The sequence below is a fragment of the Pithys albifrons genome, chromosome 2 (genome assembly GCF_047495875.1).
Source record: "Pithys albifrons albifrons isolate INPA30051 chromosome 2, PitAlb_v1, whole genome shotgun sequence".
NCBI classification, from domain to species: domain Eukaryota; kingdom Metazoa; phylum Chordata; class Aves; order Passeriformes; family Thamnophilidae; genus Pithys; species Pithys albifrons.
In genome coordinates, this window is record NC_092459.1 from 44,573,370 (window position 1) to 44,717,548 (window position 144,179).

Consider the following 144,179-nt stretch of genomic DNA (forward strand, 5'->3'; position numbering starts at 1 on the left):
GGGATTTCAGGCTTTATTTATTTCATTTTCCTTCCACTTTCCTCTAATTTTACAATCCATTATGCATCATGCTCTCCTGGTCTTCCCAGTGCATCTTTTTTCTTCTGACTCTTTAACATACCTGGGTTGACCAGCCTGAGCTACCCGCTGTAGCAATCACCAGGCAGAAGTACCAAGATGTCAGGCTTTTCACTGTCCCAAAATTAGCATAACAAACTGGCATATAGACTGTGACTGTAGGCAAATGTGACCTTTTCAGGGGCTGACTTTATTTATTTATTCTGTTGCCATTTATTTCACTGTTGTAAAAAAAAAAATCATTAAAAGGTAGTGCACTGTGTCCTGGACTTACTAACAATGCATAATAAAAATACCTCTGACTAGCAACACTTCTCTACTGAACAGCAATTAAGACTTGCATTCGAAGCCTAGGATGCAGGCTGAGTACGTGGCAAGACCATTGTTTCCAGTACCAGTTTCTCTGCACTTTCATTTAGCTGGCACAGTGCCAGACATCAATGCCCCCATGGTTACACATGTACCTGCATGCTGGCACTGGTGGTAGACATAACTCAGAGGCAAGCACAGCCCTGCCTGCCATTGGACCTATATATTAAGTGTTTCTATGACCTCACATGATGTTTGTGTGACATCTTAAAGCAGATAGGCAAGCACGGCAATTTTTGCCTGCTCTGGCAAGCTTACCTCCTCCTTGGCCCTAGAGACACAACCCCTCATCTGCTGTCATCTACACTCTTCAAGTCATGCTCCACATCCCCAAAAGCACTTGAGAGAGGCTGGGACATCACGTCTTTCTTCTCCCAGCTCCTTGCCTGCTCTGAAACTTTCACCCAGGCAGGACAATGGGCTGCTGTGTGCTCATCATCCCCTCCTCATATGCCCCTGCATGTGAGACCTCTGTATCTGAGAAACTAGATATTAGTGAGTTCAAGAGAACTTCTCAGCTTCCATATTAATTAGAATAAGTCTCCACCAGCAGTCTCAATCAGTCCTGCTCTCCCTCTTACACAAAGGAAGATATTCCTGTGTGCCTCCTTCCAGATCACATACCCTGACCACCCTTTATTTTCTTCTCATTATAAGGCAACCTACTGCCTACACAAGTAAATAAAAGACTGCATCAAAGATTAATTTAGAATCATCAGAAAAGTCCTCTAAGATCATCAAGTCCACCTGTTAACCCAGCACTGCAAAATCCACTAAACATCAGCTCTTCCTTGGACAGACCCTCTGGCTCCATGTGATCTAAGCTGACCAAGAGATAAAAGCTCTGACATGAGGTTAATTGTAGCTCACCTAAGCAGATCTTTCTTTTCAACAAAGACAAGGAACTGAGTTTCTTTGCCACTTCAGTGCTGGTCCCTGCTGTCAGCAGAGGCTAAGTATGTAAAAATAATGGATATGGATAAAAAATTAATCATAATTTTTCAGTGTTGTCTCCCAGTTTAATAATCTCCTTTAATTAGAAATCATAGGTAACAGCCATGGCAGGTAAATTTAATACAAGTTTTGAAACACCTGAGATTACAGAAATTTTACCATCTGTAATATTCTTATGAAGAAAAATGTCTCTGAAGCTTAAGCTTCCTCCCGGGTGTCTCTCCCCATACCATACAGCTCAAAGCCAGTCATCCCAGAGGTCCAGAACAGGCCACCAGCACGTTATTGGGTTTGCTGCAATGTGCCCTGACACACATGAGCTCCTGAGTTCAGGTGTAGCAAACACACAAACCTGTGGTCATGCAGGGACAGGGCAAGGTGTGACTACCCACCCAGCTGAGCAGCACAGAGCAAACACCCCAGTACCTGTCTTCCCAAATTGTAAGGAAAACCGGTCAAGTATCAGCACTGTAGCAGTGTTTTAGATTGCTAAGCATCCTCTTGAATAACTAAACAGCAGTGAGTAATATGTATTTACATACATTATGGTCTATTCCCCCATTGGAAAGCAATTTGTGTGGATAACTTCCATTAATGTTAAAGGGAGTCATTCACATAAATCCTTGGCACATTAGTGGCCGACGAGCCTCCTCTGTGTAGTAGTTCATGTTGCTGCATTTAGTGAGCGCAATATAGACATGGCCAACTTAATATGCAAATAAATTCAAGTATTTACTGAGCCATAAGAGACAGTTACTAGGCACATCTAATTCATCGTTTAGAGGGAAATAGATGGAGGTTGCCAGATGAAACCAGGAGATAAATGCTGTAAACACTTTTTAAGGCAACAGGGAAAACAGTACTGAGTCTCCATATATACATAAATAATGATCATAAACAGATTCTTGAAGACATCTTCTCTTCTATCTGTTTTCACTCTGTGTGTGTCTTTACTACACATCCACACTGAAGGACTATTTTTTGCATTATTGTTGCCTGCTAGTGGCACTGAAGTCCCTTCCATCCCCTCCCTTGGGGACAGAGCAGGGCCATGCCCCATCCCTGCTCGCTTGTTCACTACCTCCTTGGCAGGTGCACAAGCTACAGGAAAGGAACGTGGCCACCTTGAAAAGATGGGCCACCCACTGCAACTCCCTCTTTCCCAGCACCAAAAGGTGAGCTTTTCCTTTAACAGAAGCTGCTGCAGGAAAGAGGAGGGAGACCTTTTGGGCCATTTCTTCTCACAGATGCTCTCTTGAGAATTGCACTGGGCACTTGCAAAACAAGAGTCCTCACCAGGTCTGTGCTTTTGTAAGGCAGAGAACAGGCATCTTCTGTGGAAAACAGATCTTAAAAATGCATCAGATAGGGTATTACTGAAGTTCTCCATCAGTTCCCTGTGTATGATTTTTAGGATGCCATGCCAAAGGGATGTGTCCCCCACAAGACATTTCTTAATAGTGATGTATGTATGTATGGCCAAACCTCACGAACGCAGATTTGGGAAGGGCTCTCCCCACGGGGGTGTGCCCTTCCAGCCTGCGCAGTGGATTTTTTAGGTCAGGCACAGCATGCGCAGAACTGGCCCCACCGTTTAAGTCCTGAGGTCCATCTGCCACGGCCAAGCGAGCTTGAATGGTGACAGTGAAGTCCTCGGGACTGTCACAGCCCCCGGTACTAACCGGGGCTGACCCTGCTGAGCATCCGAGATCTGATGGGATGGGATGGCAGGGAGGCATTGAACTGCCCGGTACGGTCTCCACTGAGACTCGAACTCACGACCTTGTGATCAGAGTTCGGAGTGCTCTCCTTTACACCACGGGACCGCCCTTTAATAGTGATAATAAATTAAGTAAAACTGATTCACTTCTTTATTCTTTCAGATGGAAAACAAGGAAAAATTCTCTACCTCTGTTGTACGGTTCAGCTAGGATTGTTCCTATGAACATACATGCTCATGGAACATGCAGACACATATCTACCATTAGACTGCACAGCACCTACTGGGCTGCAACTCTATTGACACTGTAGGGCTTTTCATGGGAGTCACCCACAAATGCCTGGTGTTTCCAGAATCCCCATGTCAGCTCTGGCCTGGTGCATCTGTCCAAGCTTGAGAGCACAGCATTGAGGGTATGCAGGCAACTTCCCTGCAGGGCCAGATGTAAGCTGAGGTAGAGAGGCTAACATTCACCTCTGTGCTTGCCTGGCTGCCTGGCAGGACAGCCCAGGATGGGCAGGTAGAGTGGCAGCTCAGCCTTAAACAGAAATGATAGCAGAGACAAAAGAAAAAACCCCAAAGCCCCAAGCAATCTCTTGGGTTCCTTCACCCTTAATCCCCTCTTATAATGTTGCCTTTTGGGTTTGTCCTTAGCTAGACTACAGAGCTCTGCTTCCTGCCATTCAGTGCCTGCCTCTCCTGTCAAAATCTCTTCTGTCCGAGTACAGTCTCTGGCCAGGTTTAAAGACCCCTTCCAAATCTTTGGTCTCTGCCTCCACTTATGTTTCTCTTCCCACAGTGCCCACAGGTGCTGATGGCTGCAAACCTCTGATTACACTTTGGAAATCAGATCATTTTACACACCAGTTCTATAAAATTGAGCCCCTACCACAAAGTGACTTGTGCCTCTACCAGTGATGATGTGCCCCACTGCTGCCTCTCCAGGAGAACCTCTACTGCTTCTTACAGTGTGCAGTGTTGGCATCATGGCTCAGCTGTGCCCACTCTGTCCCAAATTCAGGCTGAACTCTGAGGCCAGAGAGCAGTGGGAGACACTCAGGGAACAGAGGGTAGCTGAGGCACTGATTTTGTGGCAAGGAGGACAGGAGGTGGCAACCCAGCAAACAAGGCCAGTGGTGGTCTCACTCCCACCTTTCCTTTATCCTGCCCTTAAAGATTGAGTATTTGAATGACACCTTCCCTCTGACTCTGAGTTTATATAGTGCCTAAACACTCACTGGAGCCTCTCAGGATGAAAACTACCATAATTCTCAATAAATCTCCTTGCGTCATAAGATAAGATCTGGGTTAAAAACCTGTGTGTGGTATCCTCCCTGGCAGGCAGAAAGAAGTCACTGGGGGCCAATGCTGCCTGGAGGCTTTCAGGTCACCAAGGTCCAAGGACTTACCCTGTGTTTTGGGGACATGGCAGCTTCATCCTGCTAGCAGGAAGGGACTAATGCACACTGCCACCAAGAGCTCCTTGCACAGACAGCAGACAGCAAGCCACTCTGCTCAGCTTAGAGACATCTCAGGGCAGCATTCTCCTCCAAAGAGCTATTTTCAGAGGTCTATCCTTGTAAGAAATGTTCATTGCAGCCTGTAGATAGCTCTGTTGGCTGTGGGGAAACTGGCTCTTGGGATTCTGTCCTGGGGTGAGGGGACAGCCTGTCATCACCATTAACGTCCTAAATGTCCTCACCATTAAATCTAAATCACTTCCCAAGGCAAAAGCACTCACGGTTAGCTGTTTTTATCGAAACCTCAAGTGTGTGATACCTGCAGGTTGATAGGCTGAAAGAAGAAAGGATCTTATACCTTCCCTGCACATCTCAACAAGTAAAATAAGACATTTTGTCATGCCTCCTTCACACCATTGGCACACAAGCAGAAAGAGGGATAGAGGGAAGCAAGGATCAGAAAAAGGTATTTACATAACAGAGAGATGGGGCAGCTCTTGGAGATGAGTCCCTCAGCAAAAGGCACATGCACAATTGCTGCTCATGTCTGAGGAGCATGTCACAGAGATACATAGATGATTTTTCACAAACTACTTGATATCATGAAGGATGCCATAAGGAATCACCTATCACTTCACATAGTGTGGGATTAACCCTCTGTAGCTGTCCTTGGGAAAGCAAGGCTTTCACAGGTGACACCAGAAGTCCAGCAGCTGAGCTGCTGCTACTCCCCCTCCCCCTGTGCTGAGATGGGAGCCAACTTAGAGAGCCAGACTGTGTTTCAGGTGCAGCTTCAGCTCCAGATATAGAGAAAAGCATATCTCTACCAACATGCATTTGGGGTAGAGCTGCACGTGTCCTTAACCAGCTGCCCATCTCCCAAGCTGGGATCCGGGAGCTGCAGCATGGTGACAGGAAGGTGGGCAGTGCCTGCATGACAGGGCAGGGTGAACAAAAGAGTGAGGCCTTGGACCTTCTCCTGCCCTGCCCCAAGTGCAGCAGAGCTGTGTGGGCACCCAGATCTGTGTGTGCCGTGATGTGGACCCTCTGCAAGGAGAATGGCAACCAAAGCACCCAGAGAAATTTAGGGCACAGCTCTGAATTTTCAATTTCAGTCACACATGTCATAAACGAAGAAAATGCCAGGAAACACACCTGGGAGCCCCACGTATATAAATACTTGAAGCAACAAGACCAGCAACTGACCCCTTCAAAAGCTTTTGTCTTTCTGACATTTCACATGCCGAGCTCACTGGTGTCCGGGCACATGCCAGGTGAGAGGAGCAGGAAACCAGAGGTATATTCCTGGCCACACTGCCAAATGATACAGGAAAGGAAACCTCATCCTTTGTGTCCCACACCCAAAGTGAACAGAGCAACACACTCCCAGGCAGGGAGAAAAGGTCTAGCATTTATAGCACCATTTCTTCTGTATGATGAGAATCACGTTTAAAGATGGGGTCAGTATAAACTGCAGGGCAACAGCAAACTGCTCAGTTCAAGAGGAATTATTCATCCTTCAGTGGAACATAATTACAGATCCAGACTCTCTGGGCAATCCTTTATTTGGGTCAAATTTACATTAGTTCCTAAAGGGAACAGCCAATCTTAATGAATGACTTACAGGTTCATCATCTTTATGAGGTTTTATTAAAAAAATAGTATCAGAAGTTTAAATCTTTAATTAGTAAATTATAACTCCAGCTTCACTGGACATTGCCTTTTATTTTGTCAATTTCTTCATTCTCATCCATAGCAAAACTTGGTGCAAAGATACTAGCCTAGATTATAAATTCTTTTCAATTTTATTAGTCAATAACAAATTAGCCAGTACCTTCATTGCACCCATATATCATGATTCTGTTTGGCAGAGCACTGTATAATCTCTTGACACACAATTTTTAATGAAGTTTCTTTTTTAATATACAGTAAAATAAAGAGAAAATTTTGCTTCTTTTGTACAGGAAACCAGTTCCTCATGAGGCAACTTGTTATGGCAGAATTAATACATGTGATTAGTTTTTTCCTGGTGAAGGTGAGCCTGGAATATTTTTCTTTGCATAAGTAAACCAATTATTGTTAATTCTCACTGTGGGAAGATTCACCTGTTAAACGCTGCAGCTGGTCTTAATGGTCAGCTGGAAAACTCAGCTGGGAGAGTTTTATGTAAATAAAGCTGACTCCTCCCTTACACCATTTTATAGCTCTAGAGCCTACTTCTGTAAGGCAGGATTCTAGGGAATAGTGACATTTTTTCTCATTTTTAAAGACATCATGTGACCATTAAGTATACTTTATGAAGGTGACGATAACAGAGCTTTGCTGACTTCAATGTTACCAAATATAAACATTTTGCTTCATTCAAACAGAAATTATTGCTGTCTTACTCTAGGCCTTCCTTACCCAAACTGTACTTTTAATGCTTTGTATTTACTTAACAGGCATGTGTGGGTTCCCACCATTTTCAGGAGGAGACCATGCCTCAGTTTTCAGTTTAAAGTACCCTGGATGTTTCCAAAATAGTGCCAGGAGTATGGGCTAGCCTTAGGGATGTGAGTTCACTTTGCAGTTGGAAAGGAGTCTCTGAGTACCTCTGGGCAGAGCCGACTGAGAAGTGGTTGTTGCTGGGGAATTAGAATCGTAGAATATCCTGAGCTGGAAGGGACCCACAAGGATCATCAAAGTTTAACTTTGATGATTCAATAAATTAGTTAAATCAGGTTTGAGTTGGCTCCCTTCAGAGCTGGGTTCTGGGGAAGTCTGCAAGGATGCCAACAGGTCCCAGCATGGCCAGGAATGAGGAGAATGGACACAGTTCCACCAAGGGCAGCCAATGTCCCAGCGGCGAGGCCCTCCTCAACTGCCTCCCTGCAGCGGGGATGGCTGAGGGAATAGGCAGGAGCCCAGCCGGCAGGACTTGCCTGTCTCCTCTTACTGGGCTGTGAATGGACAACTGTCCCACATTCCACTTCGTGGCTTCACTCTACAACCTGTGACCTCTCTTTTCCCCTTCTTTAAATATTACCTAAATCTGAGCAAGGGAAGATGTTGGGGAGACATCTGTGTAAGGTCACATCTCAACCTCCTGGAGCTCAGGGTGTCTGTCACCATGTACCATGATCAGGTGCTATATCATATTTCTCTCTCAAACTTTTTAATATGTAAAAAACCCCAAATTTTTGTGTCAAGCATGGAACTGAGGGAAAAACTTCCTATTGCAATTTCTTCTTGCCACCATCAAGCACCTGTAACAGTAATGTGTACCCAGCAGGTGAGAAACCTCATGGCAAGTCACTGATGCCCAAGAAAGAAAATTGATTCTTTGTACCCACACTTCTGCACAAAATGTAACAAAGTATTTGACTTAAACATTTTCAATAAACAAAATAACAGAAACATCAGAGTTACTGTGCTCACCAACAAAGCATTTTTCAAGGCATACCTTCTCTAGAGTTTCTGATCTAATTCAGCACAAGTACTTTTCCTATTGGTAGATTTTTTTCCAGTCCCTCTTCCATACTTCATCACTAAAAAGCTCATGCCCTTGGCAGCCTTTCTAATCTGAAGAACATGTGTATCAGCTAAATAACTTTTATGATGGGGCAGAGGTGCTCTGCCTGCTGGGGACAATGAGTGTGACATCTGAGTTAAAATAAAAAGTCACCTGCAGCCAGAGAGGACTGGGAGGCACTTTGTCAAAACAAGATCACAAAATCTGAACTTGCAAATCTACAAACCATATCCTCAGCTGGTGTCAGATGAGGCTGGAGCCAAGAAACTTATGCTGAATTACACCAGCAGCTGATTGCCTGGTGTTTAGCTGCACCAGGGACTGGCAGCAGAGTGGGGTGGAGGATGCTCTAAGTATTCCTGTAGCACAAAGATACTTTTTAGACTCCAGCCCTGCTCCAACAAACAACATCCCTCTCTTTGTTTTGCCTCTCCCATTGTGCCTTAATTCAATTTGAAAAGCCCTTGGTCTATCCTTGAGAAAAATGGCTTCATGAGCCTCTTTGAAATAAACCCAGGATTAAACAGCAATCCCCCTCCCAGTAGAGAAGTCAAGCAACCTTCCTTCTGCAGCTCACTGCATTAACTTTATTCCTGCCACAAGCCCCCCATGCACCAAACCCCAAAGCAACTTCTTTCTACCAGACTGCTGCTGTCAGATGAGCTCCAGGCAAAGAAACCAACCCTCACAGCCATTCATCAGTGATGGAAAGGGAGACAGTGCCCATATCTCAAAGGCAGAAATACTCACTGAACCATGCCGTGCTTCACCCTCTGTCAGCAAGCGGTGGGCTGCAGGCTGGGACAGCAGTGGGGGCTTGAGAGCAAGGGGGTACTCTCAGGGTTAGCCAGGTGCCCGCACACATTGCATTCCTGTGCTCTGTCCTCTCTGAAAGTTAGCTTTAAACCACCTGAAAAGACAAACATAAACAACTCTGCTAAAGTGTGCTCCTTGGCATCTCTCATAAGCCAGATGCGTGTCAGTCTCAAAGGAAAAACCCAGCGTATAAACAGTATCACTCCCTCCAGTTCTCAGTTAAAGATAAAAATTCAACTTAGCATCTGGTTTGAAGATATGAGGAGACTGTAATTAAGCTCATTGCTCTATGAACTATACCAAACCCCAGAATATGTGACACAAATATTGACTGCTGCAATATATTTCGACATAAGTTGCTCTTAAAATGGAAGAGGCATTTACCTGGCAGCAAAAAACCCCATCCAGCTGATTCAGGTTTGGGAAAGCCCGAAGCCACACTGCATGCAGGGTGCTCTGTAGTTAGAAGTCTTTACCAACTCACGCACACACACACACACACACACACACAGACACTCTCCCGCTGCTGCACAGCACAGACTGAGCTGTTGCCCTTCTGCCCTCACACGAACTGCTCCCAGGGCTCCGGGAGGGTGTGTTTTGGTAAAGAGAGTCTCCAGCTGAGGAGCTGCAAAGTTACCACATACAGACATGCAGAACAAGAACTGCTCCAACAAGGCTCAGTGGCAAACACCAGGCAGAGAAGAAGAAGAAGAAACCAAAGAAGAAAAAGAGGAAGAAGAAGCATGCTTTTCCCTTACCTATTGCTTAGGCTAAAACACTGAGCAGAGTCTTTAGAGAGCCCAGGCACTGGGACCAAAAGGACAGAGGACTTTCGGCACAGTCACAGAGATCCCAGCACAAACCATCTTCTCCCTGTCTTTTAGCACAGAGTAAGTCTCCAGCAGCTCAGCTCTCCAGCTGCAAACATCTCATTAGACTAATGCATTCAGCACAGGCAGAAAACTCGATTTACCATAGCTACAGCAATGAATTTCCATTACGATGACAGCTTCAACCACCTCATGTCCGGAAAAGCAGCCAACCACTGCCTTTTAAAGAACATACGCATTTTACACACAGAAAACGAGGCCTGCGTGGCAGGTTTCCTTTCCCTTTGCAACTACATTGAGAAAAAAAAAATTGCTATTTCATTTTCTTTCAGGAACTCCACAGCCTGAAAGGTAGAGGCATTTGGACTCTTCCCACCCCGCTACCCCCCCTCAAAACAGCACTATCTTTTGCGTTACAGTGCATTGGGCTGCAGTGAGAAGAAGGGGTGTTTGCAACATTTCTGGTCTCACTACCCCTCCTCTGTTGCCATGGAAACCGGACTGTAGCATCAGCCCTTTGTCCCACTCCCGCAGCAACCTGGCCCGATGCTGAGCTTACATGATGTGCACGGATGGGAAGGACCAGTCACTTCATTTTGGTTCATTTACATGGAGATTGAGGGAATAGCTCTTGGGGTCTTTTAGCTGAGAACACTAAATGTGGGTGTACAGTGTTGCTCACACACACACACTCACATACACACACCTGTACACAAGCACACTGAATCAGCTGTGTGGAGAATCTTACAGGTAGGGCCAGACAATGATATCTGTAACAGACAGAAATATCAGTTATCACACACATGCCATGGCATTTGGACAGAATGACTTTTCATTGAATTTCCAGTCACTCATCACAGAAGGCACCAGGTCTTCCCTTATTTAGCACAACACTAGCAGCTTTTACCATTAAAAAAAAATTCTGTAGTACATATGATAAATAATTATCATAACAATCCTGCCATGCTCCATTGATTCTGTTAGATCAAATTATCCCAGCAAAGGGGTTTGTCACAGTTGTTTGTGAATGTTCCACAGCTCCCTGCTGCCCACTTCACATGTTCACATACACTGTTACTCAGCATTCATGGCAAGACAAATGCGCTCCTCACCTCTTTCTTTACAGTCCAATGAGTGCCTCATCAGACCGACTTCCAGTCATGGCCACTGGTTCTGCTGGTCACTCCACACTTCTTTTGTGCTAGTCAGGCTCTATGGGTTTTAGGGGAATTACTTTCAACTTGCTACCACTAAAGATGAGATGAGCATTAAGGCTGCTTTATTTACCAAGGAAGAAGAGAAAAAGCAAGAAACCACAGATCCTGAGCCATCTATATCAACAAGACCTGGGGCTTTCCTGGTACCCTTCCCTGGCAGAAAGGAGAAGGGTAAGCACCTGCCCACCAGTGAGCAAGGTAAGATGTTCCAGCTTATTCCACCAGTCCCTTGCAAGCACAAGTTCAGGAGGATGGTCAGGGTATTATTTGTTTCTTACAGTCATGGCTAGAGAAAAACTCTGTACATTTAGAGAAAAAAAATGAGGTTTTCTTTTTTTTTTTTTTTTGCTTGCATTCTTATAAACTTGACAGCCATTGTAGGTGTGAAAAATATATTATCAGCACAGAATTGGAACAACTGTTTTCTGTCTCATGTTACTGGTGTATGAAACCTGTGATGCTAACAAACAGACTAGGTAAGGAAGTACACAAAGGTTCCTCAGCCCAGCCTTCATCCTAGCAAAGACCTGTAATCCCTCTTCTTCCCACTTCTTTTTCCTTTTTTCCTTTTTTCCTTTTTTTTTTTTTGACAAAATCAGGATCAATGGGTCAGCACTCATGGATTCCCACACCAGAGTAAAATGGAGGAAACTAGAGCACCAAACAAATTCCTGTTTTAAGTTTCCTAATAGGATAAATGGGGAAAAGTATTAGTGATTACAAAGAATTTGACAGAATCCTTTAAAAAGCCTTCCTTCTCTTGTAAGCCATTTAAAATTTGGAGCATGAGTCTTAACCATCCCTGTCTTTTCACACTGGCTCCACAGATGCATTTCTGCTGTGGCTTGTCACACCCAGTGCTGTTGTTTATGTCACACCATGTTACCAATGTCATTTACCATGGACAGGCTGGCACAACCTCACAGCACCGAGGCATCAGCTGTGGCCTCTCATGAAAAACATCATATTAATACAATGTAACACAAGAGCAAAGTGGAAATTTTGCTTTCTTGTCACTGCTGTTCTTAATGCCGTGTGTAATTTAGCAGGTCTCAAACCAGTCAAATCCCCACTGCTTTGGGGGCAAGTTTGCTTGGTGAAGGATTGCAGAATTCCATGGACTACGCTCTTTGGAGGGCTCATTTGACAGCCTTGAATTTGAAGTTTAAATTAAAGAGTCTTGAATTTGGGTTTAAAACATACAGCTGGTCTGGAGAGCAGCTTAACAGCTGAAAGCAAGGGCAGGTGAATTAGTGCTGGGGGAATGACTCAATGCATTTACATCTGCTGTGGAGTCAAATGCAAGGCTCATTCTCAGATCTCAGTCTCCATGAGAGAGGGGTGAGCAGCAAAGGGAGATGAGCCAGAGGTGTGCCTGCAGCATGCTCACATGAGTCTTGGGGCCACCTGAGTAGCCACAGTCACCCACTGGCTTCAACCGAAGGCTGGCCCTTCCACCCAAGGCTGGTTCACACCACCCTCACACATGAAGAGAGACATGCCTGACTTTGGGGTGAGAAGAGTGGATGGAGAGCTTTAAATCACTGCCCGAGTAAATCTGCCTATCACACCCCAGAAACATGGTTAAGCAATGTAATCACTTGCTTAATTTCCAAATAAAAGTGAAAAGGGTGATGAGGTAGGACAGGGTGGGGGAAAGAAAAGGTCTTGTTTACATGAGACACTAGGTGCCACTCAGCCTCGAAAATATTGAAACACTTTCCTCTGTAAGCATAAGGTTTGCAAGTGAAGATGACACTGCAGAGGAATATTAAGGAACTCTGCACAGAGAGTCAGGCAGAAGCAGAGTAAGGAACACAACTGAAGTCTCCTGCCTCCTGTTGCTGCTTCCCCAACTATCTGAGCCACAGGCCACCATCAATCTCCAAAAATATATTTTTAATACAAATCCTCTTCATTCTGTCCTCCATCCACCTCCATGCTCTTTTCATCATCATCCTGATATTTGTATTTCATATATTTTGTACTGATTATTTTTCAACCCTTCCCTCCAGTGCTTGTCCTCACAGCCTCCTCTGAACAGGAACAGTCCCCTGATATGGAAGTGAAGCTTTTGTGGCAGGTGATAGTATGGTAAGGGTTGAAGGACCAGGGTTTAAATGACTATCAGGGAGGCAGCCTAACACCCATGTTTTGGAGATTTTAAGTGTTGGGTTAGCCCCTAGCTTGTCTGATCTCCTGGGCACAGGGGCTTTGCTTGCCTGCCTCGAGACTAGATGGTTATCCTTCTATGCCACGTACATTAATTTTACTGTCACATTTGAAATACCAGCATCCACACCAAAGCTTTGCCCTGCTCTCTGCTGTGGGCTCATCTTTTGCTAGTTACTTTGGCTAGGTACATTGGCTGTGGTCTCAGATGCCCATTGTCATTCATGTGGCTATGGAGAACAGATAGGGGAACAGCCCTTACACCCAGGGTAACCTCTGTTGTTCCCCACAGATATCCTGAAATGGCCTCAAGTTCGGACTTAACCAGCAGCTCTTGCTGAACTGCCTCAGCCATATCAGGTAGAAGACAAAACTGGCCACGATCTGGGCTTTGCTGGGTATCACAGAGGACCATGCTGCATCCTGACCTTGCACCAGTGTCCCCCCTCAGCCATGGGCTCCCTGGCACAGCCTGCTCTGCAGCCCTGTGCTGGGCAGGATGGCACACATCACTCAGCTACTCTCCACCCACCACTAATATTAATGAACTCCCACAGACTGTCACTTTATTTCAAGCATTACCCTGTAACTTAAATAATTTGATTCTTTAAACAATTACATTCAATTACCTTCAGATTTCCGTGAAATCAGAAAGCATTCAGGATAAGTGAGAAAGGAAATTAAATATCCCAAAACAGCCCAAGTGTGTGCAGCCCTGCTTGCTATTTGGGCAGAAGATGAGCAGGGCAGAGTAGGGGCTTGGAGCATGTCTTTCCACCTGGCTGTGGGGGTGACATTCACCCTGCCAGCCACCCCAGCACAAAAGGTAGCTGTTGGTCTTATGAGGACAGCTGCCTGCTCAGGTTATGCCCTCTATGCAATTTTCCCCTGCATCTTTATTAGGCACTTCAGTTTAACAAGATTTTTACCAATAAATCTTTCTGGATGATGAATCAATCTCATGACACCCATCCCGACCTTCTTCAGCCCCTCCATGCTTGCAGAGATAGAGTAGGTTTAAGTTATGATGGGGTCCGGTTTAAGGGAATGAATTTAAACAATTACCTTAATTACAGGAGCAGTATCATCTTTCAAGAAAGCAGGTCTCCAGGGAGGACAGCTACTGAGAAGTCATTTAGATGTGTGAACCTTTGAAAACAGAGGTGAGAGGAGCTGTGACTCCAGCCCTGGTTGCCAGCACTCCCTGCTCACACCCTGGCTGCTTCCAACTTGCCCAGCAAAGGAAGCAACGTGATGGCAACGCTTGGGCAAGCAAGAAATCCCCAAGGCTGCCAGGGCCCCACACCACCCGCCAGTCACTCCCTGACCTGCCCAGCCCAGTCCAGCCCTGGAGGTCACCTTTTGTTTAGGCACTGTTGCTAAATGGGAGTAAAGCCACAGAGACCTAGAGTCACGCTCCAGCAATCTGCTTAGAAGGCTGCACTGAACATCAGGCACATGCTCAAGGCAAAGAGAAATCCCAAATACAAGCCTGGCAGCAGCCTGGATGGGCAAGGGTTGGCAGGACAGGATTTTCATCCCACTCAGACCCCCACCCAGCCCAGTCTGTGCCCACTGACTACTCCACAGGCCCCTTTGCCCCAGGCTGGGCTCTGGACCTGCTCTGCCTCCTACATGCCTGGCACAGCAGACCCTGCAAGGTCACACAGCTCTCCCCACCCCAACTTGCCTGCTTGCTTGAGGACATGATTATTTCCCAAATCACTAAACATCAGGAGCCACTTTGTAATTTGCTTGGTTCTTTATTACATTTATTGATTTTAAAATATTTTAACGGCTCGTTTATTGTTGTGTTAAAGAGCTCAGAAAGGCAATAAAGTCACACAGCATCCTTAGTGATAAAAGAAATAATCCCTTGAGCTGCAGAAATCATGCCTTCTCCCTTCCCTTCTGAATTTCTTTCAAGCAAAAAAAAAAAACCAAGAGCAACTGCACCCAAAAGGCCAAGTGCCTTGGCAAAATCCCATGCACCCAGAGTGGGCAGGTAGAACAAAGTGAAATAAGCTGTAGCCAAAACTCAGGAGATCCAAAGCAACATGCTGCAGCTAAGAAACAAAGAAACCTTATTCTTCCCCCAAGGTTAAGGTGCTTGACACAAATGGTCAGTTGTCACATATTTGCTTATATGACGGAGAAGGCTGGCCATGGACCATCTATTTCTGGCCAGTGTCAGGCATTGATGCTGAAAGAGTGATGCGCTTTCAGGCCTGGAGCAAAGAGCTCTCATCGATGCTGGCAAGGGTGTAAAACACCAACTTGCCTGTCTACAAATATTTAGGAGCCCTGCTCTCCTGGGCAGTCCTGGACCCACTTCCAGTGTTGTGCATGTCACCCTGTGGTGTCAGAGCCTCACTGTTCAGCACCTAGACTCAGATGGAGGCTTTGTCTGTGCTGTTGGCAACCCAGCAAAACCTCCTGTGAAGGGACAGAAGTGGCAGAGAGATGGCCCCACAGGGATGTATCTTTGAGCATCTTTCTCAACTAACTGGCCTCAAACAATCTAACTTTCTGCACTAGAGATAACTGTGTCTGAGCAGTAATTAAAAACAAAATCCTCTGGGTGAGGGTTTTTGTTCCTTGGATGACTCTGCAGTTTCTGCAGTCATTTCCATCCCAGAGCCTCCCAAGGCACTTAACCAATTAAACACCTTCAGCATGGCAGCTGCCGGCAGCTCCCTGCTCTCCAGCAGGAGACCACCACAGCCAGCAAACCCCATTCCTGTGCAAGGTACTGCCGGATTTCATTGATCAGCCTCCATTCAGCAGGGGGACAGCACAGATGCCTGTGCTCTGCTTCCTTGTGTGCCTGACCACGTCTTAGAGGAAAGCCCGAGCTGCTGGCCTTGCTGCATGGATGTGAGTCAAAGAGAAACAATGGGAAGCTGTTGTTGGGCAGAGGGAGCAATTCTCCATCCTCAGTAGCTGCCACAGTTCATGCCATGCCTTTGTGTGGGCTCTTCTCCCTCAGGATAGGACAGGATCACACCCTCTCCAGCCTCCTTCTTTTCTTTAGGCTTGGAAAACTGCTCTGGCACTAGGAAAATAGATGTTATTCCCATTAAAAAAAAAAACAAAAACCAAAAAATATCGAACACCAAAACAACAAAAGACACTTTTGAGAGGAAATAGGCACAAAAATTCTGAAAGAAATAGTGCTGAAGATTATAGACAGGGATGGCAATGGTCAATGCATGTGACACCTGAGGAGGATGAAGGCCAAGAAAGCCCTTCCTAGCCAGGAATGCTGTTCCAAAAGTTTGTCATTTAGTATTCATTAAGACTACTGCAAGGAGAAAACTCTGCTTCCACCACAGGTCCTACCCCGCAGTCACTGCATGTCCGTGTCCCACAGATAGCTGTTCTTCCCCAGACTAAGCGCTTGCTCACACACCAGTGAGAGGGGAAAGACAAGGTGTGATGGTGCCATCTCCTGCCTCCTGCCAGAGGAGCACTGCATCCCACTGGCTGGGATGGGCTCAGCTGCCACCCTCAAGCTGAAAGCTATTAGTAGCAATTTCATATAATAAAATTTTACCAAAAGTATAAGTCCAGTAGATTTTATTTTCCTCCATAGTAAAAAGAGCAGTAAAAATATATGTATCTATATAAACTATGTTTGCATACTCCTTTTCCTAATTCAATTAAAAAAAATAAAATCTGTTGCTATCCAAATTCACTGTAATTATCTCTGTTTCTATCTTGGCAAGTGCTATTTTTAGTCAATACGCATGCATAGCCATACTATAGCATAGCTATTTTTTAAATTACATATGCCAGCATAGTTTATAGCTTTTAATTAGCTAGGGAGTTGGATAGCCATCAGCACTCAGGAGCTGTATGTTGTTTGCATACAAACTCAGTCAAGAAACTTCCCTACACAGCATCTGCTTGTACAACGAAGAAGGGGCAGACCCTCCCCAGGAGCCAAACTCAGGTACGTTTTAGAGCCCCTTGAACCAAGGGCTCAAATGCCACAGCTCCTCACTTGGAAGAGAGATGGGAGGCCTGGATGGAAGAGAGTACTTCAGTGATGAGCATGGATTTATGAACATAAACGCAGCACTCCACTTCTCAAAAACCTTACAGATGGCCACATGGTAAAGTAAATAATAATGCAGAGGATCAAAGGACATCACATGACGAACCATTATGGTTTTAGGTAGAATGTCATTTATTAATACACTGTGAGCAGTTTATATAGGGTCAAAGCTACATGCTAATTGGCTATAGTAATTGTCACACCATAAAGCAACACTTCTTATTGGCTATACTCCATAGTCCACTAGTGCAATGTTTGTCAAACCCCCCAAAGCATTCAGAAGCATTCAGTTTATTTTAATACTGTTTTTTCCCATTGCAAACTGCAGGTGTCCTGCTTCAGTTTATCTTTCCACCAGCTTTAGAGAATGCAAACAGGCAGGATTGCTCCCATTTCCATTCTCTCTAAGAAATTCTTCCTTACAACATGGGGCAGGTATCCCTGCTTGGTCAGTATGTCAAAGCACTACCTCCCACACCAATTGCAAATGCCATTTACTGCCCAGAGGACATCATGCACACCTCTGGGCTGGAGGGAGTAGAGAGACTCCTCTACATGGACACATCATAGGTCAGTGATGGCTGGGAGAAGGGCAGGGTGCCCCAGCACCCTGCCAGCAGGTCCAATACCCATGAGTAGAGCCAGAGAGCAGGTCTGTCTGAAACGTAGCTGTGCAGCCACCAGGCAGCCGGGGTGCCTACACACAAGTTTGCCTCACTGAAAAAACTGACACCAGCTACATTTCTTAGCTATACAGTGTTTTTCTTTAACAGCACAGAACAAAACCAACAAAAACTCCACCCCAAAACCCCAAAAGAACCAAAACAAAAAAATAATACTAGCAGAGATCAGATTTTTATAAAAATTTCAGCATTCAGTTAGCTTCTGAGGATGACCTGTATCTGAATTTTATTTGACTAGGGAGTGAGGAAGTATTTTAGTAAAGTTTAGCCCCAAAGCACCCCAAAGTCACACAAAATTAAGAATCCCTGGACAGGCTCTGTTAACCTTCATCCACATGTAACTTTGCAGAGACTTAAGTCCTGTCACAGGTGAGCAAGTAACTGAACTAGCAAAGGGAATTTAGAATTTGCAAGTGTCCTCTGCTGTATACTAGAGAAGGGACATTTTATTTTTTTTTTCAAGATGTGGAATATCTGCTAACAAACTAAAAAGGAAAAAGAAAAATACAAACAAACACAAAACCCCAGAAACAAAACATACTTCCCAGCTGTAATCTGAGCTAGCTGATTAATTACTCACATGCTAAACTTAGGAAATCATATTGTGGTTATAAAACTCACCTAATTTTTGTAGTGACATCTCTTAAATAAAAGCCTAGATTTTAGGATTTTCCTTATATTTTTTCTCCTCTGCTATTTTGACGCTTCGTTCTTTTTGAGTCTGGCATGATGTGCATACAAAAAAGCCTTGCCTGTGTCTAACAAGCTGAACTGTTTTATTATTGCCTAGCCTGCAACCTCACATCTACAGAGACCTGGCTTACAAAGGCTGGTGTCAGCTTCCACATCGGTGCTGTTGTAATGTTTAACACTGAGGGCTTACATAAAGACTCAAAGCAGTGTGGTGATTAATTGCTGTCACTCCTGCAAGTCTCCCAGGCTCACATTTGACCAAGAGGTCTGCACTTCCCTTTTAAAGAGACACCGGGTTTTGAACAACTCTGCTCTATTTTTTGTTTTAATGGGCTTTTAGCAGTGAGTGCAGAAGACGGAGTGCTGGGCAGGGCTGTCCAGGAGCATGCGGGCAGCTGGACATGACCTGTGGTTGCTGCCTGGCACTGATGCCCCAGTGGCAGCTCATAGCACCACTCAAGGCATGAAATTTGGAAGAAGAGGTTAGGATTGCACCAGGCAGGGATAATGTCAGCATGGGTGTTGCAAGGAGACAATGAACTGGACAAGCTACATGGCTTTCATCCAGATTATTTCTCTTTTAAGCCTTGTGCTTCTACTGAGCTCACAGTGAGGATGGACCCCCTGGCCTTACTATCCACCCTCTTACCTCTAATGCTCAGCTTGTCTCATTGCTTCCATAATGCTCGATGCAGCACCCTGTCTGCTGCTGTGTGCCTGGCAGAGCCAGCCCTGGGGCACTGCAAGGGCACAGTGTCATTGTTGAGAAGCAGCAGCACCCAGCCACCCAACACCAATACCCTCTTTCCAAGAGAAAACCCTTTAGGTGGTGGGGATGATCATCCTGATGTCCATGGTTACCAGGCAAAAACATCAAAGAGGTTCTTCTCTTCCAAAAGAGCCTGACCCCTGCCATGCTGGACCCAGAGGTACTGGCTCTCAGAGCGGGGATGGGCTTGGGGACAAGCAGGTGACACAGATCACTTGCAACCATGGTGAGGTCCAGCCCCAGCTGCTTTGCCTGATTACCTCTGAGTCTTACAAGCTTTCTGAGAGTTGGGCCAGAAGAATAATGAAGAGCCTGTGTATAGGAGTCTCCCTATTTTAAATAACTGGTAATTTTTAGCAAACATACTATTGATTAAATATGAATTTGAACCTAAAATATAATGGGGCAGCTTTTCATCTTCTGAATTAATTCCTCGGTCTCGATTGCAACAAAGGAGATTAAAAAAAGACATATCAAATACACTTAACAAATCTACATCAGGTGGGAACCATAAAAAATACAACCAAGATAAAACCTTACGTGAGGAAGTTAACCTCAAAGAGTAAATCCTCTTAACTTCAGGAAGGAGTAGCTGCACACGTCAGTCCCTTCTGCCCTGTGATGTTTAAGAGAAGCTAATGATGTAAATGAGGTTGCTCAAATTGCCTCGTAATGGAAAGTTGACACCCATGCCTTGTGTGTGAGGCCGAGAAAGCAGCAGGCTCCCCTGAATCTGAATTGATCTGGAGGACCCGTGCAGCTGGATGGACATGGACCAACAGCTGGGTGCAGAATGAAGCAAGAGCTATCTCTTTTCATCTATTCATTTCAAGACACCAAAATGATTGTCAGCCGGGCTTCCAAATCTTGCCACCTTGTCATGGACACTGTCTATTTTACAGCCATTATAACCTAATCTCAGCTAATGTGATTTACACATAGTAATTAATGGAGCTTCAGTGGTGAGGAAATTGGTCATTCAGTTTGAGTTTAATTTACTGCACATGCATACATTAGAAAGCACAAATTCCATAGTTGTGATCTGGGCACAGAGAAAGGGTTGTGTGGTGGAAAGGAAAAAATAAAACACATAGTAAACAATATGCCTCTGGTCTTTCACACCTCCCACTCCTTAAGTGTCTCTTCAATGGAAGGATGGCACTCAAATAAATCTGGACATCTCAGTTTGGATTCTTGGAGGCAGAAGGCAAATTCCTGCTGTCACTGCTATCCCGTTTCCCAGATGCAGGAAAACAGCATGGCATATTGCTGAGTATGATCTCATTTTGATCCCTGTTTACATGTGGGGTGTGTATCCATCAGGGAGAGCAGAGTGGGCTGGTGGGGTATATTGGTACATGGTTTAAAGGCTACCAAAGCTGCTGTACCTGTGGCATAAATGTGAACTACACCAGTAATAGAATGCCATGCAAAAACCAGGACAACCTTTCACAGCAAGAACAGCGTTTCATTTTCAACTACCTTAAATTAAAGGTGGTCTCCTAACAGCCTGGACTTTGGAATATCTAGTAACCATACACCAGCAAAGCCAAAAGCAACACCTGGGTGATTCTCACTGGCCCGTGTGAGAGCAGGAATGCCCCAGAGGCACTGGAGCTTTCCCAGATCAGAGACTATGCTGCAGGAGATAACCACAAGATGTCCAGCCAGAATGCCTCCAGATTGATGCCATGAAACATCTAGCTATGTTGCTTGTATAAAAAGAAAAGCACTCACCCCACCATTTTAAAGTAAAGTGGTTGAATTAAAAACAATTGCTCAAGGTGGTCCATGCAGTCTCCTTTGTGCCACTAAATTCCACACATACAACGTAACCCTAACACCTTCCCTGTTCAATGATTAGAGTGTGTATGTGGAGGGCGGTCCCGTAGTATAGAGAGCACTCTGGACTCTGAATCCCAAGGTCCTGAGTTCCAGTCTCAGTGGGACCGTCCCCTGGCAGTTCAATGCCTCCCTGCCATCCCATCCCATCACATCTCGGATGCTCAGCAGGTCAGCCCCGGTTAGTACCGGGTGCTGTGACAGTCCCGAGGACTTCCCTGTCACTGTCCAAGCTCGCTCGGCCGTGGCAGATGGACCTCAGGACTTAAACGGTGGGGCCAGTTCTGTGCACGCTGTGCCTCACCTAAAAAATCCACTGCGCAGGCTGGAAGGGCACACCCACGTGGGGAGAGCCCTGCCCAAATCTGCGTTCGCCAAGTCTGGCCATACATGCATATGTGAAGGGCTTATACACAGTGAAAGACTGAAAATCATTCAGTGCTTCCTGATTCAGCACACATGAGAAATCAAAATCTAGGTAGAGTATATGCTATTTGGCTAAAAAATATTATCCTTATCTTTACAATCTATTGTGCTAATTCAATTTATTAATAGGTTTCACAGCCAGTAACGGTTCTGTTATTTAATTGAATGATAAATACAAACAATTCTGGCAGAAAATTATTTCTACCAAACTAAATAGTGTCAATGTGGGCTCAAATCACATCTTAAAACAAAACACTGACACAAAAGAAATGAAGTGCAAACCATGAACATGACCCAGATATAGTATGTACAACTTTGGTACCTCAGCTAGGGCTGAATACTGAACAGGAATCACACAAAGTTCTCTGTTCTGTTTGCTCCAAACACAGCACAGCCAACAAGCACCTGCTTACCCTACTAAATAGAAATGAATTTAAGCACATGTATAACCTCTAATCAAGCACTTGGATGCTCTGCCAAACCTTGAATAAACCCTAACAAATGAGAGCACCACTGTCATGCACGGATTCTAAAGACGATTCTGCCGGGGGCATTTTCACATTTCTCTGCATAGAACATAAAACTTGAATGATCATGGCACCCCAGGTACTCTGCAAATCAGCTCTTCAAGGCATAGGCATCCTTGTGGTAGAACCACCTAATGCATCTTTCTCTGCAGAGCTTAAAATACAGCTGAATCAGATACCTTCACAATGACCATCTTACGCAAATACCTGTCCAAAAACTAAAACAAAGCCATGTTAAAGCTCGAAAGAGACTCATTAACAATCCATTTCCTTTAAAAAGCAAAGATCTGGCTTACTTTCTCTTCCAGGTTTTTATTTTAAAATAATTTAATAATAACAATAATAATTCTGTCATTAAAATGGGTTTCTTTCAGCAGTTTTATATGAAGAGTCAGCAAGGAATTGGGGGTCGGGGGTGGGTGAACTCACAGAAAAACAGATACAGAGGGGATGCAAACAATAGCGTTTCTTGAAAAGAAAAAAAATAGATACAGAACCCCTCCATCTATGTCTTCTCCCTCTCCAGAAAGGGGGAAGACAAAGCCAAACCTACAACTCAAAATACGGTATGTATTCCCTGGAAGAATCCCAGGCATTCCTGAAGAAATCCATGTCCCTGCCTCCCCCTGCTGAGCGCAGCCGGCAACTGCGCCTGGTCCTTGGGAAAAGCATCTTCTCTTTCCCTTCAACTCGAGGGTTTTCCCACTCACAGACACTTGTCAGTATTTAATTACCTTTAATATTAATCAACCTCTGTCAACATTTGGGGGGAAGGGAGCGGGGCAGGGCAGAAGGTTAAATCATATTACATAACCAAAACAGAAAAATCTTATAATTTCTTCCTTTTACCTACACATATCTACTTCAACAGGTAGCATTTATCTGCCCTAAATATAATTCACGGTGCTTCTTTCTGCTAAGTGCAGTTACAGCACTGTGCACACGTAGGTGAGCTGGGCCAGAAGCAGAGCCAGTGGCACTGCATCATCCTCCTGCCTGTCCCAGCAAAGTCCCATTTCTACTCCTCAAAAGTGCTGCAAACCCCGAAGGTATTTGCAGCATCCTGGTTGAGTGGAGTGTCAGACTCTGCAGATGCCTGCTCTGACCTAGAACAAGGGCCTACAAAAATGAGTGCCACAGCAGAAAGGCAGAAATAAATCTATTCCCACCGAAGGAATACTAGCTGCTTCCCAATTATGCTTAGTTCACTCTTGCACTCTTGCACAGGGCAGCAGCAAAGCAGATTTGATATCTAGAACTTTATTTTGCTTTTCAGTTACTAGCCCAGAGTTTCAGAAGAGTTAGGTACAAAACTGGCTAAACTCATTCCTAAACCTTATCAAAAAGTGAGGCATCCATAACAGCGAGTGCAAAATGCTGCTTCTTCCTTTAAAGCTTTGCCTATCCTGGTAACTTAGGAGGGAGTTGGTCAATGTTTGAACGACATTCAAATTGTTATCAAAAAATGGTTATTAATAGACACAACACACAACAGATGAACCAACTCCGTAATGTTCGGCATCTGTAATTGGGTGGTTTCAATTGTGTGAAGCTCTTAAATCTTGGCCCCACTTTAGCATCTGTCTTGGAGGATGCTGTAGAATCATGCAGAACCACACAGCTGGCATTTTTACAAGAAAAAGTATCAGCACACCTTCTTCACATTATCAAGATTCCCAATATCACCACAAGTTTTCTTTTCACATCTTCTGTTAAGTTACCTTGACTATACAGCAGACATACATTTGAAGAAGTATTAGATTTAGCCTTTGTTGGCTCAATAGAACTACCCTTGGTTTGCAGACTTTCAGTGTAATCCCAGCTGTCAGCTTCGATCCTTAAGAGGCAAATAGTTCAGTGTTCCGACCAGGAACACGATTCTTCTTTTTCCTTTTAAAATCATTTCAATGCATTCACATCTTGCCAGTACATACCTTGACTTATAACACTAAAATTTAGGGATCAGGGGTCAGAGCACAGCCCAACTTTTCCCCCACTGAATGCTTTTATTATCAACTATACCTCCTAACAATAATCACTTTCCTGCTTTTAATAACCGCAGAATTTCACTATGAGTTGTTATTACAGAACAATGTAGCCTTAGCATTCACTTTGCCTACTTGCTTGAGAGTCACAGACTCTTTACTATCACTTCTCTCATCAGTGCAGTGTTTGGCTCAAAAGCCTATGGAATGCAACTAGAGCTTTTTTTGTTGCTATTTTTCTACTATATTTTGCAAATAAAACCTGGAGTTAAAAGGCATCAAGTGTAGAAGCCATTTAATTTAAAGCTATTCTTCATCCTTGAGTTAGAACACCTGACATTGCGTATGCTTTACAAGAGTTTGTTCTGCACAATGTCCACTTCAGAAGTACTTGGAAAGATACCATAATCTCATTTAGAACATCTTCAAATTTTATTCGCATCTACTGCAATTACAAAGAATATAACAATGTAAATTTGCATTTAAAGTGACAACCCTTTCTAATAAACAAGGTCACAAATTAGTGTGCACCTATTCTGGCTTTGGGCAATTTTCATAGGATGGAAATTTTCCTTCATGACAATTTGTCACACTTTACAGCATTGCATTTTCATAGTTCAATACATAGGAACAGAAATACACCTGTTCCTACTTGCAGAACACTCATAGGTATTTATGAAGTATAAAATGCAACAATGTCAACAACTTTCATTTGTTTCATTGAGAGGAAGAGAAGGAAGAATCCATCCGTCAAGTCATATGATACACTAACAGCCCTGATTCTCTCCTCCCTGAATTTATGCTCTAATTACACTTGTTATTTTTTTAAAACAGAAGTAGGAACAGAATCACTGTCTTGTTTACAACCCTACAGGAGACTGAGGTAAAAAAAAACCCAACCAAATTCAGACAAAGATGCACACTATTACAAATGCAAACAGCCATCAAATTGTCCAGTTTATTCATGGGAATTCAAAATTGATACAAAACATGCCCTCTCTGCATGTTGTGTTTTACCCTTAGAGTGTTTCCGTCGGTGTCAGGTAGATTCAGAATATCCTTTGGCTTTCAGCATGTACCTTTTATAAAGGTATTACACAAAAGCCACTAACGTACATAACACATGGTCCCAAAATTGCTTTCAGACATTCTGTTTATCAAAAGACTCAGATCTTCAGCTGATCTGATGAAATAAAGGCTTAAAAATGTTTTAAGCCATTAATAAGTATCCTACGGCAGAGTCAAGAAAGTTTATGATTTCCATAATAATCTCGGGCATAAAAAGGCCACAGTCCAAAAAAAAGCAGCCCTCCAGAATATATGGAATGTGGCAATGGGTATTATGCCAATTTATAATGATCAGGTTAAGTAAAACAGATTTTTAAAGCTATGAATGATGTGAGCAGTATCACAGCAAAATAGTTAATGAATATCACAGAACCAATCAAGTCTGAAGGTTGAGCAGATGTTTCAATCAACAGAGATTTGTATAGTCAAATATACCGAAAAATTTTCTAAAATAAATTCTTAATGCAGAAAAATTGTGAAAATTTGCTCCTAGCTAATAGTACCTTTTATTTAAATTGGACCCTAAACTGATCAGACAATACATAGCCCACACTTTTGGACATTTATAATAAAAAAGCTTTTATTTTCAATTGAAAATGCACCATCCTGCACTTTGAAGGCTATAATGAGCCATAAGCATATTCCAAGGTGTATCAATGGCAACAGATTTGTTTCACCTCCACTGAGAAGTTACATAATGCACTCGTAATTGGTAAAGAAATATTAAATTCAGCCTTCTCAAAGCTTCTGTACTGTGTTTCTTGGTTATTGTACAAGTTCCACAGTAAGACCAAGAGTTTGCAGTATGTGCAGATATCGTAGTCAATCAATAGTATTGTTTAATCATCGTCTTCCTCCTCTTCCTCTTCCTCCTCAAAACTGTCTTCAAAGCCCTCACTGTCTTCCTGGTCCTCATCACCTTCTATTGCTGTATCCCACTGTGGGTGATTTTCTGGCACTGGTTTTGCTTCATGCACTTCCAGCTGTAAGGAAAGAGAAGACGGAGAAGAAATGTTAGAGACAATAAAGAGCAATGTGGGAAAACAAACAAACTCACCCACCCAAAACAAATGACACACCACCAAAAAAGGACAGTTAAAAAAACAACAAAACAAACAAAACAAATCCATCCCACCCTGAAAACCCAAAACAAAACCAGGAACTGCTTCCAGAAATAAGGCATGCCAGATTTTTCTCATTTATTGTATGAATCTAGGATGACCTCAAGTTGTAAAAAGCCAGAGCAAATCACACTCCAGAAATTGAATAAATGTTAGAAAAATGCAAATTAAAATACATGGGCACTGGAAAGCACCACAAACTTTAGTACTGTTTAATCTATCATAAACTTGCACTACTGACATCAGGCAGAAACCACTTATAAGTCCCTCCTTCCCACTTGTTTTAAATTAGGACAAGTTGGAATTCTTATAGATAACAGGACTTCTGGGATTTTAATAACCACATGAATTAGCTTTCAGTGTAATACAAATATATAACACGGTCCAACATCACCTTCAATGGTTTAATCTGGTCCAATCCCATATATGAATCTGATCTTAAATAAACTGTATACTGATAGTTTCCAGGCTTGCCTGGTGCTGGGAATTTCAGCTCTACCTACAAAAGAGAATTTATGCCATAAGTTCTTACTGCTTTCAAAAAACCACATTAAAACAAGCACCTGAGATCTTCAATAAATAATAAATACTACTACAGAATAACAGCTTTTTCTTCAAAAGTTTTAGTTGCTTACTATGACACTGCTTTGAAAATCTCTACATAATAAAACAGATGCAGAAAAGAGTCACAATACTCAAGCACAATACCTTCCATGAAAGCTGACTAATTATTGAGTCACATTTTTTTCTGAGTCAAACCAAGTAACGACATTAAGTACACAATTTCACCCTGTTGTATGCTAAATCTCAAAAACCCAAATAGGTTAAAATATTTGGTCTGCCTGAAGTATTATCTTTACTGCTACTTGAAGTTGAACATAACATCTGGTTTAGAAGAACAAACACATCAAGTCTTTATTTTTCAGCGAAGTATCAAGAACACAGCCTAAGGTTACAGTCTCAGAAAGGTTCACCATGAGCCAAAGCTCATTAATTTGTCACAGTCTGTGCTTTACAGAAAGAGGACACTTAGTATTTCTAACAAATTCGAATAACTTTAAGAATGTCATTATGTATGAATCCCCGGGCAGTTAAATGCCTCCCTGACATCCGATCCCATCAGATCTCAGAAGCTAAGCAGGGTCAGCCCTGGATTAGTACTTGGATGGGAGACCTCCTGGGAAATGCCAGGTGCTGTAGGTTCTAGTCCTGAGGACTTCACTGGCACTGTCCAAGCTCACTCGGCCGTGGCAGATGAACCTCAGGACTTAAACGGTGGGGCCAGTTCTGTGCACGCTGAGCCTCACCTAAAATCCACTGCGCAGGCTGGAAGAGCACACCCACGTGGGGACAGCCCTGCCCAAATCTGCGTTCGCGAAGTTTGGCCATACATACATACATGTAAGAATACTGGTTTGCACCAGAGTTTGATAGAAGGGGAAAAAAAACCCCAAACATATTCCACAAAGAAACTTGAAAATCATCTTAAATTATTTTTTCTTTCTTCATTATCAATTTTCATAGTTAAAAGGCTCTTCCCTACTTTTATCAGGAGAGGAAAGTTTGTTTTCCAAGTTAAGGACTAAGTAAAAAATATTAAAATCTAAATGTATTTGCATTCCACAGACACTTCAAGAGACTTTTGTAATACTCCAAACAGAAAACTCTCCCCGTACTTTACCTCTTCTTTATCTTTTAGTGTACAAACGTGATATGGCATACATATCAGCATCTGCTCCTTCCGGTCTGCAATATAGAGCCACCACCACTCTTGTTTTTCCTTTCAGAAAGGGAAAAAACAACAGGAAACAAAAACACCAGGATTATTGAATTCATAGAAGATGATGCCCCTGCACTTTGTAACAGGTCATTAGGAATCACTGGTCCTTCTAATACAGACAGAAAGGAGGTGGTTTATGTTTTGTGAGTTTTTATTTAAACTCTTGGATGTGCATCTATAAAAGACACAGTATATACTGACACTGAAGGAAAACATTATTACAAGTAACCGCTGGTCTCCAAAGGCTTCGTTCCATATATTCAACTTAAGCTACCATGTGGGACATGGAACCATTCTGAAGAATTGGGTCCACCAAGGGTTAATGAGCAACTTCATGTAATATAGTTCTTCTTTAGGTCCTTCAACAGAAATCCAGCCTGGATAAAAAGTTCAGCATATAAAGCAAGGAACACAAAGATAGAGGAAGAGCTCATCCCAGTAAAGTCTTTTTTAGGCAAATGTGCTTTGCCCACTTGCTTCCCTCCTCCAGAAAGTGGGAATCTGCTACAGGTCTCAAAGGTTTTCCCACTGCAGGCACCGAAGTAGAGTTCCTAAATTAAATCAGGTTTATTTAAATTAGTGTGGTTCTTCATAAAAGACAGAATCACTGTACAAAACTAATAGTTCTTTCTTCAACTGGAGTCAGATTTTTAAGTCTGTGGTGCAGTTCAGTAGCACAGACATGACAATTCTCAAATGGGAAAGACAGTTCTTCAGAATCAACTGTTCTTCATTTAAACACTACACCTTTGTGGTTAACCCTCTGGCACTCATTTTAAGCAGAATCCTTTGTTTTAATAAAAGCTGAAACCTTTTTATTGTAAAAAAAAGTTTGTTTAGTACTGCAAAGCAAGTTTCATTCATTCACTTCCTTAAGTCTTTTTTTAAAACAAGTGAGAATAGTGGAGGGTGAGAGGGGAGACTTCTTCATAGTGATGAAATATTTTAGTAGACAGGTAATAGTCAGAACAGCACAGTCTTACCTGTCAGGAAAAAAGGGGGAAAACACACACTCCTTTTACACAACCGAAATGTTGAACTGTATTCCAGAATAATTTTTATCCACCCCTGATAGTTTTTCAACTGGTCACATCTGTAACAGACTGGAGCCCTAAAGAATACACCTTATGACAGTTACAAGTCAAAGTTCCAAAGCAGGAGGCCAATTTCTATATATTTACACCAAAACCAATCAGGTAGTTGCTTCAGTGCCGCATAAAAGTGGTTGTTTTATTTCTAATCTAACAGGATGAGAAGGACTAAATGAAAGGATACAATGGATTTTAACATCACCACCGAGCACCTTCTAAATTCCACAGGTGGGAAGTATATGCTGATAATATATCAAATTTGAAGAATTTTTGTCTCTAATGAAAGAGTCAAAAGTTCAGGAGTTTTAGATATTTTTAATATTTCAGAAATCAATGTCTGGTCATCTGAAATTTAAATAATGTACGCTGAAAAATTACAGAAGTTCAATTAACTCCTTTTCCCTTTTGAAGTGACTAATTGCTATGCTAGTAATAACTATCACAATCTCACTGGAATATTCAACTATTTACAACAGCAAGACACTCACACCAACAACCAAAACACTGATTAGCACAGCTGAGTCCCAGAACAGAGGAACGTAAAATTAACTCAATATGTTAAATGCCCATTTCAGAATGTATAAAAGAAAAAGCAACTGCATCACAATAAAGCAACAGTGTTCCTTCCTGGGTTTGGAACAGGCAATGTGAACAGAACAAAAACCTATTTGTATACTATTTAAAACCAGAATATACAGAATTCTAAATTCTTCTTATGACCATTTCAAGTGATTTTCTTTATGAAAAACCATTCCATGTGATTACAAAGTTATTTTATCAGTAAGTTTCAACATTAAATATATCGTCAACCTTCTTGACAGCTGCAGCAAAGACGACTTATGCAGTCAAAGTGTTTATTTCTTAGCCAAGAAGCCTCTAGGAATAGAAAGATGAACAGTATAAACAGTAGAGATGAACAATACCCACAAGCTAGATCCATTATGGAATGCCTACACAGCATTTCGGGCCTATAAAGACTCTCACCAGAGAAAAAAGGATGTGCAGTCACATCAATACATTATTTTTGATGTTACCAAAACACTGTGCTGACTGACTATACATTGTGTATGTTTCTGTCACTCTCAGTGGCAGGGTATTTTTTTTTTTTAAGAACAAAGACCAAAACTGTCAAGTGGATTTTCACAAAAATTGGTAAAAAGATAACAGCCAAGGGGGGAAGAAATAGCAAGGCAAAAGACATTCACAGATATACCGCTCAAAGGAATCTATATAGTAAACTCTGGGGTCTGGAGCTTTACTTCCAAAAAGTGCCATTGCTTTTTTTACAGAGGACAACTGTGCAGGAGTGTCGTTTTCCTCTCTCTTATTGGATGGAATTTAAAGTTTATGCCTGTGAGAATCTGGCAAACTAAGAGGCAAGTGGGCAAAATGCCCTTTAACAGATGGGTGCAAGGTTTGGCATGGAAGGGTACCAGTATGTTCATGAAATTGGAACACCAAGGCCAGTTTCTACCTAAAAATGTCAAAACTACAATCTGTGCAGTTTCTGGATCCATGGATTCAGGAGCAGAAGATAATCATTTAGGAACCTGCATAGATTAAAGACATCTCTGGCAGAGTAATCAGCTACCCTGAAATTTGGATGAAACAGCAATAAGGCTGTCCCCTGAGAACAAGTATATTAGGCTCAGCTACACTCAAACATCTGCAAGTTCTGGAATACAGCATTTTATCCTTAACTCTGCATCTCTGAACTGGCCATGACCACAATACATATAATACTTTAAATAATAGATGCAAAAGAAAAAAACAAACCCAGCAATTACAGTGGACCTTGATCTTTGGACACTTCAGATCAACACTATCTGAACATGCTCCAGCTGCAGCAACAGCACCACGCTCAGCTGTGTTCAACTTCCATGAAATCAGTAAAGAAAAGCTGAAAATTTACAACCGCAGTACCATGAGAAAATACATGTGTATCAAGTTCAAGTACTCAGTTCAGCCCCAGATCCTTTTTAGCAATGAACTGTATTTAGGTTTTATCGTAGAACTCATCTATAGTTTGGTTAGACAAAGCTGAAGTTCACTCAGCTTTGTACAGAGTAAGTATAAGGAAAGCCTCAAGTCTAGTAAAAGAGAACCATAAGTAGTCAGCAACCCTGAGGCACTGGGCATAGCACATACTCACTGGCTAACCTCTGCCTGATGACCAAAGCCAGCTGCCTTCACATCAAGGAGGTATTAAGACTCTGCAGCGTATTTGACATGATCTAAGGCAGCCAGAAGAGCAGAATGCCAGTAATCCTTTCCCTGTTATGCTGGTGTACGGCCGGAAGCTGTACTGAAAGATGGGAGCACACCTAACAGTGCCAGGAAAATACAGCACTAAGATCAGCCATTACAAAATTACATGTCACTAGACCACACAGCTCTCAGCTAAGGCCTTCAGGAAAACAATTTATTTGCTTTATTTGCATATCCTCTCTGAGTCCTTAGCAACAGGTGTTGCTTCCCACCATTTGCTTTGTGATTACAGTAGGTAAAACCAGCAGAAACAGTGTGATCACAAACACATGGACTACAAAGTATATCTGCACATGCAACAAGCTTTATGGGGCACAGACATAGAGTCCTGTGGACAGAGAAGAGGGAGCAAATATACATATATACATTTTTCATGTGTTTTAGTCTTCTTTCTCATCTCAGTTGTCTCCTTTAAATCACTAGAGAAGCATAAGTGTTGCATCCTACCTCCAATTGGAGATAGCACAACGACAGAGAAGAGATCTAGATTACTTCCCTAGTCACAATGCAAGGAAGCAAAGGAAACCTCTGAACCACGGCCTGGAAAGAAAGTGTTGCCAATTTGGTCACCCTCAAACACCTAACTTATTTGCTTGGGACACAAACCCCATGCTTTGAAAAATCCCATCTTTTTCAAGGTTCCATTGCTGTAAGTGTTTTTCAGACCGAGTGGTTTGCTGTTTTGTGTAAGTAACAACTGATATATCAGAACACACTTTAAACACCAAAGGCTGCTGTAGAGACACCTGAGCCACCACTCTCAAATACACTCCTTTCTCTGATACCCATCCACACCTGAACTTGTATTTTTGAGCTCTACAGGAAAGACTGTTACATAGCTGGCTTGCACTACTTCCAGACCCCAACTCCACCTTCCACAGCCGCACACTGTGCTGCCACCACGTTGTTCCATTGAGACTTGAAGTCAAGCAATAAGCCAAAATAATCCACATCCGAATGACTCCCAAACTCTCCTGTCATTACTGTTAACACAGGAGGGGTCAGGACCTCCTCCAGTCCTAGGTGTTTGCAGTTAGATATAGAGTTAAGAGTAGAGAATTACTTGCTCTTTATTAGAGCTGTGCTTTTACATCCCATAGCAAAACAAGCAAAACAGAAGAAAAAAGGAATGAAAAAAAAAGGTAAAAGAAAAGGACTGTAAATTAGATCCCTATCAGAACAAAACTTTTCAGATATAATCTACCTATATGCAGCAGATCAGTAGAAAAAAAAAGACCACTTTTACACTACTGCTATCAAAAAGGAACCCTAAATTTCATATAAGTCTCTAGGTCTCTGGAGCTGGATAGAAAGAATAATAAACAAAAACTTTTTAGAAAAGTATCTGAAGGAGTTTAAGAGGATTTTATAAGTTAAGACTTTATAAAATTAATATTAACTTTTTCCAAGTATTAGATTGTTTTAAAATCCCAGTATTTACAGTAAAAATACAAAAAGAACACAGTTTCTCATGTTTCACAACTGCAATGTTTTCTATTACTAACCTCAGGAAAAAAAAGACTGTAAACAGGATGCGTTATCTTTGACTTTGTTTCAAGAAGGGCTCGTTCCTTTCTCTGTATACTCTGCTGTAATTCTTGCCACTCCTGTCAAAGATAAGGTTAAAGAATTACTGTGCACTAGCCATCTTCTGCATTAAAAGGACAGAAATTTTAGTCTATGAAAATGGTATATGCAACAAGTTCTTGTGCTACACTAAACATTATAAAGGGACAAGCATACAGAGATTGAGTTATACAGTACAATTAAAAGCAAAAAAATGCATGCAACAGTACAACTAGAGATCATCTAAGTAATCATTTAAAAAAATAAAAACGAACTCCCCAAAATGCTGACCTGTGAGGCTTGCACACATTCTTCAATACTCAGTTCTACAGCACTATCTACAAACACTGTCTGAGCTATAAGAGTCCTGACAACAAGTTTGATGATTCTTTTCCCAAGAGAAGCTTATTCTCATTCTGTATGGGACTTGCAGCTGTTACACTTGCAGCTCTTCCACTCTAACACCTATGGTGGAGAAATGATCTACCACCACAACGTCTCATTCTCAATTACATGTACAGCTTCAATTACTAACTTGACAGTGACTACAGTTTAGTAAGTACATGTGTAAGCTCGTTCAACTACTCCATGCTTGGAGCTCGCACTATGCAGCAAGCAACAGCCACTGCCTGTCAAGAGCACAGTTCAGGGGAGTGACTTTATCTCACAAAGCCTGCAGCAGCTAGTAAGCAAATTAAGTTAAAAGAAACACTATAATCTTCTCCTGAAGTTTAGCCATTTTTCTCATGTCATTTTTAAGTTTTCTGACTATGCTACAAAGACCCTTCACTACTCTCTCTGAAACAAACTTGCAATGATGAAGCTCCTAGACCAGACTGAGGTCTGAAAACCTCTGGAGAACTGATATTACTTCTTCATCCTGATGTTGCTTAGCCTGAGGGGATGCTAGAGGATTAAAATGCATCTTCTTTCAACCCCAGAGGCAACACTACCCTTCAAGATAAAGTAAGGCTTACAGCTTCATCATCTTTGTTTTGCTTCTCGTCTTGTTCTCTGTCAGAGTCTCTGTCACTCCCATCATCTTTTTCACTTTGAGAGTCCCGGTTTGTTTCTTCTTCTTCAGAATCACTTCCTTTATCAGAAACCTCCTCCTCCTCTTCCTTCACAACAACTTCCTAATGGGAAAATAACAGAAAAAAAACACCTCTAACTTAGTTTGTCTGCATCACTTAGTACACAGCACTCACCTCTTCTAAGGTCGCACAATCGACGCTCTTCTTGTACCACAGAGTATGTCTACAGTAAAGGGTAATCCTTTTCCCATGATGTTCTGAGAGGAGAAGGAAGCAATTTTCTTTCTCCATATGGCACCCACAACAGGAACAGGGAAAAAACCAGTATTTGATTCCCAGATTGGATGCCCCTGAAATTGTTCAAGGCCAGTTCAGATCAGGCCCTGGGCAAACTGCTCTAGTGGGTTGCAACTCATGTCAGAGGGGTAGGAACTAAATGATCTTTAAGGTCCCTTCCAATCCAAACCATTCTATGACTCTGGAACTGCATTTTAAAAAGTCTTAGGAAAATTACAGAGAACTTAAGAAACTGCATACAACACAGCCCATGAGGTAGAGAAAACACTATGCAGTGGAAGCATGAAGGTAATAAAGCTACTTAATTTATCAGAACAAAGTCTCATTTCAGTCTTTTCCCGTAAGGGAAAAGTAGAAATTACAGAACAATTTACCTCCCAGAAGACAGCACAACAAGAACTAATAATAAAAAGGGACCATGAAGCCAGATTTCTGAAATAGTTGACAACTTTCAGCAGGCCACTGAAAACATTACCATGGTGGTTCCATAATTGCTTTATCAGTAATTTTTAAATGTAAAGAAAAAAGTGCTATTTTAGAAGACACACTTCACAAAAGCACAAACCGAAATATAACAGACAGATACACCCCCCCCCCCCCCAACAGATTAGGAGCAATAAACTGAATAAAAGGATAAAATGTCATTGAATCTATGAGCTACCCCATTAGCTTGTTTTTGCTTCTGCTGTTTCGGTGGTTGCAATGAAGGTGGCACAGGTTTCTTTTTCAATGGCTTCTTTTTCTTTGATTTTGAAGCTTTCTTGGTGCCTTTATTCTTTTGCTGCCATCCTTTGCTCTTAACTTTGTTGGCATCTCCTTGCTGTAGGAAAGCAGTATTTAAAATATTTATTCTGCTCATAAAATTTCAGGCATTCAACTGTACTTTAAGCATTTTAAACTGAGAAACAAAATTAGAAGGCACAGGCATTTCTGAAAAAAAATACCTGAGAAGTGCACAATTAGCAATTCAAGATATGAAAGAAAGTTCTCTTTAATTAGCAAGAGGAACATTTACTCTTCACTTACCCCTTCTTCTGTTGGTTGCTCTTCTGCTGCACATATAGACTGTTCCTTTTCAAACACTTCCTGGTTAGAGAAAGATGTGAAAACTACTAATGTCTCTCTGTACCAAAAGAGCAAATCATTATATCATATCTGAGCTTAAACTAAATCACCTTAACCACGTCTGAACATCTTACTCATTATGGCAAAATCTTTTATCAGTGACAGACACAACTGGGGATTAACAGATCAAAATTAAATGCTATTCCAAACACCTGGCCTCAGATTTTTCCATCACTAGCATTATAAAAAAATTTAGTAGCAACATGTCACCTTGTTCCAAAGAATCTACTTGTTTTATAAAACATAAAAATCCTATATCACAAAAGCAAGCAGTAGTAAAATGCTAATCCTGCTCCAGTTGTCAGAGTATTAAAAACTTCAACAGCTGCTCTGTTACTGAGGGACACAAAACAACAAATCAAACCAGAAATATAAAACACTAAGACACAACACAACATTTGTATTCTCTAGACTAAAACATCTCTATGTAAATGGATTTTTCCTTGCATTTCTCTGCTCAAGACATACTGTATGCCATTAAAAAAACCCATCAAAACAAAACAGTTATAAGGAGCTGTCTTACATAAAGATGGCCAATAGGAAATACTACTACAAAAAAAAGCATCATATAAAAGGCTAGCTCTAGTTTTGCAGTCATGTATTTCAATGTCAGACTGGCTCATGGAGGTCACGTGGGAAACAAATGAGTTTTCTACATGCTGTTGGATATCTTCATTCCTAAGTACAGCCCAATATGCTCATCATTTTCAGTTCCCTTCATTTTTCATTCCAGCATAAGGATACAGTGCTTTTACTTTTTACCTGCAGCACCCTCAGCTACCACAGCATGAACACAGTATTTCATATAGAGGCTGTCTGCTGAACTGGCTTCAATGGCAAACCTGATGATCAACTCTAACAGTCATGGCTTGTGTGCCTCCCTTTAGAGGTGTAACTCACACTTTCTGTTTACTTAGACAATTATGTGATTAGTATAGATGTAAAAAATTGACACTGCAGTCCTTGTTATGTCAGAGTTTGTTTAGTTCCTGTGCATTAAAGTTTTTTGTTCAAAGAAAGTCATTATTGCATTTTAAGCTAAAAAATAAGCACAAGTCAGAAGCTTAACTCCTAGGGTGTAGTATTATTTTGATTATGTCACACTGTTACTTATTAAGCAGTCCACTTTCTTCATGTGACACTGGTGTATTTCCTTTATACTAAGTTATGTATATTCTGCATTCTGCCGGACTGAATTGCTTTCATGAAAGTGTCTAAAACACCCATGAGATTTGTAACATTATGAGCCCATGTAAAGTGAAATCAAACACTGTCCTAAGGACTTGCGTGAATACTTCATTTCAGTTCAAGAACCGAGTTTCTGAATGTCTCTTTTCCTGTTATTTACAAACCTCAGGGCAGTATCACTTGCCATATCCTTTTACCGTTCCCTAGACAACTGCAAAGGGTCAGACTGAACTTTGTTTTTAATCCAGGAAATCTTCACCACTCAGAAACAAAAATAAGGAAATATTAAGAGCACAAGTTCTCAATTTCAAACTTTAACTTTACAGTTATATTTATAAAACACTATGCTGGCTTGAAAAGCAGAAATGCCTGTTTACTAGTACATAACTGCTGTTAACCCTAAAAGAACAAGGATTCTTAATACTTACTGCCATGGTCTGTCTTGTTAGTGTGACCAGAACAGTGACAAGAGAACCTACTGTGATATTGTTGCTGTCTTCATCATCCAAAACTAGCGTAACAAAAAAAAAAGGAACATATCTATTAGACGTCTTTAAAGCCTTTTTCTCCATTAAACATTGTTTCTGTAATTCTAAATATAAGCATGCAAATTCCAGAATTTTTAACAAAAAATAATTTCAAAATATTATTTAACAAATCTCTTACTACCTCAAATACACTATCAGGAGGAGGGCTGGTAATTCAGCAAACTATAAAACTGCAACATTGAGTTTGAAATTTTAATTGCATGAAAGTTAAAAAATTCAAAGTTACAGCTGCTGTGGGAACCATAACCCTGTAATACCATGCATTATATATTAAAGCATAAAACCTCAGAAACATGAAATACTGCACAGGACCAAAGGGACCCTGTTATATTTGTTCTGGGAATCATAATTTTGATTTTCCTGACTTTCATAAGATTAACAACTCAATTTCAATGCCACATTAACAATCATGCATTTAATTCTTTTTTTTAAGGACAAAGTAATAGAAATAAAAGAACAGCAATGATTAGTTTAACTAAAACATCAAACACAAATCCCACAGGAAAGCCACTGAGAGGTTTATATCTCTGACCTATAAACTAGAGAATGTCTCAGGTTGGAGAGGAATAGAGATAAATCCCAGTGTAGACATTTTATTTATTCCCCTTCAACCCCTCCCTGAGAAAGCAGTTTTACTATCCACTAGTCTTACACATATTTTATGTAATGGCAATACTGAGCTAAACAGAAAAGCATATGCATTGTTTAATCCTTCACACCACACTTGAGTGCAGCTGTGTGACAAATGAAGACTATGGGTGGAAAAAGGTTGTTTGCCAAAATGTGGGAAGGTGCTCCAAGACTCAGTTTTAAGCAGATTAATAGGACTGTATACAATCCTGTGCTACAGTAAGATAGTGTCTTTATTTGTTTTTAAAAACACCAATAAACAACATCTAGAAACAACAAGATTAGGAGACTTTGCTTCCTTAACAGGTATTTCCGTTAACATTTGCTTCTCACAGAGGACTATGAATGAGACAAATTACAAAACAGGCTACCCAAACAAAGCATATCACATTTTGAATTTGATAAATGCTATCCCAGTGACAATATCAACTAAAAACAAGAATTAGAACAACCTTTCAAATATCACACATTTACTAGCGCCAATCTTCTACAAAGGAAAAGAAACTGCAGAACCAACTCACTTCCCACTGCAAGGCTGCCTAACAGGAACTGCTTAACAATATACCTAATCCTCAGAGTGGGAAGAGCATTACACATTCACTGAAACAGTGCACACATAAAGTAGCAAAGATAAATTCTGCCAGATATAAAAACTATACAGGGAGTATCACAAAGGAATCCATGAATACTTAAGTCATTAGAGTCTCCAACACAAAATCTCACTGAAGACTCTCCATGCTGGAGTAAGCTGAGCATAAATTCTGGAATAAACACAACTTTTAAAGATAGCTAATAAAAGTGGTATTTCAACCAGAATTCCACATTGCTCATGACATATTAAAATCAACAAAAAAAGTATCTGATAAGGTCCTGCAGGAGAGAAACTATGGCTGGCTTGGGAATTCACAAAATGTTTCACTGTACTTTATCTCCTCAGACTATAAATCTCATGTACAAGAACCTGCCACTCAAAACAGTATGTAATTTTCAGGTCACATAAATAACAGTGAGTTGTGCTTCAGCATCCTCTTAAAGTCTACTGCCAACAGACTACCAAAATGTTAGAAGAGTGACATATACAGAACAAAAGGACCTCCCACTCACCCTGTGGTTTTATATCCATAGTGACATATGGAAAGCTGCCAAGGACAGCCATAACTTCTTCATATTTCTTATCTTCCAGAAAGTGCAGTAAATTGCGACGATCTGAGCCTTTCAAACTCACCAAATCCTGAATACTTTTGATTTTATACTGAAATTAAAAAAAAAAAGGAGGAAAGGAAGTCACATGGTAGTACAGAACATAGTCCACAAATACACTCCTGATAATACAACACATGTGTCTCCACGTTACTAATTTGTTCTTATAAAAAACCCCACACTTTAGGAAACTAGCAAGCATATGTTTTGAGAAACAATAAACCAAAGAGGTTGCATTCAAACCTACTAAATAGCACTGCTTTGAACATTGGTATGTTCCTTCGTATGTCACCCCTTAGAAATGGCACTTTATAGTTTCTTATAAAACTATTATTTCAGCCAGGTTTTTCAAAAAGTTGAGCCAAGAAATCTTACTAATAGGGATTTTATGTAGATAAAGTACTTCAGTGCTTTCAGATTTGTATTAGCAGGAACAGCCAAATAAAAGTAACTTTTTTTTAATGAACTGGAAACAAATCTAAACCCAGTCCTTTTAAGATTTGCAGAGCAAGCTAAAAGTATAAAACAAACACAGATTTGAACACTTGATTACCTCACCGTTATAAATGTATATACTTTATTACAAACGATTTCATGCATCCAGGTAGACTGATCATACTTCCAATCTAGGACACTGTCTTCTTGAAGAGCTCAGTGCATGAGAACATGCACAAACAAGCCTAATAAACTGGTCTCCTCCCTCTTTCAGGTCAAGGGGAGGTGGGTTTATAAAATAGCCAAATTCTTGATTTTTGTACTTAGTTACACTGCACATGTCAAAAATACATCTAAAATCGCTTATTTTTTTAATGTTCCCTGTAGTTTAGGGCTGGATTAAAAAAACTGTTTAATGATACCTATAAGAGAATGGTTCTTTTACTTCATCCAAAGCACAAGGCTACTTGAATATTCAATGAACAAGCATCTTCAAAAGGGATTATAAAAACCCAGTACCTAAGAATTCTTAAGTCTTCACATTAATACAGAAGCATTTAAACACTCCCTGATGGCTGCAGTTAAAGCTAAACAAAACTTCCATCAGAGACAAAGTATACCTTCAAGACTGATCCAAATAAATCACTGTAATAAAACTATCAGAAAAGTCAACAGCTTCTAGTAGACAACAATTGCTTGTTTCTAACCAGGCAATCCCAGAAGATACACTAGAGTCAGATCAACAAGCAGGTTTGAATACGGGACAACCAGCAAAACAAAGTGAAGAAAGACATGCAGGGATTCAGACAAGACTTTCTTTTTCATCCTTAAAGTCTACAAATACCAACACTCACCTTACTACAACTGCACAGCAAGAGCTTTATAAGACATTCTGTCAAATGTACATGATCACATAACCTGAAATACTTCCCAGAGTAATTGATTTTTTTTTCCTTTTATGAACTTGTTTGTGTAAGCTTCTCAATATATTTTCTATCAAAATAGATTAAGAATGATGTAAAGCCAAACAAGCCTCCCCTGCCCATCTCCAGTCACCGCTTCAAAAATTGTCCCAAGAGGATATTCCAGACACATTCTGGAAAAATATTAGATAGGAGATAGTCTATTGTACTAAGAAAGAAACTCTTATTTCTTCCATTTATGAGGTCAACATAGACTCATCTTTTACACTTATTTACATTTACCAGATCTCTATTCTTAATTTCCACCTTTTAACTGGGCCAAAGTTAACAAAAAGCAGATATACCATCAAGGAAGTGTTGTATTGAATTGCTGTGAAAGAAATCTATTCTTATTCTCTGGCTAATTCATGACCTTGCTTCTTTACAGGAAAGTAAGTAAAAGAAGTCGCAGAAAGCATTTTAAGAAGTTAACAAGTATCATTTGTAATTTTATACCTTTTTATGATTGGAAACTCGCCTAAGATTGTCCTCTTCAATGTGAGGCAGCTGTAAAAGGGGAGACTTGAACTGTTGAAGTCCTTGGACTGTCATCTGGGAAAGCTTCATGCAATTTTCCAAAGATCCCAAAGATGGAGCACGGAACTCCCTTTCTTGGGGAGAATGAAACAAACAACATAATTTTTAACCTTTTTTTCCTTACACTTCTACAAAGTATACTTGCATTATAAACCACAGAAAACCTTGTTTTCAGTCCACCAAGCAAAAGAGACATCTTAAAATGTTCAGCATAATTAACCAGGCAGCATTTCTACTCTCACTGCTGTCACACAGCTCAGCAGGCATCTTCTTCCCTCTATTTGGGGTGTCACGGCTGAACACTAAAAAAGGGAAAGACTTCCATCTAACATTGTCTCAGGGAACAACAGCCCACTGTATCTCTGCAACTATTACAGACAAAAAGTCCCCCAATCAAACAAAAAAAATGCAGCATCAAAACAGACTCTGCTTATATTTGTGTATGTTATACATGTGTGTGTCTGTATAACAAGTTTAGCTCTACTTTGTAAGCATATAATTAAATACAGTTGATCATTAAACATTAATATTTTACAACATAATACATTATTTAGAAGATTTTCATCTTGAGAGATGAACTTAAAGGTAACAGCCTATTACACGAAGAAAAACCTGTATGTATAAGTGAAGCTAAGCAGAGCATATTATGTGAGCAATCAGTAATAACAGCTGCAAAAATATCAAACACATGACTTGTAGGTTTATTTACAAAGGTTAAAAAGGGTGTTTTAGCAAAGACCTATTTAACTTTCCTTTAGAAATTACCTATAACTCTTTCAATATTTTAAAGTACAAAAATGCCTACACTGTACATAATGAAAATGATTATAACATAGATGAGAAGAAAGTCTTAGCAAAAACAGAGCAAAAAACAATAAAAAACAGACAAGTAGTAATTTAAAACTCTTCAACACATCTGCAAAGAAATGCAAAGACAAAGCAGACATATCACTTAGTTTGACAACCATCCACTCATAAATAAAACATATCATAAACCCTGTTTTAAGAAATCATTTCAGAATTCTCTCGCAGCTCAAGAGCTGCTGCAAGTCCAGAACTGACTATGTTTGGGTTGCTCCATATATACCTTACTGTGAACTACAAAAATAAGTTAGATTCTCCTTCAGAGAGCCAAGTGGAATTTAAACCACCTAAAACTTTTTCTGCACTTACATGTGGCACGTACTTGTGAAAGAACTGAAGGCCATTTTAAACAGGTATTACAGAAGGCACCTCTAATTTATGATGCCTGTCATTTCATTTAAGAATCAGCACATTTTCTCCTGTACTTAAAAACCTTTTCTGATAAACAACCAACCTTTGATTACCTTGACTGTTACAAGTATCTACTGCTTACAAACATATAAGCATGATTACAAATACCTGTGTGTACCTACAGAAATATATATGTATGAAAATACATATATTTGGTATGGTTGGTATATTTGGGACACTACTACAGGGACACAGAGGTATCTTTCAGTAGATTAATTAATTAATTAAACCACTGTGCTAGGGCTGTGTGATCAAGCTTACCACACCATCAAGGCAATTAGAGATGCAGATAAAAGTGGGTTTACTGACACCTGGCTGAGAAGGCAGACAGGTTACAACCTGCACTTGATCAAAAAGGTACCAAAGCTACAACTGCTAAATGTTTAAGTGCCAGTGGCCATATTGTGATAGAAAGCAAGTTTCAACTAATTTTAAAACAATTAACAGAGGAAATATGAAAAAGTATTAAATCTGAAAAACCCCCCAACCAACCAATTCTGGTGTCTTCAGTATGTTTTCTTCTTCCTTTATACCACTCACTCTCCTGCAAATTTGGAAGTAGCTGTAAAGGCATGTTAAATGCACATGAAAGATCACTCTGTTCCCTCTGCTGCACCTGCTCTTCTCCCTTTCAAATTGTCTATTTCTTCACTAATTACACCAAGCTGTAAATGTAATCAGCTATCAAATCAAACTACATGGCAGGATTTTTTCTGTTTAATATAGTAGATTAATAAATATTGTAGGATTATATGCAATGCAAAGAGGAATCTAATACATGACTGGAACTACCTGGCTAGACATACTGGTAACTAAGAAAGATTAACTTATACTTTTAGGGGGAAGGAAAAAAAAAGGTAGTAACAGAAAGACTAATCTTCCAACTAAATAACACATTTACTTTCCATCTTACCTATCCTTCCATCTCCCCTGTAATTTCTTTGGCTTCTGCTAAGGAAAGGCACAGGATTTTTGTTTTAAATAAAAACACACACTGCAAACCAAGTCAACAAAAGAATCCTAAATATTCTCCACCAACCTGTTTTTTTGTAGGAAATTTGCCTAGAGCTTTGAGACCACAGAGCACTAGTATAAGTAGAAAAACACTCTTTCTTAAAGGATTGACCCATCATCCATATGACAGTAGAAAAACATTTCAACAAAGTTGGAAAATATTATTTTGGTTTCCTGAAAAGAATACAGGTCTTTATATTATCTGAGAGTGGACCTGGGGACAGTACAGCTTTTAACATCCCCCAAATGCCCCTTCCATAAAAGTAATGCCTTTGCTGTTGTCCTGGGTTGAGTTGGCAAAATGCCAACTGCCCAAAGAACATTTTGACATCTTCTGATGGTCAGTGCACAATACAAGATAACCTTTAATCTAAGGTTATAAAGTCCTCCAAAAACATAGAATCATAGAACGGTTTGGGTTGACCTTAAAGATGATCCAGTTTCAACCCCCTGCAAGGGGCAAGGACACCTTCAACTATACCAGGTTGCTCAGAGAACCACCCAACTTGGCCTTGAATGCTTTCAGAGATGGGGCATCCACAACTTCTCTGGGCCAGTGCCTTCCCACCCTTATAGGGAAGAAAATCTCCCTTATGTAAACCCACCCTCTTTCAGTTTAAACCCAATATATGCCATTAAAGTAGTCAAATACAAATTTAAATGCAAATTATACACCTGGGTTAAACCACAACCTCTGCATTACACTGCAGCTGCCAAACTGAATTAAGGCATGTGCCTTGGCTGGACAGCTGGACTCATGCCTATCTTTTCTGCAGCTACTACAGGACATTCAATGTTTGGCAGCAAAAGCCCTCACTTGGCAAGGCAGCTACCTACTTATCATACTTAAGGATGATCTCAAAGAAAACATGACTATAATTTAGACCTGTTGATTATCAGCTATCAGTTACCTGCCACAGAACAACGGATGCAAGCCATGGATGCCACAGAGCAAAGCTCAGTGCCAGGACTGAGAAGATCCATCCCAAGTGCTTTTCTTCAAATGACTTGATTACAAAGTGTGCACAAATGGGTGCAGACATTTTTAAGCTTATAATAATAATAAATTCAATTCAGGATATTTGAAAGACATAAATAAAGCACAAAATGAGACTCCTCATCCCCCCCCCCCCAACTTAGTTTTCACAAAGTAAGATTTGTTCCCCAAATTATTAACAAATACCATCATCATCATCTTTGTATTTTCACAGATCAGGTCTGCTGAAAAACTATGGCTAGTTAAAGCATGTGATAACTTTATGTACCATGTCAAGGCTAATATAAGGGAAAATTAAAACTAACCCCAAAAACATCTGCAGTTAAATATTAAGCTACTTAAAATTATGCTGACAAATACACCAACTTAAACACAAAAGTCTCTCAAAAATATCAAAATCTAACTTCAATTTTAATCATATCATAAAAAACAAACAAAAAACCCCCAACAACAAAAAAAACAATCCCACCCTCTCCCTGCAAAAAACCCCAACCCCAGGTTCCAGTTGTTTCCCATCAACAGTCAGCAGGGCAGCAAAGTTCTCTTTACATGTACAGTCATCAAACACAGGAACGATGTGTTACATTTGCTACGTTACAAGTAGTAAAAGCAGTGACTTCACTTTAGATCAAAGACCAAATTTCTGAATACTGTCACTGTCAACCTTCAAAATAATTTTGAGAAAAGCTGTAAAGAAATACCAAACAAGTCCTTAACTACACCTATGACACACTCCTACTTTTTTTGCAAATCTAGAGAAGTTATTTCTACTGCACATAATGACAGCTACAAATTCTCTTCCACTTTCACAGACTCCTTGAGTCTGGAAGGGATCACAATGACTTCGAGAAATTGTTAGTTGCAGAGGTTGTTCACATTTTGTTAATAAATAACTATTACTTCCATTTCACATGCAAATGAAAGACTAGTTTACACTACTGTCTTCCAAAAAGTTGGGGTTTTTTATTTTAAGCTAAAATCTCAATCTTCTAGAACTTCAAAGCAATTTATTAAAAACTCTGCATCTATAAATGATCATTTTACTGTCAAATTAAAGAGCTATCTCCACGTCCACTCAGAATTAGAGGAGAAGAATAAAGCTATTTGGAGGTCATTTACGTTTCAAAGTATATAATGTACTTTGTACTATGCTCAGCATCTTATTTCAGCTTTTACAAGAAGAACTACAGGTGTTCTTCATTTTTCAAGACTTCCAGTTCTGTCGCATAAAAAAGGCTTCTGGCTAAATTATTTTGGTTTCATTTTGCACAAGAGAAAACAGGTATTTAATAGTTGGCTAATATAGACATAGGCCACCTTAAAAGACACCTTTCAGAGCTTTGATGTACTTTACAGTATCTCAAAGTTTAAAGTATTTTTTATTAAATACGATAGAGACAAAAAAAGAGACATACCTAAATTTGGAATATGTGAAGGTTTATAAATAAGTATTCAGGCACTTTTCATAATTAGCTGTAACATAAGGCACTCAGCAATAGGGCAAGAGGTCACAGGCTCAAGCTCTGCCAGGGGAAATTGAAGTTGGAGATCAGAAAAAAATTCTTTCCAGAGAGAGTAATCAGGCATTGGAATGGGCTGCCCAGAGAGGTGGTGGATTCACCTTCCCTGGAGGTTTTTAAACTGAGATTGGCCGTGGCACTGAGTGCCATGATCTGGTAAATGGACTGGAGTTGGACCAAGGGTTGGACTTGATGATCTTGGAGGTCTTTTCCAACCCAATCGATTCTGTGATTCTATGACTTGGTCTAGATGAACTAGCAAAGCCTAAACACACAAAACAACCACACACACATTCAAAAACAGCTACATAGCTTCTTATGAAATAAGTGATTGAGTGTAATTTTCACCACATAACTCTAACTTTGTTACAGTGCCAGTCTGGAAAACAGTCACAAAAATATATCCACAGCTGAGCTCTTAATAAGGTACTTATTAATAAATGTAAGCTAATGTTAGGTGAAGATTCCTTCTACAAGGAAAACTATGGCTACTGCTGACTTCCAGGTTTCAAGTTTTCTCACCAGCAGTTTCACAGACTAGTCAAGACAGGGTTTCAAAGAGAAACAGAAATATACTTTATCTTTCTAAAGTAGGACATGTAAGGCAGCACTCAACATCCTTATCTGCTCATGTCCCCTCTCACACTTGGTTTAGTTAGGGAGCACAACTTTCGGCACCACTGGCAATAGTGCTGGGAAAGATCTTTCCCAAAACCATTCATGTTGGGAGGCTATCAATGCTCTTTAAAGAAGTTTTGGTCTAGTAAAGTTTAAGCTGTAAATATTATTTCCCAGCAACAGTCAAACAAATGGTCACCAGTTTGGTGTAAAAGAAATGCCTCGCCTATCTTGCTGCAATAAAGGAATTATTTCCAGTCTTTGCTTCTTTACACTGCAATCATCTTCAGAGTGATTGCCTTTTTACAGTGAAAAGAAAAAAGCTTATATATTATATTTCAATTAAATTGTAATGGCAATTACAGCTAAGCACCTGCCTTTACAAGTTGAGAATAAAACTACATAGCAGGTTATAGAATGCTGAAATGGAGAAATACGAGCAACATACAATGAACTAATGGCAAAAAATGATCTAAAAAAAAGAAGTGGCACTCACAGGAGGAGAGAAAAACTGTAGAAGCACAAATAGAAAGACAGATGAACACAGTCCCTTATAAGAAGTGCTTTGCTACTGAAAATGGACCACATCTTTAGGAAAAGGTTTTCAATTGCATTTAAGGAGAAACTTGAATTGAAATCATTACAAGCAGAACACACATACTGAGGATTTCAGAGCACTGCTTGGGAGCAGCAGCACCATTTCAACCCTCAAAATAGAGAGCTCTCTCATTGCAACAAAAAGAGTAAAAGTGCAGTTAGGCATTTCTACATATCACAGGTTAAGTTTCCCACAAGAACCAAAGACTTCATGAAGTACTGAAATGAAGAAATGTATTTACTGAGTTTAATTATACAGTTTCTTTTCTTACCTTCCCGGCTTCGAGCCATTATTATTAGTTGGCAGATGACATTAATCATTTCTTGAAGCAATGCAGGACTCTTTTTAAGGATAAACTGCTGATCTGCAAGATAAAACTGGCTGCATTTATACTGTACTACTTTAAGGAAAAAAAAATCAGACAGTTTAGATGAACTAGACATTTAATGACACGGTCTTCACTTCTACTCATTCTTGTACTTCTGAAAATACCACTTTATTCTCACTGGCACCTCCATCTGTAACATCTCCCAGTAAAACAGGAAAAAGCAAGTGCTAAGAGAAAAATTTTGTATACCAGCTTTCATACCAAATGAAGAAATACTTATCAGATCCATCTAAAAAAAAGCAACTGGAGGGCATTGAGAATTCATCAATCATGTGAAAATAGCACAAATTCTCTAAGTAATCGCAGGTTAAAAAAAAGAATTTTTAATTTTAAGTGAAACACCAGTTTGGGGAAAAACATTATTTGTGAAGTAGCAACTACTTTTGAATACAGTTCTGTGACGTTTTAAGTACAAATAGTAACTATGTTGGCAAGGAAGATGAGACTTTTTCGTGACTCCTTCAGATTGATTAATTTTGTTTTGAAAAAAAAAGAAAAATTCGAACCAAAGCATCTTCCTGTTTTGCTGGGGGTGGGTTTTTTTATTGTTTTTTAATTTGCATTAAAATGTAGACCATCACAAGTTTGCTGGTCAGCCTAAAATGATAACTTTCATGGTTTAAACTTAAGAGCTGCATTTAGGAACATTTCATTTTCAATATTTACAAGTATGAAAAATTCCAAAACACAAACTGAAGCTCATGGGTAACTGATATGTAATGTTCTAATCTTGTTATCTTTGTTTCACATAGGGGGCTAAAAAACTTCAAAAATAAACATGCATGGAAATGTTACAGAGATCATTATGCTTGTCTTGGATTTCTTTGTTCTGAAAAGCAAATACATTTCACATGTTTAACTTTTTGTCCTATTACAAAGATAAAAAAAGTTTATCTAAGACATATTTGCAGCCAAAGGCATTAAAAAGTAAGATACCAGCATTACAAGGCTGCCAGGAGAACAAGTAAATACTAAGTAAATGTTCTAAAGAGTCATTAAAGTTGAAAAACTAAGTACCCTCTGTAGAGTCTACTGACCAGAGATCCATTCCACTCTTTAATGGACAAGAATCATAAATATTGTAGCATGCAACATCTTGCTCTGTTCCCAACAATATCTGATTAGGTGAGAAGCCATTACCTTCTTCAAGGACCTCAGGAACTTTCATCCTGGCAAGATGAGTCAGCAGCAGAACTCTGGCTTTCAGACTGTAAGGGCAGGTGAGAGGAGGCTCATTCTTCTTCAAATTTATGCCACCAATTTCTCTGATTAGCTAAAATTAAACAGTCAAACACAAACAGCTATTTTGTTGCTAAAGGGAAGCAAATATAGGAGAACAGTTTACAAGGAAAAATAGGTTTGTTCATAAAAGCAAGCCTTTAAGTAACTTTTCCCTGGAGACGTCTGTATTGATAAGCATTTATCATTTTCATTCATAAGCCAGCCCCACAAAGTAAAGAAGTGTCTTTATATGCATTTGTTTCAATGTGAGAACAATGGGGTAGTAAAGATTTGCATGCAAGAAACTTGTCTTGAATATCTTTAAGTAAATTAGTATTGATAAATATTTTTAAAATCTGATTTTATTGCTATCAAGGCTTACTAGATTCAACCATATTTCTAAGGTTTTTATATTAAACTCGATACACACAAGCAACAGACTCACCTTGAGACCTTTCACCCATCTAAGACACAGCAAACTCCCCCAGAAATAGTCTCAAGTATCACATGAAGGAGGTTTATAAGCCTGAAATCCCTGGTAGACTGAAGATCAAGTATTTTAACTTGCTGATAAACTGCACCAACTTGAAAAAAACACGGTGTTCTTTACTCAGGATGACCTTTCTTGATCCCAACCAGACCAAGACCCAGAGCTCACACAGGTCTGAGTAACAGGAGCTCAGATACAGCAGCATCAATACATAGCCCAGAAGCTTCACCTTTTAGGTCAAAAAAGTTACCTGAGAGACACTTCAAAATCTCCAGCCAAAAAGAGAAGTTTGGGTATCAACAGCTAAGCTACACTAACCTCTGACCAGTCTTTCCCTACTTTTGAAAAGGGAACTTAAGCACATCCTTGTATCACACTAGATCAAGAGTAGTAAAACTTTGATAAGAGAACTTTGTAAAAACTGTCAATACTTCATTTAGGATAAAACAGTGAAATAAAAATGGGAACAAAGATCATAGTCCCGAAAGCAGGATACTCTAACAAAAATTATTAGCAATACCCTCCTGTATTGATGCTTCAGAGAATTGCACTGCCATATATTCAGAAAAAAAAAATGAACAGATGACACTGATTACTGGAGCTTTAGAAAGGGAACAAAATCCAGTGGTATAAAATGCAATAAACATGCATAAACTAACAAGAACTGCAGCTCAAAGGTGGAAGCCTGTTAGCTGGAAAACAGAGACACCATAAGACAAGGGAAATTCAGAAAACTCTGCAATCCCACTCTAATTGTATTAACCACCATATGAAACAGTTGTGGACAATAGTATACTGAAAGCTATTCCCTGCAGAAATACAGAACAGTAATGCCACTGACTAAAGCACTGCTAAGATTTAACACAGAAAACTGTGGAAAATCCTAAGCAAATAAAAAATAATGTAAAATTTAGAAATATATTGCCTGGGAACAGTATTCCATTCAGCACATAGCAGGAGGAGGGAAATAAAGAGCCTTTTGGAATAGAGGGGAATAAAAGACAGAAGCTTTTCCAGTTTAGCAAAATAAAGACAAAAAGATAACTAATGGAGTATTGCTTCTGTCTGTAGATGCATTAAGGATAGACAGCAGGAATAATTTAGATTCCAGAACAGTGTTGATAAAAACCAAGGCTATAAACTGCTCACAAACAAGACACTAGAACAGCAAGTTCTGGATCAGCTTCTCAGTAGGATATGGTTACCAGAGGCTTGACTGCCTTTTAAATAATAAATGTAAAGGGCTTGCAAAATGACAATGTTTGCAACATCATGGGAAAATAACTGATGACCAAGGTGATTTTTCCAGCCTTTTGCTCCGACTGCTGAAAATCATCACCTTACCATAATTCAATTTCCTACTCTTAAAGTCCACAACATGAAAAAGAATTTGTAAAAGAGACAATTAAGTAAAGAGATATCTCAGTCTATTTTCTTTATGCTTAGGTCACGAAAATATGTTTACAATATGAAAATTCAACTGTGTGCATGAAAAGGTTAAAACTGTGAGACTATCTCCTCTCATTGTGCCAATTCATAACATTGTCTTTGGAGCATTTTGTACACTGTGCTTTAAACCTCTTAAAAGCAAACGGTTAGTTTTTATAAATATGACTTTCTAAAACTCTGCTAGTAATAATTATTTGCCACAGCATGCATGAGGGCATCTCTGTTGGAAACACCAAGCAGAAATGGATATACACGGAAACCACGGGGGAACAGACATTCATGGAGAAATCTTTGTAATATTTCAAGACATTACTAATTCAGAGGTCAGATAATAATTTTATTTCAGTATTAACATAGTCAGATAGATCTGTGTTAATGATTTAAAAGAACCTTATCAAACGGTGATCACCTTCTTACATCAATACTCAAATTTGTAAGGGCTGACACTCCAATTTTCTGTTTAGTTTACCCCTCTCCAAAAGCCCAACCCAGCAGCTGATATACTAAACTGATTCCATTTAAAATAAGTATTAACACCAATTAATGTTATATTTTCTTTTAAAAAAAGTTTAAATCAAGTCTAGCTTCTAATTCCTTTTTCTGAAGGGATACAGTTGCATCTCAACAAAACCAACGCCTTGAGAACTTGAGTTCTGTCAGCTGGTCATCTGAAAGCACCATCTCCCTCTTCCCTTGAAGGGGTCAGTTATTTACAGAGCATTTCTTGATACAACTGACCTGTGGTATCTGGATGTTGTCTGCTGGTCTGCTCGTTGCGTCTTTATTGTACTGAGGATCAAATTCAGAAGCCCCTGCTAAAACCATGATAAGCCCTGCAAAGATAATTGGAGTCAGACAAAGAAAATGTCAACAACATCCTAAGCCATCGACTGATCCTTCAGAACCTTCAGCCATAAAACTTACTCCCACTCTTCCCCCAACAAAAATGAATATCCATGTTCTCTGTTTAGTGGATCAGTTACTACTCCACAGGGCAAAGGAAGAAACAATCAATGCCTGACAGGAGACAATATACTCAAGACTCCACTTTGCACGGCATTAAGTCCAGCATTCAACACTAAATTCTGTCTTCACAAAAAACAATATTAGGCTTTTTTTAGGGACTAGCAGATGTCACTGCACAGCAGTTTGACTACTACTGTATGCTCACAGAACCATTCCTCTCAGCAATCCCTACGCCTGCAGCAGCACCATCATGTGTACTGAAGGGGGAGGAAGGAAGGATAAAATTTCAACTCAAATTTCTGTTCAATCAGCATTGAAAATTCACCTCAAAAATAATTAGAAAAGTTGTTCAATAACTATCCCTGCCAACAAATTGCACAATGATGGACTGCTCTTTTCCTAATGTGATCAGGAAAATCCATACTAACTCAAAACAATCTGTCGTGTAATTAAGACAAAAGCCTTACACAACTGAGTACTTTGGTCCCATCTTGAGCTTTGTGCTCATGAACGTGTGAGACGTCTCAGCCACAGACAATCAAAGTTCACAGAACCATTTGCTCCAGTTAAAATAACTTTTTCAGCAATAGTTACTCAAGCTTCTTTCTTAAATTTTGAGCAAGTTCTTCTGAGCAATCAGTTATTTTTGCCTACTTGCAGTGCCCAGTGAATCCCATCCCAGCTACTAACACAATGAATCAAGTTCCCTGAGCATCGATTTTCATTTCTGCCCTCGATTATCTATTCACTTCCTGAGAGGAGCATATTGAAGAGTTTCAGACAACTGTAAGTTTCTAAGATCAACAACCATGGACCTTCAGGAAAGGAAAATTTAAAAAGCTGTTTGCTTGAAGCCTGAAAAAATACCTTAAACAAGGCAAGTCACACAGGTCAGTCCCACCATTTTCCAAGCCTGCTTTGATTGCATTTGCCCAGGCTTAAACTCTGAGTTTTTGCACTGATACCACACCACTGTGGACTTCTCAACCAAGCCAAAGCCTTTCCTGATCTCTGTGTGGTTTGGCTAAGCCACCCCAGCTGCACCTCATTTTTCATTCAGACTGCACAACAGACCTCAGTGTCAAAAATACCTGACCTACCCCTGATCCCAGGACTCTCTGAAAGTGCTAAGTCCTTAAATAAGGCCACTTTAAACCTAGGCTTAGCTTTTTAACTAGATCTACAGGAGAGGCAAATCAGGCCTCAAAGCTATGGTTCAGAGCAAGGCTTAACATGAAATTACCAACTGTTGACAAGTTTGGAGAAAGAAGAGACCAGGTTTTGGGGACCCTTCTACTGTGCTTTTCAATTGCTCTGAGCATGCAATGCAGTTAAATCCAATCCAGCACTATCTAGTACCATGCTAATTCTTCAGGGCCATGCCAGGCCCCAAACTGAAAGATTCAGTTCAGCACCAACACAAGACACCTACAGATCTCCCCAAAAAAAGGGTTTTTTCATTCCTTTAAAGTGAGCAGACAAGAAAATAAGTATATTAAAACAAGTAATAAAATAACATTGAATTGACAGCAAATTTTTTAAACAGAAATTTAGCTCTAATATAAGAAGTAAGAATAGAGAACCAGAAATGCTATTTCATTCTTTATGAATATAACATTTTTATGACAGCCCCTAGAAAATTCCCAAAGTCTGTTTTGTTATACTAACAAAAGAAAACACACAGATGGAGGTTGGCTTCTGGTGGCCACATACTAACTGAGTGCTACAGGCCGGTCAGCTTGTTCTCAACAAACAATATCCTTTTTTCTTTCTTTTTTTAATGTATAGATGGACATAAATACAGAACTATACAGCTTCCTCTCTGAAATATTTAAGTCTTCTTACAGAGTTCTCTCCACCTGCAACAAAATGAAGTTTTAAAAATACTCTAAAAGAAGCAGAAACATTATTTTAACCTAATAAAGGCTTATAAAGTAGTATTTAAACATCAGCAGACTGGGATTTTCAGATGAACACATCAGAATCGCAAGTTGCCTTTTACTTACGTTTCAAGTCCATGTTCCGTGTTTTATAGACAAAATATGTATATATTTGAGTTGTCCGAATGAGAATCTGATCTCCACTGTATCGTATTGATCGGTACCACCAGGAACCCTGAGACATTCAACAGGAACAAACTGATGTCATATACAAGGAACCATCAAAACACATCAAAACACAATGACCCCATGTCTATTCACAACCAGGTAATGCAGCCCAACTCATTTTATCTATGTTAAGACCAACTGAGTTTCAGAAAGGAGAGGGAAACAAACAAAAAAAAAATTTGCTGACACAAATTTTAAAAGCCCAGTAATATATCCATCTGAGAGAATCTGATGATGCATGTTTTTAGATGACTTCTAACCTAGGGAATTCCTCCAAACATATACACTTGCACACATTTACACAGAATCACAGAATCGATTGGGTTGGAAAAGACTTCAGAGATCATCAAGTCCAACCCTTGGTCCAACTCCAGTCCATTTACCAGATCATGGTAGATCATGGTACCAGATCAGGGCCACAGCCAATCTCAGTTTAAAAATCTCCAGGGATGGTGAATCCACCACCTCTCTGGGCAGCTCATTCCAATGCCTGATTACTCTCTCTGGAAAGAATTTTTTCTTATCTCCAACTTAAATTTCCCCTGGCAGAGCTTGAGCCTGTGCCCCTTGTCCTATTGAGACCAACCCCTACCTGGCTAGAACTTCCCTTCAGTGATAGGTCACCTCTGAGCCTCCTCTTCTCCAGGCTAAACAACCCCAGCTCCCTCAGCTTCTCCCCATAGGACTTGTGCTCCAGTCCCTTCACCAGCCTTGTTGCTCTTCTCTGGACAGCTCTTTATTTCTGATGTTGTTTTAGTGAACCCACTAAACAGTAGATTTATCACTTTCCATATATATGGCAACTCCTTAGAGTGCAACACAGCATTCAAATCAAACTCATTTTAGGCAGACCAAGGCCAAATCAAGAAAAAATAGAGATTTAATTCACCATGAGAAAATTTGCAAAAAACAAAATTCAGTAATCTATCAGAAAACATTAAGGGGAATCTGGAGGTGGCACACTGCTCTTGCTGTAGATTTTCAGAATTAAGCCTTCAGGTAAACAGAGAAAGTTTTCCAAATCTTCAGCAACACTCCCATAATTGAGTATTTAGCATTACACCAATGACCCAGTTATGGTCCTCACTATACAGTGGTTGTACCCTATATTTTCAGAAAAATGATGTGCTGTGTTATAAACTGCAGTCTGTTTATTAAACTCCTCCCTGTAACCAAAGCTCACTTAACATGAGGAAAAGCCTTGAAGATACTTCTCAATCTATTGTTAAGTTTACCATAAATGAAGAGTAATAAGCAGAAAAGTAGTAAGTGATGCTTACTACTATTAATCTAATAGGCAACTATAGCAAGAACCCTGCAAGTTATTCAGGAAATGTTCTAGGACTGGCTCCTCACAAACTTTTTAATAAATTAGGTTTGATTCTTCCATGAGTAGATGAACCCTGACACAAAATACTACACAACTTCATACAAAGTTTTGCAGCAGCAAAATTTAATCATAAACTCACAAATACAAAATTTTTTCTAAGTAGAGATACTGGAAGAAAAATGTTACTACAGTCAGTCCGAATCTACGTGAAAGAGGCTGCCCTAACTGCTTCTGATATAGTTTGTGTCTCTTCCTCATGTATGGAATATTATTTAGGTCAGTGGAGGTTTGGAGAGAACTACCTATCAGTATTTTCCTTTTTGTTGATCTGGATTCAAAGGGTGGAAGTAGCACTACTTTATTTTAGTTGCCTATCAAATATATGATGACTACATTGGAGTTAACTTCGACTTCTTTATTGATTCATAAGAGAGAAACAGGCCCTTTAAAGGCATGAATCATCTTGTATCTCTACTTTAGAATGAAATTATAACATAATTTGCTCCATAAAAATGACTATTCCTCTTCACTGACTATAAAAGAAATTTACAGTGACAAGTCCGAATGTAGAAGCTTACATCTGGTATGGGGCAAAAAGAGGCAGATTACTTTTTTCTGTGCTCAGAACATTTCTTTCTACCAACAGAAAGGATGTTTACTTTCACATGAGCTACAATAAATCTGTCATAAATCACTAAAAGTACGTGTATACAAAAAGCATCAACAGACACCAATCAAAACGTAAAAGGACAGACACAGAAAACATGTAGACATTGTATCCTAGATGTTAGACTTCTTATTCAACAACTTGCTGAAATCACCACGTTTAATTTTCTACACTAAATCTTCAATTATGCAGAAAGACTTTGAAAGGGAAGGGATAATGCCTGGCTGAGTTTCTGCACCCACTGATGCATGTAGCTGTCAAGACCTCAGGAAACTTTTTCAAATGAAAATCTTCTTCCCAAGAACATGAAGGGTTTGGGGTGCCAATTTCCTGAGTCTTTCTTCATGCCATATCCCAAATGCACAACTACTGGATAAGGGACATTGTCCAAAAGCAGTACTGTAAGGCAAACCCAATGCCTGAAATAACACTCATCTAGAAATTGATTCCTCACACAAAGAAGTCTCAAGGGGAGAGATCTCATGGTGCACAGATTAATAAAAACTGAAGTTACGAAAACGACGGCAGCCAAGAGAAGCCCAATCAAAAACCCGCTCCATGGGCAGTAATTATTCCAGCACCACCAATGACAGACATCCCAGCCTTGGCTCTACTGTAACACCACTAATCTCTTCTGGAGCTCATCCCCTCATATTTTCTTCAGATGAATGAAAGAAGGTGCAAGACAGATTATTTAACTCAGTAACTTTTGTGATATCTAATATTTACTCTGCAACCCCCTCTCTATCATTGCACTGCATCTTTCTGAAGCTACAGTAGCTATACTTTTTCACAATAAAAGAAAACATATGCATGGAAAAAAGGCTCACTTGCTCTCTCTCTCTCTCCATGAAAGGCAATAAGCAACTCTGCATCTAACACAGCTTTGTTTACTGCTTGCTTACAGAGGGTAGAATATTAATTAGGTAATACTTACCACAACAACTGGAAGAATAACCATAAATGCTAATCCATATACAAACAAAACCTAGAGAAAAAATATGAAACATACTGTATTAGATACTTGGGTTATTTAATACCACTCTTGTTTATTCTAAAATGCAATCAAGCAGTATTACCGCAAGCCTCCTACAAATTAACGCAAGTTTATTGCATAACACCTGTTATTTCTGAGGAACAACTTACAACTAATATAAATAGATGGGTAGGGTTTAAATAAAGAGTATCAGTTAATATTCTAAATGATTCACACATTGTCTCAGGTCAGTTTCCTTAATAATTACAAAGTTGGCAGCTAAGCTGTGATGCAGCGGACAGAGATGATGAACAGAAATCAAGTGGTTAAGCCAAATACCTTGCAGCAACAAATGCAAACAGATTTAGACACTGTATGATTACAGAATCACTAGCAAACCAAATGCAAGTACAGAAACCCAGCAAACAGGTCTGTATGGGTTTTCTTGCAACAGCAAACACACCTTGTCTAGCAGGGGTGACCATAGTACAGCCTGATTATCATTGGAATGAGATCTTTCCAACCATATTAATACTTTACTCTCAAAGGTTAGATTGAAGCTACTCTAATACTTATGACTCCTGAAGTTTGCTTCAAAGATGTGCATTTGGAACAAGGTATTAACTATGTGTTTTGACTAAAAATGCACAGTATTAGGCACAAACATTTTAAGCTGAACACTTGAAAGTTCACCTTAAAATCTTAAGCTAAGTAAACTGACTCACCAAAACTGAGTTTTTCTGATCCACAATCCAAGCTGGCAAAGCTATACCAAAGCTTGTAGCTGTAGGACGAAAGAAAAGAAATTCACTATAAAATATTAAGGAATGGTTTTAAAGTCATATTATGCCTAATAAACAAACAAGAACACCGACCCACAAAAAAACTTTAGGTTAATCACTTCAATAAGCAAAATTTTAGCAAAATCAAGAAACAAATTAGAAATACACTCAAGCATGCAATAAAATAACAAGACATATCCAACATATGAAATACCAAATATTTTAGCTTAATATATTGCAGTGAAATAGACAAGATTTACTTATATATATATATAAAAATATTTCACAGATTGAAAATATTTAGGAGCTTTGCATTGCAGTTTTCAGCAGTTTAAATACATAATATATTCAGTAAGACCATGAACTGCTAGAAAATGCTCGAAGTAAATTGCTTCTGTGGGAAGTTTTATTAGTTTGTACCTTTAGGAAAGTGTTCTAAGATGTAAATTGTAAACACAAAACCCTCTGCCAGTTCAAATTTCTGTGTGATTGCTAAGAAACAGAGAGGAATACTTTTCAATTTAAAAGGAGTTAAGCTGCACAAAAGAGATGAGATGATTCTCCAAAAGTAACATCTGCAGACCTGAACGCAGAATAGCATAAAATAGGTTGTCTTCAGACACTTCAGTGGTAATAAATTAAATTTTGCAAACACTATCTATCCCAATTCTGAAAGTCCTGTGAAAAAAGAGGTGGAAGTAAAAAAAAAATAAGACTCTACAGATTTCTAGGCCCTGCCTAAAAGAAAAACAACATCCTTTCCTCAGTACTAGCATGTATCAATGAAGAGTAATGCCTTAAAGAAGGATGGACTAGGACCCCTATATGTCCTTATTCTCTGTACTGTTCTGACACTATCTCCAGCAGATTGTGACAGCCATTAGCTCAGATGACCAGTTGTTATGCACAAGCCTAATACAACTTATATAATTAAGCTGAAAACTTATTTGTTGAGTCTCAAATTATTAACTCTGACAGACTTGACCACACCTCAATTCAACAGAATAATAACCTGTGAATTTGCCACATTAAGGCACAGGAAGTGCTTTGCTCCAGAGAAGAGTCTGGAGACACTTCCTTATCTGGTAATGGTCACAGGTTTTTCAGAAGAATCTACTAAAAACGTGTCTTTTACTGATGGCATCAATTTCAGTTTCCCACAAAATTTTTGACCTTTAGGACTGTAGCTTCATATTGTTCAAGGAAGAGAAGTAGGTCAGTACAAAGCTCTTTCTCTTCTGGTCTGAGAATCTCCTTGCCCCCACCCATGATCACTGAGCTGAAGCACTAGCAAATACCACGAGGAAATAGTCTACCAAAAGTGCCTTATGTTATTAAAAGCCAATCTTTCTACTCTTCAGATTCCCTCAGCTGCTTGTACTTTCTGAATGATTTTGCATATTCAGTGTTTTAGTAAAGGAGTAAGTCATGCCAAATCCAAAAGCCTTGGTTGCTGCCTCTGACCTCCATGGTGCCTCAGCTGGATGGACAGGAATGCTGCTTGCTGTTCCTCTGTGCCAGGCACAGAGGGTGGGATGCACCAAATCTAACTTGGTTAGATGTGTCAACACCAGATGTGCTTCATCTCATCCCAGAAAATATCTCTATCAGGGACTGTATCCATCCTTTATACAGAACTAGAAAACCAGAGTACATACCTTGGATACAGATTTTTTACACTACAGATGTATAAATGAAAAGAAAATGAATTTCCCTAAATTAGAAAGCTCCTCACCTTTCAGTGTGGTACATTGAAACAAAGGTTACAGAATTGAGGAGGCAGAAAGAAATTTCAGGGACTTCTCCCACCCTTAAGCTGAAGCAGTAATGGGAGGTCTAGAAATAAAGGAGGCAATTCTAATTCCACTGTAGTCTGAGGCAGGGGGTTTTCAGAAATGCAGGAGGCTTCACGCTCACAGTATGAACTGCTGCCCTACCAAAGAATCATTTCATTTTGCCCTCTGGGAATCCAAACTCCCGTAAGTTTGTGCAAACAATCACTGAGCCCGCTGCACAATGATCTTCATGCCTTAAAATTCTCCACTTTTGCCTGAGTTTTCTTTTAAGTCACAGCCTCAGATCCATTCAAGGACATACTGCCTCACTTGAAATCCTATGCCTTGGCAACATTAAGTTAGTAGTTTGTGGATGTAAAAATTTAGCATCAAGAAAGGTCCCAGGAAAGCTGTTAGTGCATACAGCAGTCTAAAACTTAGAGTACCATTTTAGTGGTACTGTGACAGAATTTCTGAAGAAAGATTTTACTTGCATTTTGCAGCAAGAGGGACAGAGACCCCTTTCCTGCACAGCTAGGAAACCACAAGAAGCTCAGAGCTGAAAGAAATCTACTGTTATAAAATGCAGTGGTTAAACACAGTGAATCACCACCTTAGTCCTTGAGAAATACCTTTGTCAGACTGACTTTTTGAAGAGAGAGGGAAGATTTCTTTTTTGTTTCTCTGAAACACTGATTCAAGGGCTGTGGTTGTATTTTTGCTTTTAAAAATTAATTTTCCATGCTGGATGGATACAATTCAGAAAAATTTCCAGCACAGAGTTCCTTCATGTCACCTCATAACTTCACATTAAGTTACAAATCCCATTTATTATTTCCAAGATGGCTGTAACTCATTCCACATAGATACACAGTACGCACTTAGCCCCTCAAACTACAGGGTATCAACAAGCACAGATCTGTGAAGGCCCGTCCTAACAAATGGCAGGTTTCCATTTTGCTTGTAATGGCCACTTAAACAAGTCACAAAAATGTTTTATAAGCAACTCACACAACTGCAAACAGGGGAAAAAAATACTAACTTTCAGTCTTAAATTGTTTTAGTTTGAATCATCTACTGCACAAACTTCAACACACCATTATCAGGATTATTTTCATGTAGCTACCTGCCCAGGAACAATCTACAAAGGGATAATCACCACAACTCCTTACGATGAAGAAGGCATAGGGCTACACTCAAACAGTACTGATTTCAGTAAATGGAGTGCAAATGTGCATTTATTTCAATATATACATATCCTTGTACATCCTTTCAAAGTGTGTTTATTGCATTACTGCTAGTTGTTTACTTTTCATATACACCTATAGTATTTGATCATAAATACCAAGAAATGTCTAAAACTGACAAGTTACTGGTAAGTATTATTCTATTTTTCCTTATACCCCCATTCATATTGGCAAGTCTCTCCAGATAATTGCAGCTGAGTAGTCAAAAAATACCTTCTCTTTTCACCATAATAAGAAGCTTGAGAAATATGATAGCAAACTCTTTCCTGGCTTTCCCTGCCACCACCACCACAGAGCCAGTTTCACAAGCAAAGAATTGATTGGATGCATTGCTTCAAATCACTGGAGAAAGTTATTATATATAAATATACAAAGACCTGAGCTCTCCTCGACTGATCAGATATTACATCTCAATGTACAAAATTCTTCCATCATTGATAATTGTTACCTTGTGGTCCATCTGGATTACCATAGTCTTCCCAATTTTTTCGTGACTCTTCATCAGTTAAACTAGTTAGAAGAGATACAAAGTTAATACAGAAGTAAAGATATTTCTCTAAATCCTTGCTATAATGAAATGTTAAAATGTGGCATTCGCACTACCCTTTTAAGATGGCTTGGCAAGCTAAACAGGTTCTGACATTTCCCGTATGAAATCTAATATGATAAGACTGCTGTAGTCCTTCATAATACACAAGGCATGTTCTTTTAGCACTCTGACAGGAAAAGAAATCAGACACAGAAGATGAACATTCAGGGAATGGAACAATCACATCTTCCTTTCATGAGAGTGATTGCATACCCATCAGCAAAGACCACTTTTCAATGCCAGGTTACAGTACAGCACATTTTCAAAGACAGATGTTGAAAATGTTTTGGGGTTTTTTTGGAAGGAAGGTGAACATGCAAGATGAATTGATAGAGCAGAAGTGAGGCCCATGTGGGCCTTTAATTATCTTATTCTAGACTTAGCCATTGACAGCATGTGTTTGATTCTCAGTTTTTTTCCCTGGGACTCCCTAGTTTCATAATTTAATTCTCTCTTCTTAAACAAGACACCACATCCTAAATATTACAGTTTCTGTCTCTGTTCTGTAATGCCAGTTTCGTGGCAATACTATGCCACCTCAACAGAATCCCTGTTACTAGAAGGAGGAATATTGCTTACCAGGCATCCACTATATGGAAGAAGTAACCTAAGGAATTGAACCAGGCACTTGCACTAGTGTTCAAAGTATCAAACTATAGCACCAAGCATTTGAATGCTAGCTTGCAAAGCAAAGGATTTAAATGTTTCAGGACTTCAGAAAGCCATACCAGAATTTGCTACTGAAAAGACTTTCATAGTGATTACAGGTGTGTTTAAGCAGAAATATTTCACAACTGCTCAAGCGGACATGGTGTTGGTTCTCCTTCTCACTGTGCCCCTAAGAGGACTCTCAGTCAGTAAGGTCAGCCACATGGACAACTGACTTCAAAGCAGAAATCACCACCTTCCTGGGTTCTTTGATGGTGTGATTGACCCCATAAACCCCTACAATGGAAAAAGGCTCATAGGGACAGGCAAGGGGGGTGTGTCATGAAGCTCTGAGCAACCACAGTGACTCAGTACAGCTGTTGCAAAGAAGTTAACACCATGTCAGCACAAAGGTAACATGAAGGTGGCCCTTGTTTTAGATAAGACACCTATCAACAGCTGAGCAGATCAACTGGTGGTGTAAACATGTCTCTTCAAGTGCATTAAAAAAGTATGACTGTCTCCTCAAATTGGGAGACCAGCATGGCCATACCTGTCTCAGAACAACAGTTTAAAAACAAGACAATTAGCAAAAGAATTTTGAAGAGAACAGGCTCAACCCACATATGCCTTCCCATCACCTGGGGACACCAAGCATCGCGACAGTGAGTGTACTGGAGAGACTGGTAACAGGAGTCACACTGGCATTGTGATTGAAATGCATACTAAAATTCCTGTAGTTTGCTAAGTCTATCTTGCATAATAATATACAAAAAACACTATACGAATTTATCACTCCACTAAGTCTGAGATCACGTGTAACATCAACTTTCTTCTGCTATGCAAATTTGGTGTTAAACATTTCACATGTGGAATATCTAAAAGAACTTGAGCAGAGACTACTGGACACTGACAAGATGATAATTTGGAATAGAAAAGCTTATAAAGCATTACTGAACAGTGTTACAAAACCCAAACCACATCTTGATTATGGAAAAAAAGAAAAAAAATCAGTAAGAAGGGATTTCCTTTATACCAAGTTTTTACTATTGGACTTTCAGGCACTAAAAAGCAAAAAAAAGCTGTAATTGGAGGTAAGACCAAAACTACTTTAGAGGAAAAGAAGATTCAAGGATTCAGCTTTTAAGAACCACACAGGCAATATGAAACAGTCACCACGTAAAAAAATCAGGACTGCAAGGCCAGTGCAGATGAAAATGGACACAGGCAAGCTGAGAGAAAACTGCGTCAGAATCAGTATGAAACATCTTTGTCACTAGATAGGAATGGAGTAAAAATACTGCCTCTTGCTCCTTGCCTTCATCACCAGGTGAAACGAACAGTGTATTTATTTTCTAAGCACTGCTTCAAAACTGCTGACAGGGTTGGCTGGTTAAAAAACAAAACATCTATTTTGTTCTTTGTCATCTTTAAGATTAAACATGTGTTAAACATTTTTCCTAGCTGACATTAAAGTTTAAAACAAAGATCTAACACCTTCCAGTATTCTGACAGTTGCAAAACAAATTATCCTTCTTTACTTATACAGAGAAACACGCAATGAACTGAGACATGTTTTCATTTTTGTTACATAACCAAATACACTTTTTCCTGTCTACTTAGACCCGTCCCTGCTACTATCACAAAGGTTTCCCTCCCCATAATATTACATTCCCATTTTTAATGGGGAACAAAAACTTACGCTGCATAGGCCTTAGCAATCCTCATGAACATAACTTCATCTCCTCCTTTATCTGGATGGTGTTTGAGCGATAGTGCACGGTACTGTTTCTTAATTTCTGCTAGACTTGCTCCCTTAAAAAAGAAAGGTTTGAGCTTATTAATAAATACATCAAATAAAATTCATTCTTATATATATAATGCTAACACACATTGCACATTATTTCTCTGCACCATTCACTGAAAAAAAGAATTATGTTCTAACGTAAGATCATGAAACTACATATATATTTCATGAAAACACTGTCATATTATTTTTCTAATAGCATTCTTATACCCATTATATTTTTAAACCAAGAGAGAAATCACAGCCAAAAAAAAAAAAAAAAGACATTCAGATGACTGGGCACTGTTTTTTTCTGCATTATTTTTCATCCATCCATAGTAAAAAGGAAGGACTGCTTACCTGTTTGACAAATCTTCTCTTAAACATATTCATGAATATGAGGAATGCTCATTTGCAATATTCTTCTATTAAAGCAAGAGTTTATAGATCAAGTACGATGGTTCACTTGCAGCTTGCCTGCAGAAATAAATCTGCCAGTCACCAGGAACAGCAGGTTTTCCTGCTGCTTAAGAATGCCTTTGACTGGAATCATCCTACCCGTAAATTATTTCAAACTTCTTGAACAAAGGGAATACATTACCTATATCTGAGAAAGGTCGATTTCTATTCTGCTCCAGCACATTGTTAAATGCCACCAATACAACCCCCTGTGCATTAACTTTCATCTTGCACTGTGAACTTCACTACTCAAGAAAACTCACAAAACCTAATAAAGTTCAGATAAAGTTTCTTCTAATATGTTATCTACTAAGAAGTTTCACAGGACCATCACCATAAGACTTCTCAAAATTTTGTGGCAGACAAGCCTAGTATGCTGACCTTAACTGCATGATAAACACATAGGAAGTTATTTACAGATGATGGCACGATTTCAATAAATTTAAAACAGAAAATAAACTACTCTGAGGCTTTGCTTACTGTTGCTTTATACAGTCTGTCTATCATATTCCAGCACTATTTTTCAACAGCATGCCTGCCTCATTTAATGCACAGGATGAATTTACTCCACAATGAATTAGACTTCAAGTAAAAACAGGTGTTTCAAGACTAGATGAAGAATGCCAGATGACTGGCAGAAGCTGGAAAGTAGAGGGGGAATAAAAAGAAAAAAAATCAAGTTGGTTGAGTAGAGATGGGTTTTCATAGGTCACATGAATACTGCCCATAAAAAAAACAGAACTAATTTTTTCTCTCTCTGACACAGAGGGTGCATTTGTTCCCTGACAAGTTGATGACAAATTTTCTATCTATCATTAATCGCTACACCTCATTTTCAAAAGCTAGGCTACAGAAATTAGGCCTGACTTACAGAAATGCCTAGTAGCCTAGGACAGGTGGTGACAGGTAGCACTCTGCTTGGAACAGAGAGCATCCCTATATTAACTACTTGCAAAAAAAAATAAAAAAGTAATGCCCCAATTGTCTTACTTACAGAATTAAAATTATAATCTTTCATCTTAATGCCTTGGATCCCATCTCTAATATTGCAGCATGGATACTTATTAAATAATTCAGTAATAATAATTGAGCGGCTTACATATTTCTGAATTTCAGTGAGGTGTTTCAAAAAGAGCTATACTGTGTTCCAAACCAAGTGCTTATTACATATAAAATAAGATGTATGGACATTATCTGGACTTTGTCCATGTTGTGGTTCTACTCTGGAGAAAAAAAACTTGTTATAAACTGATACACTAGCATAAAATAGAAAACTAATCTTGACAAGAGTGTGTACCAAAATTCAAAGTGCTTGAATCTGTAACCTTTTTATTGTTTTAAGTTTGGGATGTGGGTTTTTTTGCTTTGATGCAGTTTTGGTTTGTGGGTTTTTTTAAACAACAATAACATTTCAGTTACCTAACAACACTTCAACATTTGTATCACTTAAGGTTCTATTTGCATGGTAACAGAAGAAAGCTGTTAATTTTCATGTAATCTGAACTAAAAGTTTTTCAAGGGGATTTAACAGACATCACCCAATAGCAAGAAATACATAAAACACACTCTGGGATGTGAGACTCTTATTTTGAGCCCTACTTCAACTATCTATCACCACACTCATCTCTTCATCTCCCTTTTAACATCTCTGTCTTTAATTCAGCTTATCCTTATGACAATATCCTCAATCTCTCTGCTCTTGAGACATTTCAGTATTGTTTCCTTTCTGTGGGTAAGTTGCACTTGGTTTGCACATGTGTACAGGTTTTCATTAATAAACATGAAGTTATAATTCACTACATATATACATTTTCCCCCCCCTCTGGGTTGTCACTCACAGAAATCTGCCAAAGATGACAAAGGAAAATCCTCTGATGACCTAATGCCTAGCCTGGTTTGTTTAATCAAAATTAACCCAGATACAAGAACATTTAAACTGCGTGGGTGCAACAGACACCATTCAATAGTAAAAATTTATCTTTTTCCTTCTGTGTGCCAGTGAGAGAACTGAAGTCAGCATCAGTCAGTCATGGAGGAACTGAGCAGGGGGTGAATTTAAATCATTTGCCTCTAGACATGACACACAGGTGTTCCACCTGTCTAGCTTGAAATAGGCTACAGAGTACTTATCTCTTATAATGGCTTTCGTAGCATAAGGTGCTGCTTTTCTATGCTGACCAGCCACATCACTAATGGTAAGAGATCTATTTGTTAATGTTCATATACATATTAAGATTTGTCACACTAAAAATATGCATCAAGTTTAATCAAGACAGGTACATGCAAAGTTCATTCATATTCTTGTCCTGAACTGTATCCACAGAGTACGTACTTTGACTTAAGAGTGAAACATACCCCAGACTTCAGAACTGAAAATATGACTCTACTGTTATTCAAAAGAGGAGCTTTGGATCAGGAAATAATTAACATAAGCAAAGAATTTGCTTGAGGTATTGTGGTTAAGATGAAGAGTTTGACAAGATTAAACAAGAGTTTAAGAGCTGTTCAGAAGATCTATTTGTCTCCTTGGGATATGTAACTTTTTATCTACATTTGGAGTCAGTCCTTCAACATAAATAAAGCCCTGAATCTGTTTTCCAGATAAGCATTATGTCTTTTTTTTAATTCAGCTTAATAAACAGTGACTGGTATCATTGTTTAGAATTCGTGGTTTGTATTCGCAGATACAAATGAGATTCAAGGCAACCTTTACTACATCAAAATGTGCATCACAAACACCCTTCAGTGAAACCTCTCATTCACAAGAGAAATATTGCTGTACAACAGCTGTAAATCAAAGGAATTCACATTCTTATTTATACAGTTTCTTCAGCACCCCTAAAAATAGCTATTGAGAAGATTTTTCACAGGGCATATAAAGCGGCATTTTTGTTTTGTTTCATTTTCTTGTACTGAGAGAGGAAAACAACATGAGACTAAGACTCAAGATAGATGAAAAGAACCCATCTCACCATATTAAGTTACTAGAATTCTGAAGGAGCTAGATACAGTTACAAATTAGTACAGACATAGGCAAAAAATATGAAACAACTGATTTCAGAATACGCAGCAGCAACTTTCCCATGCTAAAAAATAAGAAAAACACTTGATACATTCACTAAAGTTAACTTTGTTTGAAAAGACAGGTCTCAAATTTGAGACCTAGATACAGAATATACAGTGACAGCAGTACAGACTAGTGAAAGATGCTACTACTTACAGGATCCAAATGTAACACCTCATGGGGGTTGTATTCTTGATACTCCCGGTCAGTTTTGGAAACTTTGTATGCAAGAAACAAAAACAATGCCCAGCCAGCAAGGAGGACTATTTTCCTGTTTGGAAGGAAGAATTTTTTAAATACACAAACTCACTAGCTCCAGCATCATTCTACAAAAAACATTAGAAGCCATTTGAGATCAGTCTTCAAGAAATAATATTAAAATAGTATAAAACATTAAAGCAGGTGTCAGTGTTTCAGTTATAATACCACCATCAACACAGATGAGAGCTGCTCTGATTTCTAATTAATTTCTGTTCTCCTAGTTTTAACAAGGCAAGCCACTATCATAAAGACTCTTTCCAGTCTTTAACTGTCTGTTCTCAGCAGGTATACAATAGTATTTCCTGTTTTTAAAGGATGACTTTAACTTGATCCTAGACAAAGTCAGTGTTAAAAAAAAAATGTAAAAAGCTGAAACAGATGTATAACAGACAGCAAAATATTTTGAGAGTGGGAGTAATAATGAACTAATGGATATAAAGCCGTTGACTTCAAACATACAAAATTATTACCCTTGTATACTTGAATATAAATGTTCATATACTAAATATTTAAATCAAAAGACATCACTAGCACTACTAATCTCAGTGAGGGTGAATAATTTTCTGAACAAATAAATGCATTCTTTACCTATTTTTTTTTACTGCTGAGGTTCACTAGTTTCATTTAGAAGATATTTTATGCAGGACAAAGAGCATCCATCTTTCTTTCAAGCCCTACTAGATACAATTATTAACTATTAATTATTCAAATATAGCTGATTACAATGTCTCTTCAGTGATGCAAAAGCCATTACTATGTAACTAATTCCAGCTGCTTTAATTACAAGAAATACATATTTTTATAAAACGAAGTAGGAATTGCTTTAATGAAAAGTCATGCAAATGAAACATACGTACTTTACTGTAGGAATTATGTTTTGTTGTGGTTTCAACAGTCGTAGACGGTACCACAAGCATCTTCCATATATGTTTCTTATATTCTTTAATCGAATTTGCTCTACAAAAATAAAGAGAGAGGTTGTGATTAACCAAGATGACAAAACACAGAACAAGCATGTTCACCTCACCCTGGAGTAGGCAGAACAAGGTCTTTTGGAGGACTAACTAAAGGCCCAGCATTACTGGAGGAAAGAATGTTTTTTACCCACTTAAGTGACACTGCACACCCACAAACGTTAAGAAGTTGGTTGAATCAATCTCTGCTACCCAAAAGGAATCCATTCTATTTGCCACATGTCACATGGCAACATCACCTGTGTGCCCAGCCTTTGCCTGTCTAACATGCACCTGTAAACTTTGCTTCTGCCATTTTATACCTGTCCTGGTTCAACAGGTGGGACCAGTTTATCACAGTGTGGGTATGACCAAAGCTGTGTATTCTACACCCTCTATTCATTTCCCATGAACTGTTAACAATGGACCATTTGCAGCAGCTGCCCAGGGCACACCTGACCCCTCAGGGTGGGAGCTGGGTGTGAAAGACATCTGTGAGATAAGAGCTGTGATAACTCCCCTCGGGAAGTTGTTAGCACCTCCACACCCAGCCGGAGGTGTCATATCTGCTAATGGGCCATCAATGATTTCAAATACCCCATGACTCACAGAGTCAAATGACCCATTGTGTGACTCCCTGCCCTGGGGGAGGGACTGGGTGCTCCCACCTGAACCTGGGGATACATAATCTGGGGGTTTGAAGACCTCGGAAACCACTCCTCGGACCCAGGGGAGGACCAGAACCCTGACAGGAAGAGGCCACCACTCTCAACCAGGCTGCGACCACCACTCTTCACCAAACTGCAACCATCATCTGCACCAACAGGTTTTTTACCTCCTTTTGCTTTGGACTCAGGGAAACCTTGTGGGGCTCAGCACAGGGGCTAACAAACCCCTTTGTGTTTGTGCCCCAGGGTGCTGGGTTATACTACTGGGTTTTGTGGGTTAAAAGCAATTTCTCTTTGTGTCATTGCATTTATTGTAATATTTTTTATTGAATTGTAACTCTGATTTATAATCTCTCTTGTGGTGGGTTCATTTCTCCTGACAGTTTACCTTTAAACCAGCACAGTACCCAACTCCAACAAACTTCCCATTTCAGTGTGTCAGCTACTGCACGTAGGGAAAACAAACAGAACCTAACCCACATCCAAACTGCTGTTTGTATACAACTAGAGTGCAGTGAGAGCAACAGCTCCTTCCTTCAAAATATGACGCATTTGCCTGCTCTTTGTGACATCTGCTTTTATAAGTTGCCTTCATTTGGGTTTTTGCATTGAAAGCAAAAGTAAGGAAGATTAATGTAAAAGTTACTTATAAGACAAGTGGTTCAATAACTGCCCCTGGCAAGGGAGTTTCTGCATTAATGACAAAGCAGCCAACAAGATTTCCTACCCTGGTCCTTTTAGGACAGGATGGAGATGGGAGGAAATGGTATTTATACTGTCAAACTCACAGTGACAAGGCATGGAAGCTCCCTCTGTAAAAAGTTATAATTGTATTTCACAGCTAATCAAGGCCAGCTTAGCCTTGGTCAAGAAAATCATTTATGCTAGGAAAAGGACAGTGGAACACAAATAGCTTGTATAGAATTTCTATGAGCACTGAAAATACATGTTCTAAAGTGACTTTAGTCTTGTTGAAGTAACTTGTCTATCCATGAACTATGGAGTCTGACCTGCAACACTTCTGAAGTGAGGTGGTCACCATTAATTACCTTGTTTGCAAAAGAACAAGATCACTTGGTCCTTTGCAGACTAAAGAAAAAAGAATTAAGAGGAAAATATTCATCCTGCCTGAATATATTTAGATATTGGTGGTGAACAAAATTTAGAAAGACAATTGTGAATTATCTAAATACAAGAACTATATTAACAAGTTTGAATCAAAGCACATGTTACTCACATCCTACTAAGTCTTAAATCTCAACTTTGGCCTTTCGGCCAAGTGATGCTTTCATGGAATCACAGAATGTTTTGTGTTGAAAGGGACCTTAACGACAATTTTGTCCAACCCCTCTGTCATAGGCAGGGACACCTTGCACTAGACCAGGTTACTCAAAGGCCCAACCTGTCCTTAAAACCACCTTAACTAAAATAATAGTTATGATACAGAGAAACATTTTTCTTTGGCTAATTTCTAAAAGTTTATTATGGATGGCAGTGACAACCTCTGTTTAGTTATTCTGAAGGTATTGGGAGGTGGGATTCAACATTCAGTGATCTACTTGAATTTCTAAGCAAGCACGTAATTCAGATGAAAAATGCAGAACTTCAGTTTGCAGCCACCAAACTATTTAAGGCCAGAGAAACAAGACCATAAAGGCCAACACTGAGCACCACATCAACCATGAGTTCAGACTTAAAGAAGATCAGATGAGCGCATTGGATGTTATTTCAAACTCTGGCTGATTTGGCAGAAATAGAGAGTGGGAACACAGATGACACGTGGCCACCCACAAACTAGTAAGGCAGATAAAAATTAACGCTTGCAGAGACAAGGTACCAGAATCAGAAAAGAAGTGTATCAGCTTATTCTGAACTACTTCATTCCATAAAGAATAGCTTCCCCAAAACTCAACATGACATTAAACAACTTGATGCAAATCCTGAGATTACACCGGTAGTCCTATCACCCCCAAAGGGGGAGAGAGAGAGATAACAGAGGATAATTCAAACCTTTGCATCTGATCCAACTCTTGCAGTGCTTCAAAATATGCTTCCACTTATCTCACTGTTCTGTGCAACAGACAAACCATACAAATACTTTGCAGATCTCCTGATCTGCAAAGATCATTCAAATACCTAAAATACATACTGAACATGAAAATTTCCAAACAAAAAGGATATGACTAAAATTTGGCTAAGCAATTGCCCACTTACCCTTTATTCATGTAAGGCTTTAGAAAGCACTGTAAAGGAAAAATTCAGCAGACAATGAAAACAGAGTGAAAATGCAACACTGACACCCTACTGATAGAATGCAAATGAATTTGACATTTTCTCTTTCCGACTTTGTTTTTTTATTTTAAGGCAACAATTGTGGAGGATCTCTCTTGGTTCAGAACTGGATCCAGCGCAACTAGAAGTGAGCTAATTGTTACTTAGAATCAAATTACAATTTTTAAAGCAAAACTGAAGAGACATAGAACTAAACATAGTACTGGCATTTCAGAAAAAACAAAGCAACCCGATGCCATTGAAGATTAGACTGACAATTAAGTTATGAGGACTAAAAAGCTCTGCTACAGAAACAAGGAAGAAAGTGTTCTGCAGGTTTTAAATAGTCACTGGACAACTGTGAGCCCCAGTGGGATGCTTTTATGAAAAATGTTACCAGTTATACTTGACTAACTCAGGCATCACAAGCCTCACAGAAGACACATGTGCTTACATGAAGCCTAAACCACTTATTTCAAATATTGTTGATGAACTCAGTCATTTAGTGCCAGAGCAAGGTGAAATCAACCATTCGGGAGTTCAGGATGGTCCACAGCCCCACAGACATTTCTGCAGCACAACCAAGAGGCAGCACAGTTTGGTCTCCACCCTGACCAACCTGACCACACTGCTTGCAGAAATACCTAACACAAATGTGAAAATGCAGTCCCAGTGCTCTTGGAAGAAACAGAAGGTGACTAACAGAACTTTGTTTACTTAATCATGTAAAATTAAGCCTAACAGGATATGACTCCTTTTCATGTTTTGCAGGAATGTTTTAACAAGCTGCTGTGCCTTGTCTATATAAAAATCTATGTCACGTCCCAGTTCTCAAACCTGCCAATGTCCAGGCCTGCAACAACCTGATGACCCTCTCCTTTCCCCACTCTGCATCCTCCCTGCAAGAACCACCAGTACCCTTTACATTACTAAGCCAAAAATCTTTATAAAGCGCCTTAGAGAAAGGCACGTTGGAGAAACAAAAACAGTTGTGCAAGATAAACTGAAGAGTTGGCATAAAGTCAAATAAAACCTGACCCCTAATTATGGTTTAGAATAATCAGAGAAATGAGGTTTCAGAACAGCTTTCCAGTAACAGCTGCAGAAGACACGTTCTGGGACCAGTCTGACAACAGCACCAAAAGAAAAACAAAAAGACCAACCTGAGGCAAGTGGTGTGAGCAAAATTTAAGCCCTGTGAGTATGTAAACAGCACACACCTAAGTCAAGTAATGACTCCCTGGCAAAGGGAGTCCTGGAATAGCTTTGCTGCACAGGGGGCACCTCTTCAGCCAAATACCAAATTAAGACATGATGCTAAGCAGCCATTGCACTTTTTACACACGCATCTGAACAATTCTGAATCAAATCTAATTACAGTTGATTAAACAATATGAAAGTATGGAAGCAAAAGCAGTTTATTAATCTCTTTTTGATCTTGAGTTGGCAATGGTCTCACTTGACTATCCCAAAAGGAAAAAGGGCAGAAAAAAGACAAATGCTTGTTTATAGTTACCTGTTAAGAACATAAAGAAATATTTAAATCCTACTCATATTGAGGCTGAAGTCCAGACTACTCAAATTATTCAGAGCTATCCTGAGGCACTCCCTCTGTCACATGCCATCATTAACACATATTAACTTGTGGAATTCAAAAACAGGCAGCTACTCAGGCAAAAGAAGAAGTACAGACAGCATCATTCCCAGTTTAGGCAGAATGCCACTGGCAAAATACCATACTGAGTAAGAAATTCCTACTGTATCCGGGAAAAACAGGCTTCCTGTTTATTTACAGACAATGTATGTGATTGCACCAAAAATACTTATCTTGTTAGGAAGACACAGATTGCTGGCAAAATTTAAAAAAAAAAAAAAAAGGAAAGAAGAAGAGAGGAAAATTTAAAAACAGGACTTTTTTTAAAAAAAAAAGAAAATTAAAAAAGAAAAAAATTATAAAAGAAAAAGACAGAAATAAAGAAAAGGCTAGAAAAGGCCAGAATATCAGGTAGTTCCTATGCTTAACAAAAGCAGCAACATATTCCTAGTGAGAAAGTTGTAGATAAATGAGGTCTCTTTTGCTTTGCCTCCCAAGGAGCTTCCTTTTCACACAAGTGGATTTGCCATGTCACAGAACTGGCAATATCCTGCAGACCCTGACCACACAGGAGTAAATACATTACATACCACTCAAGGTAAATCTTTGCAGTAAAATATGGATTATGCTTTCTTTGGATTTTAGCTCTGGAATCCTTGTTCTGTCGGGGAAAGAGGTTCAGAGTGAAAAGCAGACAAGAGTTCTCTTGTTGGTCCAGATCACTGACCCCCATTACAGCATAAGAGCACTTTAGACAGTATCTTCTGATGATCCTCCTTTACAGGAGAACAAGCTGTGGGGAGGGAGGGTGGCTGAGGACGGGGAAATGCTTTCTCTTTAGTCAAAGTGACTTCTCATTCAATGGGCAAAACCCTTAACAATAGTGAATCTCTCATACAGTTTTTAAAATAGGTATTAGACAGCCTTGAAAAGCAGAGCCATAAAGCATCTGTGGGCTTTTTGAGTTAAATTCCCTAACAATAATCCTTACATCAAGATATTGCTAAAGCAGCCCTCTCAGATGAGGACATAGACTGCCAGTTCAATTCTGTAAATAATGTGGGGAAGCATCCCATGTTTGCTTTATTTCCCTCCAAATTGTTCTGGATGCATCCAAAGTTCCTGAGATTCACAAGCAGATTTTTACCAATACAATTCTTACTCACAAGCGCCTGTTTGTAATATCTTAACAAATCGATGTGAATATACAGCAAAAACTACATCTCAATACTTTTCAAGTTCTCAAGAAATTCAAGTAGGACTGATGCAAACAAACCAAATCTGAGTGCCATCTCTTCAATTTATTCAGCAAGCACCAGAGAATGGTTTGGGTTGGAAAAGACCTCATCCAATCCAAATTCTCCTGTCAGGGGCAGGGAATGTCACTCACCACAGACCAGGCTGCTCAAAGCCCTGTACAATCTGCCCTTGAACAGTGTCAGGGACATGGCATGTGCAGCTTCCCTGGGCAACCTCTTTCTGTGCCTTGCCACCCTCACAGTGAAGAATTTCTTCCTAACATCTAATCTAAATCTCTCCTTGTTTTAAAAGCACACACACACCCTGTTGTATAATGTGTAAAAAGTCAACTCTTCCTCTTTTTTATAATCCCCTTTTAAGTACTGAAAAGCCACAATAAAGTCTATCTAGAGCCTTCCCTTTTCTGGGATGAACAACTCCAGTTCTCTCACACTGTCTTCACAGGAGAGGTGCTCCAGCCCTCCAGTTATCTTCGTGGCCCTTCTCTGGACTTCTTCCAACAGCTCCATGTCTTTCTTGTGCTGAGAACCCCAGAGCTGGACACAGGTTTCATGAGAGCAGAGCTGCGGGGCAGAACCACCCACCTTGATCTGCTGGCCTCACTTCTTTTGATGCAGCCCAGGATACAGCTGCCTCCCTAGGCTGCCAGCACGCACTGCTGGCCCATATCCAGCTTTTCACACATGAGAATTCCCAAGTCTTTCTCTGCAAGGCTGCTCTTAATGAATCCCAGTCTGTACTCCCATCTGGGGTTGCCCTGACACAGGTGCAGCATCTCTCGGGCCCACTTCTCAAGTTTGTCCAGGTCCTCCAGGATGACATCCCATTCTTCAGGAGTGTCACCTGCATTACTCAGCTTCATGTCATCTGTAAACTTGATGAGGGTGCACCCAATCTTTCTATCATTGATAGAGCTACTAAAGAGACAGAGCCCCAAGGGACGTCATTCAGCACCAGCCTCCACCTGGATATAGTCACTGACCACAAAGCTCTGGCTACATCCATCCAGCCAATTCCTTATCCACTGAATAATCCACCCTTTAATTTCTATCAGTCCAATCAGAAGATAAGGATGTCAGTTCTGGGCCCCTCAGTTCAGAAAGGACATTGAGGTGCTGGAGCGGGTCCAGAGAAGAGCAACAAGGCTGGTGAAGGGACTGGAGCACAAGCCCTGTGGGGAGAGGCTGAGGGAGCTGGGGTTGTTTAGCCTGGAGAAGAGGAGGCTCAGAGGTGACCTCATCACTGTCTACAACTACCTGAAGGGAAGTTATAGCCAGCTGGGGGTTGGTCTCTTCTCCCAGGCACTCAGCAATAGGACAAGGGGGCACGGGCTCAAGTTCTGCTAGGGGAAATTTCAGTTGGAGATCAGAAAAATATTCTTTCCAGAGAGAGTAATCATTGGATTAGGCATTGGAATGAGCTGCCCAGAGAGGTGGTGGATTCACCTTCCCTGGAGGTTTTTAAACTGAGATTGGCCATGGCACTGAGTGCCATGATCTGGTAAATGGACTGGAGTTGGACCAAGGGTTGGACTTGATGAGCTCAGAGGTCTTTTCCAATCCAGTCAATTCTATGATTCTATGTAAGACCATCACAGAGGCCTTACAGGAGTTTAGGTAGATGACACAGGTTGGTCTTCCCTTGATATTGCAGTCACTTCCTTTGTATGCCAGGTTAACAATGCCGGTATCACTAGAGAAAGTTTAAGTAAATAACTTGACTCCTCTTGATCAGTGTTTACATATGTCTCTGGAATATCCAGGTCTGTAAGCCAGAGGTGTCTGCTTTTTCTGGATGGGCAACCTAGACCACACAGTTCTTGGGTAAAAACAGAAGAACTGAACACTTCAAGTTGGAGGCGATCTCTGGAGATGACTTAATCCAACTCTGCTGCTCAGAGGTGGGTCAACAAAGCAGCTGCTCAAGGTCTGGCTGTAGCCTTGGAGTAGCTTCAAGGACAGAGCTCACTGTGCCTCTGAGCAAGCTGCTCTACAGTTTGGTCATTCTCATGGGGCAACAATTTTTCTCATACCTGTCTCAACCTCTGTTCATTTAGCAAACACACAATGGGTGAAGAACACAGTACACACAAACACAGGAGGAAGCTGTTCACAGGCTGGATTGCTGTTTCCATAGATTGTGTCTACAACTGAGCCATGCCTGACTTTTTAAGTTTAGTTTTGAAGTTCAACCATCTTATATATTTGTTTCCAAAGAAACAGGAGGATACACTTAACCCTTAGGAATGCCTCACATATTATCCCTATCTAGACCTAACCTTTTTGTTTCAGGCTCTAGAGGTTCCAATAAATGCTCCATAAGAAAATCTAAGGGAGATTCTTATCCTACTGAGGAAAGAAACAAGAATTACACATTTACTGGAAATGGGCAATTCTAGAAGACAGAAAACAGAAAGAGGTACCTGGAATCACACAGAAAAGTTTTGATCTCCAGACTCTTGTTTCAGCTGCAACAAACACAGGTCAGTGTCAAGGAAAAAAATACCATAAATAAGGCTATTGGCATCAATAGTATTGTGTTCAGTTCTGGGCCCCTCAGTTCAGGAAAGATACTGAGGGGCTGGAGCGGGTCCAGAGAAGAGCAACAAGGCTGGTGAAGGGACTGGAGCACAAGCCCTATGGGGAGAGGCTGAGGGAGCTGGGGTTGTTTAGCCTGGAGAAGAGGAGGCTCAGAGGTGACCTCATCACTGCCTACAACTACCTGAAGGGAAGTTCTAGCCAGCTGGGGGTTGGTCTCTTCTCCCAGGCACTCAGCAGTAGGACAAGGGGGCACGGGCTCAAGCTCTGCCAGGGGAAATTGAAGTTGGAGATCAGAAAAAAATTCTTTCCAGAGAGAGTAATCAGGCATTGGAATGGGCTGCCCAGAGAGGTGGTGGATTCACCATCCCTGGAGGTTTTTAAACTGAGATTGGACGTGGCACTGAGTGTCATGATCTGGTAAATGGACTGGAGTTGGACCAAGGGTTGGACTTGATGATCTCGGAGGTCTTTTCCAACCCAATCAAGTCTATGATTCTATGAATACTTGTATCTAAAGCATGTAAGTTTAAAAATATCATAGTCAATTTGTAGAACAACCAAAAGCTACCCAAAAAACTAACATCCAGAATACATGGAAGCCACTGGTTTTCCATCATTCTACATCAAACAGCAGGAAAGAAGAGCAGTACAACTTAACCTCCTGCATCCTTTCTACCTTCAGGCTACCAGGAAAAGCAAAGGCAGAAACTCTGAAATACAACTCCTGTGGACTCTGTCAGAAAAAGAAATAGGAAGGAATGCACATGAAACATTCTGCCCACCAGAGGTAGACAACTCATCCAAAGGAGAATGCTGCTTGGTTTGAAAGAAAATGACTTCTTTCAGCAAGGTATACAGAGTGACACAGTTCTGCAGCCCTAAGAAATGCCAAGATCACTTTAAAACAGACTTTCACAAAACTTATTTGTAGCATGTCATCCTCTTTCTGCACCCAATGGAAAACTTGTACCTGTGGAAAGCATCAAGAAATGCAAGTAATGAGTAAAGGCTACAACCCAAGGGCACCACAGCTCTAAACACTGAATTTCTTCTGGTAAAACTGAGGGCAAAAGGCTCAGCTGAAACACCGCTCTGGAGTTTCTGGGGTTGTTCATTTTTATTTGAGGTTTTACAGTTTTAATCCTCTAAACTGTGCACTAAACAGGTTCCTGTTTACTTTCAAAAGCCTTATATATGCATATATATAAAATCTGAAGTGTGGGACTTTTTCGTGCTTCAACAATCACAGAAATTAAAAAATTGTACAAACAATTTATTTACTGAGGTCTTGAAATGAGGCCCTCTGAACAAATTTACTTTTCTAAGCACTGAATCATTTCTCAGATAACAGCTCATGAACACAAGTATGAAAAGGCTACCCCAGTGCCTTACTGGGCCATTGTTGCTTAAGGCTATTGACATGCTCCTTGATAATTATTATAAAATAAGGATATAGTATGGTTACTGAGAACATTATAAAAATTACATGATTAGGAAAAAACCCTACTCTTGCTTTCAAAAAAGCCACTAACAAACACTGATAATGATGTTTTAAAGCAGTAACCAGCCCTTGCCAGTAACTAAGAGGCAGGGTTTAAACTCACAGTGAACTCCAAAGCCAGCAACTCCTCCAAAGAACTAAGTAATTTCAAACCTTATTATAATAGGATTGACTTCTACTGTAGAGCCCCAAATTAAAGAGGTATGAAGCAAATTAAATTGATTGTAAAGTGTTCTAAAATGCAGCTGCTTAAACCCAGAAGCCTTCAAAAGACTACTAGTGTTTCTGTGAAGATTACTTTAAAACATTGTAAAAAAAGGAAAGTGTGTTTCAGGATACTGGGCATAGCAGTGAAGAATTAAATGATCCAATAGATGCTTTCTAACTTTAATGTCTATTATTGTAAGAATTGTCATCATTACCTTGAGTTTAGCTGCAAAGAGGTCATGTCCAAGTCAGCCTCTTCACTACAACATTTGCAGCTGAATAATCTGATCCTAGTTTTTTCCAAAGGTATTTGATATTTTTTCTGTCTAGCAAATATTCATAGAAATAATGCAAAAATAGAATGTGTTTTGAGTAACACATTGTTAACTATTAAAACTCCAAGCAGCTCATAAACTACAAAAAGTCCCCTGAAAGACTTTAATAGCAAGGCTGCTTTTTCCAGAGCATGTTTTGCTGCCAACTAGATTAAGCTTAAAAAGGACAAAAAGTAACCCAGCTTTTTATTTACACAGTTCCACACGTGTGTGCTGACCAAAAGATAACATTTGTTCCTAACTATTTGTAATAAACAGCAACCTAAGATGATTCAACATCTTGCAAGTTAACTTCTTTTCAGAGTTTACTTACTCAAACTTTTTGTTTACAGCCAGCCTTGCTGGTGTCAGGGCACAGTTCCACACTGCACTGCTCCTAACCAAGCCATCTCCAAATCTTGTGCTTCCTATTAGTACACTGCCTTAGTTGCACTGACAAAACTGTCAGTGGGAATAACTATACTAAATTTTATTGCTACATCCCCTAAATTATCAAATTTATAGTAGGGCTGGACCTACAGGTGGATTGCAAAACTTTAACAGAATCTGAGAAGAATCAAAAAACTTGCCATTTTAATATGGAACAACAGACATGAGTTAAGCTTAATTTTAGATGAATCAACAACGCTGGGCAGCAAAATTACACTCTTAATTATTAGTTTGATTTTATCAGTTCAGTGTGGTAGGAAACAAGAATTCATTCAATCCAAAACAAATGCAGACAGAAGTCACTTAGCATATCACCAATCACTAAAAATGCCTGTACTCAATATTGTTCGGATGCACAGCTCAAAGAAACTATAATAAAGGACAGAACTAGTGGATGCAGGGATAGGTACCATACATCTATTTATCATCAGTGAGGCTTTTGTAAATATAAAGTCCTCTAAAGGAAGTAAACCTATGGACAAGGAGATCCTCCCGATACAGTCTGTGGTTCCCAAAAGGATTTTGAAAGGTTCCTCTCAGAAGTCTCTCAGGACAACCACCTAACTTTTGCAAAAAATAAATACTTGACTAGGAGACAGAGTGAATGGCCAATTCTCACAGCAGAAGGAAATCACCAGGAGCTCTGTAGGAATTGAAATTACAACACTCATATTTCACTAATAAGTAACCTCAGTAAAAGGGTGAGCAGCAAAATAAGGCTTCTTTATGATATTAACCTATTGTGGGTAACAAGGACAAGGGCATCCTGAAGAATTGTAAAGATCAAGCAAGCAGACTACAGAGTGGCATATGAAATTCAGGGTATGAAAATGTAAAGAGCAGTGGGGACTACCCTAATTTTCTATATACAATGATGAGCTTGAGGCTGACCATTATCTCTCAGGAAGGCAATCTTGGTGTTGTGAAAAACCATTCTATGTAAACCTCAGCTGAATGCTTATTACTTATAAAAATCAAAGCAAATGTTTAAAGCATTCCTATGTGGAAAGGAAGGAAATATTATTCCACCACATAAGCTTGAGGCATGTGCAAGCTTGAGGTTGTACATACCTCAGGTATGATGCACTGTCCTAGTCCCCACCTCTCACAGAGGGGCAACTAGAAAGTATTTGACTAAGGTGAGCAAGGGCCAAACATATGAGATTTACATCCAAAATATAAGCTACAAATCTTCCAGCTGGGAGAGAGCAAAGTGAGAGGAGGAAATAGAAGGCTGTAAAAAAACCTAAGTGACAGCCAGGGCAGATAGCACTTAGTGTTTACTGCCTCTTCCAGTAGAGCAAATAAGGATTGTCAAGCAACATCAGAAGACAGTGCAAAAAAAAGGGGATTATTTTCAGTGCAGGCAGCAGAGCTGGGGACCACCTTGCCACTAGGATGGTACAGATGCTCTCGTAAGAGAGCCACTAAACTGAAAACCACTGGACACGTGGAGACTATACAAAGGAAGCACAATTTCTGCTTGTCCTGTTATTCCTTCCTTAAGGCATTCACTTCTGTAATACCGCATAAAAAAGACACCTGACCTGACCCAATATATCCCTTCTTTTGTTTCTAAAGAAAAAAGGGTATTTGAAACATTATTGGCAAGCCTTTGTAGAAGCCTCAATGGTAGCAAATCACACAGTTTCAAACAGTTCATCCAGCAAACCAAGACAAAGGAATCTTCTGAATTCAAAATGCTTGTAAGCATTTTCTTTAAAAGGGAAATAATAAGTGAAGGTCTGAAAACACCTCTTCAATCTTCTTAATTGCATACTTACTTAAAAACTGGTGAAGACACTAAACTTTTCACTCAGGAAAGAAATTAAGTACCTATTTTGGGCCTCTCCCAGGTCTTGGTATGTTCTAGCCAGCACGACCCCCCTCACCATGAAAATGGAGACACGTGTGTCAGGTCCTGGCTAATAACTCAGGGAAAGGCCTACAAACCCCACAGGGGCAGAAGGCACCACTGCAGGGTACAAGGATGCAGCAGCAGCAGCCTAGTCTATACTTATTTCAACTACTGCAGATCTGAACCCCTCTTCACAGGCATGAATTTGAAGAACAAATTAAAAAAAAACCAACACCACAACCAACCCACACAAAACAAACAAAAACCACAAAAAAAATCCATTAATGGAATCGCTGATAGTTCCAGTCTTTGCCATTTACCTTGCTCCTCTCTCAAAATTCCTGCTCCTCCTGCAAGAATGGTTTAGCTGCTCATGAAACCATAACAGAATCATCACAGTTCACTCTTGAATATATCAGCTGAAATAGCACACACCTGAATTCTCTAAAACACAGCCTGTAAAACCTGGTAGCTCAGTGTCATCTCTGTGAGTAGCCCAGATATTCTTGCAGAATAATGAACTAAATGAACAAGGTGTGTAATAAAACTTTCAGTACTCTGGTTATGCAATTTTCAATAACAAAGTTTTGAAACTAGAAACTACTTTATTTTTTTCATGTTGCATTTAAGGAAGGTAAAGTTCTTGTAATAGCTTGATCTTTAACTTGACACAAAAAGCTCTTTAGAGTTAAGCATTCTGGACAGTCTTGAAGCTACTCAACTAATTTCTAAAACAAAGGGCTATTAATTTCATTCTACTGCTAGGAAGATACAGTGCTCATAAGAAGACTACAATACTTGAAAAAATTCCATGAAATTACAGGCATTTTTTTTCCTCCCACAAATAACAGAGCAGTTTGGATAACTGTCCAAATGCTTTGTTTTGAAAAATATTTTTAGTGATAATTGCTAGGCATCACTAGTGACATCTCATGATGTTTGCCCCTTCTTCAAATGTTTCTCAAAAAACCCCTACTGCTTCAAAACAGCAATATAGTAAAAAAAAATTATTAAAACAATGTTAAGCATCACCATTACATTGTATTCTGCCTTTTAAAAGTCACCTAATAAGATGTGTTTTTCTGAACTTAACATGGTTTAAGTCAACCATGGTACACTCAATCTCTCAGTACCTCAAAAATCTCAATTTATATGTAATAACAGTTCTTAAATGCATAACTGCATTTCACTGACTCTCCTCCCACTTCCTGACACAGTGATGAAAGGTTAAAAGGAAAGGATAAGCACACACACATATGGGCACAAAATGCTTATATTCACAGATATCAAGTTTTCACACCCATGCTTATCCACCACAGTAGCAATGAGCGTGGCATCCTGTGGTTTCATCCTGTCCTTTTATCTTGTCCTTTACCAGCATCCTGTACTTTATTCTGTATTACCAAATACCAAAATGCTGTGAAATACTTTTGGAGTAAGGTTCATGAGATTGCAATGAGCTGTGGGCAAGGACAGGCATCACAATTAACCCACTCCAACCAAACCTACCTCACACCAGTGCGTGAGAAGCAGCACAGAACAATTTGACCAGGAGTGGGAACAGCAGACACTGCTTCCTCTCCCCCAGCTGTTGTGAGATCCAAGTGCTCATTACTCCACTACAGATAAAACAGAGGAATCACTGCCTGCATGGTCTATGCTGACTTGAGTCACATCTCAGTTGCAGACTCACTGTTCGTCCTTAGAGAGCCAAATAAGCTTTACAGCCTCAGTTCCGCTACTTCCATCTTAAGGCAGGGCATTAATACAAATCTCTGAAGACAGACTCAAGGTATATGAAAAATACACCAAAAAATTACAGAGAAACCTTCATATTTATGCTACTACATAGAGATATCCAGTATAGTGTACAGAGAAGTACAGTTCCTAACACAGTCAACCTTTGCAGAAGAACTTTCTCAGGTCTTCTACTCAAGGTTGTGAAAGTGGGTGCCAGTTACTACCTCCCTACAGGAGTATGCAAAAAAGCCTCCTGCTTCAGAACAGCAATACAGTAAAAAATTAACCAAATAGTACTAAGTATCAACATTATGTTATAGTCTCCCTTTTAAGAGCCACCTAGTAAGCTGTATTTTTAAAATATTTCTGCACTCCATCCACCCTCAAAACAAAAAGGCAGGACTAGAGCCAGGGCTCTCAAACTGCCTATGCTACTTCCTAGAGGCACAGCATCTTCAAACATTAGCAGGGAACAGCCTCTTTTAGCCAGATTTTTTAAAGGTTTTCTTTGTGTTAACCCAGTGCTCTTCAAGAAAACTTTATCTCAAACCAAAACACTTGAGAGGGAAAAAAGGTTGGAGAGCAGGAGGACAACAAATAACCAGGGCTGAGGAGCAATAAAAACAACAAAAACACCAACAAAAATTAAACATAACCAACCAACTAAAAACAAACAGACAAAAAGCCACACACACCCTTTGCATGGATTTCTATCACAATGACAGTACACTGAACACCTTTTATCCATTTCATATCAACACTTTTTCCTACATACAAAATGCAGCAGCTCTTTTTTTCCATTTCCTACAGCAATTTTTCTATTCTTATAGTTCAAGAAGGAAGATCTACGTCCCAAGCAGAATAGCTCCTCTCTCAGAAAAGAGGCTGCAAACTTGTATTAATGTTATCCTTCATTCACAGGTGTTCCTCTTTGGGGGTTTTGAACTGTTTTCAACATCTTGTTTTGTTGAAGTTACTGTAAAAGACTCAGGATAGTGACATTTACTATTTCCAGCAGTTTTGTAACACATTATGAATACCCAATGCCCTAAAACAGGACAATTTATTTAATGCAGACCTAAATAAACTAAAAAAAAAAGGATGAAATAAAAAACTTCCAAATAGATGTACTTAACTACTAAGCACATCACAGTCTATGGCCACCTGTTTCAGTACAGCTTTATAATTATGAGTCTCAATTCAGCAGCACAGGTGTAAGTCAAAAAGTACACAAAGTTCAGCAAACACATCAGCATTGTGCAACAACTGGCACATTATCCAACTAAATTAATTCACCTCTTGCTCTCCATTTCCTTTCTAGATGCTGACATTTAACCTACACAAGCCTTCACTGAAATAGGTTCAAAGCAAGTCCAACAACAGGAAGATGCTTTGATGGGCACTCCTCCATCCCAGTTGCTGAGTAAAAAAACCATCTTTTCTTCAACTCTCACAATTAACTTCTTGAAAAACAGCCTAAAAATTCCCATTGCAGAAAACACTTTCTAGTTAAGAAGCAAGTCTGCACCAGAATAACTTTTTAGCAATCATATATTTTGTTCCAAAATGAGAACAGTCCTTGCAATAGTTTTCCTCACAGTAATTAGGCTACATTTATACCAGTATTTTCCCGAAACAGAGGTGATCCAGAAAAGGTATGAAATTCTTCAGCAATTAAACACACATACACACATACATGTTTCAAAGATACAAGTCAAGGATAAACAATATAGCAGTTTCACCAACACCTGAAGCCACGACCACCACTGAAAGAATCAGTCTTCTTCCCTCAGTCACATCCTGCACCATCTCAAGCAGCTACAAAGTACCACCCAGAAACTAATACACATTAAAAGTAAGACAGAAGGAAAAAAAAAAAGTTAAAAATTAATCTTAGGTAAAACAAATTTCTACCAGTCCCCTACACTGCTCATGTGCTCTATTTGGTTCAAGTGAGGGTGAGAAACAAGACTTACTCTGCTAGAGCACTGCTACCTTAATGCAGTTATAAAACTGCAGCCCAAGACACAAAGCTGAACAATTAACCTTTTATAAGAGTCTCATTAGCTCTACAGTGAACGCAGAGAAGGTAAAGTCATCGGGAGAAATCTGGTTTTAAAAGCCAATTATCTGCTCGTTTGTTTTATCAAAGCTGAGGTAATGAAATTATGACATTTCCAGGGTGACTGGCACACCACAGCAAAGCCCTCCCAAACATTAGTACCAACCCCTACCACAGGCTGCAGCAACACTTCATATGGACTCTCTTAGAATGCCTGGAGAAGGCAGGTTTAGACACCCAGAAAGTAAAAGCAGCTCAAATTTTACTCAGGACTTTTGAGACACAAATTGTGCTGTTCTTCCCAATAGTAGTATTGAAAAGGCCTTTCAGAAGTTTAAGAAGCACTAAGAGCAAAATCTTAATGGCTTGCCAAAAGGCTATCCTACCAAAAATCTGGCATTACGTAACACATTTTGAGTTTCCTCAATGTAGTAAAGCAATACAGATACAGTCTTACTCTCTCATCTTCACTATGGCAAAAGCAAACACTGATTTTGGGGGATTTTATTTATTCTGTGAGCATTTACTACAAACCTACAGAGAGAACAAATCCTAAAATGTTGCAGTCCGTCAGCAACTCCCCAGTTTTTGCTGTTCCTCTCCCTCCACTGGAATTCTCTACTGTATCATGTACCAGCAATCCATGGCAGTGCATTTGTAGAAGGCAACAGTGAGCACCGAAGGCTCGATCTCCCCACTAAAAGCATTTCACTCTTGCTTCAGAGTAGTTCTAGCCTGCTTTTACAGAACAATGTGGCCGAAGCTCATCTTCTAACCTAGTTTTTACCAAAAAAGGAATCTGCTCTGTGTCTTCTGGATACTCTGGATTGCATTGCAAGAGGGTCTCAAAGCAAGGAGGACAGACAGATCTGATCTGCTTCAAAAGTTCCCTAAGATCTGTTTTTTTCACTGCCCCCAGGCTCTCCCGCAGCTGGAGCTGAAACAGCTCATCTGTCCAGCTGCACCTCCCCAAGTCCACGCAGGGCACACAGCATGGGTTCTCCAGCACAGGTAGGGCAAAACACTATTATAGAACAAAAATGTTAGTTGGTTCTACACACAGAGAGCAGAGTCTTGGCAGAGCTTATTCAGTTTGGCCCAGTACTGTGCCTCACTGGCTGGAAACCCTGCTGTAAATGAGCATAAAAATAAACATCTCACATCAACATCCAGATATTCCTGCTCATTAAAGGAATCAGGAACTAGCACTGCTGGAAGATTTCTATTCTCAAGACCCAGGCCTTCTCTTAGCTTCTGAAATATGTGTTTTGGTTTATTGGGTTTTTTAAACTAGCAAATTACTCTGAAAACAGGAATTCATGGCTAAATGATCTCTATTTTGCATCATTACAAGGTTTTAATTTATTCCTGAAATCTGGTTCAAATGCTTGAACAGGTATGGTTGAATTAATACAAAAAACTGTGAGAAAACTAATGAGCAGAATTTTCTGGAAATGAGTCACCCTTAAGCCATACACTTAAACAACTCAAGCATCACAATATTCTACTACTTAACAGACTTAGTAAGATCTTTCTTAGTAGATGAATTTTAGTTCCAGATGTTGACCTGCACAACACCTCAACTCTCATCTAAAAAATGCCTACAGAACAGAACTCAGTTAGGAGACTGTAGGCACACTCTTAATCTATATGCTAAAAATTGGGCTATATTCACATTTTAAAATCAATTAAGACAATTATAAGGCAGAAATAATTCTTTCATTTCCATTCATTGCTATGTCTGGTGATTTTCACTTAGCTGATTAATTTTTTTGTACCAACAACATAATAAAATTTATCTTTTGTTTTGGAGAGTATGGTTTGATACAGCCTTACAAGAATCTAGAACTAATTGCAGAACAATACGCAGCAGGCCCTCCATGCACTGGACAATGCTGGTTAGAGGGAAAGAAATCAGTAATGTTTAATGGCAGGCCTATTTGAAAACTGGGTGAAATCCATATAGCCATATTCCAAAATCAGGTTTTCACTTCCTGCCATTCTCTAAGGATATCTGAAGATCAAATACTTAAGGTGAGTAAAGTTTTTCCAAGTCTGACAGCATTTGTACAGTTTTTCCTGCTTCTGCCAGCCCTATGAAACTGAAGTTAACATCACTGAGTGTCCCTGCCCACCACACCGTCCTGCACAGCACCTCTAGGAAGTTACAACCATTTTTCCAAGCAGCAGCTCATAAGAACTACAGAGGAAGTAAAGCACTATTCAAGAGAAACAGTAATTTTCTTCCCCACTGCCTCCCACCCTTCACCAGAACAAAAATAAAATAAAAATACTGAGTTTTGGAGAGAGGTTACAGAAGCAATTTTCTCCCTCAGAGCCCCTGTTCCTTAAAAACAACCCAAAGATTACAAAATGTCTTCACCAACAGTAATGCCTTCCTCTTGCAACAGACAGGGCACAGAAAGACGAGGCAGAGCAACCTTTCTTTTCAGCAGAAAGAACTGCTCCTCAGCCATACAACAGGTAGTACCTGGAGGGCAGACCAATCCTCCCAAGAGGTTCTCTACTCAGTGCCCCGTCAGAAACCACACGCACATCTGTCAGCAAACCAACACTGCGAACAGCTCCTATTTAGCACCAAAACGCCTGTTCTGCCTCACTCCCCAACAGAAGGTACAGGATTAAGATTTCACTGTTGAGTATCTCTTTTTCACATAAAACTAAGTTAAGGGGAATCTGGCAAGCCATTCAAAACGGCATCAAAACCACTAAGTAACCACCAGATACTGAACGTAGAAAGATGCAGGGAACAAAAGGGATTCTTCTCAGATTGCACGGCACAAGTGTTCTGAAGAGGTCAGTAGGTGTCAGCGATGGGAATCCACATCAAGCATCCCTGTTTTATTCAGTGTTTACTACCCTGCCTTTAAACACGATTTTTAATCTCAAAACTGCCGTTAAAATTGCAGCCTATATACCCAAACGCCTTTTTCTTACAAGAATAGAGGGATACAGTAAAGAAAAAGAGGAAAATCATTTTGGAAATGAAATTCTGAACTGTTAGGAGAAACTTTCTAACATTGCTCGGGGACACAAAGCATCACCCGGAAAGGTGGCACAGAAATGCAACCCTTCGGACATTTCACCGTGACTTGTAACAGAAAAAAAAATCGCTATTTTCGCACTCGCTGTGACCTTACGGCACATAAAAGAAGAGCCCTGTAACTTTTCCACTCTGGCCTCAACTCAATAGCTTATTCTCTTCCCTACGAGTAAAATTTAGGTCACCCGCGCTGGAACACTCCGGGAAGGCAGGGAGGGAAGCCCAAGCCCCGAACAAAGCCCGGACCCAGCGCCGCGATGACTCTGCAGGAGCCGCGGCGGGCGCTGCGCTGGGGCGGCCCCTCGGCCCCGCCGGGAGCGCTCCGGGCTCCGGGCGAACACCCCGCGGGGCCTCCGCCCCCAGCCCCGGGCACGCCGGGGGGCAGAGAGGGCAGGGCAGGGCAGGGCAGGGCTGGGCCGACGGCTCCTTCTTGGCCCGACCCGGCTCGGCCCCGCGGGGAGCGGCGTGGGGGGAGTGGAGCGGAGCGCTGCGGAGGAGCCGGCCGTGCCCGGGGCTGGGCCGCTCACCGGCGTGCTGGTCCCGCGGCCACAGGTAGTAGGTGGCGGGGATGACGATGAGCCCCACGAAGCTGGTGAGGAAGTAGAAGAACGTGTTGCCGCTGTCGTCGTACTGGAACTGCTGCCCCGCCATGTCCGCGCCGGCCGCCCCTGCCCGCCGCTGCTGCCGCCCGCGGCCCCCCGGTGTCACCGCCCCGGGGCCGATCCAGCCGCGCCAGGATCCCGCGAGATCCCACGCCGCCCGCCCCTTCCCGGGCCAGAAGGAGACGTGTCACTGCCGAGCCACCATAGCTGCGCTGTGGCGTCACGGGCCCGGCCCCCAGAGCCCCCGCCGGCCGCGGGTTGGCTCCTCCAAAGGCCCCGCCTCTCAGGAGCGCGGGATCCATCCCGGAACCCCCGGATGGGCAAGGATAGGCAAGGATGGGCAGGCAGCGGCGGGTGGCAGCTGGTCTGGCCGCCCTGCCATGGCAGGGCCGTCTGAGAGCGCATGGCACAGGGTCACAGAATGGGCCGGGTTGGAAGGGACCTCTGGAGATCTCCTAATCCAACCCCCCTGCCAAGGCAGGGACACCCAGAGCAGGTGACACAGGAACTCATCAGGTGGGTTTGGAATGTCTCCAGAGAGGGAGACCCCACGACCATCCTGGGCAGCCTGTTCAGTGCTCTGCCACCCTCAGCAGTAGCCAGCAGGACCAGGGAAGTGATCCTTCCCCTGTACTCAGCGCTGGTGAGGCCACACCTTGAGTGTTGTGTTCAGTTCTGGGCCCCTCAGTTCAGGAAAGATACTGAGGGGCTGGAGCGGGTCCAGAGAAGAGCAACAAGGTTGGTGAAGGGACTGGAGCACAAGCCCTGTGGGGAGAGGCTGAGGGAGCTGGGGTTGTTTAGCCTGGAGAAGAGGAGGCTCAGAGGTGACCTCATCACTGTCTACAACTACCTGAAGGGAAGTTATAGCCGGCTGGGGGTTGGTCTCTTCTCCCAGGCACTCAGCAATAGGACAAGGGGGCACGGGCTCAAGCTCTGCCAGGGGAAATTGAAGTTGGAGATCAGAAAAAAATTCTTTATAGAGAGAGTAATCAGGCATTGGAATGGGCTGCCCAGAGAGGTGGTGGATTCACCATCCCTGGAGGTTTTTAAGATTGGCCGTGGCACTGAGTGTCATGATCTGGTAAATGGACTGGAGTTGGACCAAGTGTTGGACTTGATGAGCTCAGAGGTCTTTTCCAACCCTATCAATTCTGTGATTCTCAGTGTAAAGAAGCTCTTCCTCATGATGAGGTAGAACTTGTGTTGTAGTTTATGGCCATTGCTGCTCGTCCTGTCTCTGGGCACCAGTGAAGAGTCTGGCACCATCCTCTAGACACCTCCCTTTGAGATTCTTATATGCATAAATGAGATCCACTCTCAATATTGCCCAAACTAAACAGGCCCAGCTCCCTCCCTCAGTCTCTTCTCACAAGAGAGTTGCTCCAGACCTCTAATCATCTTTGTGGCCCTTTCCTGGACCTGCTCCGGTAGCTCCTTGACTTCTTTGAACTGAGGAGCCCAGAACTGGACACATTACTCCAAATATGGCCTCACCAGGGCTGAGTATAGGGGGAGAATCACCTCCCTGTTCCCAATTGTGTTGGTTGAAAGGTAAAACTGGTGGGAGGAATGAACCCAACTCAAGAGACGTTACAAGTCAGAGTTACAATTTACTAAAAAGATTACAATAAATACAATGATACCTGGTTTTAACACACAAAACCCCAAACAGATAACCCAGCTCCCTGGGGCATGAACAGAATGGTGTTCGTTTGCCCTTGTGCTGAGCACCACATGGTTTCCCCTGAGTGCAGAGTAAAAGGAAAGGAAAAACCTGTTGGTGAGGATGATGGTCACAGTCTGGTTGAGAGTGGCAGTCACAGTCCTGTTGAGGTTCTGGTCCTCCTCTGGATCTGATAGCTGGTACCAGAAGTCCCAACACCAAAGATTATATATGTACAGGTTCTGGTGGGAATGCCCAGTACCTCCCCCAGGGCAGGGAGTTTCACAATGGGTGATATATTCTGTGAGTCATGGGATATTTTTGGAATATTTGATGGTCTAGGACTTCCAACTGCCTGTTGTGCCAGTCCCTAATGGCCCATTAGCAGACATGGCCGCTCAGGCTGGGTGTGACGGTGCTGATGCCTCCCCAGAGGGGAGTTATCACAGCTGAGTCACTGGTGTGAAGACAGAAATATTTCTGTGCTTCACAGGGTTCTTTTAACACCCAGCTTGTAGCCTGAGGTGTCAGGTGTGCCCTGGGCAGCTGCTGCAAATGATCCATTATTAGCAGTTCATGAAGAATAACATAAAGCGTAAAGAATGTACAGTTTTGGTTACACCCATATAGTGTTAAACTGCTCTTGGCTGCCACAAGTGGGACAGCGAAGCACCTCAGGATGCCATTAGGCCTCCTGGATGCAAGGGCACACTCCCAGCTCATAGCCAATTTCTCATCCGCCAAGACTCAAGTCCTCCACAGAGCTGCTCTCCAGCAGGTTAGCCCCCAACCTGTACTGGTACTTGGGATTATTCCTCCCCAGGTGCAGTACCCTACACTTCCCCTTGTTGAACTTCATTAGGTTTCTCTCCAATTTTCCAGCGTATCAAGGTCCTGCTGAATCCATTCAGTAGTACAGGATTGCATCCAGATGGTTCTTGAATATCTCCAGTGAGGGAAACTCCACAACCTTTCTGGGCAGTCTGTCACAGTGCATAGTCACTCTTATAGTAGAGAAGTTCATTCTCATGTTTAGGTGGAAATTCCTGTGTATCACTTTCTGCCTGTTGCCTCTTGTCCTATTGCTTGACATCACCAAGAAGAGCCTGGGATAAAGAAAGTATTTCAGATATGATAAAGCTCTCAGGATTTGGAGAATGGATCCTCAGCAGCCATGTGAAAGCAAACATTTAAAATGTGTCCAATTCTGAATTCAGTTTCAGGAATGATCGTAGTCTGTAAGGGGCTGTGACCCTAAAGGTGTGAAATCAAAGGGCAGGCACTGTGATTCATCACACCATTGATGGCAACATCTTTGAGGTCGGCAAGGTTGCTAGTTAGTGAAGCCCATTCGTGAGAATATGCCCATCTCTGCAGCTTCACAGTCCAGTGTACAACCGCTCATAACCCTGATCCCATTAAAATCTCACAGATTCAGTACTTGTAAGTTCAGGCTATGGGAAAATGTGACACAGAAGTAGTGATGGCATCATGTGCAAGGGGCACATTAGGCATTCCTTAGAAAGAGTTTTTGTCCCAGCATCAGCAAAGACTGATACGGGAAGTGGAGATAAAGGTAACACAATGCCACAACCAATGAGTGGCACCAAATGTCCTGGTGCCATGATACAGTAATCCATGAATGAAAGAAATCTCTGATTTTTCTGGGAAAGGATTTTGTGTTAATTAAAATGTTTTTAAATAAAGGATCCTATTTTTTTCATTGATACTCTTTGTAATTGCTTCCATTCAGATCCTTGTAAGGTTCATAACCAAAGTTTAAGATATTTCCCTCTGTATCCTTTGGTATATTACACTGAGTATTGTGCACACTTTGCAGTGATGGCAACTGTCTGCAGTAGCAGTTTTGGAAGGTACCTGAATGCATGAAACTCACTTCCCTCTGGGTTTCAAGTCCTTAATATTTTACAGTGAGAGAGTGGAAAGCTTCTGTACAGTAAATAAGATGTAAGACAGATAAGAACCTATACATGTAGTCAGCCCAATTTTGTAAGCAGAGGAAATGCTCTTTCTCTAGCTCTGCTCATGTGCTGAGTTTGTTACTTCAGTGAGATAAGGGACAAAGCTCTCAAAGACAATTACATTCCTACAGGTTTTGTGAAAGCAGCCTGTTAAATGAGGAAGACATTTGAGTGCAACAGCTTGAAGGACCAGCAGTGGGCGAGCCAAGATCTTGCTAGACACTAAAATCCACACGGGAGGCAGTGCAAGCAAGTGCCCTGTAGAAAATCTCTGGTCCATTCTTTCAGCTGATCACAGGAGCCAGATCAGAAGGAAAGCAGATACTGCTCATGTTGCAGATCATCAGATGGTTTCTTAATGCCATTGTTTCAGAACACAGCTGCAGGTTTTCTAACTATTGTTGGCAATATCGCTTCTTTGCCCCATTGGCATGTGAGGGGATTGGTTGCCCCTGGTATCAACTGACCTAGTGAGGGAATCCTAAAGGTCTGCTTTCATCCTCCTCCTGTCTCTGCTTTCTCCCTGCCAGCCTGTTCCAGCTATTAGCCAGGAGCCACTGGAAACGAGGGTCTAAAAAAATTAATTCCTGCTGTCAGCTCCGGTATGCAGGTTTCCCCAGCCGGGAGAGGGGATGCCCCATATTGAATAGTAGTGAGCAGAGACCATTCTAGCCTAAACGCCAACAGTTTATTAAATACCATTCCCTACTGAGTCAATTTTCCAATAAAATGTGATGTTGATCCCTAGCATTCCAGGAAGAAGGAAAAAGAGATTTTTTTTCACTCATGGCCTGTCTGGAAGGTCACCCAGCTTAAAACAACCTCAGCTGCTTGGATTTCAAGGAGCAACTTGGTCCACTGAAGGTGAAGATAATGTTATGGGATCTCTTGAGTAGATAATGATTTCTAACCTAGAGGAATTTGATCTTCCCCAAATGCTCTCAAAATTCTTTAAGGACCTGTTGTGCCAACTCACAGAAGTGCTCTTTTTTGCAACACAGCTCTGTCATGCTACTAGCAGTTGTAGTGGGCCTTTCCACATGGGCAGAGTCTGCACAGATAGGTTCTGCAGCCATCGGGGCTGCCTCTAACATCTTAGGGCATACTCCTGCCATCCCTCTGGCTTCCCTTCAGCACCCTGCACCAGGTTCAAATTACTCAATGTTCCATACATGGTCATTTGCTCAGTGGTTTCACAGTCACCAGCACCTCTCGTGTACATCCACTGGTTATGTTTCTGATTGTTGGTTGCTGACTGCCTCTACTGAGTATGCACCTTCAGGCTTTTATCAGGCTTTGTTACAAAAATGCAACTAATGAGTTCAATCCTACCTTAATTCCTAACCATGAAAGCCAGAGACTCAAATTACAGGTAAAAGAAAGTGCATTTTGACACAATCCCATAATCTCTCTTGAAAAGCAATGACACACCTGGTATGGTGCCCAGAGAGGACAGTCAGACTGGTTTGGTGGATAGGAATGATGAATCTTTGAACCATTCAGCTGTAACAGATACTTTCCAAACAGAATGGAAGACTTTATGATTATAAAAATGGAAACTAAAGCCTAGCAGATATGCCTACAGCTGTGGGAATTTGTGTCCCACATGTCATAACCTTCCCAATCTTCTGTGAGGTGGTGGACTGCCTTCCTACAGGGATCTCCAGAGGTAATATTTGGCCGGCAGATGGTGCTGTGGAAATCATTCATAGCAGCCAGCCCAGCAATGTTCGACTCCAGGCTGCTGCTGAATCTGAGTCAGAAAGAGACTCTTATAGGAAGTCCTTTTCATTAATAGTGCTACAGCTTAAGCTGGGCACCTCTGAAGGTGGACGCCAAAGCAAGAAATCCCTGGGCAATTATTCCTTTACAATCTCAGTTGACCCCTCACATGACAGTTCAGACCAGTGGTAATATTTGCGTCTGGAGTCTTCTTGCTTTTTATTGGTTTGATTTTCTTGCTGTTTTGTTACCAAGGAATTACTAAGTGTTCATCTTCTTGTACAACTTACACTGGTTCTCTATGCTGTTTCACATCCTCTTAGGTTGTTTTCAGTTGATTCTGTAGTTAGCTATTAGTAGTTATAGCTATATGGTTGTTACAGTCCATATATCATACTCTAGCTATTAATGTTCAAGCTGCTAGTCTTAAACTTAAATTAATGTGTTCTACAACAGTTCTCCCTTTGTCTTTATTAACATTCCTGTTATATGGGAGCAGAATCTTTGTATACCCTAAGGTATGAACACAGTTGAGTACAGCAAGTTTTACTTTATTGAATACAAACAAACAGTATTTCAGAGGTCATTTAAACAAAGAATAATCCATAAAGAATTTATTGTGCCCAAGCTACTAATCTGGTACCTAGGAGGTGAGCCAATACTTCTTGGTGAAGTACTGGTGAAAAAAGTGACCATACTTCTTGGAATCTTGCTGAAGTATTGTCCAATTTTATTTAATGCATTAATTTTACTCATTCACAGAACTTCTGGGACATCAGCTGGGGTCCTTCCACTCCAGTCAAGGTACATGTAACAACTGGTAGTAATAATTGTACATGCTCCCTCTTGTGAAGCTGACAAAATTTGTCTACTATCACTAGCCAGTGTTTATATCCACACACCTTAGGCATATCAGCATAATCTATTAGCAATCTTTGTCATGGGAAAAACATTTATGGTTGATTTTGCAATTCAGTTTTATATGTAAGAATTTTTGACATTGCGACAGGTATTAATAATTCTTTTAGCACTTACATAGACACCCAGGGCTGCCCATACTGGCTGTGCTTCATTAGCTGTTTCTTCCATTCCTCCATGAACTTCATCACGGAACCCTTCAGTTATAAGGTATTTTTTTCAGTAACACAGGTCTTGCCCCTATTGTTTATATTCCATCTTCATCCTCCAGTGCTTCCCACTTTTCCCACAGTTTTTTTTCTTCACTTGTCATATCTGGTTGGTATAATTCTGGTTGGTCAGCATCAGGCCATCAGCTAATATCTGAAGTAATTGCTGTAATGTTCACCACACGTTGATGAGCCACAGCTTTTGCTGCTGCATCAGCTAAAAAGGAGTCATTCCCTTTACTGATTAGGGTAGTGTCCCTTTGTTCAGGCTGGACAGAAACCACAGCAATTTCTTTGGGAAGTGGAATTGCTTCCAATAAGTCCCGAATTTCTGTCCCATTATCCATAGCTTTCCTGAGGAGGTGAGAAACGCCCATTATTTCCACGATGTCTTTTGTATGACATACGCCAAAAGCACACCCTGAGTCTGTATGGATAGTTACTCTTCCCAGGCATGCTGCTCAGGCTAACACAATTAACTCTGCCCCTTGAGCACTGGCTGTGTCCAGAAGGGTTCTGGTGCCTGCAACCTTCCACAGGTTCACATTTGTGTAGCCAGTCCTTCATTCCCCACGTAAACAGTAGGATGATCCATCTGTGAATAAAGCAAGATCTGTGTTTTGTCTGTGAGATCTGTTTGTGCCTTACTAATAGTCTGGATTTGCCTGTCATATTGTCTTCCCCTTCTCCAGGTATTGGTAGCAGTGTTGCCAGGTTCAGTGTACTGTGCCTCTTTGTAGTCACATTATGTGCATTTAGGGCGGTCCCATGGTGTAAAGGAGAGCACTCTGAACTCTGAATCCCAAGGACCTGAGTTCCAGTCTCAGTGGGACCATCCCCTGGCAGTTCGATGCCTCCCTGCCATCCCATCCCGTCACATCTCGGATGCTCAGCAGGGTCAGCCCCGGTTAGTACCGGGTGCTGTGACAGTCCCGAGGACTTCCCTGTCACTGTCCAAGCTCGCTCGGCCGTGGCAGATGGACCTCAGGACTTAAACGGTGGGGCCAGTTCTGCGCACGCTGTGCCTCACCTAAAAAATCCACTGTGCAGGCTGGAAGGGCACACCCACGTGGGGAGAGCCCTGCCCAAATCTGCATTTGCCAAGTCTGGCCACACATACATCTGCATTTAGAAGAGTTAGTCATGTTTTTGTGCTCATTGGGAAGACAAGGCTTGTGGCACATAATGCTTGCGAAGTAATTCAACTTCATGTGGCACATCATAATTGGGTGCCCTAATACTAAAATTGACTTTTTTCCTACTATTTTAGCTGCCACTGCCACTTCCACTGACCTAGTGCACATTGGAGCTCCGGCTGCTACAGAATCCACTTGGATGGAATAATAGGCCACAGGTCTTTGATGGAATCCAAATTTCTGCAGTAACCCTCCACTAGTCACTCTTTTTCTCATAGGTATGTACAGATCAAAATGCTTTGTGTAGTTCTGAAAGTTCTAAAGCTGGAGCCAAAGCCAAGACTCCTTACATAGCTCTGAAGGCTTTTTCCATTCTGGCTTTCATGTAATGGGTTCTCTTTCTACATCTTTTTGTTTCTTCTGTCAGAAATTAGGTTAGTTCCCCTAATCCTGGTATCTATGGTTGTTAAAACCCATCTGCGCCTAAAACCCCTCAGAGCTGGGGAGTTTTTGTAACTGGCTTCCGAGTTTACTTTATAGCTTTTACTCTATGTCTGTTACCTGCTGTCCTTTCCTAAAACAAATCCCAGATATTATACTTCCATTTGACACAGCTGGATCTTGGATGGAGATGTGCCCTTGGTTGCTAAGACAGTACATAAATGTATAATAGCTTTTAAACAGTGGCTACAATTTCTACTAGCTATTAGTAAATAAATAATCTACATATTGCACTAAAACTGATCTACCAGGTAGCTCAATATCTTTGAAATCTTTTAATGTCTGAGAAATTATGATGGGAGACCCATGAAACTCCAAGAATAGACAAGTTCATATCAATTGTTGTCTCTTGCAAGTGAATGCAAACAAGGGATGGCTTTTTTCATCTATGGGAATACTGAAAAGCACTGCAGTCAAATCAGTCACAGTAAAACATATAGCCCAGTGCAGGATTTGAGAGACTACAGGATGGTGATCTGGCACTGCAGGGTGTGAAACAATGACACACTGGTTAGTAGCTTTTAAATTTGAAACAAACAAAAACTCAGTATCCCCATCTTTTTCCAATCTGTTTTTAGTTTCTGGTAACACTGGGGTTTTAGATGGGATTTCGGACACTCCCACGATTGCTTCGGCAAGGTACTGATCTACTAGTTTTTGACTACTTTTCCCTGCTTCCCAAGGATGGGATGCTGCTTCACAGCAGAGGGCGCGCCTCCCTTTGTTTTCAGTCTCGCTTCAGGTCTCGATTTACTCTGCAGTTCCGTGGGCAACTGCTTCCAGGGGTTTAGGTATTTCCAGGTCGGGATGCTGAGCTTCAGATGTAACACATACCCCTGCGATTGTCCCCTAGAAGTTTAAATTGGTACCCCTGGATGATAGATCCAATCTTATCTCCAGGGTTTGGAGGAGATCTCTTACTAATAAACAAGATGGGGACAGTTCTGCTACTACAAGTCTTCTCTGCACCCCTTTATTTCTTATTACTGATCGCAGTGGTTTACTTAACACATGTTCTGCTTTTCCTGTTACCCCTTGAATTAACACCTTGTCCTCTATATAGTTCCCTTTGATACAAAATTTAAAAGTGATAATGTTGGTCTTGTGTCAACTAAAAATTCAACTTCCTTTCCCTCTGTTTTCCTAATTATATGTCCCTTTTGATTCAACTGAGCTTTCTACATTCCATAGACTCCAATTCCAAGAGAGCCTTCTGAGTTCCCTGCCTTCAGTCATTGCATACTACTTCATGATTTCTGTCTTACATCTTCTATGTACAGTTTCTTTTGAGGCCCCCTTGAATGAAGTGAGCATTTTCTTTGACAGTGACCAAGTATCTCACAGTAATGATACTTTTCCTTCCATGTAATTTCATGTCTTCTCATTCGTCTTTCAAATCTCTGATCTGACCTACCTCTGTCCCTTTTTTGTTCCTACCAAGGGTGAAATCCCCTCCCTTACTCTCTTAGTTGTAAACTGTGCCAGTGCTATCACTAAAAGGCTAGCTGCTTCTTGCTTTTCCTGTTTCTTTTCAGCTCTATGTTTCTTCCCATTCATCAAACATAAATATCACATAAATACAAGCATAAAACTTAGGGTCTTTTGTTAATGTCTTCCATTGCCACCCAGCCATATGTTCTTCAAAATATATCAGAGGTGACTTGATCAAGAAATACTCTTGCCACTGGCCCATCTTTAAAGTTCTATTTTGTCATTCCTCTATGCTTTAATACAACCCACCATAATTGTCCCCAGTAGTCCCTAGAGTGTTCCTCTAGCCTCTGCCTAGATTCCTGTACTTCTGTCCAGTTCACTCCTCATTGTCCACAAGCTCTAATAGCTTCCACTGAATTCCACATTGCAGTCTGGCAGTTGCCTCTGCCTCTTGCATTATTACAGTACCAATCTGGATCATTTCTTGACCAAGGATTCTCATTTTCCCCAGGCATCAATTCTGCATCCTTTTCCATTATTTTATCTTTTGCATCAGATCAAAATAACTCTCTCAATAATATTTGACTACCCTCCCATGGTATACTATAATTGGGCACACCAATCTGCATCTTCCCTCAGTGTAGGGATTTTACTCCCCCAGACAACCATGCAAAAAGTTGCCAAACAAGTCTAATAGGAACATGATATATTTTCAGTGATTTGCCAGTCTTACAGATGTATTAGTTCCTAATAATATAAAGTGTGGTATGACATAAGGTGAGTATATCTACGTCATCGAAAGAAGAAGGCTCTTAATGTGTGTAGGTGAGAAAGAGAGAACATAACAGGTTTACATGGCATATTTCATTGAAATGGGCATTGCTAGCAAAATAGCTCTTTGTAAGAGCTTAAGAAGAACCTGTCACTATGGAGAAGCTACAGACATGAGAAAGACAGCAGGATCTGCACTGTGTGTGTGGCTGGGATCCACCTCAGGCTGCTTGGTCATTTTGGGTGGCCACACAGATCCCTGCTTTTGTTCTGCTGCTGGTTTACTCTACAGGCAGGGTCACACTTGGGCCTTTATGTTTGGCCCAGCTATTTTAAAAATGTTCTCTCTCTGTGTCTGTCCTGCGACACAAGATGCTCCATTCTTCCAATTACTTCCAGGCAATAAAAGTTTAGTGTGACCAACCCGAAGAGTCATGAACCAAAATTAGACTTTCATGATGGGAAATAGACTGTGAGAGGGAAGCTGCCTGCAGCTAGTTCCGTGAAGTGAGTGCCTCTACACACTTCCCTGCAAACAGCACTTCCCTTCTCACTGGCACTTTTTACTGCTGCTATTTTATTTATTTATGACAGAGAAGCCAGATTAAAACTGATGGCCCAGTGATCCATCCCAGGACCCAAGTGAGCCTGTCTTCTTTGGATTTGCCTCTTGGTCTTGGTGGGATTAAAACTAGCAGTGGTCCAGAACTGTAGAGGAGTTGAGCTGTGTAACACATATAACATGACCACACAAGGAAGAAAGGTCCCATCTTCTTGGGCTGCCCACAAGAGTGTAGCTCCCTCCTGGCACTACCCCCTTCTTGTGCCTCCCAATGTCCACATTGCTTCTGAGTGGGATGAGAAAATATTTGTATCATATTCTTGTTGCCTAAAATGGAGGGAAAAACACTTCCCAAAAAGTATTAGTCTAGATAAGGTAGAGGGCAGTTCTTTAATGAAAGAGCTTTCAGGTGCCACAATACATAAGTACACCCTGCAGCACAGAGTTCTCACAATTTTGTAGCTTTAATTAATTACCCTATTGTCCTAGTTCAGCTGGAGGGGCCAGCTAACCCTGTGTGGTGGTGATCAAACCTGTGTATTCCACCCCCTCTATTCATTCCCCAAGGACAATGGGCCATTAGCAGCAGCTGCCCAGGGAGCCATTATCACTTCACACCCAGCCTGAGGGGGGCGGAGCTGCTAATGGGCCATCAACAGCTCAACAACCCCTGGCTCCCAGAGTTAATCACCCATTGTGTGAGTCCCCGCCCAGGGGGAGGGACTGAGTGCTCCCTGAGGGTACATAAGTGGTGGGTAAGAAGACCTCAGGACCTTCTCGTCGGATCCAGAGCAGCAGCAGGACCTCGACAGCAGGAGATCACCGCTCTCGCCCAGACCACAGCCCTCGCCTGCACCAACAGGTTTTTCTTTTCCTTTTGCTCTGGACTTGGGGGAGCCACAGGGGTCTCAGCACAAGGGCAAACAAACCCCCTTGGGTTTGTGCCCCAGGACACTGGGTTATACTGCTGGGGTATCGTGAGTTGAAAGCAATTTCCCTTGTGTATCAGTGTTGTTATTGTAATATTATTATTAAATTTTAGGTCTGACTTATAATCTCTCTCGTGGTGAGTTCATTTCCCCTGCTGGTTCACCTTCAAACCAGCACACCTATCTAATGGGTACATCCAACCCCAAACCCATTTGTCCCTGGTACCACCTTCCAAATTGCCCACTTGGAGCGCCTCTAAGGGTTCTGTGCACTCTATCTTGTTTTGACTATAATGTATCTTGCTATTCTGGTCTAGGTGCATATGTCCAAAACAAGATGTCCTTGCTAAAATCTCTTTCCTTGAAAAGACTGTTAAACAGAATTTCCAGAATGTGCCACAAACTGTGAGAAAGGGTTTAGAAGCTGTGAACTGCTACCTTAAGCGTGAGAAACTATACAGCTATATTAAAATCTGAAAATACGGAAAAAATCTTAAGGCATCGTTCTCCTTGGCATGTTTCTTAACATTTTGGTGTGATTTCCACAAACGCCTCTGTACATCCACTCCTGACTAAGCACAAGGATTGGGCCAAGGATGGGGGAAATGGAGGAGAAGCAATGAAGAGCAGTGGTGTGGAAATCTGTAGGATGGATGTCATGGTTTAATCCCAGCTGTCTGCTAAAGGACAAGGTGAATCCAGTTTGTTTGCAAAGGTGAAACCTATCCAGCTGGCTTTAGATATTGCTGAATAAGTTGCAGTGTACCAGCTGGAGGAAAAGCTGGCCAGGGACTGCTGCTCAGGAACTGCTGGGCATTGGTCAGAAGATGGTTAGTGATTGCTGTATCATACTTTATGACATTCCTACTATCATTACCCTATGTCATATCAATTGCATTGCAGTAAAAATTACCCAGGACAAGCACAACAGTGCTGGCTTCAGACAGCAACTCAGCCCCACAAAGCCGCTCAACCACACTTAACCCTGTGAGATGGGACAGAGAATCAAGAGAGTAAAAGTGAGAAAACATTTTAAAGGTAAACCTAAAGCCACACATGCAAGCAAAACAAAAAGAATTCGTTTATCACTTCACATGAGCAGGCAGATGTTCTGCCATCCCAAGGAGAGCAGGGCTCCATCACGCTTAATGGTGACTGGGGAAGACAAACACCATCACTCTGAGCATCCCCTCCTTTCTCCTTCTTCCTGCAGCTTGATATGCTGAGCATGACACCATATGGTATGGAATATCCTTGTGGTCAGTTGGGGTCACCTGTCCTGGCTGTGTCCCCTCACAATTCTCTGCACACCCCCAGCCCCCACACTGGTGGAGTGATGGGAGAGGCAGAAAAGGCCTTGACTCTCTGCAAGCATTGCTTGGCAGTGATTAAAACTGTGTTACCAACCCTGTTTCCAACACGAATCCAAAATACCACCCCGTACAGCTACTGCAAAGAATATTAACTCTATTCCAGCCAAAACCAACACAATTTCGTTCTTTCTTCCTTTCTTCCTCTCTCTCTTTCCCTCTTCGGAGCCCAACAGCTCTCCCTGCTGTCTGTAAATACAACTGCACCAAGGGGGCGGAGAGAGGACTGGATTTTCTTCAAAGTTTTGGTTACGGTGTTGCTGTTTGCTCTGTTCTGGTTTTTGGTGGGGTTTTTTGCGAGATACACACACGCACACACACACACACACACACACACACACATATAAATATAAGTGAAGAAGTGTTACTTCCCTTTTCTGCATTTTGTGCCTGAAGCTCTTAATTTTGAAATAATAATAATTTGGAGGGAGGAGGGCTTTTTTCCTTTCTACTCCAGGAAGACTCCTGCCCTTATGCCAAGACACTCAGCACCACATAGGGAACAGACATGAGGGGTTTGCCCTTGAGGACATTCAGGCTTTCCTGCAGGGCTTCACAGGGCACTAATGCCAGGAATATTAACAATGAAAGCTGGAGCACGGCTGCTGCTTCTCTGGAAATTGCTAAGTGTTATGGTTAAATCCAGCAACTGGGACTCAAGGGTATTAAGATGCAGTTTAAGTGGATTATCTGAAAAGTTCTCCCCCCCACTTTTTCCCTCTGAGTTTCCCATTTTTCTTTAAATTAACTATTTATGCCATATTGTTAAACATGGCATAAAGATTATGCAATAGCACTGCCTTTAGAAATGGAAAATCCTTTGTAAATTATGCTTAACACTTGTGTTTCAGAGCTCTCCAAAAAATGTTTTGATAGTTGACCTTGCAAATTGGGGAAGACAGAAGTAAGTCACAAAGATTCCTGCGAGTTAAACTATTTTTCAAGCTGATTATGGAGCTTAGAGCTTAAATGGTCTTTGCTCAGAAACTCACAAAATACCTTTTCTTTTTCAAGGGTTATCATCACCTAATTCATTTTACCTCTGATTTCGCATTAGAGGTGTTGTTTACTCCTCTGCTGTACTGAAAATGCTCAGGAAGTGTGATATTATGGTCCTCACAAACCTGTTCCAATATACAGCAGCCGTCTGTTCACCATGGCTGGGCTTTGTTAGTAAATGTTGTTTGAAGGTTTAAGAAGGGCTTTCCTTGATGTTTTATTTATTTCTCAATAATCTCAATCATGCTGCCAGTGATCAGGCAAAATTCATGTTGACACCGTTGCCTGGCTGCCACCATGCAGGATTTGTCAAAGAAATGGTTGTAAAACCATCATTGCAATGAATCATAGAATACAACCATAGAATATCCTGAATTGGAAGGGACCTACAAGGATCACAGCATCCAGCTCCTGGCCCTGAATAAGACAGTCCCAAGAATCACACGAGGGCATCATCCAAAATGCTTCTTGGACTTGGTGCAGCTACCACTTCCCTGGGAAGCCTGTTCCAGAGCCCATTCACTCTCTGTGTGAAAAACCTTCTCCTAATATCTAACGTAAACCTCCCCTGGCACAGCTTCCTGTCATTTCCTCAGATCTTGTCACTGGTCACCAAGGTTATCCACAGAGATTTGTGCTGGCTTCCAGAGAGTTTTTATCAGCTTTCATTAACCATTTATAATTCATTACAGTTCTCTGATTTACTTTTTCCTTTTCTTATTTTCTGATTTACTTTTTCCTTTTCTTATTTTTAAGAGGCAGGAGTGTCTGGGTTTAGATGAACATGTCACAATGCAAAGGATAAAAATAGTTTTTCATTATGATTCAAAAGTAATTAATGCCTAATAGAAGTCACGGCGAAAATAAATGGACTTTGAAATTTGTACATACTGACTGAACTGATCTTCACCTACCATTGGTGGCTAGAGCAGACACCTGTTGAAATACACTCTTGATACACAAAGCAGAACTAGAGGAGTCACAGGGTCACAGGGAAGGGCAACTGACATGATCAAGGAGATCATCTGAAGATCATCTTACAGCAAACAAGAAGGCAGGCTGGGACTCCACACAGGAGGTGGCTTAGAAAGGACTTGTCAGCAACTCAGCAAGGGAATTAGATGGACAATAGATCCATGGATGGATACTAAAAGGACTAAGCCAGGACATACCTCTGGGTATCCCTGGCACAGGAGTGCTAGATGCAGCAGAGAAAGGGAGCAACGGACTATAAGAGGTGGCAAGGCTCGTGTGCTCTCTCCTATTGGCCTCTGCCCACTGAAAACACCAACAGCTGTGCTTGCATTCATGTTTACCCACTGACTTCAGCCCACTTCTGGTAGAAAGGTTTCTTTGCTTCAAAAACCTACCTTTTTTCACGAAAAACCTTCTTGTCTGCTGTGTAATCAACAATCTCTTGTAGACACTTTGACTTTTCTGCTTCTGCATCAGTAATGTCCAGCCCAAATCCATCTTCTTCAGCCACTTGGTCCCAGCCATTCCAGATGAGATTTTTCATGCAACAGGAATTGGCTGTGGGATCAGTCTCGCTAAACAGTTCTGTGGCATGTATTTCTGTGCTGCTCATGGCAAAAGATGGGAAGTCTGTAATAAATTGAGAAGGAGGTGAAACCTCTTTTCTAAGCGGTGGAGCCAGGGAGCACTCTGAAACTGGTGCATCAGAGCAGCAGACCAGCCTGTGACTCTCCCAGGATGGAGCAGCTGCAGCAGTGACCTGCTGGTGAGGAGCTAGGACAGCACATGACAGAAGAGAACATCAGCTTCTCACCTCTGGGCATGCTGATTGTCTGCCTGAATTGCATACCCAGGGGCTCAGGAGTAAGGTGGCCTTCGGTGCCAGACTCTGGTCTTCTGCTTGCTGAACTAGAATAATGGTCAGAGGCATTTCAGGCACAGGGGACAGGGAGTGCAAGTAAATGTTTGAATCAGAGGGATTTCGCCCAGTCTATCGAGGATGGGGACATGCACATCTCTGCTATGAATAATGCCAGGCCAGTGGCAGTCCAGTAAAGACACAGAAGCTCCAGCCCAGTCAAATAGAACTCTCACAGCTGCAAAGAGGAAGGCATGCCCAGACAGCAGGCAGCCTTACTGCTCAACAGGGGTGCATTTTAATGCTTTTTGGTTTTTTTCACGATGATGTCTGACAGTCATAAAGATGTTTTCATATTTGTTTTTCCTCCTGTGATTTCCATTTTTTTTCCTTTTTGTTCTTCTGTATCTATCAAGCAGAGCTGTTTTGTGTTCACCTTCTTGTATGTCAGGCACCGGGTGATAAAGATCTGTAAACCAAATGCAGAGGCTGGGCAAGCATAATGAAAGGAGTAATGCAATTCTGTAGAGCTTTTATTATCATTCCTCCTGAAAGCACTGCACTTCGTGACAAAAATCTGTGACTTCAGCCTTTTCAGACATGGGCTACTATACAGAATTATTACTTCAGTGAGGATGCAAGATTTATTTGTACAATGTCATCATAACATGATGACTTTGATTCCGCTACCAGTATTTATTTTCTAAGCTTTTCCATTTACAGGTCATTTACCTTTTTAAACTACTGTAGGAAGTGGAAGGGCTGTGTTCAGTGTCCCATCCACAGTTGTACTTGGGCTCCCTCTCTGCCCTGCACAACACATACCCCCTGCCTGAACTGCACTGGGTGTTTCACATTATTCCTTCAGGTGTGTAATGCTCTGCATTTTGCTACAAGATAATTCTCTGATGCAGTAAGGAAAAAGGATAACGTACTAGCATATGTTAGTATGTTAGCCGATAAAACCTACTTAAAATTGATTGAGTAGGTTTTTAAAGATCAATGCAAGGATCTTTAGCACTCTTCTCCAACACTGACAAAGGATTAACAGAGACCAACACTAGGCTGAGACTGTGTGTTGTTGATTTTTTTTCACAGCTGAGCTATATATCTCTAAACACCAGGGTTTCTAATGCAAATGCTACAGCCCTTCACAGTAGCAACTTAGAGGAGCAATGCTATGATTTTAATAAAGCTGTCAGATTAATTGACTGCATGGTTACACCATGATATTAATACATGTTCTTAGCTGTCAATTAGTTAACTGGCTAATAAGAAGAGCCTAGCTTATAGGATTTTACTAATGAATATAATGCTTTGTTTCTGGGCAAAACATATGCTTTGGATATATAATTAGAAAAAGCTCCCCTCTCTCTCCCCCATCGAGAGAGCATGTGCAGCTGAATAAAGGAGCTCATTATACCTGTGAGGGGTCAAAGTCTGTGGATCTGTAGCTTATGGTATTATGACAGATTACAAAATCACTCTATTATGTTAGTCAATCTGTTTCCAAGCACAAACTAGCAGGGAGCAGGGCACTAGAACCTCCCGAGCAGTTGGCTGTTCCTGGCAGTCTTATGATGGGTCAGCTGGCAGTGACACCACCTCTGACAGCTCACATGTCAGACCTTCTCCACCTGACTTCTGCCTTTGTTATCACAGAGCCTCTTGACAGACAATCAATCCCTGCTTCAGGTTGTAAAGAGCTCCCAGTAAGAGCTGAAACAAATTTGAAATCCACGTGTAGCCATTACTTGTGCTAATGAAAGGGAAAGGCAGAGGACTTAGACTCCAGCTAACCTCTGTCAGGCTCCCACCTTAAAAGAAAATAAACTAAAAAGTTTTTAAGTAGAGAGGGGAGCAGTTAAACACCAACAGCTGGGAGGGAAAACATTGGGTTCAGCTTTGGTGGATGAGTCAGTTTAAAAGGGAAAAAGTAGTTCATATGTGGGATAAAGAGATTTCAGACATGATAGAGATCCTAAGAAATATTTGACTTACTTAATCTTTCATGGAAATTATTCTGCCAGAAAGTCTTATTCATTCAACTCAGCATAGAACTGCGCGGTACCAAGGGGGAAGAAAATGCTCTTGTATTTGAGAAACACAGCACTGCTCAGCACTGTGGGCACACACACTTCTGACAGACTGCAACATTCTGAGATCCTACCACCAACTTCTGGCTACACTCAGGAGAATCCTTAGATTGCTTTGTGTTTACCAAGTGGTTGTGCCATTAGCTGCTCATGGTAATAAACTTCACTGCAGTTGCAAAGCACCTCCATAATTTTAACTTCCTTATTTTCAGTACCCCTACAAATTAGCTGGAAAAGCTCTGAAGTAAAACATAGAGTGAAAAATTAAAGTGGGAAGTCTCTTCCTTTCTCTTTGGACCATCAGCTCAGGCAGAGAGGAGAATTTCCCATAATCGAGTTTTGATGTTATTACAGCAAGACTGGAAGGGAACTTCTGCTTTACTGGGGAGCAGCCTTTCCTGGCAAACAATAGGACATCAAAATTGGACTATTTGGAACAAAGCCTGGTTCTCAATAAAAAATCCCAAGTTTTTAGAAAAGATGTGTGGCTTCTTATCTTATTAATCACTTCAAAGATAGACAGTCTGTCAGTCTGTTTCTTTGAAGATAATATCTGTTGTACTTGAGGAGCTAACTTGTCTTCTCATATACATTCACAGTGTTTCATGCACATTTCCCCCATTTCATTGCAGAATATACAGCACTGTCGGTCATACAAACACCTTGTTAATCCTGAGAGGCCGAATCTGGGCATGGCAAGAATCAGAACATGTCCTTGGAGATCCACAGAGCAGCATTAATTTACACTGGGCAGTGTTCTGATGCATTGGCTAGCAGCCAGGGAGTTCATGACTTTTATATGTTTCAACAAAAGGCATTGAAAAGAGCTTTTGATATGGTTATTTGGTGAAAAAGATCAATCACTTCCCCTTTGCATTAATCCTTTTCATGTTTTCAGTATATAAACTAATTTTTGAAAGTCTCATCTTGCAGGTGTTCGAGCACATGGTTTGAGGAACAGTTTTTTTGGGGCATATGTGCTACTAGGGCAACTGCAGAAGTGACATGGCAGAGGTTTAGAAAATACCAGCCAGCACAGAAAGCAAGAACAAAAAATGATGAGTCCTACCTGTCATACCAGAATTGGCAGGCACAGTGGAGACAGGCTTCTGGACTAGAGATGACCCACTACAGCAGCTCTTATGTTCTTCAGTGACCATTGTTCTTACACTGTTGTCACCCCAAAGCCTATCCCTGGAAGCTACATCTGTTCAGGGCATGTTTCAATGACACAAGAGACATATTGCACAGGCCCCATTGTGCATACACATGGTAAGAGCAATGCCATGACCCTGCCTGGCCAATCCCGGGCTCTTGGCAGGCTCAGGCAGGGTGGGTTTGCCACTGTGTGCAGGGAGCCAACACCTTTCCTACTCCCAGAGTGGGGAAGGGCAGAAAATCTCTTGCTTACACGGGGGGCAAATCTTGTGTGGGTGCCTCTCTCACAGTGATAGGTACCAAAGGGTTTGCCTGAGGGTCAGTACAGGCTGAATTCATTTACCAAGCACTCAGAGCTTGTTTTCTGACCTCTGCAGCTCCTTTGTGACCACACTTGTTTGTATGAGCCTGGCTATTGTACATGTGCTGGGCTTTACTGCTGTTCTTGAAAGCTGCCCACAAAATGAGATTTACTTCTAAGAAATAACAAAACCCAGGCAGGCAGTCATATCCTCTTCATCATTCCTGGGGTTCTGATTTCTTTGTAAATGACCTCTAAAACATTTTCCCATTAAAGCAAGGTCTATTTTTAAGCTACCAATGTAATTTAATTAGTCATTTTGCACAAGAGGCACATCTGACTGGAATTTATGCTCTTTTTATCCCCTTTTAGCAGCATACACATTTTTTTCTACCAGTGAGTAAGATGGGGTCTCTTAGTCTTAAATCTAACAATCTCTACTTTTTTTTCCCTTTTACCTCATCTTCCCTCCCAGATGCTGGAAGCAAGCACAGTAGACAGTCTGTGCACCCCCATTTCACAGACTGACTCATGGCACAGGAGCCAAGAAGTAATGTGCTCTGAAATCAAGAAGGTGCACTTAGGAGGAAAAAGAAATAGATTCTAAATATTTATTCATGTATTTTAGACATTTTCATCTGTTACTTCTATATTCATCCATGTTATCTTGTGCTTATTGTCCTCGTGGAATGAGTTTCCAGGGTTAAAATATGAGAGTTTCATAATGTCAGACCCTAAAGATAATGTACATCTCAATTTCTGCCCCAACCACATAAAAGATAGTGCTATTCCCTCAGGGAGCTCTCACGGCTGGGGGTGCATACATGTTCAAGGAAAAAAACAAGTGCAGATCTTGAATCAAAATGTTCAGAAATAGAAACCATAGCAGAGAAGAAAGCATGGTTTTGACCAGCTTAAGTGCCTTCAAGATCTTATAGCTGATTGAGAAGAGTTAGTTCAAGCACAGAGCACATGAGTCACATCTGGCATCCTTGGGCTGAACAGCCATGAATCCAAATCCCTGTGATGTGGCCATTTTGCTTACAGAATTCTAGACATGGCAGCAGAAAAACCCTTGAGAAGGTGAGAGACCAGGCAGAGCACATCTGTATATGCTTTCCTTTTTTCATGAGGTTACCTTCCTATACGTAAGACTGCTGACTGCTGTACAGAATCCCTTGCAGTGATCTTGATAGCCACAGCTGAGTTGGAGCTGTGGTTTTCAGCCTCAGCAGTGCCACACATTGCACTGAAGGTCTTTATGGGACGTCACCGGGAAAAGCAAATTCACATACTCTGTGCAGCAGACTGAATAAAGCAAGTTCAAAACCCCAGTAGTGAAAAAACAGGAGACTATCAATTGAAATAAGATTGACAGACAGGAACTAAAAACCATTTGAATGCTGAACCTGACCTAGTATTTTCAAAAATACCTTATAACTAAAAAAAAAAAAAAAGAAATATTATTCAGAAATAATAAGTGTCACAGGAGCCCAAGTCCTGCTTTCGAAGTGGCTTGAGGGTTGGGATGCTACACTGTACTGTGGGTCAGTGGGTCTGACTACATTTCTGAATGCTGGATTTGGACTTCCAAGACATTGAATAGGAAAATTTTTATTATTTTTCCCCTCAGAAGTCCAAGCTCTTGCCTCATGGATGCAATAGATGGGGGGAACAGCTGTCACAGGGAAAGCTGCTGGGCTTTGGCATGGCTGATCAGTGTTGGACTCCAGCAGCTTCCCAGTGCCCAAAGATGCAGCAGCACTGCTGACACCAAGCTGAAGTCAGAGGCTCCAGTCCCTCAGGCTACCACGAATAAAAATCCAAAATGCAGAAACCCCTGTGCCTCCTGGAGAAACTAAGCTCTAGCAGCTCCTGTAGTCTTTCAAGAAACAAGAGATCCATTTTATTTAGGAATCTTACAGTTGCTTTGCCAAAATGAAAGTTGTTGTTATATTTACCACATTTCTCTTTCCATCCCCAACAGACAGCATTTCTGGTGGGTAGTGAACCTCCTGCCAGCAGCCTTCCCTGGTAAGATGCTGCTGTGAGATTCCAGTGGGGAAGCTGCATGCATGCCTTTTGCAGAATGCACCCAGCTAAACATCACAGAAATAAACAGGCAAGGTTGCTTTGGCCATGCCAGCCAACAGGCAAGCTAAAAGCCAAACAAATTGTTCCAGGAAAAAAGAAAAGCTTAATCTTAGCAAAAATATAGTCCCTGAGCACTGGCAGGGTCAGGGTCAGATTGGGTTACGTGTTGTATAAGCCCTCGTTATACAAGCCAAGGCAGGACAGAGGCTTTCCCAGGACTATTCAATCCTCCTTTCTCTTGCTCTGTTTCACTGCTGCTCCCTCATTCCTTCTTTCTCACTGTCCCTTCTCCTGATGCTTGCTTGGACATCAAACAGGTCGGTCCAAGTCCTGTTGCTGTTAGATCACACAAATCACTTGGTCTTTGAATGAAATATTACTGTGGGAGCTTATGAGTAGGCCTAAAGTTACCTATGTGAGTGGCTGCAATAAAGGCAGCTCCTTATATGCTGCTTATCTGTTTAGCAAAAAAAATGAGCATATCATGCAGCAGGGACACAACCTGCTGTAACTCAGAGTGACCAGACCCTGGGGGCAAGATGCAAGCATTGCTTAGACTGCAGTTTGGACAACAGCAAATGGTGCTGAGGGGGCTCCTGATAACTGAGAAAAAACACAGGGCAAGGTGTTTCATAGAAACCTGACTGTTACTATTCATACTTTTTAAACCAGCTGTTGGGGACATTATTTTTTCCTCGAAACATGCATGTTCCTCTCATGCACATTCACCTTGAGATGCCATTTTTCCATGAAGAAGTGTCATATCAATGGCAACACTCACAAGTCCTTTCCGTGCATCCCAGCACTCACCCTTCAGGTAAATGTTCTGAAAGCATCTTCATTGTTCCATTTTTTTTAATGGAGCAATGCGAAGTAAAGCTGCTCCTCCTAACAGATTCCACAGTGAATTTTCTCCCCCAGAAATAGCTTCCTGCAATCTCTCAACTCTCCCTTTGCCAGATCACTTTCGATTCTCTGTTCAGATCACCTGGAGAAAAGCAGCAGTCACCAGAAATAGCATGCACCTTCCAGAGTGAAGACAACTACCTGCATTTGAAAACCCCCTCCAGCACAGTGCAAAGACACTAATGTTCACATTTTTTGTCATTTCTATATGTTTTAGTAATAGCTCTCAACTTGGCACACATCTGCAATACTTCGAAACCCATTTCTCTGGTTTTGATATTCTAAGTTTGACTCCAAGACTCTAAAAAGCTGCTGAAATATATATTTGAAACTCACTATAATCTTCCAAAGAAAAAGAAACCTAACATTGTACTGCAAACAGAAAATTCATTGCAATTTTATTGCTATGGAGAATATACTGATGCCATAACAAATACAACATGCTTCTCCATCAACAAGAAGGGAATGTAATTATCCAAAGGAGTCTTTTCATGACAGAGGGAAAGAACAAAACACTGACTTTACAGACTCCCAGCTGATGTTTGCCCCTGTAGCAGGAAGAGAACACCACATAGTTTTACCCAGAAATGGGAGAGCTTAAGTTTTTCAAACCTGGCCAGTATTATACAACAGAACAATTCTTTCTATTATACAATACCAGACAGGTATAAAATACCTGTATCACTCTTATTTCCCTGTCCCCACAGACTCCTTTGAAAACCTTCAGTGTTTACGCCTGCTCTTCTCCTTCTAGTCTGTTTTTTTCTGCTGCACAGTAAATTGCTGGTCTTTTAAATGCTTGAAAACAGATTTTGAATGAAGTCCAAAGGAATAACCAGTGGCTGTTCTCTCTGTCTTAACCTAGATCAGTTTGACATAAGCCATTTATTTCATGGTTAACCCCGGAAAAATCCTGCAGGGAATATAAATTTGTGCATTAATCCTACTCACTGGTTTGGTTCCACTTAGGTTTGGATGAAGGAGATGCCACACTGCAACCCCCAACTCAAATTTACTGCTCAAATGCTTTACCAAAGCACCATTCCAGAGCCTTCCATGATCCTCACACAAACTCATTATTGCAGAAGAGAGAAAGAGACACCACTGTAAACACTGAGCATAACAATGAAATACAAAGCAGCACTAAAGTTGCTCTGTGCTTAATGCTGCAGTTTAAGCAGCTAATCTTGTTTCGGTTGAATGGCATGTTCATTACAGCCAATAAATCAGTAACACCTAGGATTATTGAAGAGGAAAGACATATTAAACCAGTTTAGGGCATCATATTGATTTTTCAATATCTGTTCCCAGTATCTGATTTAGCTTGGCGTTTTTCAACAGTCAGTTCTAATAAACGCTTGTATAGCACAGATTAAGCAGGTGGGAACGCTGCCCAGAAAGAGTATTATGAATAACTTAATGCACTGGTTTAATTGCAGCAATCCATGATACTTACTGTGCTGGCACCAGAGGGGAATTTTCAGTATTGAAAGTTAAAACTTCAACCAAGCTGCTAGTGAGTATCCCCCTTCTATTAAATATTTGAAAAAACTTTCCAGTATTTTCACCTCAGACGGGAGCAGTGAAAGATTTCAGAGTCCATGTAACTATTTAACTTATTTCTACCACAACTAATTGTGTTATTTTTTTAAAAATAGTTAGCATTTACTGGGCACAACTTTGCCTCTATGACACTGCAAAACATTGCAGCAGTGTCCCTGCTGTCCTTGTGCCCACTCAGCCCTATTCTGCCCAATTCCCTTTGCAAACATGATGCACAGAAGTAAAAAAGCCCAAATCTAGCTGATGCTTCAAGCAATAGGCTCCTTTCAAAGCTATACTCTAAAGTATTCCCATATTCCTTCCCCACAGCACCAGCTCCCCGGAACCATCCTTGCCACAGTTCACAGAAATGAGTCCTTTTGGAGTCCTTCCATTTGGAGACAATACTTGAGCAGCAACTTGATGACCTTCAGGCATCTCAAAGTAGGGCTGGCAGGAGAAGAAACACAGTTAAGGCTTAGGTGAAAGAGCAAAGTGCTCTCCATTGCCAAATGGCCTCCCCTCAGCATTTTGTCCATGCAGAGTGGAGACCTCTGGGTAAAACATCAATGACATTTGCAGTAATCAAACTCCCATCCCACACACCATACACTCAAATACCAAAAAAGATTCAATGGGAAACAGGGGTGGGGAAGCTGGTTTATCTAAGGGTGGGAAAAAATACAGTATTTTCTTCTCTGTAAAAGGCTGAAAGCAACATCTCCCTGCAAAACAAAAAGCTCCTTCCCTCTTCTTCACCTCTAACCTGTGCAAGGTATGAAGGTGCATCTTAGCCCACTGAGCCTCCAGAGAAGTGTGCCTGCTCCTATATGCCCACTTCAGCCAGCTCAAACCAGACAGCTCCTCTGGCATGAAGCAGATGCTGGGGGAAACCAGTTTGGGGCAGCCCCAACTTTCCAGCAGAGCAAAGCATTGAAGCTGTGTGCCACAGCAGAAGACACTGGTTTGACAGCTCCCTAAGCCCACACCTAGCCCTGGGTACAGACCATGGTCTCAATGTGGCCAGCAGAAATGCTGGTATCTGTATCAAACACCTTGCTTGGAAAAGGTTTGTGGTCACTGATCACTTCATCCCCTGTTCTCTTCCTTTCCATGTTATTTTTGCCTTGGATTAGGCCAGGGCCTCCAAGATAGCACAGCATAAGGCCACATTAACGCACTAATTGCACATAAATCATCCTGACTGACTCCAACAAGTAGCAACAGACACCCATCGCAATGCTGGGGGAACCAATGCTCCACTCTTCCAATGTGTAACTTTTTACACTGGCAAATATGTGTAAGATGTATCCTGCACAAACTTAATGAAGAGCAGCTAAAAAAAACCTTACAACTGTCTCAGAAGGAAAATTTACAATGAAATATGAAGAAAAATTGGTAAGTTACTCATACATTCTGATTAGGAGTGCAGTGATTTTGCTAATCACATAGCTTATAATTCAAGAGAAACTCTATATTCAGGGCACGAAAACTAAGGTATAAATTAGCAGATACACAAAAAGATTTGATGGTACTTGATTAACTGGACAGAAAGCACCAGAAACAAAACATTAGGAAACTGAAGCCATTTTGTGATTGTAGGAGATATTTAATAAAGATGGAAAAAACCATTGCACAAAAAAAAACATCTCTTTTTGGTTTGGTGTAAATAAGTCCCTTGTTTAGTGCTAAACAGAAGTTCTCTCTCAGCTCAAAATAGAATAGGAGCTTTTTAAAAAACCTTTGACCAGGATTATTTCAACACCATCACACAATTCAGGTGTCCTCCCAGAAGAAAGCAGTTGCTTTTAAGTAACTCAGAAGCAAGTCCCTGTTGTCATCCTACAACTTGCTCTCGTTCCTGACCTGTGCAGGAAGCCCACCTGCATGTCCCATCACAGACCAGTGGGGGAACTCGGGCTCAGCCGCACTTTCCCTTCCTCCAGTCCCCAGGCTCACCTCCACCAAGCCAGAGCATCTCCCTTCCAGCTCAGCTTCAATCAAGGTCCTTTTCTCAGGCTCTTTCAACCACCTGAGCGCTTGAGCAGCCTCTCCCTCCAAAGCACTTTGTTCCAAGTGTGCTTACAGATCTCCATTTCCACCCTCAGTTCTCTCTGAGCCTCTGCTCCACTCATCTTGGCAAATCCTCTGCTCTTCCCACTTGCCTTTCTCCTGTGCTGACTCCCTTTTTTCAAGCTTGTCTCCCAAGCATACAGGCAACCAGAACCATTCCTAGTTTTGCAGCTGAAGGCACATTGCAGGCACTGGCATTACAATTCCCCCAGTGTTCTTGGAGTCCATTGCAAGGGATACACTGACATTTAAGAAATCCGCACCCCACCACTAGTGCACAAGGCTCCTGCCGTCAGGCGAGACAGCCGGCTCTCTCCATGGTGAGGCACTGCACTGCTGTTTTTAAAAGCAATCTTGCATCCCAACAGCAGTCCAGCACCAGCAGCATGCCTGCTGAAGCTGCAAGTGGCCACTACAGACAACCAAAAGCCTCCCCACAAAGACAGTAAGTCACCCCCACCAGCCTCACTCATGCACGCCCATCTGTTGCAACTAACAGGAGCCTTTCCATAAACTTCAGGAGGCTCTGACCAAGCTGAAACTCCACCCTTTCCCAGAAGTTGCCATTCATTTGTTCTGTAATTCAGCACAGCACTGCTTTGAAAACATCTTTCTGATGCTGTTTTTTCATGCAAACAGCATAATGGGGAGTAATAAGCAGGTGCTTCCGAACACAAACCCATAACAGCAGGAAGAAGCAATTAAACAACCACACTGTTCACTGTTTATTGACAATCTTTATTAGAGCTGACTTTCCACGTTTAGAAGTTTCCCAGTAAGTATAAATACGAATCAAAGTGCTACCCCACAGTAAGAAATCTTTATTTGCACAAAAAAAGATACAAACAACCAGTATTTCAAAGTTTATGCTACTTAACACATATAATACCAAAAAGGCAAAAAATAAACCAAGATGAAAGACTAGCAGCAAAAAGAATTCTATTTCTCTTTCAACAGTCTGTGTGCTTCCACATTTCTCTAGCAAATAGAGTATAAAGAGAAGTCAATCAATTTATATATGAAATATCCTACCAAAAATATAACACTGTGTAAAGAAAGTTAGTAGTACAAAGTTTGGGGTGGGGCAGGGGGGAAAGAAAAAAAGGAGAAAGTAGTAGATGTATTATTAAAAATCTCAAGTGTAAACTTTGCTGCTGCTTTAAAATCAAAACCAACAAAAGTCACATGAGTATTTCCGTTTGGCTTAGGAGTGAGGAAAATAAGAAAAGCTGATTTTTTTTAAAGTGCTTAACCACCATATCCAAAAGTAATGACTTTCAGACCTATTTAACATGAATGTGCTCAAAAAGCCACTGCTTACAGTATAAAAGCTGTCATTCTGAAATGCTGCACATACAAGCTGGCTTTATCTGCACGAATGAAAGATTCCTTTGAACAGCTCTCAATCATATGATGTCCCAAATCAATGTAATGCTATTAGAGCAGGCAGCTGAATAAGTCCCAGAAAGTTGAAGTTTAAGAATAATAGATATAAAAAATAATCTTTTTTTAATTTAAAGGCAGCACGCCTCTCCCAGCCGCAGGAAGGTACTTTATGTAATAAGCAAGAGAAACACAGTTTTATATTATTTTTGGTAAACTACCTAAAACAAAGTGACTGCTCATCATTCACATGTTAAACAGAGAGAGATAGATACTGCTTACTGATAAAACACAAAAAGGCAAACAAGTGGGTGGGACCAATTGCTAACGCAGTATTTTACTGATTATTAAACATACTGTCAACTTGACTTCAAAATCAACAGTACGGCCTAACAGAAAAAAAAACAAAACCAAGAAAACCAATGATCTGAAGAGCTCTAGGAATGTGTTTTTACACTGTTATACACTTATTTGAGCCTTAGTGCAAAGGAAAAATTTAACATTATAGGCTCCAAAGCAAACTAAATATATAAGACAACTTCATGGGGGGTTTTGACAGACATCAGACACAGATTGCAAGAGAAATTTAATTTTTTTTAGCTGTAATGGCCATTTTTTTTATCTCAAGATTAGGAAACACATTTAAAAATTGGAGTAAAGACTCTGGCATTCATTAACCTCAGATACAGCTGTAAATTACTTCAAACCCACCACTCTCCCAAATCAGAAATAAACGAACCGAACTGCCAGTATTGCTGCAGCCATTGAATTGTGCCTGCAGACTGACAGCAGCACTACCCGTCCCCGCAGTTATTGCACAGATTTTCTCCATCAGCTTTGGAATTCTACAAGCTTGAATGTGTTTACATCCATCTATTTCACAGGAATAATATTTTTAAACTATTCCTTGAAAGTCACCAATTCCCAACACAGTATATTCAGTGTCCTTCAGAACAGTTTTTAAGTTAGAGAATCCTCTGATTCACTTACTGGTGAAACATTATCTAGAAAAGGCAACTTTTCCCCTACAAAGTTCCTGTAAACACCTCTGTATTAAACCACTGCAAATTCTAGATCAGGAAATTCAGCTTCTCCAGTGACTTGACTTTACCTCACTACTCTACAAAAACATAAAAAAACCCAAACCACTTTATAATTAACAAGAAAAGGAAATGGCACAATAAACAGACAGTGAAACATTGTTACCCAAGCAGATATGTAAAATAAGCCTCTGAAAATACATTTGAAAAGTAATGATTTTAGTGGTGAAAGTGTGCAAAAGACTAAATATGCCACCTGTTTCAGAGACAACTGAATACTGTAGCCATCAATGATTACTATTCAAGTCTAGCACTGGCAGTTGTGCTGCTTTTGTTGCTGTTTTGGACACTATATATGACCACTTTTGCCACATACTTTATACCTTTTTTTTTTTAACAGATCCTAGCAGTGTGACTTTACAGTGGTATAGAAAAGACAGGAAGTTTTCTTTTTTAGAGGTTTCCTGTCCATCCAAAGTCTGAATATCATGTGAAATTAAAAATAATGTTTTAAGCAGGAACATCAAACATTATTTCAAGTTTTATCTGCCTATCAAAATCACCTTAAAAAGATTCAAAATCTCAGGTCTTTGTGAAACAAATATGATGAATACAGGAAAATACCATGCAAGGAAAGTGTACCTATTCTATTGATGTGAAGTACAAAAGCTTAGAAACAGAAAAACACCAGCTTCAGCCTGAGACTGAAAAAAACCACAGATTTTTCAAAACCAGAGTCCATACAGTGTCACACAGCCCTGCCTTGTCATGTTTGTTAATATCCTCGCTTAGAAGTCAGACAGCATTTTGTTTAACTTGTGTTGCTCTGTATCATTACACTAAACCATAATTAACTCCTCTTTTGTGCCGGCTTCATTCCAACACAATTGTACCCACTGTATACCAGCAGCAGTTCTCAGGTTTTGTTTTGCAGCTCAGCTGTATTTTTCTTGGATGTTCACAAGACTGGCATTTGACTGGATGCGTTTGGCTAGAAAGGGAAAAATTATATGAAAATTAAACACAAAGAATTCCACAAAACTAGTCTCTCCACTCCCTCTATTTATCCGACACAGACTTGCAAACAGCTTTCTGTTCACGTCCAGGAGCTTTAATGAAAAGATATGGCTGAAGCTCTTCACTCCCCTTCTTCAGGGGACAGCAGCAGACTAATAGTTGCTATTAGTGCCGTCAGCACAGCTGCAGGCAGAGCTGGCTGGGCCCCTCTCCCACAGGAGCCAAGTGAATCCCTGGCACCACCCAACTCCTACAATGAAATGCCAACACCACCAACTTACGCAAAATGAGTATCCGTTTCTTCTGCTTTGAGTGAAGGAAGCTACTAAGATAAAAAACAACAGGTAGGAAGAGAATAAAGGATGAAACTGCAATCACTGGGACTGTATCACTGCAGGGAACTGAACAGTTGAAAGTCCTGCTCCAAAGCTTCCGAGTGATGTTCATCTAAAAGAAAATCATAAGCAAACCATGAAAGCGAGCACATACATTTTTTCCTGTGCAGCATGGCTAACACTCAGGCCTCAAGACATCCAAGTGTTCAAATATCACCTCAGAAAACCACACTTTGACAGAACTCTGCCCAAACACACGCAAATCCCTGGAAATGTAGAAACACACAATTTAAACAAAGCCAAGATTTCACATCAAAACTTTTACAAGCTTCCAAAACACGATACTCAGATACATGCAGACATTGCCACATGCCTGTTTCCCAGAGAGAGCCTGTGGGGACAGGACTAATCCCACACTTTTGACAAGCACTCCTTTAACCCAGCCACTTAAAACCCCACAATAAACCAAAGCTTTTTCCAAACATATGTCATCAGTGCTGAGGACCCCTAGGAAACAGCTGCTGCAATAAGGAATCAATTAATACGCCAGCTAGGACAATAGCACTAAAGCTTCATATTAAAAGCCAGAAGAGAATTTTTTTTAAATCCATCTCTTTCACAGTAACATGAAATGAACGTTCAAACTGGAACGTGCTCAGGAGATCAGAAGCTTCAGTGACACTCCTGCAGCACTGACTGAGGACAGGACCTGGCAAGATGGCCTCACCAACCTAAATTCCCACCACAGGACAAGAGCCTGCCAGAGGCACTGCTGCCCATACTGCCCCACACCCAAAGAGAAAAGACAACCCCTAGCAAAACAAGCACGAATGGCTCAGATTAATCAAGACTCCCATGACAAGGCCTCCCTGCTGAGTATAAATAAACACTTACTGCATCTTCCACATCGATACACAAGTGTGCGGAGTGCCCAGACTCGCCACCTTGCCTGTTCATCCTTTGCAAGTTGTTATACAGGTCATTCAACCTTGTGTAGGTTTCGTTGCAGTTTTTACACACTTCTGTGTAGTTATTTGGTGACAGATAAACAGTTTGCCCCTAGAATGATAAAACTGTATGAATGTTGGTTTGAGGCATTACAAAAAATAAAATTGTTTGATTTGTTAGGTTGCTACTGCTGAACTATACTGATAGGTACAGACTGTGCCATACTAATCAATCCTTTTCATTTGTGGTCTTGAGCTCCCCCTGACCGCAACACAACATGCTTGAAAACAAAACTACAACCTCTGAGGAAATTTCAGCCCAGGAATAGCTGTCCCTGCCACCCACTGACCACAGGGTTAAGTTCTAGTTTAGACACTTGAAGTGAACAACAGGCTGGACAAGGCCCCTAAAGTGAACAAAGCCTAAAAAGGCATATTTCCTAGAAAGTATTAAAAAATACAAAACACAGTTTCCTCAGAGATTGTCCCACGCTCATCATTTCACATTTTTACCACTGATTGATCCCAGAACCTGTCCAGTTTCTGACCAAAATTGAGTATGTACAGATTCTTAGCCTATAGAGGGCATTTTCTCTTAGGATAATCACCACAGTTATTTCACTAAGGAATATGGCCAAACTTCAACTACTCCTAATTTTAACAGTCAAAAGAAATGTCACAACAATTTAAGGTAGCAGATCTTTCTGAACTAGTTCATACTCTCAAAAGGATTTTTAAAGACTGAATTTCTATGTTAAAAGACAACAACTCTACAATCAGAAAGAAAAAGAGACTTACAGCATGCAGACATGCCATTTCTTACTATATAATTATCAACTACTGTGAATTCAGAAATTCTGATGTGAAGTAGCATTGCAATTACATACAAAATGAAGTCAAGGTGAGTATCAATTAGAACTAATTTTAGGCTCTCAATCTGTAAACAACTGCATCTTACAGATCACTGTTTCATCTGCCTACAATTCACAAACTCAGCAGCAGTTTATTTGCCTAGTCTGTATCTGCAGTTAATTCGACATAAATAAGATTTTGGTAGCAATTAGAGGATTTAGAGCTCCTCTTAAATACACAGCATAAATACCTGAAGGTTATGTTCAAAACATGTCAGAGATTTATTGAATAAATCCAGGAATTCTTCAGTAGAATTTGATAATCCCTCACTGTTATTCTTTAAACAGTCTGTCAAAGAGAAAGAAAAACATCAGGATATTCTAATTTCTAACACTTCCACAGCTGGCAAGCCCCAGACACTCCACTCCTGCAAAAAGAGCTCTCGACTACAAGGGACAGGTCTAGTCAACACTGTGGTCTCCTTATCTGCCTGCCATTGATGTCTCAAGACCTGCTGACCTAACTCTTCATCGAGAACACATTTCAGAATTAATTGGCCTTGATTAAGTGAAAGATGAAGACTATCATCAAGAGCTTTCTGAAGAGGGGGACTGAATTATCTGTGGACTTTGAGATAAAACAAGACATTACTCTTATTTTCCAGGCCGCAAAACCAGCTTTGCCCAGCAACAGTAACAGCCATTTTGTGGAAGCAGAAGCACCAGGAGTGGAGATGAAACAGAGAGCACACACGAAACAGCCAGACCACATGCACAATAGCAAAAATCAGTGTAGGTTATTATTCTTTCTTTAAGAAAAGAGACAAGCTTTTCACCAGCTTTGAGGGGAGCTCTGAGGCTTTCCTCCCAGTCATAGGCTCAACCCTACCCTGTTACTGCTTCCTTCCATCCATCCTAACCTGTTTCAGATGCTCTAACCAGCTCTAAAAAACAAGAGTATTTTGGGAATTTAGGTGTTCAGAAACAGTACCATGAGAGCAAACCAATATCGTAGAAAATTCTCCTGAAAGAAGCAAGTGCCATCAGCAGTGAGGGCAAACATTCAGCTGGGCACTGGGCAGGCAGCACAAGGTCACAGGCTAAGCATGGTAGGACAGCACGGTCCACACAGCGGCTCCTGTTCTGCCTCTCCAGTCCTCACACAGCCCAGACTCACAAATGAAAACAAACTCTTCTGGGCTCTCCAAGCATTCTGCAGCAAACCCAGCACCTTTAACATTCAACTCCACAGTGCTATTCCCACTCTTTCCTAGTGCACCTGTTAGTGCAGGGTCCCACTGACCCCACATGGGAATGGCAAACAGCCAGAGTTCAGCTGTGACCACGACACAGCACCATCAGCACGGGGGCTGTGAGGTGCAGGGACAGACACAGACACCCTCCACACATAAAATGGAATCAAAAGCATGGCTAGGGAGGAGATACTGCTCAACATTTACAAGGAAAAGCTTCTTATGCAAGTTTTCTAAAAAATGGCAAGACAGAAAAAGAGGAGAAATTGCACTGAAGTACTCCAGCAAAGTAAATCACAAGGAAAACTAGCAACTGTACTTTTTGAAAGATTAGTTCAAAAGAAATATTTATATAACAACCAAGTTTTCCAACAGATTACTGCCCTCAGAATTTGGCCCTTTCAGAAGAAAACACTCTTGGAGTGGCCATAGTTTAGGATTTGTGTGTTATCTACTGACTGTATTCAAACAAATAAGTACAATTCTGACCTGTGCAAATTCTGGGGCTAAGTCATAACAGCAGCATGAAAGCTACAGAGTGAGTCACGTACTTGCACAGTTGGCTGCCTCCCAGGTTTCGTTAAAGAACTCTGAAAGAGTCACAACTATCTGCAGTCTGTCTGAGGTCAAGATGCTTTTGGCACAATTGTGGCTCTCAGAAGAATTCTAGAAACAAAAGGAAACAACAAAAGAAGCAAACGTGTTAAAAATACAAAGGGAAAATTTTGAACCATCAAAACACAGCGGAACAATCACACAACACATCACATCAATATTTCCAGAAAAGGCAGAGCAGAACTGATGGAACTAAAATCTTTTCATAGAATCATAGAATCGATTGGGTTGGAAAAGACCTCTGAGATCATCAGGTCCAACCCTTGGTCCAACTCCAGTCCATTTACCAGACCATGGCACTCAGTGCCACGTCCAATCTCAGTTTAAAAACCTCCAGGGATGGTGAATCCACCACCTCTCTGGGCAGCCCATTCCAATGCCTGACTACTCTCTGCAAAGAATTTTTTTCTGATCTCCAACTTCAATTTCCCCTGGCAGAGCTTGAGCCCGTGCCCCCTTGTCCTGTTGCTGAGTGCCTGGGAGAAGAGACCAACCCCCACCTGGCTAGAACTTCCCTTCAGGTAGTTTTGATCCTCCCATTCATGCTGTGAGTGTCACAGCTTACTGCATGTGGCCTCTGAAGACCTACTGGGACAGGATGCAAGTCAGTCAAAAATACACAACAAAAAAAAAATAAAAAACAAGCACAGAGACAAGGCCTTCTCTGCCAGGTGACTCACATTCACCCACTCCTGGGCCACTGCTCCAGGAGCCAGCTCAAGGCATGTGCACTCAGAGAAAAGGACAGGGTTGCTCCCATCAGACAGAAAGAGCAGTTGAAGGAGCTGAACCAACGGACAAGCCTCAAATGAAACCAAACCAAAACAACAGAAACAGCCTCCAAAACAACTGTACCAACATAGTGTATCAACAGCAAACTACCCCCCAGTGCAGCAATACCAGAAACAGAGTCCTGTGTGAAGCAGCACCCACACCCACTCCCCCAAGCCTATGGCCGAGACAGGCCCTCATCCTCCCAACACAGGCACCAGGCTCTCCTCTCTTAGCAAGCCACCCAAGGCACCCCACTCTCACACCAGGCTCTGGCACAACTCTGACAGCAACTCATTATCTGCACCAAGGTTGTAAAACATGCCAAGCAACTATAAAAGCAGTTACAGAATAAACAGGAAGTCTCCTGACCAGAATTCAGATAGGGAACCATGACCTGCAGTCAGCTGACTGCTGCACTCTGGCTCCTGGTTTCTGGTTGCTAAATTGACTGAAGCACTTCTCAAAATTACCAAACCTGCCAAAAGCCTCTTTGATAAAGTGACATGGGACATAGAAAAAAAAATAATCTCTTTAATGAGAAACTTGTTCCTTACAGAGCTTTACAAGAGGTCCAGTTTCTGCCTCTCTTTGTTAAAATGGGGAGGAGAGGGGCATTAAATAAGAACTTTCCCTTGGAGGCTCAACTGCAGAAGTCAAATATTGCCACATCTGGTAACTCCTACATTAACTGACTTTCATTTCTACCAAGTTACAGATATGCAAGAATGTTGTTTAGGCAGGAAACTCTGGTTGCTTCACAAAGGCCTCTAACTGAAATCTCACCACCTGGGCTCATGAGCAGGAAAAAACAATTTACCAAACTGAATCAAGTAGACTTAAATAATTCCTTAAATATGTTTGACTAATTGATTTTTTAATTAGCTCAGTGAGGAGGACTGCACATTTCAGAGATGTCTAAAATTTAAGTTGGCTGCCCTTGTCACGTTACACTCTAACTATTTGTTAAGATAAAAATGACATACCTGACTACTCATAACCGTGGACTGAGGCTGAAAGAGGCCCCCTCCTTTATTCATTTGATCAGTTAATCCACACACAGATGGAAAGCCAAATACAGATGGTTTTCCAGACCACACTGTGGACCAGTCCTTCCAGGCTGCCAATACTCAAGTACAGCAGCTGCAATGCATTCATGCATATTGCAAGTACTGGAATACATAGAGCAACCTATTCCTAGCCAAAATATGATACTAAAAGTACCAAAGAGAATTACATATTAAATTTTTCATTTTCATACTACCTTGTCACTGGTAGGAAACAGCTTCCATAAGAGAAACAAATAAAACACTACAAGTTTGCAAACTAAAGGAGATCAGTGGCTACATATTTGCCCTGGAGAGGATAATTACCAAGTGGATATCCGGGCATTTTTCTAATACAAGCACTGGGGTGGTGAGGGAAAATGGGCAAACCACCCAACACCCCCCAAAAGCAATGCTTCTCCAACAACAGGTAACTACACTGTGAAAAGGTTTGCAACAGGACACTGCAGCACCTTCAGTTTCCCTGGGTTTAAAAAGCAACAAAATTTACTTATCAGTGGCAACTCTAAACCTTGGGACTCAGAAATCCCAAGACTGGAAGCACAATACAGGGTACACACTGCTATGAAAGTGCTCTCATACCAGGGCCCCCACTTCTAGCCATCATCATAGAACAAAGTTCCTTTGATCTGATCCACTAATGTCATCCTCGCACTGTCCCAGGAACTAACTTTTACAAAACAGATAAACTGGATGAGAACACACAAAACAAGCCATGAACCATATCCAACACTAAGAAATGGGTGAAAAAATCCAAAGAAACGCTAACCAAAACCAAACCAAAGTATGACCAAAGTCCAAAGGAGGTAAACAACTTCAGTCAAGGTTCTCCATCCAGGAGGGTGCACTGAGTCCAGCCAGTGCTCAGGACTTCTGGGTTGCTGCCACACACTCCCATCACTTTTGGAGCCAACACCACCATGACATGGCTCCTCACAGATGGGCATCACTTGCCACAGCTTCACAGACCACCAATTCTCCAAGAACTGCCAGGCAACTGAGGTCTGGCAGTGATCCCCACTAGTGCTACACAACAGGTGAGCTATGGCACTGCTTTAGCCATTGCTACATCAGCAAGAACAACTCAGGTTTTCCCACTTGCACAGCCTTTTTCTGCGGGTGGAGCTCCTTGCCCCCAGCCATGCCAGGGGCAGCCTACACGAACCACAACACACCACGGAGCAGGAAGCGGCGGCCGTCACTGGCAGCAGCGATTCCCTAATACTACCAGCCTCCGCCAAACTGTCCTGCGCACGGGGGTGAGGCTTCCAGCCCGCCTTCCCGGGGATCCCACCCGGCACCGAACCCCCACGACTGGGAGCTCACGGGCAGGGCCCAGGCGCCCAGCCCGCCCCGGTAGCCCCGCACCCCTGGCCCCGGCACGCACCCCAAGGGCGCCGGCGATGCTGCCGTACTGTGCGAGCAGGCGGCGGTAGTGCCCGTGGCAGCCCTGGCACAGCCGCACCGGGCGGGCGCGCCGGCCCAGGCAGCCCGTCAGCGCCGCGCTGCCCTCCGCGAAGGCGGCCAGCAAGCTGCGGCACTCGGGCTCCAGCTCGGGCAGGTCGCCGGGCAGCCCCGCGCCCCACAGCTCCTCCGCCAGCCCCTCGGCCGCCTCCAGCGCCGGGACCCAGCGCGGCTCGGCGGCGGCGACAGGACCGAGCAGGGCGAGCGCCAGCACCGGCAGCAGCACCCGCCGTACGCACCGCGGCGCCATGGCGGCCGCGCCAAGGAACCGGAAGCGCCGCGCCGGCAAACAGCTCGCCCCCGCCGCGGGGCGCCGCCGCTCATTGGCCGCGACGGGAAAGGGGCGGGGAAAGGAGCGGGGCCACGGCGGGGGCGGGTCCCTGGATCGGCAGGGCGGGGGCACGGGGGAGCGTCCCGGAGGATCGGCCCGAGGGATCGGCCCGAGGGATCGGCCCGGGACAGGGCGGGGAGCGCCGGGGGAGCGTCCCACGGGATCCCCCCAGGGGATCGGCTCAGGGGATCAGCCCGGGACAGGGCGGGGAGTGCCGGGGGATCGGCCAGCGAAATCGTCCCAGGGGATCGACCCGAGGGATCGGCCAGGGACAGGGCGGAGAGCGCCGAGGCAGCGTCCTAGGGGATCGACCCCGAGGAATCGGCCCGGGGCATCGGCCCAGGGGATCGGCCCAGGACAGGGCGCTGGGGCGTCCCCAGGTCCGGCAGTGTGTTCGCCTGTCCCTGTGCCCGCGGTGCGCATCCTGCTCCGCGGGGAGCGCCGTCTGTGTGCCCTGCGTTTCATCCTCTCTTCAACCGAAAAGGGGGTTGAAGAGTATCGGTCGTATGGGAATTGACTTTAAAATATGGTGAAATACAGCAGTAATTTTTTTTAAAATCCCCCAAAGAAAGAAAGAATTTATGATGGAGAAATAAACTGCAACTCTCTGGAGGAAACATATTTCCCGCGTTTTGTCTGAAGCTGGACACCTTTGTTGGTACCTGGCTCCAAACTTCACCGTGGCTGATCCTGAATAAAACCGCAGCCACCAAAGGAAAACTCTTCTCAGGCAGGAGAAGTGAGTAGAACAGTAGGTTACCCCTTGCCGGGGGCGGAAGTGCCAGCATGTCTGATAACACCTCTGTCTGGCAGGACCTTGACCCTGTGCGTGTCCCGTCTGAACAAACCTCTTTTCATCCATTCCCATGGGCTTCTGACTGAGTCTGGGTTTTGTAGTGCTCTAGTCAGACACCCATCAGAGACAAAGCAGAGCCCTGCCATTCCATAGCATGGTGCCTTCACGACTAACAGATCCAAGCAGGAATGGCCCCATCCTTTTTTTGCGGCTGATTCAGTCCCACACACATGACACCAGTGACAGAACACAGTGCTGGCTGACGGTGCCATAGGAGTTGTGGCAGCTGCACGGAGTTCAGGACTGTTTGAAGCATCTTCCCATGCACCCAGTCGTACCCAGCTCAGCCAGCTCCATGACAGCCAGCCGGTGCTGTCTTGTCCCAGTCAGGCAGTAAATTTTTTTGCGGTTGTTTAGCCTGAAGAAGAGGAGGCTCAGGAGTGACTTCATCACTCTGTACAACTACCTGAAAGGAGGTTGTAGCTGGATGGGGATTGGTCTCTTCTCTCAGGTAACCAGTGGTAGAACAAGAGGGTATGGGCTTAAGCTCTGCCAGGGTAGGTTTATGTTGGATATCAGAAAGAAATTCTTTACAGAGAGACTAATCAGGCATTGGAATGGCTGGCCCAGAGAGGTGGTGGATTCCCCATCCCTGGAGGTTTTTAAACTGAGATTGGACGTGGCACTGAGTGCCATGATCTAGTAATCATAGTGGGGTTGGATCAAGGGTTAGACTTGATGATCTCAGAGGTCTCTTCCAACCCAGCTGATTCTATGATTCTATGAAATGTCACAGAATGGAAATATCCAGGACGGATTTGTGAAAACACAACAGCAAAGGTGATAAGGATGCCATTACGCATTAGAGCACCAAGCAAAGCATTTGGTTTTTCTGAGTGGACTGAATGCCTCAGCTCTGAAGAACTGACTTCCAAAGCAATAAAGGAAAACAAACTAAAACATGTCATGAATATAACACAGAGAAACGCAAGAGTGGGGTTTAAAAAGTACCACATTGCCTGTACTTGGAAACAATCAGGATGAGTGCCCTGGTTGGGTGCCGGACCTTCTGAGCCCTGCTGCCCAGCCTTCCAGCAGGTCCCACAGAAGTTTAGTCTGAGGCCAGGCCATACCCTCCCACACAATGCCTGCTGGTTTGGGGATCACATATAGCAAGGCTACTACATGTGGAAGCCTGAAGCATCTTAGCAGGACGCAGGTAGCCGAGTGGCCCCGGGGCCAGAAGATGGTCACCTTTCCTTATCTCGCTCGCAGGCGTGCAGCCTCTGCACCGAGCCGGCACCCGCAACCCCGAGACGGGAACAGGGACCGCTTGCCGCCTCTAAGCCACACTTGCCCCAGTCCCGTGTCCTGGCGCAGGGAGTGGGGTGTCCGCGCTGCGTGGCCCCTGGGGCTGGACGGGGGCGGCACGGCCGGGCTGCCCGCATCCCCCCGGGAGAGGGCAGCAGCACTCCCGCGCATCGCCCACCGAGGGGCGACGGGGGGCTGCAAAGGGCCCTCGGTGTGTCTGTCCCACACAGCCCCGACAGCAACTGCATCCCGAGGGAGCGATGGAAAAACACCCCGGACCTGTCGCTCGCCATCCTCACCGCGGGTGTCCGTCTCGTGGGTCTGCACGGGCACAGGAAAGGACTGGCTGGGGGTCAAAGCTGCCCCTTCATCGCTGCGGGTCAAGAGGGATGCGTTTTCCCACGTCTTAAGAGACTTAAATATTTTCCTGCGAGATAATGTTTTCTTTCTGCTAGTGGAAATTGGTCTTGGAGGGCGTGGAGAGGGAAAAAAGAAAGGGAAAAGGGAGAAAGAAAAAAAATGAAAGAAAAAGGGGAGTGGGGAGAATAAGTAAATTAAAAAAAAACAACGTCGAGACTGTCAGTTGGAATCTCTGAGGCATAACAAGAATGTAAACATTTCATAAATGCATTGCTGCAGACCTGTAAAATATCTGGTCACTAAATGCTTCTAGTTTTTATCAGCTGTAAACATGATATTACAATACAAAATAGCAAAGCTATAACTTTTTCAGCCGTGATTCAGAACCAAGGCTTGAAGAAGGCATGCACCCCTTTTTGATAATAGACGAATTTTGTTACCAGGCAGAAGTATTGGCTTTTCTGCTCAGCCCCATCAAAGGGCAGGATTTGATCTTGGCCAGCAGCTCTCAGAAATATCTAAGAATATCAGAAATTTTGTGGGGTTATATAGTCCCAGTTATTCTTGAAAACACACCCAAGTATTTCAATACCTGCCCTGACTACAGGAAAGTGTGTCATTCAGCAGGAGGAAGAGCCTTACCTTAACCATGCAGAAACTGAACATAGCAAATGAGTATTGATTTCCTATGCCATCTTGCTGGATCTGTGGAGATGGCATTGTGAACCAGAGAAAACTAACAGTTTGAAGCTCTGAATCTGGTTCTCCTGATTTCCCTGTCGCCTTCAGGATTCTTCCTCCTGATCTATGCCACTGTGAGCTAAGAACCAAACTCTTTTTTCAAGTTTTCTTGTTATCTTCAAAGGATCATGGCTTGCATAAAGTCTTTTCACCAAAAGGCTGGAAAAAGAGGAACAGACCATAAATGTCAAGGTAGTGCCAGAAAATTAAGTGTTGACTAAGAGGGAAAGAAGTCAGGGGTGACTGGGAGGCTGAGTGCTTGGGGAGTGGGATGTCCTCAGGAAAGGAAGACAGGGGCAGGCAGCAGCTCAGAGAGCAGGGAGGAAGAGCTCTGCCTCCTAAGCCAAAACTGCAGCACAGAAGACAGATGATCATCATCTGAAATAGGGGCTGGCAAGAGGAGGGAGGTGTGAGGGTTGTCCACAGAGGGGTTTCTGGCACTGTAGAAATGAAAATCTCTTCTAATCTTGACCAATTTCATTGCAAAGATGACAAAGCTCAACATGAACAAAGGATCAGTGTATTATATTTTCTTTGCACAACTATTCCCTGCCTATGGAAAGCTCTTCTTCCCCATCTCCACTATGGTTCTGCATGTCCCTATTAATTCACAGGGCCATTGTTGGCTCCCTCGTGTGCTGGTTGTGGCTGATGTCAAAGCCTAACAGTGGGTCACTTTATTAAATTACTTTTTTCCATTTCATTTTTTTTTACATCCTCAAGAGATCAGAGGTTACTCTTCTGCCCATCTCTGTCCACAGAGCATCAGAAAACAGTGCCACGTAAGCAACTAATGAAGGGCACACACGTATCTGATCACACCCATGATAATGAACTTTGGAGGTAATAAATATATCAAATAAACTATCAGCATGCTGAGACATTTTTGGGTAGTTGCAAGTCATAATCACCCTGGCAATACCATTCAATGGTCTGAGCCAGTTCTTATTTTCAAAGGTTATGTGATCTTCATTTAAAAGTGATTAACAAACAATTGTCTAGCTGCATTATTTCTGACCAGCCTGAGCCACTGTGCCTTCCAGCACTGTCCCATTGGAGCATTTTTCTTCTATGTGCATTGCAAAAAACATTAAATTCTTCTCACCCATGGCAAAAAGACAGAGTCACATCTGCACTAAACCAAGTAGAAAGAACAAAAGGACTTAGAAGTAAAAAAAAAAAAAAGGCAGTTGATTTACAATCATTTAAGTCTTTAATTCAGAAAACACCGAAATTTATCATTGGCTTTGCAAATTAGATACCAAATCTCACCTTAAGCACTCAGGAACAAGAATGTTGCATTGGCTGATAGGGAATCAGGGAAGGTCAGACACTCGAAATCACAGAATCTCAGAATCAATTAGGTTCGAAAAGACTCATCACCACCATGTCAACTAGACCATGGCTCTATGTGCCATGTCCAGTTTTTCCTCAAACACCTCCAGGAACAGTGACTCCACCATGTCCCTGGGCAGTCCATTCCAAATGGGAAGACACACTCAAGAACATCATTCTCTGGGTGAATACAAGAAACTGCTATCCCCAAATAAAACTTCAGCAATATTGGAAGTTTTTTTCAGTGACTCATACAAAACACTTTTTTAAGAATGTTCTGCAAAACCATTTTATTCCCTGAATTGCCAAATTAAGCAGGGAAAGACTAATAGCATCACAGTTTTTCAAAGGGCTGTGACTATGTCTGCTGTGACTATGTCTACTGTGCCTGGCTGTCCAACTCAACCAGGATCTGCAATGTGTTTGTCTTGGGCAGTGGTATGGCAAATTGCTAAGCACACTATTTGCTCATCTAAGTCAAATCACCACATTGTCATTTTGAAGAATCATTTTGGAACCTCCTCCATGTCAGAGTTAGGCTTAAACAGAGTTAGACATCACCTGGTACATCCAGCTCCTCCTTATTGCTAGCTGTTCCCTTGAGGAGAGGCTGAACCTCCACCCAACACCCTCAAGAGATCAGAGGTTACTCTTCTGTCCACCACTGTCCACAGAGACCAGTCCAGGATCCATTTTCCATATCCAGCTACTTCTGAAGTCTGTGTTTTTTGTAGCATCTGGTGGATACTCAGGCCGCATTCAGCTGGGTCGAGCTCGGTGAAGGAGTCCTGAACACTGTCCTGGCCCTGGGGCTGAGATATGAGAAGGCACTGAAGTGACCTGTGATGGTGATCCAGAAAGCTAGCAATAATTTTCCCATTTCCAAATAGATAGAGAACACCAAGACAGACATTAGCTAACCCTCCTCCCTAATTAGCACCCGCAAACTTCTGAAGAGACAAAACAGTGCCACATCTTTGTATGAAGGCTTTTATTTTCTGTTAGTGTGTAAGAGCACAATAGCTTCAGAAATCATATATAGTGCCATATGATCTTCACTTAGACATTAAATGTTTGCTTATAATCCATTGTACAGAGAAGAAATGTCATTTCCATGCACCTGTCAGAGTTTTTGCTGTGGAAAGGGGGTAAAAAAGTACATTGCATTTTTAGAATCATGAGTAGAAAAACAGTAATTGTCAGCAGGCAATCATGCCTGTCTGTAAAGACACAGCAAGAATTAAGTTGATGGGATTTTTTTATTTGTGGGTTGTTTTTTTCAGGATGCTGCACTTGAGCAATTGAATAATACCACATTTAAGGTCCTGGGTGGCATTGCCATTTCCTTACTGGTATGCATCTAATTAAGTTTTAATTGTGCTGTTTGTTATGAAATGAAAGCAGAGCTGTTATATTGGATAGTTTTCGTGACAGTAAAACAGGATGATACCAATGAAATAACTAATGTATAGGAAAAGAAAGTATGCAGGGATGAAAAAAGACATTTGTAGACAGTGTCTAAAATACAGCAGAAATATTAGAAGCATCATAATAGAGAAATTGCCACAAATAACCTCTTGAGTGACACAAATAATATGAAAGACATATTCTATCTGTAACTTTTTAAAATGTGGGTGACTGTCCTTGCCCAGAAATACCCAGTAAGCCAAATTCTGCTTTTAGTTACCCTGGAATCAGTCTGGTATCATCCCAGTCTCCTCTTCATTAGGAAGCAATCCTAAACTTTTCTGCCCTTTTGCATAGATTGTTTCTTGCTACTCATGTATCTCCATTGAATTTTGCCACGTTCTCAAAGCACAGGCCTAAAACATGGCTCATAAGGGTAGAGTAAGGCTGGGCTTCAGCAGATGTTGGATCTGCTTGTGCACCCTTGTGCACTCCTTGTGCTGCAGCCCTCCTGAGACAAGCCAGTGGAGGACACACTCCAGAAGCAGGAGTCCTTCCCTCCTGCACACACACAGCCAGGATCAAAGCAGTGGTGCAGGAGCTGATGTGAACACCTGAACTCATCAGCTAAGGAAAAAAGAATGTTTTGACAGGCATCTCTAAATGTGTGCTGGTGAGTTGTTTGCTTTACATCTTTTCTTGGCATTGTACCTAGGTACTTTCTTTCACCTCTGATAGCAGAAAATTATCTATTTAATAATATAATTCCCTAGAAAAAGTTTTTTCTTTCTTTTCTGGACAGAAGATCACAGCAAGATGAGCCCTAACAGAAGACAGCATAAACACAACATGTTATTTCAGTAAAGGTATTGAAATGCAAGTGTTGCTTATCCTACAGACTTGCACTCTTACCTGAAGTACTCCCCATCTATGCTGATTTTGGAAAAAAAGAAAAAAATTAAAATATTCAGCATGATTTCATGTTATTGTAATAACAAGGTGCCTGCTGGTGAAGGATTGACAGAGAGAGCTCTGGAGGGGAAGTCCACCATGGCTATGTCCCACCAGCTGCAAACACTGCCCTGTTGTGAGCTGTGAGGAGCTTGGGAAGAGCCAAGCGTTGTTCTTGCCTGGGGTATGTCACCAGCACTGGTCCATTGTGGTTTCCACAAAGGGCCAAACTTTCTCATCTGTGAATTTGCAAGTCTGCTCAACTAAGTTCACTGAGGTTGCGTGTGTGCAAGAAAGGGAGTGTGCTCTGGTCAAGAGGTTATAAACATAATACTGAGTACCAGATGGCTAGCAGGAACCAGCAGGCACTTCCCAAAGGCTACAGCAGTTGAAGACTGGAGGAAATTTTGTAAACAGTCACCTTCACACCTCACAGTGTTCATTGTCATGTTTCAGTCTCAGCCTGCTGCTGTGACCTGAAAGTCACTTACCCTCTTCCAAGAGCTCACACGGAATTTATATTAAAAAACCAAACAACTAATACTGTCTTTGTTGTAAATATTACATGTAGTGAATGCAACTTACAAAGCTGAGATGATATTTAAGGAAGTTTTATTTGTAATAACTCCTTTTAAATTTTTTTTTCCATTTAGAGTGTGTTTATTAAAAAAAAAAAGAATGAAAAAACCCTCAAAAAGTTAGTTCCACCATCTCTTAAAAAACAAACAAACAAACAAAAAACACCCAACCCCCTCCACTAAATAGCAACAAATTCCACAACTCATTTCCAGTTTCTAAACGGACCTAATACTGTGTAATCAGTCTTTTCTTCCTGGGAGAAACTGTACAAATCTACCTGCAGGGTCCATGCAGGCAACGTGGCCTTCCTGCCCACACCACACCCCTGAAATCTCTGGCTGGTAGGATTTAGCTCTTGCCCATATCCAACGGAACAGTTGCACTGACTCCTTCCAGGGAGCCAAATTTTCAAGAAGGGAAGTTCCAGAGGCAGAGGAGAGGTCAGTTGTGAGAATATATAAAAGAATAAAATTTGATTTTCCTGTATTTTCACACTGTCTTCATTGAAATGTTTGAAAGAGAGGAGTTACTTATTCAACACGAACCTGTCAATTCTTCAGCAGGTTGGGCAAGCCGTTCTCAGCAGTGCGGGTTTGTGAATGTCTGAGACTGTCTTACATGAACTGATGTTCCAGCTATTCAGAGCCTGTGTACCTTTGTCCTCAAATGATTAAAAAAACGAGTGGGTGACCCCTGAAATTTCCCACGGGATTTTCAACATCTTTGCTCGCGGTGACAGCGGGGACACGCACACACGCACACTGGCGAGTCCCCAGCACCAACTGGGGCCAGCCCCCGCTTTCTGTGAGTTCTGTCCAACAGTCGGAATTCTCCCTCCAGGGTTCCTTGTTGTGAGGTGCTGGGCCCCGGCGTCGCGCGTGGAGCCCCCCACCCGTGGGAGCGCAGACTTTTTCCCCACAGCCCTCCTGCACACTTTGTGAGGCGTCGAGCCGTGCGACAGGCAGGGTGGTGAGGATGGATGAGTGTCTACACGAATGGACAGATGGATAGATTTCAGGTGAGCCCTTCTCTTCACAGCTATGTCTCAACGAGGACAGTTCTGGAGCAGCCTTCTGGGGCTTGGTTCCACACAGACCTCTGTGACTCTTTTTTCCCCTCGGAGCACAGAAATCCGGAGCCCAGATTTAGGGCTTTTGGAGGTTTTTCCAAGTCAGGTATTCCCTTCCTCACCACACCCCCTGAACTTGTCACAGGGGAGGCTTATCAACTCAGCAGAGGAAAGGACAAGAGCCGATGAAACCCAACACACACACACACACACACAGACACACAGGGATAGACGGGGGCCCCCGCAGCCTCAGACACACGGGACCCGGACACGCCGCCCCTGTCACAGGTGAGGTGGGCGCCGAGGGCAGTGGGGCTGAGTGGCAGCCGCAACCTGTTGACACGGGCGATCGCACTGGTAGCCTTCCCGGGGCTGGGGGCGGCTTCTCATTCCGTCCAAAGCCCTCCACCCCTTTCTCCTTGGCAGGGTAGGGCCACAGGCAAGGGCAGGGGAAAGCTCGCTCTGGAGCCGTGTCGGGGCTCCTGGATATGCCCAGGCTGCCCGTCCCCCTTGGGAAGGTGCCTTGGGAGGGCGGGGGTCCGAGAGCCGGATACTAGCCGGATCTTTTTGGCAAGGGAAGGGGGTTGTTTTGAGGAGCGGCCGTGGTTGCAGCTCCGGCGCTGGCTTTGGGAGCGATGCCGCGCTCCGGCCCCGCTCCCCCGGCCCCCCCGCCCGCCCCGCCGCCGCCGGCGGGGTCGCCTCCCCTGCCCGGGGCCGCTCTGGGACTCGGCTTTTTGTTATTTTCACGGAGCAGATATTAATTAAAAGAAATACATGATTAAAAAGTAATGAGTTGAATAAAAATTATCTCCGCTCATTTTCTGATTATGTTAATTGTTAAAAACCCTTCAATCACGCTGTTGCAGTCAATGGGTTTTAATGTGAAATTAGTGGGCTCTTGATAACTTACAGTCCAGAATAATCCTGGAGGTTTAGTCATCATTCCTAATAACGAGATGTTACAGAGAACGGAGATTTTACATGATTTTGCCACATTCAGCCCTTCCCCCATGGAAGGGTCTGCCTTTGTGGCACATAACTTCAATTTCCATGCCTACGACTACTTTGTTAGTCTTTCCCCATGTACTGCTCCATTCTACGCCAATTACATATTTTATATGCCTGTGTGTAGTCTGATTATTTAGAAAAAATCCACCGTGTGCCTGATATAAGGAAAGAAAAACAATTTTGTCCCTCATGGATTTCTAATTTTATTTTATCCGTCCAAATCATCTTGTATTTTGCGACTCTCTCTTTGATTCATTATTTTCCTAAAAGATAAGAACAGGTTGATACTGAAAATATTAAAAGTAGTTAAACTCTTAAGAGGCGGGGAGGGAACTGCTGCAAGCGTTGGTATTCTACATGCTTAAAGACTAGGGGTGGAAATAAATATGTAGATTTTCTCCGATGTGTGATCGCAAAGAGCCAGGGATTTGATAACTTCAGCCGCGCTTTTGGAAATGCCGTGAAATTCGCCTATCAGAGAGGGATGAAATCACGGCCCCCACAACACTGTTACTACAGGAAACGTGTTTCTGCACTAGAAATTCGTTTAAGAGGGGTTTCGTTTTCATGCAGATAACAAAATGTATCCTTTCCTGTTTGACAGCCTCAAAAATTTTCACCTAAATTCTCTCCTCGTACCCACCTAACAATTCAGGTAAAATATTGAGCGCTGACAGCAAACTGACTCCTCGCTGGAAGGAAGGAAAAGAGCGGGGCAGAACAGAGGAGAGGGTGAGGAGCGGCGATCCGTGCTTACAGCCCGGGATGTGCCCGAATTCCTTCGCAGGGGCTGTCCCTGCCGCGGGCGAGGAGCCTCCCGGGCCCCCGGGAAGCGGGCGCTGCGAGCCCTCGGGTCCCACAGTCAGCCGCAGGGCCCGCTCACTGCCACTCTTTGAGGTTAGAAAAGGCGAGGAAAGAAAAAAAGGAGGGGGGATAAAAGGCAGCAGCAAAATCGGCGCTTTCTCTGTGTGTGCGCGCATACCCACATATTTCTTTCCCCCGACACAAAGTGCTGGTGCCATGCAGCTCTCTGTCACCGCAAGGATATCTAATTACTGCTGATAGATAATAAAAATTGTTTTCGGGCGAACCAAGGACGCTGGCGAGGGGACAGCAGAGTGTGGTGTGCATTCCCAGCCAGCCCTGCACAGATCAGGCTGGGGAAAAGTCTCCTCCAGGGCGACGTGGTCTGCCGCTGGTTTAATATTGATCCCCTATTATCGCCGGCGAGAAGCGGGTGTTTGCTGACCTTGCGGGAAGGAAGGGGGTCGGGCAGGGTCCTGCACCCGTGCCTCTGCCTCCTTTGGAGTGGGGGGAGGCCTGCCAGGATCGGGCCCTTCGTGTGCTGTCCCCGCGGGAAGCGGCGGGCCAGTGGCAGCATCCCTGTTTCCCACCCGTGCCCGAAACCCCCTTCTCTAGAGCAGCTCCCGTGGGCGTCGGGCCTCGGGGAGGAGGGGGAACTTTATGTCCTAATTTGTTGTCAAGGGGAGCGGTTGGGGGTTTGTGGTTTGATTTGTTGTTGTTTCGCTTTGGGGGCTTTTTTTTTTTAATCGTGCTTCTAGTTAAAAGAAAAAAAAAGAGCTATTTGTTTACAAAGCCCCACTGCCCCTATCTGAGCCCACCCGGTGGGGCTCTCTGAAGCAGCGGGAGGGGGATCCCTCCGTGCCGGGCCCCCTCGTCGGTTCATTTCTCTATTTGCATCTGCAGTTAGCTGAAGATCATTTTAATAAATAACAATGAAAGGGGAGCGCATCTAGAGGGCTTGTCGGAAACATTCAAAAGCCAATAGAGTTTATAATTTTACTCTATCATTTCTTATTGATTAGAGTAATCAAGATAAAAAGCTAGCCGGGCTCCGAGAAGTTCAGCGGCATATCATTAAAGATAAGAGTCAGTTAATTCTGGTGCAGGAGTAATGGTGCCGGCGATGAAGAGTTCATTTGCATGAGATGCTGAGCCCCATAACAAGAGGACAAAAATCACTAATTAGGACTGCAGTGTCTCGAGTTCTTCAAGCACCCTTTCGAGATGAGGGAAGATGCAAAGAGATCGCACTTTTATGTAAATCCAGGCCAGGACACCGCGACCGGGGTGCTGCTCCCCGGCAGGGATTGCCGAGCCGGAACGGGCCGGGTCCCCGGGGCCTCTCCGGGCTCCGGTGTGTGCGGCCGCCACCGCATTGAGCTTGCGGGACACGGGCTGCCCAGAGCAGCTCGGGCAACACGGGGGGATACACGGCTGCAGCGAGTGCCGGGATTGCCTTGGAATCTGCGGGGTGGGGGAACAGGACAAGAATTTTAAAAAAGAGGAAAAAATTAAAACAAAAATAAAGGCCGTAGCTTTGACCAAAGGTTTATTCGTCGGTTAAAAAAAGTGAAAAACGATAAGCCTCACACTAACGAAAAATAAAAAGTCTGCATTAAGGTACCTATGAGCCTGCGGGTTGCTAAAAACTAGGGAGTGCTTCGTGTCAACCTTCGAGCAGAGTACGCAGCTCTGCGGAGCATGGGGAGCATCCCCCAGCCCCCACCATCCCGGGGGTCGCACCGAGGCGAGACGAGCTTGGGATCCGCCATTCCCCCCCGCTGCCTGCGGGCTCCCGGACACCTCCTTCCCCACGGACCATGAGTGGGGCTGTCGGCCCCTCCTTTCATCGTGGCTACTGTCTTCCCCCTTGTCCCTCGTCTCTCCCCCTCTCTGATCGCGCAGACAGACCCAAATCCGAGCAAAGTCCCTCAGCTTCGGGCAGCCCTCAGGAGAGGAAGGACACCCGTGGGGCTTTGGGGAAGCTCCCCTCAAAAGCCGGGGGGCCAGCAGTGGGCTGGTGGCTATCGAGTTGTTTACTTGCCCGAAAGGTATCAGCCGCGAGAGGCTTGGCAGCTGGCAGTCAGCGCTAACTTTGCCCCTCGCTTGGCCGGGGAGTAAAGGATTCACGGCCTTCTTTGGGCTAATTGTAGGTGTCAGCGTGGAAAGAGGCAATGCTTGCCGCCTCTCAAAAGTCTCACTGTCTCTCTCTCGCCCCCCAGCAGCTCCCTGGCCAGCCCCGCTGCCCGGCCGCACAGCGCCCCGCACGTACACTCAGAACCAGGTGCCCCTGCTACACCCACCCCTCACACCTTCTCCCGAGTTCACACCTCCCGCTCCCTCCACACATGTCTCTCCTCACCCGCCCCCGCGGCGCACTCATCTCCCGCTCACGCACAGGAACCACGCCTGCGTATCCACTCGCCGAGACCCTTCTCCCCCTCCATTCCTTGCACACTCGCGAGCAAGAGCACAGGCTTGCGCGTCGCCATCTCGGGCGCACGGATTCCTCACATTCCCAAAGCTCCTTCTCGCACTCGTGCACCTTCCGGCACCCCCGTGCACGCCCCAGCACAATCGTGTGCTCATACACCCCACCTGTCCTTCAGGTTCACCTGCTCACAGGCTCTCAGACAGACAGACAGACAGACAATCACCCCACTTCACAAAACTCCCCCACTTCACAACACTCCCTTCCCCTCGCACACCTCCTGAGCCCGGCCCGGGGCCGGTGCGGAGGAGGGTGGCCGCTCTCCTCCCGCCTCGCCTCCCCTATCCCCGGCTCTTTGGACTTTTGTCTGGCTATGTGGCTGAAGGCTCCTTTCCCCTTGTTCTTCCCATAGAGAATAAAGTCAGTCTGTATTTAATGGTTATGGCGGATGTGAGGAGGATTTGGCAAATGAAGAGGCCTTTTGCTCTAAAATATTGTTCCTTACGTCGTGTGAGTCTACCAACCCACCACGACCCCATATTCTTCTCCGGGTGTCTGACTCGAATGACAAACGAGCTGATTTTTTCAGTACATCGCTGGGAAATGTAGTGAGTGATAATAGAGATTTCTCTTTCATTTTTTACGCTTGACTTGGTTATTGTTGCTTTTCTTTTCCCGTGATTCCTTCTGAGGATTAGCTCTGACTTCCCCACTATTGGCGGTCAAAGTGGCCCAAACTCTGGATGACAATTGATGGGGATCAGGGGATTGCCCATTCTGTGCCTGTAAGAACTGATTTGTGCCAGAGAAACTCATCAAGTATAGGCAAAGAATAAAAAGCATTTGGGGGTAAATGTATTCATTGAGAAGGGTTCTTCCAAATTGCTTCTAAGTTTTCTTAATGAAAAGTAACGCTTGCAGCAATCAACGGCTTTTTGACGGATTACAAACCTGGGTAGGACTATGGGGCTGCATTTAAAAGTGCCCCAGCCTTAGCATGGGGGCAACTTGCTCACAAAAGTGTAGGAACGAGGGTCAGGCCGCAAAATACAAAGCTGAGGTTTGATGCGTGTAGGAGTAATGAAAGGTGCATTAATTTACTAACATGGTGCGCGCAGGAGAAGTGAAAGTACTGTCCGGTGTAAAACGAATCATTAACTCTCTACGCCAGGGACCCACCCAAGCCTCGCCATTTACATCAAAATAGTTATTGTATCTTTAGAGAGATAAAAAAAATCCCTCAGCAGAAACGGTCCGTGTAAGAGGTGGAGGACAGGAGAAGAGAAAAAAGAGAAGTCAGCGGAGGTACGGGGCCAGAGAGAAGGTGCAGGGGCGCGGCGGCTCTGCCCCTGCCCCTGCCCCATCCGGCCCCGCCGAGCCCCTTTGCCCCCGCCGGTCCCGCCGCGGGGCCTTGGAAAGCAGCGGCGAGGCCCCGTGGCCCGGCATCCCGGGCCCCCCTCCTCCTGAAGTGTGGCTTCGGGCGTTTAAACATCGATTTTGTTAATTAGTCTAATCATTAGGGGCCGGGGAGAGCGGCCCTGGGTGGGGACCGGGCAGGAGGCGGAATTCTGCGGGAAGCGCGGGCTTTGTCCCGGGCTGGGTCAGCCCTTCGCCGGCCCGGCCCGGCCCGGGCTGCATTTCGCTATTCGTGGGTCTTTTTTCTTTCTTTTTTTTCCCCCTGTAGTATTTTTCTTCGAAGAACACAATGAGAACGACTCCGAAGTGAAAAGGGTTAGGCGGGGAAGGGGAGCTGGGAGGAATTTCCAGTCCTTCCCCGCATTCCCTTCAAACCCGAAAGGCCGTAATATTAACTTTTTTCCCCCTGCATCTTGTCAATGCTATCATGGCTTTGATGGGAGGGTCTTCAAGGTGGCACATTTCTGAACTTAACCCCTTTTCAAACTAACTCTCTACCTCCCTTGTTAGTGCCCAGCTCTGAACTTCTGAAGAGTATTTTTGTGTGAGTCAGGGTTCATTCACTCGGGGGCTTTTGTAGGACTTTCTTCCTTTCAGCCCTCAGTGTGTTACACCAATTAAAGGACGACGTGCTGTAAATGTAATGGGCCGAGCAGTGATTGTTTTTGACAAGCAACAAAACACATAGATCCACCCCTTAGATTAGGCCGTTGAAGGGAGGTTCATGCCGGTCAGTTTACTGAATAGTTCATGAACTGTAATTCTGAGGGCTTGTGTGAAAGAAAATGTCTCTCTCCCTTTCTTTCTTTTTTTTTTCTTTTCCCCTCTAAAAGAAGAAACACCAAGCATCTAGGGGGAAGGGGATGGCTTGGGAGGGTGAGGGGAGTTGGAGGAGAGCAGAGGTGGCTTTGTCTTGTCATTTAGAAAAAAAAAAAGAAGCTAACAGTCAAGCCACTTTATGTCACTAAATATGTCAGCCTCCTTTGCAGAGATGCTCCTCTCCATACATCTTTATAGGCAGCCTCAAGATAATAACCTGCTACCTGCTCCCATCCTCACAGTATTTTTATTTGGTTCAGAGTTCCCTCATAGCAATACAGGAAACCTTGATAATTCTGACTTCACAGGAGGAAAAAAATGTAGATTAGAGTTGAATCTCTGAGGAGCATAAAACACAGGAGAGATTGTATCATATTCTGGGCCCAATCCTTTTCCTCTTCAGCTTAGTACAGGTTAAAAAATAAAGGGAAAATCCTCTATAACCCGAATAGTACCTGAGTAAAAATGGTTTGGTAAATGGAAAATGATCCTTTCCCAAATGCCCAAGGGCTAAGGGGGTGCTCAACTTGTTTCTTTAAGTCAAAGCAACCTGGGTATTCCCAGAGAAGGAGACATAGTCACAAACTGCAGAAAGGGTGGGAATAAAGAGATGGATGTTTCTTCTTGAAAAAAGTGAGTTTCTTCAGCCTTTCCTATGAAAGATTATCATGGGCATGTCACATTTCCTTTAATCCCAGAGGCACCTGCAGTCCTGCAGCTGCACAAGTACCACATGTGGGTTTCTAAAGGGAACCATAATAGTGCAACTCTATGGAGATGAGTTGGGAGAGATACAGCAAAGAAATGCCATCAGAGCCCTTTGAGAGAGGGATATGCCTCTGCATGTGACTCCAAAAGTCAGCCTGTGGGGAGATCTCTGAAAAGTAAGCTACCTTGGGAACTCCTGCTGAAGAAACCCAACACGATCTGCTCTCCACTTCTGCCTGGACATCATTTCACCCCTGAATTGATAAGTTAAATGAATAATCTGTCCTGTGTTCAGATGTGTTGTTTCTCTAGGCATTTTTCAGTGACTCCCACGCTTTGCTAAATCCCTGTTAATTCCTGCAGGGCCTCAGCAAACCCCAATGACACTTGTGGAAACCACGGGGCCAGCTCTCACTCCAAGATCCAGAATTACTGCCGTGCAGCAACCAGATCTCAGCCATCTAGGCCTAGGTAGCAGTGCATAGCATATTTTTCTAAACCTTCTTCCCTTCAGTTCAATACAATGGGACCTAATTCCTGCAACTCTTTTTTTGGATGCAGCAAGTTGTTTACACTGGTAATAAGCACACTGTATATGCTGTAAAATTCGTACTTGTTACTGCAGGAGATTAATGAATATGTGAATCACAGCTGAGGAGTTTAACTCTCATTGACTTCATCATGCAGAAGGTATCAGGAAACAAAAAGACACGTGTGCTAACCCATAAACAGCAGTACATTTCTAATTCCAGCCTGCAGGCCCCAAGAGAGCAGACTTTACATCTGCTCCCCCAAAAGAATTGTGCGTTGCTCATGCTGGCACACAGACCACAGTCATTTGAGGCCGCAAATGCCATAGGAGATGGGAATGCTGAGACATATCAGTGGGGAGGTGCCTGACTTGGGAATGTGGGGTCTGCCTCTAAGGGAGGTGGATCAGAACAGGGTGGAGGTCAGCAAGTGCTCTGGCAAAGGATAAGATCACCATCTGATCTGATTAATGATAGTGCAAAATGCTGCAAAATATTATGGTATACACAGAAATTCGTGAAGAGGGCCTCTCCTCTATTTCCCACCCTTCTCGTCAGTGGGTGAAGAAAGCTCCACCTGATAAAACAAAGTGGAAGTATTTCTGCAGGCAGAGGCTTCTTGAAGAATTTATTCTTCTTGTTCCTTTTCAACTAGGTTTTTCTAAAGACTTAGCTCAGGAAGGCTAAGGACATTTTCTTTCTCAGGTTGGGGGAGAATATTCAAAGCAGCCAAGTAAAACAAGTTCTAAATTTGTAAACATTTCTGTCATGCAAATGGCCCGTTCTGGTTGCAGTAGGGCAATTCTCATTTGGGAGAGCAAGCATAACCTGCACAGGGGTTGCCAGTTGTACGTAATGTAGCTGTCCTAAGCCCATGCCAAGCAACCTTTCTGCTATGCCAAACCATCCCAGATTTTGTGTAAATTTATTACACCAAGCACACAGCAGCTGTTTAATTGCAGAGAATTTAGGACAGGAAGTGAAGAATAAATCTGCATCCAATTGAATCTGCAGCATGTAATTATCTGGAGCACAAATGGGTAAATAACTAAAACTAATGTGTCTAGGAAAATAAAAGCACACATATAGACACATATTTGTGTAGAGAATGGAAGTGTGTTTCATTCAAGTAAAATGACTCACTTGCTGTGTTTCCTTGATCTGTCTCCAAGTGTTTGCAGTGTGCCTGTGATTCTTTCCTGAAGAGTGCTACATGACTTCAAACACAGTAAGTTTTTTCCAGGTGTTACAGAGTACTTTACAGCAGCAGATCTCATGATCTGATGGCTCAGAATAGTAGGCAGGAGGAAATTAGCCTGAAAATTCATCACAGAAATTAACAGAGATTTGTCCTGTATGAGGCTGGCTGTACTCTCTTTCAAGGAATGAAGAGGAATGAGAAAAAGCACCTACTTTTACCAGTGAAGAAATTACTGTGTTTGTGGGTTCCACAGAACTGGAGAAAATGGGGACTGAGAGGGACTAATTTTTACTTAACTCGTCTCAGACAGAAGTACAGTATTTTTCATACTTTCCACAATTCTGAACTTTTCCCAAGAAGGAGAAAGAAGAGGGAGCAGGAGTGTGTTTTTTCAGAACAGGTTTTGAATTTTGCTGGTTATTGTGAAAATTCATTTTGAAAATGAACCAGTAGAAAAGTATACATTCAATGATGATGGACAGGCTGCATGCAGTAAGCTGCCCTGAAAAAACTGTGGGGAAAGTTTATGGCTAGTAGATAGATGATTGACAAGTAATATAATCTCCTGGGGAGCTGGTTTTCAGATCTCCTCCTTGAATAGATGTTGAAAGCACCATCCAGCTTATCCAAAGATATTATGGTGTGAATACAGCACAGGGTAGCTGCATGCAGCAGGAAGGCTGTAGTCTGAAAAATCTGTAACCCACATTTACTCGTAAATGTTGTATCCAGAAAGAGTGTCTACTAATCCAGTCCCTGCATTTTCCCTCTTCTCCTCTATGTAATTTTCCATGGCTTGCATAACCATTTGGACACTCTTGTTAAGAGGGTACACCCATTCCCAAAGCTATGAGCTTCTTAACTCTCAAGTTTTCTCAAACAACCCACTGCAGGGGGGAAAAAATATACTGAACTAATCATACACATTCCTTTGGGTGGAAGAGTTTATTAAAGATTTATTTTTATTTTTCTTTAAAGCATATATTTTTGGAAGATGAAGCAAACGAAGAGGATCAAAGCAATTTTTCATTACTGGGTGGCTGAATGATGGTTAGTGAGACTAGAGGAGATTGACTGTTTTGTAGAGAGATTAGCAGAATTCACATTGCCACTGAATGAGAGGTGGAGGAGGCAGAAACCCTAAACAAGTGAATTCAATTAC

General features: G+C 42.0%; 2 protein-coding genes across 2 annotated transcripts; both read right to left on the bottom strand.

Moving 5' to 3' along the window:
- Window positions 1–25,051: 25,051 nt before the first annotated feature.
- Window positions 25,052–88,431, bottom strand: SEC63 (SEC63 homolog, protein translocation regulator). The gene is made up of 21 exons (XM_071548856.1): window positions 88,203–88,431; window positions 68,051–68,150; window positions 67,089–67,203; window positions 63,326–63,438; window positions 60,835–60,896; window positions 57,308–57,366; window positions 56,544–56,594; window positions 53,508–53,616; window positions 51,274–51,368; window positions 48,516–48,648; window positions 47,259–47,351; window positions 40,885–41,039; window positions 38,936–39,083; window positions 37,082–37,164; window positions 35,367–35,426; window positions 35,002–35,160; window positions 33,987–34,145; window positions 32,949–33,050; window positions 27,986–28,084; window positions 26,699–26,803; window positions 25,052–26,166 (listed from the first exon to the last, which is right to left on the bottom strand). Exons 1-21 carry the CDS (start codon window positions 88,324–88,326, stop codon window positions 26,023–26,025), a joined length of 2,268 nt encoding a protein of 755 aa, XP_071404957.1. The 5' UTR covers window positions 88,327–88,431; the 3' UTR covers window positions 25,052–26,022.
- A 26,763-nt stretch (window positions 88,432–115,194) lies between these two features.
- Window positions 115,195–125,494, bottom strand: OSTM1 (osteoclastogenesis associated transmembrane protein 1). Its single transcript, XM_071548857.1, has 6 exons — window positions 125,144–125,494; window positions 121,855–121,969; window positions 120,302–120,399; window positions 119,147–119,311; window positions 118,199–118,364; window positions 115,195–117,891 (listed from the first exon to the last, which is right to left on the bottom strand). Exons 1-6 carry the CDS (start codon window positions 125,468–125,470, stop codon window positions 117,836–117,838), a joined length of 927 nt encoding a protein of 308 aa, XP_071404958.1. The 5' UTR covers window positions 125,471–125,494; the 3' UTR covers window positions 115,195–117,835.
- Between the last annotated feature and the right edge of the window lie 18,685 nt (window positions 125,495–144,179).

Coding starts and splice junctions, on each gene's coding strand:
- OSTM1 (XM_071548857.1), bottom strand. CDS start 125,470: ATGGCGCCGCGGTGCGTACGGCGGGTGCTGCTGCCGGTGCTGGCGCTC. Junction 119,312..120,301: donor GTTTTGAACATAACCTTCAG/GTATTTATGCTG, acceptor TTATCATTCTAG/GGGCAAACTGTTTATCTGTC. Junction 117,892..118,198: donor GAAACGGATACTCATTTTGC/GTAAGTTGGTGG, acceptor TTCCCTTTCTAG/CCAAACGCATCCAGTCAAAT.
- SEC63 (XM_071548856.1), bottom strand. CDS start 88,326: ATGGCGGGGCAGCAGTTCCAGTACGACGACAGCGGCAACACGTTCTTC. Junction 41,040..47,258: donor AATGGCTCGAAGCCGGGAAG/GTAAGAAAAGAA, acceptor ATTCTCCCCAAG/AAAGGGAGTTCCGTGCTCCA. Junction 35,427..37,081: donor TAACAAGACAGACCATGGCA/GTAAGTATTAAG, acceptor TTCTCTAACCAG/GAAGTGTTTGAAAAGGAACA.